This window comes from Puntigrus tetrazona, unplaced genomic scaffold (assembly GCF_018831695.1).
Source record: "Puntigrus tetrazona isolate hp1 unplaced genomic scaffold, ASM1883169v1 S000000001, whole genome shotgun sequence".
Classification (NCBI taxonomy): domain Eukaryota; kingdom Metazoa; phylum Chordata; class Actinopteri; order Cypriniformes; family Cyprinidae; genus Puntigrus; species Puntigrus tetrazona.
The window spans coordinates 3,506,443-3,650,621 of record NW_025047681.1 but is presented as its reverse complement, the minus strand read 5'-3'; the positions used below and the strand labels follow the sequence as shown (position 1 = coordinate 3,650,621).

The following is a 144,179-nucleotide window of genomic DNA, read 5'->3' as shown; positions in this document are numbered from 1 at the left end:
CTTCATGGTATTACACCCTTTCCCAGTCTTAATGATTAATCCATTATTTTTACTATAATGTTTGCTAATAGCACTTGTTGTCTTATTTTCCTTTTTTAAACTTGTATTTTCTGTATTATCAATCTAAAATACTATTTTATTTGTATGCTTTCTCCCCCACCCCTTGTCACAATGATAAACACACACACACACACACACACACACACACTCAATCACAGACACATGAATGCAGACATTCATTTAGAAGTTTTCCCACTCGTCCACCAATTTAGCTACTAAAAGTATAAGTTAGCAGCCATTTTTTAACTTCTACTAGCCACAGAACAAGCAAACCGTTGTGTGAGTACTAGGGGTGTGCAGTATTGATAAATGCTATCACTGATAATTAGACAATATTTTGAACTGCTATCTTAAGGACTGCTAGCTGACTCCTAATGTTTTTGATACTATGTGTGGTCAGCCTACAACACTCTAATAAATGTTTTTAAATTTATACAATCTTTTTTTTTTTTTTTCTATTATTTTTTTAAGTAATATTTCTTATTTTCTTTACTCTATACCGATTTCTGTTATTGTGAAATATTAACCTGAATTGCATATTCAATTTCAAGATTTTTTTATATAAATATATTGTAAACAACTTCAAAATAAACTCAAATAAAGTCCTTGTCTCTCTGTGATCCAATTGCATGTAAACATGAACAATACATTATACCAAGTATTCTGCACAAATATAAACAATTACATTACATTCACAAAAGTTTCTCTTTTTTTCCCCTTACATCCAGTGAACACGTTTTAAACAAAACATGAACTCTACTGTTATGCTCCTCCTTAAACAGGTCTGAAATTGATTTTCACATTGTGCTTCACGTGGATGACACCGTTTTGACTCGGCTCAAACTAATTTAAAAATTGCACCTCCGCTGATGTCGGAGAAGTCAGAGTCTGCTGAGTCGGTCCAGGAGGTTCCACAGAGCGGGAGGCGGGGCCGTGGGCTGTGCTTGCAGGTGAACCACTTGATCGCGGAAAGGCGTGGTAGGAACCTTTAGGCACGTATTAAGGCTTGGGTCTCAAGACAACACCAGAGCAGGCCAGCCCGAACACAAGGAACTCTTCAATGAGCTGAAATGCTTCGAGGTCCCCGACTCATCACAGTAGCACTGCCCTGGTCCCCAGAAAGACTCAACCTCGGTTTGGTACTACCCTCATGCATTTTAGTGCCTTGGCTCAGTATTCCTGCAGGAAAGCCAGAAATGCAGGGCGGAGCCAAACACTGTAATAAGTACTGTATTAATAACATCTGAATTTAAGTTAGAAGTGGAAGAAACAAACATGTGTGTGTGTGTCAGACTTTTTTTAATAGTCTGTGGCCTAAAAAGATTAAAGTGATCATATAATTTCAACATAATCAGTCAGTATGCCTTGTTTGTAATGTGTTTTATTGTTTTGCTGTCATAGCCATTTCCGCCACTTGCTTGCAGCATTCGGCCAATCACTGGACAGCTGCCATGAACACCTAAAATGAGAACGTTTGGCAGCTCTCTTCAATTCAATGCCGTTGAACAGAATTGACAGAACAAGCCTTAAGCGTCACCGGCAAGAGCTGTTCTGTCAGTCAGATGCGTTATTTTGTGTGGAAAGACAAAAAAGTAGGTTAGATGGAAGTTTTTACATACAAATATAAGGTGAAGGTGCGAATAATACAGTTTTAGACAAACTCGGTAAGTTAACCAGTGAAACAGAAGAACTGTTGTGCGTTTCTTCAATGAATCCGTCTTATTATTATACAAATAGTGAATATTTGATTCAGTAAGCAGCTTTGTTTCTGAAAGAGTCGATGAATGACTCGCTTATTAAGTTTATTTAGACTGTAGTTTCTTGTTTAAAGTGATCGTATATTTCACAATATATTTGTATTTATGTAAAATAAATTAATAAAGCTACTTTTTTGTTGATTCAGAGTTCAAAGTTAACACTTTTACCTTAAATTCGTCTTAAATGAATCGTAAATGAATTAATCTCGTTATTTTGAGATACATTTTATTAATTGGAATTAATTCGATTTTTAGTCAAGCCACCTTTATTTCTAGTGCTTTTAACAATACAGATTGTGAAGCGCCAAACAAACGTCTTGCGTGTTAATCTGTTTATCAAACTTGAGGAAGGATCCAACATTAATACCTTTCTTTTAAGTCTGAAAGTGATTTGATAGCCAGGCTTTAACTTCCCCACTCCAGCATTGTGGCACATTTTTATCCTCATAGACAGTCTCGTCTGCAAAGAAACGAAAGGAACTTCCATACTTGTCCGTTTTACCACTAGGGTCAATTTTTGACAAATAACATTGGACCAAGAACCGATCCCTGTGGAACTCCATCACCGCATGCTGATGACACCTCCAGGAAATAAACTCCTACAATGAGTGTGTTAACCCTGACATCAGGGAAATTCTGGGTCAAACTCGAGAAAGCAGGGGAGAAAAGGAACTTATGCTCAGAGTAGTTACCACTGTAACTTAAATACAATGTTCAAATAATAAAATTAATTGATTAAATGCAACAAAATGAAAAAACCGACTGCAGACGGTGAAGTCGCTGAGGTAAAAGGTAGTAACATCTATAGTGTGCTAGTGTTTTGTTGTTACTGTTTTTATTTATTGCTTGCTCTGGCAGATTCCCTTAGAAGTACGCTGACTGATAAACAAAGGAGGTTTAGTTTGGCAGTATTTTTAATTATTTTTCTCCTCTTCATCACGACAGTACCAAAACGGTGAAGCAGCTGAGATCCACATGAGACTATTATAAAGATGGCATTGAAGAAGTGTTCAGCCTGAAACAAAGAAGATCCTGAGGAACAAACAGCTCGGTTTTCTTTCTCCTGGATCCTCTTTTTGAGGAATGTGAGCTTACGGACTTGTTAATATTGTTTTGGAACCTCTGCAGTTATCCCTTCAGTTTGCAATTTTTTTAGCAAATTAAAAATTTGTTGTGCAGCATACATAACAAAACGTCTTTCTCATTAATTTCTCATCGGCATAGAAATAAAACCCCAAACCCCCAATGCTTTGTAATAGTATGTAGATACTAAAAAGCAAAGGTCCTAGGACAGAACCCTGGGGAACATCGTGATAGTCTGAAATTAGAGTTTAAACCACTCCAAGCACTTTATCAGAGATACACGTAGCCACCAATGCGTTGTAGTATTTATAGAGTATGCCCGGTTAGTCTAAGTCATTGCTGCATGATAGCAACTTGAAAGCTGCTGGAATTTCCCAGCTGCACGACTTTTTCACTGGTGATGCTATCAGTGTACCAGATCTTTGAGAATCCACCGGAGACAATGCTGGCTGTTCATTTCTAGATCGTGTTTGCCATTAGCTTCTGTGTTAGATTGTGACTTTTCACAACAATAGACAACTTCATCTTAAGAGAGATTGAACCTTACAAAGATGACTGCTTTTGTTTGGTTTTTTCCTAGACCTGACTCAGAAGAGTCAAGAGCTGAAGGATATGGAAGGAGAAGAACGGACTGAGAAGATCGTTATTTAAAAATTGGAGAAAAGAAGACAGAATTTAACAGTTTTACCTGCCATCGCTGTGGAAAGAGTTTTAATCGAAAGCGAAACCTTAAGGTCCACGTCAGAGTTCACACCGGAGAGAAGCCCTACACCTGTCAGCAGTGTGGAAAAAAGTTTCATTCAAAAAGCAAAACCAGGACGTCCACATGAGGAGTCACTCTGGAGAGACACTTTCTCTGTAAACAGTGTGGAAAGAGCTTCACTCAAAAAGGACACCTTGAATTCACATGAGAGTTCACACTGGAGACAAGTCTTACATCGTGTCTACACCGGAAGCAACAACACTGACTTAGAAACAGAAGAGGAGCAGGTCACGCTCAGGGATGTGTTGTGTTGTATTTATTTATTTATTCATGAAGCCCTTTCCAGGCTACACAGTGGAAGTTATTGAAACGTTAACATGCTGGAGAAAAGCAGTATGACTGTAAGCGATACTTAACGTGAAGAGGATGCTCTCACTTTGAAAGGTAGGTGTTCTGTTCTTGGGTCACCCTTGGGATCATTAAAGTCCGTTTTGAGAAGTGTTTGTAAACACGTTATAAATGTTAGAAATGCATTCCTGAAACATGATGCAAAGACGGTGAACTATATAATACTTAACGGTGGAGTTATACCGTTAAAGTTTTTCACCATTTTCTTGATCAGGATTTATTGGCGGGTTCAAATCAGAGCTCAGTGGAGCCGTGAGCACTGAAACTAACAGAAATGTTTTGGACTTTATTGTGAAACACTGATTGTTTGCTATCTAGCTATGCCTTACGTCACGCTACACGGTTGCTATAATTTACAAAACAACTGAGCCTGGTCTTCTTATTTAAATGAGTGGTGTGAGTGGGCGTGGCTTCAGTGCCGCAGATGGACACGCCCACAGAAAGACACTTGGGAAAGCAGATGTTCTCTTTATTTACTAGTTTGTCTGGGTGTAGTTTTGTGGCTGATGTTCTCAACATTTAAGAGGATCACACCGAATTTTGTCATTTATTTGGTAACAAATGCCAGAAAAGATCCTATGTACTGTGTTAATACTCTTTCTACTGTAATTGTCACCCGACGGCAAGCCATTCACGCCTGTTCATTTGGCGACGGCAAAAGAGTTAACCCGACTCCACTCTTCAGAGGCGTGTTTTGCAGATTGTGAATTACAGGCTTGATGACGCCACAGCAGTTTATGTCGTAGTGACGTTGTCGCGTGACATCTTCAGTGTGTGAACGCACTGGTAAATGTTATAGTCAACGTCAGCTAAGCCGCGAAAACCAATACACCAGACAAGCGGGATTGCTCTTCGGTGTGTAAACGTAGTTCCTCTCGTTAACATGGCTTTCATAGACATTTCTAGGGAGTTGCTGCTTCGCCCTCTTTCTCTTCACATTGCGAAGTATAATATGAAGACGCGAATAAGATATCGATGAATAAATGCGTTGTAGTTCTATCAGTACCTTGGCCGCATGTTTCATATCAGCTCGTTGTCTATCAGTAACGGAGATAAGCATTTATTTCGAGTGGGCTCCCACCGCCAGATAACGGATGTTCATCGAGAAGTCGCTCAAAATTCAGTTCACGTAGCTCAGCTTTACGACAAAAGCAGCTGAAACGCAGAGTCAATAAAACCAACACAGTACGGGATGAGCATACCCTGAATTACCCGACGAGCCTGCTTCCACGTACAGAGATTCACGGTGCGACTAATGAAAATAATGATTGTTTTCAAAAGTTTCGATGCATTTTCCGTCGTATTATATAACGCTTCAGACAGCATTCAAAATAAACGACGATCACGTTCGTTGTTAAGATCGCGTTAACAGGTTAGGCTATAATACATAAACTATTTCTGAGATAATTGTTCTTCGCATCAGTGTTAATGTAAGTCTAATGACCTCATCGCGATTTGTTCAGGCTTTCTTCTCGTGCAGATTTAAATCCCGAAAATGACTAACAGCTTAGATCGCGTTTAAGTTGTTAAATTCGATTCGCCGGAGCCTGCCGCTTATTCACGTAATACCAGCATTGTAGCCTGTGAGAACCGCGGCCGAAATATGACGACAGGTGCGTGCGTGCGTGCGTGTGTGTGTGCGCGTGCAGTGTCGCGATCCCTTTTAGACTTGTGTTGATAATCTTTAAATTAGTTTAGAAGGAGAAGATTTTGTCATCTGTCATCACTTCCAGCCGCCGTCCTCATGGTCACAGATAATAGCGTGTCGCTTTTCGTCGGGATAGCTTGATCATGGAAAAAACACGATCTCCAGCCAAACACACACAGCTTCTGTCTTTCGTCTCGAGCATATAGCATATTATCACCATCGTGTCGAATCTATCGCGACACCCTCTCCACCAGGTTGTTGTCGATCGCAAGACGGTGAAAGTTCACAGTGAGTAGCTCGCTGCTCTGTTTCCGGAGACGCTTAGCGAAATGTCCAGCCCGGACAGACTCGACATTACTCGCCTTCATCAGATGCTCCTTCTAGCAATTTGACCTCAACATTCGAGGCCATACTATTTGCCGTTTCAAGTGAAAATGTAAACCTTTCAGTCAGTCAGACTGTGAGCGCCCTCATTCGGTCAAGGCTCAGCAGTTATTCGAGGAGCAGCTCTCCGCCTTCTTCCTCCCGCACTGGAGGTCTACGAGTTGAAGCACCGCCGTTGGAAACACTGCCAGCATTATTATATAGTTCACTCATTCATTTTAAGTACTTATATATATCAGCGTACATTTAAATAGTCGCTTAAATATTTGAACGGGTTGTGATGTTATAAGTTTTCTACACGTAATGAGCGCACTTTAAACATAGATGTGCTTCTTGAGTTTGAACGTTACATTAGAAAGGAGCTAGGCATCTTGTGTTTAATCTGATTGGGATACCAGCAAGAAATGACAAGTTCACACAGCAATATAAAACGCCATTTAAATTTGCATATTCATTAATGTTGAGCCAGAGTTTTATGAACACAATAGTATAGCAGATTTGAAGAAAATCGTTGTCACCTGCGGTATTCGCATAGACACGTCTCATGCCGTGATTTTATAATATAACATTTTCATTTATCATTTTATTTTCTCAGAGGACGACAGGCGACGTTGTACTTCTACGAATGGTTATATAAGAGCGATTTATTATTACAGCTTTAGATAAGACAGGTTAAACGTTAAAAATATGTTCTTTAGTTTTTTGCACTTAAAACTCGACAGAAGCACCACGTTCTTCCATGAGACTCTGTTCAGAACGCTTTCTGAATGCAAGGTGATCATTCGTGTCACGTCATTTTTCCTTCAGTTTTCTTAATTCGAATATATTTGTTGACGACAAGAAGTAAACGCTTCTTCTCTCTGCTCACTTCGACAGATGATTCAGGCTTTCGAGTAGGGCGCTGCGTGAAGAGGCGCGCATAGACAACATTTCGTGCGTTTCACGCCAGACAGGCAACGCCAGCTTTTTCCGCAAGGGAGCTTAGTGAGCGCCGATGCTCCTCAGTTTTTGGGATTTGTCAGTTCAGTGTACTCCTCGATCAGTACTCACGAGTTCCAAGGGAAGCCGATTACATCGTTATTTCGCAGCCGCAGTGCTTGTCCAGTTATAATGTAGTAGAGTTGGTGAATGTTAATGATGCCGTTATGTTTTTTCAGATTTTAGCTGCTCAGATGCGCAAGAGCAGGCAGTGGGCAGAGAGATCTGCAAGAAAATTGCACATCAATGTACCGTTCAGGACTTGCCCGTCAGAATGGTGTCGAAAATGCCACATGCTTTCGATTCATTCATTTCTACCATCGGCAGATTATTTAAAGTTATTGTTATTGATATTCAAGGAAATAAATAGTCGCAAAGATTAGATATAGGCCGATGTTCGTATGAATGTAAAGAAGATAATCAGAAACATAACTTTTGCGTTTCCAGATGTCATGCGATGCCGTTGTAGGTAGTGATATTGTTTTTCAGCGCACTTAGCAAGCCAGAAGAGGCTGGCATGACAGAATGGAGAAACTAGGCGTCAGACAAAGAATTTGTGCGATTGAAATAAAATATCGTTGTTATGCTGAAGGGAATGATTATTGATCTAGGCTAGCATAACTTTTCAAATAAGGTTTGTTTACAGTGTTGTCGATTCAAGTCAACATTTTATCGTCATTCGTTGCGTACATGTAGTGAATGAATGTTCGCTCAGGAACACAGCAATATATAATAGTTGTGTAACAATGCCAGAACTATATAATTAGTAGAGTCACCTGACTATACATATACTCTTTAAATAAATAGATTTTGTACAAAAATTTACATAAACATTATAACAGAAATGCAAAAGAGTAGGAAGTAAAACATATTACAAGACGATTTGTAAAACACAATATTATGTTATTATTTCAGCATGGCCTTTGTCAATGCACAGAATACTTCATTAAATAGCGATTTCGCTTATCACCAGAGCTTATTCGAAGCCACGACGCTTCTTTCTGCCGTGTACTTCTTTTCAGTATCAGTGACGAGCACATCAAACACATCATTAAAGAAACAAATCACTAAAAATACTGTCCTATTTACACTGCCATCCTGCGTGCCTGTCTGGTTAAATGAAACGCGCACACCTGTGACGGCTTGGGGGTGAGTAAAATAGGACTTAATTTTTACTTTAGATTTGTTTCTTTAATGATGCCTGTGTGCAAACCATTCACAACCCAGGTGCAGAGAAAAGTACAGCAGAAGGCGTGACGTGAAGCTGAATAGGATTTTGCAAAGCTGAACATGGAGTTACTCTCTACAATTTGATAAGCAGAAATCATACCATTTTATTCTGTACAGTGATAAAGCTATGCTGAATAATATGTGTGTGTTTTACAAATCATCTTGTAATATGTGTTTTGCTTCCTCAAAATATCTTTGCATTTCATTTATAGTATTTATGTAAAGTTGTACAAAATCTATTTGTTTAAGGTATATGATAGTCAGGTGATATATCACTAATTATATATAGTTCAGCATTGTTTGAACCAATATATAACACTGTGTTCCCAAGTAGACGCAGACATTCTTATCCACTACATGTACACACAGCAGAATGACGCATAAATCTTGACTTGAGTCGATTTGCTACTGTAAACAAACCTTATTTGAGAGTTTGTACTAGCCTCACCAAGTAATCATTCCCTTCAGCATGGCATAATGGATACTTGCCCCTACGAAACACACACCACCTTTACAATCTGGACATAGCCTAGTTTCTCCATTCTGGTCAAGTGGATGGGTTTGGTTCTTGTCTCTTCTGGCTTGCTAAGTTAGGCACTTAAGAAACAATATCACTACCCTACACAACCTAAAACACATCACATGACCCCATCAGGTACAAAAGTTATGTTTCTGATTATCTTCACATTCCTTAGTTTATGTTAGGGCCACTGTATCTTAAATGTTCCCGGGTAACAAATTTCTTTGAATCAAATAACAATAGCTTTAAATAATCTCTCGTGGTAGATTTATTTAGAAATGAATGAATCCAGAGAGCGTGTGGCTTGTTTTCAATTCTCGATTCTCCTGACGGGCCCAGAAGTCCTGGAACGGTTTTTGTTGATGTCACAGTTTTCCGCAGATCTCTTCTGCCACTGCCTTTGTAACTCTTGCACATCTGGACGTGCACGAATCTGAAAAAACATTATGACGGCATCATTTAGCATTCCACCACTTACTACATTATAACTGGACAAGCACTTTAAACAGCAAAACTGGCGTCTCAATCAGCTCCCTTGTTACGGCAGTAAGGCCACTGATCAGGAGTGCACTGAAACGTTACCTGACAAATCCCAAAAACTAGGGGAGCATCGGGCGCTCACTAAAGCTCCCTTACCGGAAAATGACGTTGCCTGTCTGAAGCGTGAAGCACACAAGTGAACATCTCTGCGCACTTCTTCTTACCTTGTACCCTCTCCAGAAAGCCTGGATCAACAGCGCAGCTTGCTCATCTGTCAGAAGTAGAGAAGATGGGACGGGCGGCCTGGGACTGACAGAGAGAGCGTTTGCATACTGTCACGCCAACAAATCATATTCAGAGGTTAAAAGAAAACTGGAGAGGCGTGAGCCGGAGCACGCTTCTGAAGGAATGATCACCTTACTGTTCAAGAAGCCAGTTCTGGACCAAAGGAATCTCATGGAAACTTGTGGCGTTCGCTCTGTCCAACGAGGGTTTTTACTAATGGACAAGTGCAAAAAATAAAGAACATATTTTGAAACGTTTAACCTGTACGAAAGTCACAAAAGAACAGCAATAAACAGAGTCACATTTCTCTTACTTGTAAAGCCATTCAGTGAGGAAGTCACAGCCGTTAAACGCCCCGTTTCTCTGGATCGACAATCCAATGGGAAATAAAGATGATCATGAAGATGTTATATTATAAAATCCTGGCATAGATGAGGACCGTGTCTATACAGTGCCTTTCAAAATTTTGACAACTTTACGATTTTTCTTCAAAATCTGCTATACTATTGTGTTCATAAAATACAGTAACATTGTGAAATAGTATTACAGGTTTAAATGAGCGCATTTATATTGCTGTGGTGAAATGTCATTTCTTGCTGAAGTTTGTTGCATCCCCAGTCAGTTCAGAGACACAAGATCCTTCAGAAATCACTCTAATGCGCTGATTTAGAGCCCAAAGAAACATCCATGTTTAAAGTGCCGCTTCATTTTTGTGTAGAAACTATAACATGCAACCGCTCAAATGTTTAAACGGTATTTAAAATGTACATGATATAAGAGTACTTAAAAGTAGAGCGCGTTAATAATTGAACTATATAACAAATAATAACTTAATTGAATTGTAGCAGTGACCTCCAAGCAGCGGTGCTTCTGTGCTTCTTTCAGCAGAGCCTCCAGACCAGGGAGGAGAAGCGGAAACACCTGCTCCTCCAGATAACACCCACTGGGCCCTTGACCGAGGCCAGGGGCCCCCACATCTGACAGGAAATAGAAAAGGACATTTTCACTTGAAACAGCAAACAAGCCAGCAAATGAATAAACAGCCTCAGATGTTGAGTCAAATTACTCTGTTTGAGAGGAGCATCTGATGAAGAGCAGGTAGTAATCGGAGTCTGTCAGACTGGACGACTCCTTCATGTCTCCAAAACCAAACGAACCTCACTGTAGACTTTCCCAAAGTCGCCGTCGACCAATAACTAACCCTGGTGAGAGTGTCGCGTGGATTCGACACGATTAGTGATGTATATATACCGAGACGAGGAACAAGAGTATGTGTGTTTGGCTGGAGATCGGTGTTTTCTCACCGCGGTCAAAACATCCCGACAGAAAGCGGCACGGCTTGTTGTCTGTAGCCATGGGGACGGTAACTAAGGAAGTGATGACTGGATTGACCAAAATCTTCTCCTCCTTCTAAACTAATTTAAAAGATTTATCAACACAAGTCCTAAAAAGGGATCTGACACACACACACACACACACACACACACACACACACACACCTGTCAGTCTCTATCTCTTTCAACCCGCGGGTTTTCTCTAAAACACAATAAAAACAAATGTACATGAATAAACGGCAGATTCTTTGAACTAAACGCGATCTAAACGTTAGTCATTTTCAGAGTTTAAATACACACGAGGAAGAAAGCAGAACATGAACGAAAAATCACTTGATTGATTCATTAGACTTACATTAAACACTGCGGCCAGGGTGCGAAAACCGTTGTCCTCTCCAGAGTAAGATTTTATGTATTATTATAGCCTAACCTAATGTTAGCGCGATCTTAACAACGAACGTGATCGAGCCGTTTTAGGCAAGTAAATATCATGTCACGAAACGTTATATAATACGACGGAAAATGCATCAAGAGAGCTTTTTGAAACCGAGTCAGTTGAACCATTGAGTCGCACCATGATTCGGATCTCTCGAGTCGGATCACGTGGAGCGAATCGTTTGATTCAGATGAAGATTCAGGATTATTATTATCCCGTACTGTAGTGTTAGTTTTTATGGTAGCTCACTGCGTTTTTCTGTCAAGCTGCTTTGTCGTGAAAAGCACTAGAACACGCATGAATTGAATTTTTAAAAACGACTTCTGTGTCAGTAATTCTCCATTTTGTGTTAGCGGTGGGAGCCCACTTCAAGTTTTATTAAAAGTAAATGCTTATCTCCGTTACTGATGAACTTAATAAAACTTAACTGATATAAACATGCAATAAGACACTGATAAGAACTACAACACGTGTATTCATCAGCCACACGGTGGCGGTGTTGTTTTAATATCTTATTCACATCTTCACATTTTACTTCATACACAATGTAGAAGAGGAGGCAAAGCATGCTCTAAAGTAATCTATAAAGTCATGTTAACTGGAGAGGAATACGTTTACCTCAGAAAAGAGCAATCCAGCAATCCATCTTTGTCCACGCCCACTCACACCACTCATTTAAATAAGAAGACCAGGCTCAGTTGTTTTGTAAATTATAGCAACCGTGCAGCGTGACGTGAAGGCATAGCTAGATCGCAAACAATCAGTGTTTCACATTAAAGTCCAAAACATTTCTGTTAGTTTCAGCGCTCACGGCTCCACTGAGCTCTGATTTAGACCCGCCCATAAATCCTGATCAAGAAAATGGTAGAAAAACTTTAGCGGTATAACTCACTTAAGTATTATATAGTTCACCGTCTTTGCATCATGTTTCAGGAATGCATTTCTAACATTTATAACGTGTTTACAAACACTTCTCAAAACGGACTTTAATGATCCCAAGGGTGACCCAAGAACAGAACACCTACCTTTCAAAGTGAGAGCATCCTTCACGTTAAGTATCGCTTACAGTCATACTCGTTTTCTCCAGCATGTTAACGTTTCAATAACTTCCACTGTGTAGCCTGGAAAGGGCTTCATGAATAAATAAATAAATACAACACAACACATCCCTGAGCGTGACCTGCTCCCTCTTTCTGTTTCTGTCGTACTGACACATAATTCGAATGATCTTGTTGTATGCAGTGTTGTTGCTTCCGGTGTAGACACGATGTAAGACTTGTCTCCAGTGTGAACTCTCATGTGAATTCAAGGTTTCCTTTTTGAGTGAAGCTCTTTCCACACTGTTTACAGAGAAAGTGTCTCTCCAGAGTGACTCCTCATGTGGACGTCCTGGTTTTGCTTTTGAATGAAACTTTTTTTCCACACTGTTGACAGGTGTAGGGCTTCTCTCCGGTGTGAACTCTGACGTGGACCTTAAGGTTTCGCTTTCAAAAACTCTTTCCACAGCGATGGCAGGTAAAACTGTTAAATTCTGTCTTCTTTTCTCCAATTTTTAAATAACGATCTTTCTCAGTCCGTTCTTCTCCTTCCATATCCTTCAGCTCTTGACTCTTCTGAGTCAGGTCTAGGAAAAAACCAAAACAAAAGCAGTCATCTTTGTAAGGTTCAATCTCTCTTAAGATGAAGTTGTCTATTGTTGTGAAAAGTCACAATCTAACACAGAAGCTAATGGCAAACACGATCTAGAAATGAACAGCCAGCATTGTCTCGGTGGATTCTCAAGATCTGGTATATTGATAGCATCACCAGTGAAAAGTCGTGCAGCTGGGAAATTCCAACAGCTTTCAAGTTGCTATCATGCAGCAATGACTTAGACTAACCGGGCATACTCTATAAATACTACAACGCATTGGTGGCCACGTGTGTATCTCGGTGTATCTCTGAAAGTGCTTGAGTGGTTTAAACCTAATTTCAGACTATCACGATGTTCCCCAGGGTTCTGTCCTAGGACCTTTGCTTTTAGTATCTACATACTTTTACAAAGCATTGGGGGTTTGGGGTTTTATTTCTATGCCGATGAGAAATTAATGAGAAAGACGTTTTGTTATGTATGCTGCACAACAAATTTTTAATTTGCTAAAAATTGCAAACTGAAGGGATAACTGCAGAGGTTCCAAAACAATATTAACAAATCCGTAAGCTCACGTGACATTCCTCAAAAAGAGGATCCAGGAGAAAGAAAACCGAGCTGTTTGTTCCTCAGGATCTTCTTGTTTCAGGCTGAACACTTCTTCAATCCTGAAGTCTCTCACTCTCCTCTTTAATAAATGCCATCTTTATAATAGTCTCATGTGGATCTCAGCTGCTTCACCGTTTTTCCTGTGTGGCTGGTACTGTCGTGATGAAGAGGAGAAAAAATTATAAAAATAATGCCTTTGTTTATCAGTCAGCATACTTCTGAGGGAATCTGCCAGAGCAAGCAATAAATAAAAACAGTAACAACAAAACACTAGCACACTATAGATGTTACTACCTTTTACCTCAAGCGGCTTCACCGTCTGCAGTCGGTTTTCATTTTGTTGCATTTAATCAATTAATTTTATTATTTGAACATTGTATTTAAGTTACAGTGGTAACTACTCTGAGCATAAGTTCCTTTTCTCCTGCTTTCTCGAGTTTGACCCAGAGTTTCCCTGATTTCAGGGTTAACACACTCATTTTAGGAGTTTATTTCCTGGAGGTGTCATCAGCATGCGGTGATGGAGTTCAACAGGGATTGGTTCTTGGTCCAATGTTATTTGTCAAATATAGACCTAGTGCTAAAACGGACAAGTATGGAGTTCTTTCGTTTCTTTGCAGCTTCTACTGTGAGGATAAAATGTGCCACAATGCTGGAGTGGGAAGTTAAAGCCTGGCTATCAAATCACTTTCAGACTTAAAAAGAAAGGTATTAATGTTGGATCCTTCCTCAAGTTTGATAAACAGATTAACACGCAAGACGTTTTCCACAGAGCCACAAAGTGTTGTTTCTTCTTCTGTTCAGATATCATTTACATACATACTGCATACTGCTCGTTTTTGTGTTTAATCTTCAACTCTTGAGAATAAGAATTTGCCTGTTTGATGCTAACTACATAATAAGTCATCTAAGAGATGTATTTTTATTGAAATAACATATGAACATATAAATAAAATATGAACATGTATAATAACATAAACGTTATTATAATAGCTTTCTGTATGAGATATATATGCCAATAAATATATTATAATAAATATAATAACCATATTAGGATGATATAATAAACAACTATATATATAACAGTATGTGTTTCTGATGCGTCAGTGAATAAAAACTCTGAATGTCATGTTAATGATCAGAAACAGTGAAGAGTCACTGAGACACTGAAAACCTTTTTACTGAAAGAGAAACGATAGTCACGTGCAGGCAGCATTAAAACATTTGAAAGAGGAAAACAAAACCTGTCTTCAGCCAATGACAGAAGTGGGCACCTCGCCTCACAACTACAAAATAAAAGTCCCATCAAACGCCAACGTCAGAAATGCTGGAAAATGACATCTAATCCAGGTAAAGCGTAGTGATGTTTGATAGGTCGGCCAATCCTGTTTTATACTGTAAAGTGTTTGGCGCTTCACAATCTGTATTGTTAAAAGCACTAGAAATAAAGGTGGCTTGACTAAAAATCAAATTAATTCCAATTAATAAAATGTATCCCAAAATAACGAGATTAATTCATTTACGATTAATTTAAGACGAATTTAAGGTAAAAGTGTTAACTTTGAACTCTGAATCAACAAAAAAGTAGCTTTATTAATTTATTTTACATAAATACAAATATATTGTGAAATATACGATTACTTTAAACAAGAAACTACAGTCTAAATAAACGAGTCATTCAAGTGAGTCATTCATCGCTTGCCTTAATGAATGGCTTACTGAATCAAATATTCACTATTTGTATAATAATAAGATGGATTCATTGATGAAACGCACAACAGTTCTTCTGTTTCACTGGTTAACTTACGAGTTTGTCTAAAATTGTATTATTCGCACCTTCACCTTATATTTGTATGTAAAAACTTCCATCTAACCTACTTTTTTGTCTTTCCACACAAAATAACGCATCTGACTGACAGAACAGCTCTTGCCGGTGACGCTAGGCTTGTTCTGCCAATTCTGTTCAACGGCATTGAATTGAAGAGAGCTGCCAAACGTTCTCATTTTAGGTGTTCATGGCAGCTGTCCAGTGATTGGCCGAATGCTGCAAGCAAGTGGCGGAAATGGCTATGACAGCAAAACAATAAAACACATTACAAACAAGGCATAATGACTGATTATGTTGAAATTATATGATCACTTTAATCTTTTTAGGCCACAGACTATTAAAAAAAGTCTGACACACACACACACATGTTGTTTCTTCCACTTCTAACTTAAATTCAGATGTTATTAATACAGTACTTATTACAGTGTTTGGCTCCGCCCTGCATTTCTGGCTTTCCTGCAGGAATACTGAGCCAAGGCACTAAAATGCATGAGGGTAGTACCAAACCGAGGTTGAGTCTTCCTGGGGACCAGGGCAGTGCTACTGTGATGAGTCGGGGACCTCGAAGCATTTCAGCTCATTGAAGATTGTGTTCGGGCTTACTTACTCTGGTGTTGTCTTGAGACCCAAGCCTTATACGTGCCTAAAAGGTTCCACTACGCCTTTCCGCGATCGAGTGGTTCACCTGCAAGCACAGCCCTACGGCCCCGTCTCCGCTCTGTGGAACCTCCTGGACCGGACTCAGCAGACTTGACTTCTCCGACACCAGCGGAGGTGCATTTTTTAAATTAGTTTGAGCCGAGTCAAAACGGTGTCATCCACGTGAAGCACAATGTGAAAATCAATTTCAGAGCTGTTTAAGGAGGAGCATAACAGTAGAGTTCATGTTTTGTTTACAAACGTGGATATGTAAGGGGAAAAAAGAGAGAAACTTTTGTGAATGTAACGTAATTGTTTATATTTGTGCAGAATACTTGATATAATGTATTGTTCATGTATACATGCAATTGGATCACAGAGAGACAAGGACTTTATTTGTACACATGGACATTCAAATTTGAGTTTATTTGAAGTTGTTTACAATATATTTATATAAAAAAATCTTGAAATTGAATATGCAATTCAGGTTAATATTTCACAATAAAAGAAATCAGTATAGAGTAAAGAAAATAAGAAATATTACTTAAATAATTGACACTTTTAGAAAAAAAAAAAGATTTTATAAATTTAAAAACATTGTGTTGTAGGCTGACCACACATAGTATCAAAAACATTAGAGTCAGCAAGCAGTCCTTAAGATAGCAGTTCAAAATATTGTCTAATTATCAGTGATAGCATTTATCAATACTGCACACCCCTAGTACTCACACAACGGTTTGCTTGTTCTGTGGCTAGTAGAAGTTAAAAAATGGCTGCTAACTTATACTTTTAGTAGCTAAATTGGTGGACGAGTGGGAAAACTTCTAAATGAATGTCTGCATTCATGTGTCTGTGATTGAGTGTGTGTGTGTGTGTGTGTGTGTGTGTGTGTGTTTATCATTGTGACAAGGGGTGGGGGAGAAAGCATACAAATAAAATAGTATTTTAGATTGATAATACAGAAAATACAAGTTTAAAAAAAGGAAAATAAGACAACAAGTGCTATTAGCAAACATTATAGTAAAAATAATGGATTAATCATTAAGACTGGGAAAGGGTGTAATACCATGAAGAGGGCAAATAATAATAGAGTAATCAATTATAAACTAAAAAAATGATTAATTATTGTGGTAGCCTCTAATCCTGTCATGGTTACATTACTTAATCATGACACGGCGCAAGGAATTGCCGGGGAAACATTGTGTGGGGCAATATGGCCCAAAATACATGTTTAATTTTTATTTAAACAATATTTCACAATATTTCTCTTGCTCCCGTTGACATCAACATCTAAAAGAAAAAGAGCAATATGATTAAATGCTGATAAATCAACAAGTTCAAAGTGAGAATTATTAATTTTGAAAGTAGGCTCCCTTTTCACCTTAAAGATATAGTTCTAAAAATCAGTCCAAACTACAGCTATGATGATAAAAGGAACAGAGAAACGATATTGTTGGAATCATTTTCAGAACGTCTTTCTTCCAGCTGGTGAACAAGATGAACTCTGAGCTAACATTGTGATCTTTATAGTTATTGTGCTTTTCTTTATGTTAGGACATTTGGAATGCATTGGGTTATTTAATATTTAAAAAAACATAATCCATAGAGTATGACATCATATATTGGCCTGTATTTGTTTTGGGGTTTCGAGTCATTTTGCAGACCTAAAGTCATCAGTAATAATACCGTTTGTCGGTTTTTCTTATATATCGCTGCAAGTAAGTGGGCAAAGATTCTTTATACTAAATAGGCATTGTGGATGTGTACATGTGGCCATGGGTTACATTATTGTTATCAGAAAGTTCCAATTAACTATACTGACTCAAACACAGCTCTTCTGTATTGAGCATAGCCATTTTGACACGCTTTCTAGAACTCATAGAGACATTAAAAAGAGTTGTTGTACTGTACCGTTCTGGAAGAGACCGTGTGGTTAGCTGGAAAAAGATCAAAACCTCCACTTAGTACTTTTAAGAACATGTAAAAATTACATAAAGTGTTATGTACCTACCCCCAGCAGCTCAAGAGCAAAATGCAGACAGTTGTAGAACAAGAGATTGTATTTTTTTTTTGATTTCATTGCCGCCTTAACTTTTTCAGCAAAATCCGTGGGTATGCCCTTCTTCAGACGAAGAACAACATACGCTTTGTTACCGATGAAAGTATTCACATTTACTTTGCTCACTCCACCCTCCATATTTGATGAGGATGCACAGGATGATGAGGATGCTGAAAAACTGGCAAATCCTGCCCCAACTGGCGGTTGACGTGCTAGATGGTGTAAATGAACAATAAATCAATCAAACTAAACATACAGATTTATCTAACATTTGGTAGATATTTGCTAGGTTGTTTTTTTTTACTTGCAACCATACCTGGATTGTCACACGTCATAATTACACAAACACAGTTGGACTAAACTAATAACACACAAACAGTTGTCTCTTCTTAAGTCTACATTGAAGACATTGTTTAATCAAACTGAACAGGCTGGAAAAAGTAAAAAGCATCTTTGCTAAAAACGCACAAGCGATCAAGCACTGTTCAGCATGCAATATGACAGTAAAAGAAAAAGGAGGTCTCCAAAAAGTCCAAAAAACAGAGTGGGACACCGCTGTAACCTGAATCAGTGCCATTTTACCTGGAATTGTATGAGGAGGTCACAATGTTGTGGAGGGCATTTTCTCTGCTTGACGCTTCCTTCTCCCTCACTCCCCTTAATGTTGGGGTTGCTAAGGGTTACATGGAGGTGACCCCCCAGGCTGAGAGTGCAATTGTGGTGGCTTTATACCCACAGGGCGCCACTACGTGGAGGGATCAGCGCGTCTCTCCCATCCAAGGCCTTTGAGCTGACATCAGGTCTGGCTGGTAAGGCTCACAGTTCTGCTGGACATGGGGCCCCTTGCCATGCATGCAATGAATAATAAGAGACGTTGATCACTTTCTGCAAGGGCATTGCAACTCTGCACAGAAGTGAAATGAACGTCCCTGAACTTGGGGGGGGATGGTGAATGAACTGAAATTGCATAGCTGAATTGGATTGAATTCGATGAGCCACTGAGATGGCGTGGAAAACGCAAGCAAGACTAATGGAACTGCGCAGATGCACCCCTAGGTGTGGGGCAGCGAGGTACGTCTGTGGTTCAGCCGGATGCCACCAGGTCTTCTTACACACCCTCTGCTACCTTCTGGTGAATAGTGAGGGAGAAGGGAGTGGCAAGTTGCTATGAACACATCGTCCATTGCTACACAACGGGATGGAGGCAGCAGCTGGTCCTCCTAACAGAACCAAACTTTGTCGACTAAACCGACTTCTGAAAGTGTGGCATCCAGGCTGCTGAGAACCAGCACGACCCTTCCCAAGGAACCAACTGTCAGACAGGGCTCAGGACACAGAGGCTTAACACTCAAGGCTGACACTGGCAGCGGCCCAGAGAAGCACAGCAGTCATCTCTGGGTCGGGCAACAATGCCACATCCAAAAGGGGGCAGCGTGGCCAAAACGTCATCCCTGGAGGACATGCACTCACTCTCTGATGCAGCGAATGACATTGGTCTTCTGGGGCAGCCCCAAAAGTGATGACTGGTACAGCATGAACACCATGCCCTTTGGAAGCTCCACTGGCTGCAGTGTCATTGAGGAATGAGGAGCCCAAGGAGGTAAAGTAGGCCTCCTTTGAGCTTGCCCAGGGGGAATATACAAAGTGTATATTCTCTCCAGATACTAGAGTCCCAATCTTAACACGGAGATGGTCATCTCCTTGCAGCTAGAAAAACAATACAATCATGCAAGGCTGTTTAAGCACCCCCACTCTCATGGAAGACGCAGCGTCACCAGTGAGCCGTGTTTTAATCTCCCACAAGAACGCGACCAACATTCCCAACTCCATAAATCTAGACACACAGAAGCTCCTTTCCAAAGGAGCGGCCTGTTCACCACTTCTGTAGATAAAACACACGTACGAACAGCCCATGAGTGCAGCTCCAAAGTGAAAGCAAAGCAAAGATCACTGAATATTCGCATGTCTGTGCAGAGCAGCTGTTGCAAATTATCGCAGTCCAACACGCACTGGCCCGTTTTTGTTACACTCAAAATATATTGGTCTCCTAAGCCAGGGGTGTCAAACTCAGTTTCAGGAGGGATGAAACCCTGCAGGGTTTGGATGCAACCCTAATAAAACATACAAGATCTAGCTAATCAAGTCATTTAGGCTCATTTGAAAACTGCATGGTATGTGTGTTTGAACAAGGTTGGATCTAAACTGTGCAGGGCTGCAGCCCTCCAGGAACTGAGTTTGACACCCCTGCCCTAAGCGATGCCCAATTCATTAGTCTGTTCTGACATCTGTTGAACATGACCGACTGAAGGGGAACAACTGTTTGCTGTGCTTACTTGAGTTTGCTTTATTACAGTAATATTTTCAGAACATCCATGAGTATTTCTTGCCTGTAAACTCAATGACTTCTTCGTTGCCACAGTAAATCCCAGCATGATAAAATGGGCTGCATTCCACATCCATGGTCCTCAAAATGAGATCACCTTCTCTTAGCCTTGATACATCTCTGTCAGAAATGGGACCGTCGCGCTTCAAAATTTGTTCAAAATCCTTGTGGGTGCCACATATCAGGAGTTCACACTCGTCCCAGTTAAGCATTGTGCCTAGTGAAAAGAAAGCTTTTGCTTACTTGTTTGTGAAGGCTATTTTAAACTTTAGAAAGCGTATAGTTCACTATAGTGCTACTAGTAGTAATAAGAAACAGTGTTGGAGAAAGTTACTTGCATTGCAATATTGTGTTACTGCCTAAAAGTAAAGATTGTTTTAATAAGTTACATTATGCATGTAATGTAAAAAGCACTTTCACACCAAGAGTGAAATAAATAAGTCTCAGGCAGAGGGACATGTAAATTCACGAAGTTCATACAAACCTTCCAGCTGTGCTGTTATTCTGGATTGTATAAAGAATAGGATGCAGGAGGAAAAAGTTCAACACTGTTTGGCAATTAAAAAAACAAAAAAAAAAAAAAAAAAAAAAGAAGAAAAAAAAATCAGTGACGGTCAGCAGATAGGATACAGGTTCATAAATGGAAAAAGGCAGCTTGTGTTAAAAAGCCAATTATTGCAGGTTTACATCGTATTCTGAATTTTCATTAATTTTAAGGGATACTGCAACTCTTTTATGCAAGATAGATGAATACCTGCATGTTCACATTTAGTTCAAACTACAGTAACGGCACATAAACGACACTTACCCTGATTTGTCTTAATATGGGGACAGGGAGTACTAAATAAATGGGAAACAAATGAACTAAAATAGTAACTTTGATGCGTGTTACTTCACTAGTTACTTGAAAAATGGAAAAACGATTTACCTTGACACTGAGGAGAATCTCATCATTAATTCACACCACATATACACAGCTATTCAATAATACATGTTTGAGTAGTCAACTACAGTGTTGAAGAATTAGTTTTAAACATATTTGTCCAAATGTAGAGTTATAAATAAATTAGTACATAACTTAATAATAATAATAATAAATGGAAAATAGACTGTAAATTAACACTTTAAACCGGTTTTACTTAACAATACAATAAGTTGTACTTACAAATCCGAGTGTTATGAAGAGTGCCAGTCAGTAAAGGAGAGCTTCTTTTGGGTTACACACCGAAGCACAAGCAGTATATAACTCCACAGCGTTCGTGATGGGCGTCAACACATTTGGCTTTGGAATGTACTTTCGTATTTCTGTTCGAAGAGATAAGAGAAGAGAAAGCAAGTGAGCGAGGGGATATTTTCCACTGCTTAAAAATGAGACCAACAAACTACAGATCAGGTTGAGTACTTCAGTGTGTTGAACTCATGGAACACATGTACAATTGATCATGTTTTATGATTATTTACCGTGTGCAATTCAGCCTAACTTGTAGTATTTATGTTAGATAATATAAAAATAAAGCATTGATCCAATCATCAAGAGTCCAACGAATTGGTGAAAAGTAAGAAATAAACAGTATCAATATGAGAAACTGTGAAGTTAGATTGACTTCCCAGGGCATGTTGACTTTGGACATCATGTTAAACTACAGCCTTTAAGTGCCTAAACAATATTAAATTAAGTATCCTCTGTAAACAAGAAACGTGTTAACTTCGGGCGCAAAAGCTCAAACAAACCTCTGCCGATGTTGAAAACCGGAAATATGCCTTTGTATGAACTACGCCCGTCTATATAAAATGTAACGGGATGAGCGCTATTTGTCTTCTGGTCCAAGGTCCTTTAAATCCGGCGTTAATGAGCTCGCGCGTCCTATTGGTCGCGCCGCTGCGGGTGAGTCGCTTCTGCTGCAACTACACGACAAAAGTTTAAAAAAAAAGCACCGTTAGGCACTGTCTGAAAGCTGTCATACATCACAGACACCGACTCATTCACGTCGAGTGTGTCTTTCTTCGGGCACGCGTCGTTTTGATGCTTTTATTTGCCATTTCCACGCGCGCCATTTTGTCTCGAGCGACGCGCGTTCTGATCAGCTGAACTATAACATCTCCAAACTTAGTTTTTTCTTTGTTTGCGACCTTATCGTTGACCATTTTAATGTGTTGTGCTAAATGCTTTTGGTAAAAGCCCTCGAGAGGTTTCATGATGGTTTCCACTAACTTCACGGATACAGAGTTTCGTAAAATGGAGGATGTAAGGTGGTGTGGTTCATGTAGTGCATATGCTTTACTTCATAGACCGTTTTTCTGTGAATTTTATTCCTGCTTAATTTAAAACGTCATATACGATCTCAAGTTTAAAGAAGAACTTGTTTTTGAAGAGCTGTTTGTCTCTGTCATGGAGAAATTGATATTTCAGCTGACTGTTTAGTTTATTAGTCCACACAGTTTACTGTAATATTCAGTGCAGCAGAGCTATGGAGAACTGTGGGTGAAACTAACATCTCTGAACCTTATCCAAGTATACATGTATACCGAGACTAAACATTGTTCTTCACGTTCATCTTTGGCATTTCCTGTTTGAAGAGAATAAAGTGTACATCCAATGGACACCTAGCTTACCGTATCCCAGGATTCATAGCGCGCAGATGTATTCTGACAATAAGACGACTGCTAGTCTTTAGTGTTGCTTTGCGTCGTGCAAGATGTTTCTCAAACGCTTTAACCAGACTTGATCACTCCAGTATTTCGTGTATGCCTGTCTCGCTGTGTCATATTTCCTACTGCTGTACGCCATACTAAAGTTAATAACCAATTCTAATATTTTAGTGAAGACGGATAGGCCTGCGTTTATCTCGGGGTAAAAAAACGAATCCACTAAAAATATCTGAACTTCTGCGTTACAGCTTCATGTAATTTCAATGCTTCTCAATGATTTGAATGTTTAATGTCAATATGTACAATATATCGACATAAGAGCCGTCCTCAGAGTTTGCGTTCCCTTTGCAAGGAAGTGGCCTCTTGGGGAGTGTTTGAGGACATGTTTCCGTTCTCCAGCCCTGGGACATTCAGGCTCATCCTGCACTGCAGGGCCTGGTCTGGTTTAGGAAGGAAGGAAGGAAATGACTAATTGTGTGGAGCGATGAGTCTGAAATAATTGAGGTACTTTAGTAAAGTGCTTTCGGTAATAGCGCACTAGGGGACATCTGCATGCATCTTAAGTGCATACTTGGTTAAAAGTAGAAAAACTAAACACAACAATTGTCTTGCATTAATATTACTGCAGCACTAGTTTGTGCAATAAGTTTCATTGTGTTTATGAATATGTTGCAATACTTTTTGCACGGTACTGTCGGGCGGTATAATAACTACGTACTCTGCGTATAGGGAGCGGCGGTAATGCCTGTTCTCGTTCCCTAGCAACTGTGCGAGCTGCTGTTGACGAGCGGCAGTAACGTTTGTAAGTGGCCTTTTCTACTGCGTAAACACTCCATAACCAGACAGGAAGTCGAAGGAAAACTACGTTCAGTCTTTTAGTTGCAGATGCACACACTTTAACCCTTGAAAGTGCAGTCTGATTGTCAACTTTTTTGAATAAAAAGGTTACAACGAGATGTGTAATGGAAATTAATTTAATGTGATGTCATTTTCATGTAAGTGTACTATGTAGAACATCTCAACTGAATTACAGAACCTGATCAAAACAGATTAGTTTCTTTCAAGCAGTGGAAAATATCCCCCTCGCTCACTTGCTTTCTCTTTCTCTTATCTCTTCGAACAGAAATACGAAAGTACATTCCAAAGCCAAATGTGTTGACGCCCATCACGAACGCTGTGGGAGTTATATACTGCTTGTGCTTCGGTGTGTAACCCAAAAGAAGCTCTCCTTTACTGACTGGCACTCTTCATAACACTCGGATTTGTAAGTACAACTTAGTATTTTCATTGACAATGTTGTTGATAATCGGGCACTGTAAGCTAACACATTTATTAAGTATTATTCATATTTTTCAACATAATATTCAGCACACTCTAGTTAACTACTCCTAAACATTTATTATTAAATTGTATGTTACAACCTTTGCTCTTTGAAAGGATGTCTTTGTTTTAAAAAAATTATTTTAACTGTTTCAGGAACACTTCTAGTGGCTCTAAAATCACCAAAGCCTCTGGATCACTAATAGAGTAAGATCATTTTGAATGGCTGTGATAAATATTAGATTTCTGTGTTGTTGAAATGCTCTGTTACTTCATCTGAAAAATGTAGTATAAATTACTGAGGAATTCTTACTACTATTGTTTCATGAGCAGTAAACTATGAGCTCTCTCTCTCTCTCTCTGTCTCTCTCTCTCTCTCTCTCTCTCTCTCTCTCTCTCTCTCTCTCTCTCTCTCTCTGTCTCTGTCTCTGTCTCTCTCTCTCTCTCTCTCTCTCTCTCTCTCTCTCTCTGTCTCTGTCTCTGTCTCTGTCTCTCTCTCTCTCTCTCTCTCTCTCTGTCTCTCTCTCTCTGTCTCTCTCTCTCTCTCTCTCTCTCTCTCTCTCTCTCTCTGTCTCTCTCTCTCTCTGTCTCTCTCTCTCTCTCTCTCTCTCTGTCTCTGTCTCTGTCTCTCTCTCTCTCTCTCTGTCTCTCTCTCTGTCTCTGCCTCTCTCTCTCTCTCTGTCTCTCTCTCTCTCTCTCTCTCTCTCTCTCTCTCTCTCTCTCTCTCTCTCTCTCTCTCTCTCTCTCTCTCTCTCTCTCTCTCTCTCTCTCTCTCTCTCTCTCTGTCTCTCTCTCTCTCTCTCTCTCTCTGTCTCTGTCTCTCTCTCTCTCTCTCTCTCTCTCTCTCTGTCTCTCTCTCTGTCTCTCTCTCTGTCTCTCTCTCTGTCTCTGTCTCTGTCTCTCTCTCTGTCTCTCTCTCTCTCTCTCTCTCTCTCTCTGTCTCTCTCTCTCTCAATATTCTTTAAAAGTTAAAAATATTCTTATAAAAACAAGGAAGCAAACATTTTTTTTTTTTTTTCCCACTAGGCACAATGCTTACCTGGGACGAGTGTGAACTCCTGATGTCAGAAACCAGCAAGGAGTTTGAAACCGTGATGGAAGGCAAGGGTGACATTTCTGACAGTGAACTACCAAACCTAAGAGAAGGTGATCTCATTTTTGAGAAACATGATTGATGAATCCAGCCCACTTTATCATGCTGGGGTGTACTGTGAAACGAAGAAGTCATTGAGTTAACAGGCAAGAAATACATTTGCACGTACTGAAAATGCTAGTGTAACTGAGCAAGCTTAATGAAAAATAGAGTATGGTGTATGGTAATGGTGTTTCTTGCAGCCCCTTTAGGTACAAAATGGTATGAAAAAATCTCAACGCTGTTTTTGCCAAGGCCAAGTGCCGCTGTGATTAAAGAAAATGTGAGTCAGTTTCTGAATGGAAAGTTGTATAAAGTTTTCCGTCTGAAGCATGGCATACCTGAAGAATTCGCTAATTCAGTGAAGTCAGCAATGAAGTGCAATGAGCAGTATGACCCTGTAGAAATAACTCTCTGCAATTTGCCTGAGACTGCTGAAGGTGGGCAAAATTTTTTTTTACTTTTTTCAATTTAATATAATATTCTTGTATAAGCATTAAATTAAGTTTCTTGTCTTTTAAGCTACAAGCTCCACTTCTTCCAGAACAGTATGACAACAAACTCTTCTAAATGCCTAACCTGCACCAGATATTGGTTTTTAAATGTGAAACAATTAGTTAACAAGTTAATTTGAACTGTTTTAGGAAGACTTCAAGCAGCTCTAAAATCACCAAAGCCTCTGGAACACAGAGTAAGATCATTTTCAAACTGGCTCTGCTATTATAGCACTTCTGAATGTTGTTGTTTTTTTTTTTTTTTATTTTTTTATTTTTTTCAGTTTTCTGCACACTCGAGAGTGTGATAAAATACAACTATAAATATCAGTTTCTTCTTGGGAACTAGCTGCGTCACAATGATTTGGGAATGCACCCTGCGTGACCAATGTCTAAATCTGCTGTAGCATCTTTCCAATGGTTTGGGCAACGTTATGGGCCAGAGACCAGGAAGTTTAAAGGAAGCACTGTGCGTTCCCATGCCCATGGTACATCATTGCTTTGCGTGGCTTGCCGAACTCCACTCACGGAAATCCCTCTTTGAGAAAGGGGATTTCAAAGGAGAATCCCACGGTTTGGGTCCCGCTGCTGCCAAAGTAGAGTACAGTTTACAATTGTGGGGCTCGCAATGCGAACTAGAGGAGCAGAATCAATGCTTACTCTTTCTTCCTCTCATGAGGTTGATGTAGAGGGTGCTGATGATTTTCTGCCCCAATCACAATACTATAATACAATAAGGAGCTCTTGGAGGTCGTTACTTACACAGCGGCCAAGCTTAACATCGACTGGCCGGCCAAGAAACAAGCCGAGCTACGCAAAAGCTAACAGGATGAACATTTCTTATGTGGTCGTCCACCACCTCTATAGAAGCCTGCCATTTTTCCCAGATCTGCACACCGAGATCCCATCTCAGTGCTAGGGGGCAAGGGGTACTTGGCAGTGTGCCATGCTGGTGCTTGCTTGCATACCATGGTGGTATTACAAGCATACTAGGCTAACCTGCTGAAATAGCTAGATGAGTCTGAACGCATGACATCTCTAAGCTCAGGAGGTCCACTGATCTGTCTCTCCACACCATAAAGAAGACCGCCCCGTGCTGTTGGGCACTCCATGGCCTTGTCACTGTGTAACGCTAGCAACAAATGCATCTCTCACCGGTTGGGGTGCAGTCGTGAGTGGCCACTCAGCCTGTGTTCTGTGTAGTAGTTGCCATCTGGTGTGGCACATCAACTGCCTGGAGATGCTGGCTGTGTTTCTAGTATTGAAATATTTTCTCCCAGAGCTGAGAGATCACCATGTGTTTGGTGCACACCGATAACACAGTGGTGGTCTTGTGCATCAACCACCACGCAGTGTCTGTGCTTGAACCTATTGTACAGACTGGCACACCAAATCCTCCTGTGGTTCCAGGAGAAGTTCCTCTCACTGAGGAGCACTTTTCTTTTCTGGGAGTCTCAATGTGAAGCAGACACGCTGCTGAAAGACCTAGATGAGTTTGAACGTGAGTTGGTGAAGGACATATGGAACCTTCTGGTTTTCATTAGATCCTAGAGCTCCCCTGAAACTGGCCAACGCTTTGGCTGTATACATTTCCCTGACAACTCTGCTTCTGGGAGTTCTGGTGAGAATGTGTAGGGACAGTGTTCGCCCACTGTTAGTAGCCCCATTCTGGCCGGGCCAAGTATTGTCCTTGGACCTGATTTCTTTCCTAGATGGCTCTCTGGAAGATTCTCTCCAGGTGTCCCAGTTCCAGACATCTGTCCAGACATTGATAATACCCCAGGTTCTTTAGTCCTCTCATTCTGATCTTTTATAGCTAAAGAAAGACAGAGACAAAGGTCAGGGACTTCTGGTGGTGTGGGCATCTCATTCCCAAAGTGTCATTATGCAGATCAAGTTCCCAAGAATGAACATCCATAAGGAATGAGTTGCATACTTCTGGCATCCCTCCCAGTGCAGTTCCTCATGGCAGAGGCTGACACAGGCTTTGCCTCATGTGCTTTTAAGCTTCCTGGTCTCTGACGTCACCCACTTATGACGTTGTTTCCATCCATTGGACAAATGCAACAGCGGATTCAGAGTGTGGTCATGCAGGAGTCGTTCCCAAAGTGTCACGATGCAGTGTTTTGTTCCCATTAGGATCCATGGTTACATACGTGAACTGGAGATGTTTTCTGTGTTATTGGGATGCTCTTTGTTACTTCATCTGAAAAATCTCCTAAACTAAAAATAATACTCAAGAATAGTTAATTACCCTAAAATGTTTATCAGTCCTTAATACTCCTTTTGTTTAAAGAGTAATAAACTATGTGCTCTCTCTCTCTATAAGATTCTTATAAAAACAAGGAAGCAAACATTTTTTTCCCCACTAGGCACAATGCTTACCTGGGACGAGTGTGAACTCCTGATGTCAGAAACCAGCAAGGAGTTTGAAACCGTGATGGAAGGCAAGGGTGACATTTCTGACAGTGAACTACCAAACCTAAGAGAAGGTGATCTCATTTTGAGAAACATGATTGATGAATCCAGCCCACTTTATCATGCTGGGGTGTACTGTGGAAACGAAGAAGTCATTGAGTTAACAGGCAAGAAATACATTTGCACGTACTGAAAATGCTAGTGTAACTGAGCAAGCTTAATGAAAAATAGAGTATGGTGTATGGTAATGGTGTTTCTTGCAGCCCCTTTAGGTACAAATTGGTATGAAAAAATCTCAACGCTGTTTTCATCACAGCAAAGTGTCGCTGTGATTAAAGAAAATGTGAGTCATTTTCTGAATGGAAAGTTGTATAAAGTTTTCCGTTTGAAGCATGGCATACCTGAAGAATTCGCTAATTCAGTGAAGTCCGCAATGAAGTGCAATGAGCAGTATGATCTCTATAGAAATAACTCTCTGCATTTTGCACTGAGGCTGCTGAAGGTGGGCAAATTTTGTAACTTTTTTTTCAATTTAATATTCATGTACAAGCATTAAATGAAGTTTCTTGTCTTTAAGCTACAAGCTAAACCTCTTCCAGAAAGGTATGTTGTAACCTTTACTCTTTTAAATGCCTAACCTGTCACAAAAGAATTAGTTTACAGTAATTTTTTTAACTGCGTTTTAGAATACTTCAAGTGGCTCTAAAGTCACCAAAGCTCTGGATTATAAATGCAAAGTAAGGTTATTTTTAAACTGCCTTTTCTTTTATACTAGTTTTTGAATGTTTCTTTACACTGGAGACTGATACAATTATAAATATCAGTTTGTGTTATTGGGATGTTCTTTGTTACTTCATCTAATAAATCTCTTAATTCTCATTTTTCTGTAGACGATGTTGAAATGGCATGAATGGATGATGAAGAGGGGCAATCTTTGTTAAAGAAATCTTGACGTCATTTGAAAATGTTAAACATTTAAATGCAGTTATAATTGGTTATCTAGAACTTATAATTACTCCTCTTTTCACTGGCCAGTGTGTGGTATGTTGTATAAAAACACAAATTCTGCAATTAACTAATTTTGTAGAGCATGCAGTATAAAATGTGCCATGTACTATCTACTTAATTAACAATATTAAAGGTAATACTTGTCAGTACTTTCTATGTCATGTACATTTAATTTTTATACACGCTTAGAAAAAATTACTGGGATGCATCTTAAAACAACATAAATGCACTGATATATTTTATTATCAGTCAGTACAAGTTTATTTCAGTTACAAAAAGCTGACTTTCTAGTTTAGGATATAAAGAATTTGAAAGTGAACTTAAAGGATAAGTTCACTTTCAAATGAAAATTTCTGATAATTTACTCAACCCCATGTAGTTTATGCATTTCTTTCAAAATTAAGGTTTTTGATAAACATTCCAGGATTTAGTGGACTTTAAACGAACTTCAAACGTTTGAAAAAGCACAGTCATATGGTTGTTTTGGTGGTTTAGTAGCCTCCTGCTCACTGAAAAGCCGCCACCAGAACTTGGTATTCGGCCGGTATCACAGGAGAATCTGATGGTTGGGGAGATACGATGGAGCTGCCACCGCCACCCCAGAATCACATGGAAGCAGAGGGAGATCATGGGTTTTAGCAAAGGTTAGATCCACAAAATTCCCAGCAGCATCATTAAGGTATCAGCTTGTACACATCATTTAAACTTTAAAAGAATTGGTAGTCTAAGGGATTCTGAGGAATGGGAGACACTCATCACAGCCTTTCAGGAAAGTGAGGACTTTCCATAGTTGAGGCAGAGCTGATTTCTCAATCTATTCTCCCGTTCCTCGGACCTCAGATGAGCGTAGCCGAGTTGCATGGGTTCTTGTTCAGGCGTTGCGACAGGGAGTTTAATTTGGCTGTGAAGTTGAGACACCTTAATGAGACCTCATGAAATTGTTGTATGCCTTGGTCATTGAGGAGTATCCAGATGCAGTCTAAGCTAAATTTCTTGATGTTTTCAAGCTTTTGGACTTGCGCTCGTGAGCTTCTTGGTTTGAAGAGCGATGAATTCCAAAGATAATGATTTAGAGTTTCTTCCCGGGTAGAGGGTGAAAAGACTTTAGAGGAAGATCGGCTGAGATCCAAGAATCTTTGGTTGAATGGGAAGTCAAGGCCAAAAGGCCTTGCACAAAAACTTAAGGGTTGCAAAGGAGTTTACCTCCACATCTTCTCCGTGTTTCAAAGAACCACAGACTAATTGTGAGGTCTATCATAAGACTGTATAAAATGGCATATAAAAAAGAGAATATACAAAATGACCTGGGGTATATAATAGGAAAGTCCTCAAAGAAGCCATTTCTATAGCAGTGTGTCTCTAGAGTGAATTAAGGATCTGGCTGAGATGTACTGGTTACCATGGTAACCAGGGCTCTAGAGGTTGTTTACAGAGATATAGGCCCCAAGTCTGGTGTTGTGTGAGGGCTCTGTGCTAATCGTTTAATCTAATAATAAATAATTTTTAAAACTAATGAACGTTTTGTCTGACTGGTTCAAACACTACAAAGTTAATTAATGTTTTGATTACGCATTGGAAGTCAAATAAAGATTACACCAGATTTTACATTTACAGATTTAGTAATAATATTTTGGTTAAGAAATTATTGACTGACTAATTGTGTGAGGGGTATGCAAGATCAGTGTTGGTGCTTATAAAATATATTTTCAAAAAAAGTATACACGCATAAAATAAATGTACAAAAAATACAAATGGATTTTAAGACGTGTTGGTTTGTGCTCTGCTCTCCCTAGATGTTTGTGTATGTGCAGCAAGATGTTATCTGTCCCTAAAAGAAACCACCCAAAATTTATTTTACAGCAGCTCATTTCTCACAATCTTTATTTAGCCAGGAAATCCTGTTGAGTCTTCAGTCTCCTCTACCAGGAGACCTGGTCAGTGCAGTTGGTATGTGATGTAAAAAAAAAAAAAAAAAAACCATTAAATATCCATTCATGTCAGGAAAGCAGTAATAGCGCTCATCTGCCCAAATATAATCTTACATTTAGTCATTTTGCAGACGCTTTTATCCAAAGCGACTTACAATTGAGAGTATATCAAGCGATTCATTTTTTGAGACAAACAGACAGAGTATGTGTCAGTTTTATATGCAGGTTAATGGTGCAACTGAGGAATTTTGCAGCAAAATAAGTATAAAGGCACTTTATATTCCCCAAAAAATGATTTAAAAAAATGCTGTTGGCTTTGTCTTTACCCCATCTGTTCTTTTTGTGGGTGGCAAGACAGATCCTGACCCTAACAGCATGTTACGTGGTGTTAAACGTATATAATAAACTTTATAATTATGCAAAATGCAAGATTTTGTGTTAAATATTTTTTATATGTATTCAGGGTCTGCTCACAGTTCCTGATACAAAGCATTTTGGAATAAACTGTAGGAATGCAAGAATACAGTTAGTCCACGGTTTAGTAAATAACAACCAGTAGAGGTCTGTGGTCCATATTGAGTATCTGGAAAACCTTTTCATAGTGTAGTCTCTGAGTCCTGTTTCCTCAAGTCAGACCTTCTGCCACCTTAAGAGGGTTCAATCACCTCCAATTGTTCATATGCACTGAAATATTGTCCATACAAGTTTATGTTCTGAGACCTCCTATGAGAAAGCTGGGACTTTTGTACGTCTCTGTTCAGTAGAACATGGATTTTCCCTGTTGTCTAGTCTTACTGAGTGGATAGTGCTTAGTAACAGTAGCTGACTTCTCGTGGTTGAGCCCCTGGCCTACATCAAACTGAAGAGGCTGAAGAGCCAGTGGTTTGACTTGTGGTTTAGCGAACTGAAACACTGGAGCACAGCATTGCATTCCCAGTATTTTACTCTCTAACATCTGCCCGCTTGCAAAGAAACGGGTCAACTGACTCTTGCTAAGCAACGGGAAGACATGGACAATTGTTCCATGTTATGCTTCTCCAAGATCTGGCTGAATAAGTGTGTCCTGGACTCTGCATTACATTGGCTGGGATTCGACCTATTCTGAGCAAATCATACTGCAACTGTATTGAAGAGTAAAGAACGAGCCCTGTGTTTCTATGTAAATCAGTAGAAACACAGTGCACAGGTACAAAGTAATTTCAACGGTGTGTTCTACCAAGCTGGAACTATTACCCATCAAGTGTAGACCTTTTCACCTACCTAGAGACTTTACTTCTGCTAATTTGATTGCTGTGTACATTTCCACCTCAAGCAGCAGCAAACGGGCAGCTCAACAGTTGGATGCCCATATAATACATTTGGAAATCTCATATACAGATTTAACAGTATTGTTTCTTAGGGACTTCAATCATGTTGACATGAAGACAGGCACACCCAGATTCAAACAGCAGATTAAAAGTAATGACGAGGTTGGATAAGACCTTGGACCAGTGTATTTCCGATTGCTTTTCACTCAGACTGTAATTACAATGTTTATATTCCTGTTTATCAAAGTTAATCTAAACATATTAAGCAAGTGGTCAAGAATAGTCTGTGGAGGAAATAAACATGCTAGTGGAGAGAGGAGACTGATTGTTCTGCTTTAGATGAGTACACTGAAGTGTTACCTCCTGTTTTTGAGGGATTAGTGTGTACCTTCTTTAAATTTTAATTAATTTTAATGAATACATTTTAAATTTGCAATTTTGGCAATTAAAAAAGGTAAATTTTTTTATTTAATTGTACAATAGAAGGAATGGATTTTTTTTTTTATGCTGCTTGAGGTGGAATGTACACAGCAATCAAATTAGCAGAAGTAAAGTCTCTAGGTAGGTGAAAAGGTCTACACTTGATGGGTAATAGTTCCAGCTTGGTAGAACACACCGTTGAAATTACTTTGTACCTGTGCACTGTGTTTCTACTGATTTACATAGAAACACAGGGCTCGTCCTTTACTCTTCAATACAGTTGCAGTATGATTTGCTCAGAATAGGTCGAGTCCCAGCTAATGTAATGCAGAGTGTAGAGGATCCGCAACTGTCAGTACAAGCAGCTTCCTAAACCAGTACCTTCCTGAACTGAATCCCCTGTGCCAAGTACTTCCATGACATGGGATGCTTCATGTTGCATGTGGTCAGTATAGAAATGCATTTCTAAAAATAATAATTAATAGTGGTAAAGAACCCAGTAAAAGGTTGGAGGGCCAAAAATCGAAACTATTGAATAGTGGTAGACATTTTGACCTTGCCTGATTGAGAAAATTCTGCCATCATGTTCTCACCTTCATGTTGTCCAAACCCTATAAAACAACAAAGAAAGTTTTATTGCACTACTTTATCATACTTTATTAAATGTTTGAATGCTTTGTTATTGAAACAACACACCTGAAATATTATTTGTAAATCATCAATCTAAAATTCTAAATTAATCTGATTAAAGCAACAAGAACATCGTAAAGAGTGAAACATCTTAGGTATTGAATTTAATGATCATTTTAATCAAGTCAGAACTTGGAAAGTCCATGGCTATGATCCCAAAACAAGGCTTGGGATTAGTTTTAGAAAGATTTTCAAGATGATTATATAACCAAGGATTGATTTCCCCTGCCAATGAATTTGGCAATAAACAAAAACCCTTATATGTACCTAAACTTGTTCCACTTTAGTAGACCAGACTGAGAGCGTTAGATTTACAGTTATTATTAGCTTCATCCAGATGCTTTCTAATCAGTCCCTGCTTGTCTGTAAGCTTAGTTACTTTATAGTCTCCTTTCCTGTCTGTTTCAGACAAAACGATACCCAACCTAAATGTACTTTTCTGGACTAAAACAATCTTTCCTCTTACTTCACCAATCGTTGGAATTTCAGGGCTCTTATAGACACTGTTATCGTTTTCAATCAAGTCTTCAACTAAATTCTGAACCCTTCCCTTGAAAAGAAGAACTGGCTTGATTCTGACAAGCACAAACTCGTTTTTATGGTTTCTAAAAACTTCTTGATTGTGTCGAGAACTTCTTTCAGTGATGTATGTTGATAAATAACTCCGTGCCAAACTGTGAATTTGATGCTAGACACTCTGAGGTCCAAGTAGCGTATCCCAGACTTGAGCTGGTTCTCCAGTGACCATCTCTGGCATTTTGCCATTGGTCCTCCGTAAAGGGCCATGGCATCATGGGTACCAGGGATAGTAAGGTCAGAAATCAACTTATTATTGTCCAGTTTTTCCATCCAGTTATCATAGTCAGGCAGCTTGGTTTCCATATTTTCGTTTTCTATGTTTTCGACGTCTGGTGCGTTATTATCATCATCATCATCATCATCTTGTCCTGTTTGCTCACTACTCTTGAGCAGTCTGTAGAACAAAACATGATATCAGGTCAAGCATAAAAAGACCAATAGAGTTACTGCATTTACGTTTCTTAATAGTTTTTAGGCACAAAGTAAATTAAAAATGTTGTGTCCGAAAAATATATATGATTGTAATTGTAAGCAGTAGGAACCCAGCTTCAGGGGAGTACATGCAAAGACGGCCACGTCTGCTATTAAAAAGGCATTTACATGTTACAAGATAGATATGACACATGCTCAGAACACATTTAACAGTTTTCTTTTATCAGTGTTTGGTTAAGATTACATGGAGAGGAGAGCCAGTGGTCAATTAATTTTTATTATTGAAATGATGATATGTGAAGAAAACGTTCTTCTTTTTAACATGAGATTTTAATTGTCAGCACCCATCGGTCGTATTAAAAGACACAGATAGACAGCATCAAATATTATAAACACACTACAACAGACATACAGAGCGACATCTGGAGACAGATGACATGAAGTAAAGAATCTGGCTCATATTAGGAGAGAGGATACAGGATAGCTGATAATGGTCGCCTTATTTCTTTTTGCTGTGGTTTAAATTATTTTCTATAATTATTATTATTATTTATCAAATTATTATTATTATTATTTTATACGTTTTTAAAACCTCAAATTTTCAAAGTTATATAAATATATATATATGACTTATTTTTCAATTTTTTCATACTCACAGCAGCACCAGGATAAAAACAGTTTTTCCAGTAATCATCTTCTTTAGTATCTGTGATCAGCAGAGAATAAGAAACATACATGTATATATACATATTGAATATTAAGGTACAATATTTAAAAAGGTAACATAGTTACTAGCAATGTGTTAAGTAAAATATAGTAGAACAAAGCAGAGAAAACTCACAGTCCCAGGCGATAACCAGACAACCACTTTGAACTCGTCCTGTTGAGCACAGCACCTGATACTGATACAGCTCCGTGAAGAACTTACAGAACCTGTTCATTTTATCATTACATTGGGACATGCCATTGGTTGTCCTCCTGGTGTATATCTGCATATATTTGCATTGCTGGTCGGTCCTACATGAGTACTCATGGTCGCCTAATATTGAGAATGATCTGAAATCAACTTATCTGTACTGATTTGCTTATTCAGGGTGAAGGTCACTGCAGCAGGAAAAAGCATAGTGTCAGTGAGAGTCAGGATGACTGCTCTATCTCTCAATCGTTCCAGGGTTAGAAGGTCACAGCCTGGAGAAATCTTTCACCTCAAACCAAGAACTGTTTTAGTGCTTGTGTTTCATTGTAAAGATGACACCAATACTGTGAGGAAAATCATACATTGTACACGTGTTTAGCTTTTTATGAAAGTAGTACCTTCACCGTGAGATGCAGGACTCAAGCATGTCGAGCAAAGGAGCACGAAAAATCAACATTCACAGAGTTTGTGCAGAAGCATATTGTTTAATAGCATCAAAAGCTGATAAAGCTAGTTTTCCAGAGATGGCAGGTGTTGGGCGTGTTGTTGATGTAGTCAAGAGGACTACAGAGGACTACATCCTGGGAATTATTTAGAGTTGGTCATTTTACTTGGGAATTATGACGTGTACATGAAGGAACGTCTCACAGAGAGCATAGAGAAAGGTAAGAAGATTTCATCATGTCATGTCATCATTGTCTCACCCTCGAGTAGTTCCAAATCTGTATGAAATCCTTTGTTCTGCTGAACACTGCCGTCCGTAAGAGGGGAAAAAATACTGTGCTAGTTAAATGATGACAGGATTTTCATTTTTTGGGTGAGTTATGCCTTTAATGTCAAGTCTGTCAAGATAGCTGCAGGTAATTCTATTAAGTGGAAAAAAGGAAGTTGAAGCTGAGAAAAAAAACACTTTTAGAGAAACAGGAAAGAAAAAGATGAGTCCTAGAGAAATGGCAGGTGACTAGAGCTTAGTTGCAAACAGTGCGTATGAAGCCCAGAAATAAAGAAAAATAGAGAGCAAGAAGCTATGCCAAGAGTATGCCAAGTATTGAACCTTTGTAGTTTTCCGTTATGTTCACACATTTATTGTCGTTTAGGAGTAATACATCTATATACAGTTCATGGTTTTTATACTATTTGAAATGCACAACTATTTCACCTTAATTCCTCACCTTATTTAAACTAAAGATTTATATAGCTTCAGTTCTAATACAAAACAAAACCACCTATAACACCCCAGATAATGTGCTGCATATGTTAGTTTATTTTGTGATAAAGGCCTGGAGGAGAGCAGCAGAGAGCAGAAGGATGTAGGAGAGAGAGGTGGGAGAGGATGACTCTGCCCCATTGTAGATAGTGTTAGTCAGGAAGGAGCTGAACGGGGAGGTCTTGATGAAGACTGTACTGTTGGAGTCTGTCGTGCTTTCATTTCAAGGGGGAAGGGACAAAAAACCAGTCTGAAGCCACACGTCACCGATTCTACACAGCAGAGGACTACCAACCTGAGATTGAGCCAGAAACACCGTCACAAACTTAATTCAGCTTTGTACAGAATTCAAACACTCAGTGTTATCCCAGGTTAAAAATACACTTCGATAATGTACTTAAAGAGTTCTATTTTGATTTATTTTGTAATTTTGTAATCAATATACTAAGAATGATTCTTTAGTAATTCCTATGATAAACATAAAGGGATAATTCACCCAAAAATGAAAATTCTGTCATTAATTACATAACCTTGTGTTGTTCCAAACCTGTATTAATTTCTTTGTTCTGCCGTACACAAAGGAAGATTAATATTAAATACATATAACACATGTACACACACACACACATACAATACTATACACACAAACCTCCAACACTAAATTGGCCAGTGTTATATATATATATATATTAGTATAATATACTGTGAAAATATAGCACATTAGTGAAGTGCACTTTTTAACTTGGGATATTTCCAGAAAAGATTACAACTGGGCGCAGTACAGGTGTATCTCAATAAATTAGAGTGTCGTGGAAAAGTTCATTTATTTCAGTAATTCCATTCAAATTGTAAAACTTGGAAAGCCCTGTGGAAAGTATGTTGATTTACTGTACATGTACTCAATGCTTAGTAGGGGCTTAGTTTGCTTTAATTACTGCTTCAATTCATCGTGGCATGGAGGTGATCAGTTTGTGGCCCTGCTGAGGTGATATGGAAGCCCAGGTTTCTTTGACAGTGGCTTTCAGCTCATCTGCATCATTTTTGGTCTTTTTTTACTCAAATTTTCTCTTGACAATATCCTATTGATTCTATATGAGGTCTGGTGAGTTTGCTGGCCAGGTAACAACACCAACATCATGGTCATTTAACTAATTTTTGGTACTTTTAGCAGTGTGGGCAGATGCCAAAAAGCTGGTCAGCAGAAGGAAGCATGAAGTTCTCCGAAATATCTTGTTAATTGGACAAATTGGACTATGAGTTTCTCAACCTTCCTCCAAACTCTAGGACCTTCATTTGAAATACAAAACTTGCTTTCATCTAAAAAGAGGACTTTTGGACCACTGGGCAACAGTCCAGTTCTTCTCCTTAGCCCAGGTAATACACCTCTGATGTTGTTTGTGGTTGAGTAGGGGCATATATAGAAGAATATGACAACTGTATTCAAATTCTTTGTCATGTCTCTGTGTGGTGGATCTTGATTCCTTGACCTCAGTCTCACTCCATTCTCTATGAAGTTCACTTAAACTCTCCTGAATCAATTTTGCTTGCTTTATTCTCTCGGTTTGGTTGTGCATTTTTTCTTTCTTCCACTCAACTTTCTGTTAACATGCTTGGATACATTATTCTGTGAACAGCCAGCTTCTTTAGTAATGACTGTTTGTAGCTTACCCTCCTTGTGAAGGGTGTCAATGATTGTCTTCTTGACAACTGTCAGATCAGCAGTCTTCCCCATGATTGTGTAGCCTAGTGAACCAAACTGAGACTAGGCTCAGGAAACCTTTGCAGTTGCACATTGAAATTGTTTAATACACTACTAAATTACTGAAATAAACAAGCTTTTCCACGACATTCTAATTTGTTGAGATGAACCTGTATGTAGTAACTTAAACCTGTTTCAGACTAAAAATTTAAAAATGATACCGCTGAACATTCAAAGGTTCTGTGCAGATGTTGATCTGTGTGTTGTAAGGGGATTGCAGTTTACAATGGTGGTGTGGAATTGCTGAAAAGACGGATCAGCTGATGAGAAAAGATATGAGAGATAAACAAAAGGATCATTCTTGAGATGCTATAGAATATCCTGATATTTAAAAAGTCTAAATAAGTGATTATATAAACTCACATGTAAAATTTATTGAATTCCAACCAATTACAGAACATGGAGTACCAGGACCAAAGCCTGGATTACACATGTCAAGCTGTAGATTGGCAGTATGAAAAACGGATAAGATAGTTTCACAAGTGCTAGACCTTTGCCAAAAGCCACATCAAAAGTGACATTCACCACATCAACTTCCCACTGGCGTGCTGGAGCAGCCCCATAGTGTAACTGACCATCTATTCATTTCCATTGATCTGAAAATGTATATGTTGGATCTGAAGGCACAAGTCATAATAACAGATTTAACATAAAATTAAGTTTTCTTAAAATGATTACCTGTCAAAGCAGGTAGCAGAGGTCATCACAAATAGGTCAGAGACCAAAGTTCCTACACACACTGGATCACTGTTGTAAGACAGACTAGCCATCCATGGCCATAAAGCTGCAGAACGCTCACACGATCGTGCTGAGAAGGAAATTGAGAGAGATAAATGTAAATAACAGCTAATGGGCAAGTGTAAGCAAAATGTAAGAAAATTGTAATGACTGATCATTTTATTCTGATTTGTCACCATGATATTAAGAAATTAGTGTCTATTTACATTACGTGCAAATAACCGCCTTGTTAGCAGAGATTATTTACACTAACCCCACCCCACCGACATGTGATTGGACTAGACATTTTAAATCATCAGCTCTAGTGGTGCAGATGATAAAGTGTTTATTATACTTATTTTGACACGATCAACCCAGGTTAAAATTGTATTCTCTCCTTTTAAATGTGAAAGAAAAGCATTTATTTTAAAAATTAAATAAAGGAAATAATCATAAATTTAAAAATAAACTATTAGGTTGGAATAGGGTTGGTGTAAGGAGGGCTCTTTAATGATCTGAATAAAAATTTTAAATTACACTCAATACGTTATTATTGCATACTATTTTATAATGTACTACAATACTGCCATGCAAAGGCAAAAGACTGTAGCTTCGATTTTGCTCGAAAAATAACTGATCTCTGGCCATGTCTTGGACACTCAGGTGAAGAGCTGGCTGAGCTGTCAACCGATCACCACCTAGTGGTGAGTTGGATCCGTTGGCAGGGGAGGAGGCCGGACAGACTTGTCAGGCCCAAACGTACTGTGAGGGTCTGTTGGGAAAGTTTGGCAAGACCTCTGTTAGGGAGATCTTCAACTCCCACCTCCAGCAGAACTTTGACCGGATCCTGAGGGAGACTGGAGACATTGAGTCCGAGTGGACTATGTTCTCTAACTCTTTGGTCGACGCGGCCGTCCGGAGCTGTGGCCGTAAAGTCTCTGCTGCATGTCGTGGCGGCAACCCCTGAACCTGGTGGTGGGCACCGGAAGTAATGGATGCCGTTAAGCTGAAGAAGGAGTCCTATCGGGCCTGGTTGGCTGGTTGGCGGACCACTTCGCCGGTGGTTGTGCAGGCAAAAACTCGGGTTTGGGAGGAGTTCTGGGAGGCCATGGAAAAGGACTAGCGGACAGCCTCAAAGAGGTTCTGGCAAACCGTCCGACGCCTCAGAAAAGGGAAGCGGTGCCCTGCCAACACCGTATACAGTGCTGGTGGGAACCTGCTAACCTCGACAGGGGATATTGTTGGGTGGTGAAAGGAATACTTTGGAGATCTCCTCAATCCCGCCAACGCGTCTCCCTTGAGGGAGCAGAGGCCGAGGACCCGGGGGACCATCACCCTGGCTGAGGTCACTGAGGTTGTTGAGAAGCTCTCAGTGGCAAGGCACCGGGTGGACGAGATCCACCGGGAGTACCTCAGGTCTCTGGATGTTGTGGGGCTGTCCTGCCTCAGGTGGAGGAGTTTAAGTGTCTTGGGGTCTTGTTCACGAGTGAGGAGCATGGAACGAGAGATCGACAGACGGATCGGTGCAGCTTCTGCAGTAATGCGGTCGCTGTACTGGTCTGTCATGGTGAAGAAGGAGCTGAGCCGCAAGGCGAAGTTCTCGATTTACCGGTCAATCTTCGTTCCTACTCTCACCTATGGTCATGAGCTTTGGGTCATGACCGAAAGGATGAGATCCCAGATGCAAGCGGCCGAAATTAGTTTCCTCTCTAGGGTGGCTGAGCACTCCCTTAGAGATAGGGTAAGGAGTTCAGTCACTCAGGAGGAGCTGGGAGTAGACCCGCTGCTCCTCCACATCGATAGAGGCCAGCTGAGGTGGCTCGGGCATCTGTTCCAGATGCCTCCCAATGGAGGTTTTCCGGGCATGTCCCACCGGGGGGAGGCCCCGGGGAAGACCTATCTCTCGGCTGGCCTGGGAGAACCTCAGTGTTCCCCCGGAAGAGCTGGAGGAAGTGTCTGGGGAGAGGGAAGTCTGGGCGTCCCTGCTTAGACTGTTGCCCCCGTGGCCTGGCCTCGGATAAGCGGAGAAGAAAGAAACATTCACTGAGTGAGTGAGTCTGATTCAGTCACAAGTTTTTCAGTCACGATTCAGTCACGCTAAAAAGAAACTGTTTATCAGCATTAATCATTGCGCTTTAGAAACACTATGGCGGGCTTTAACTTTTGCCAATGTTGAGCAGATTTTAATTACTTTTTTCTTGGTTGTATTTTGTCTGCAGCACTGCGCCTGCCAATGGCACTTCTTTTGCACATTGACTGGAAATGACACTAGGAATGTTCTTTACCTGTGATATGTCTTTAGTTGTGAAAGCACCATTTACCTTTGAAATCAAGTATAGATTTAAGTACAAAAAAAACATTTGTGTGACATGCACAGGCTCACCATTACAGGTAAATGCCAGGTCACTGTCGGCACCATTGGAGATGAAAGTAACAAAGCCTGGCTGGTTGGTGGTGATCTTCTCATTGATCCAGCTCTGGTACTTAGACACTCGAGCATACACACCAGGATGGTTACATAAAGCACATTGTTTGCCAAAGCTCACAATTCCAGACTGGACCCAGAAAGAGAACTGTTTGCTGACCAAAGGACCACCAGAATCAAACTGTACAATGAAGAACAGGTTAGTGACATGCTATGTTACCTATTCCATATATCTCTTCCAGATGAACATCAAATGTGTAATAATATGAAGGAATTATTGGAAAATTACGTGTAATTGTTCGCATGAGGTTTTTATGCGGGTGTAATAACAAAATTGTGCCTTGTGGGTCAATTTGACCCATCACAGAAATTAATTAAATGTACAAGGGAAAAGAAAATCTGACACAATCCTGAAAAATATGCATACCAAAATGAGGGATAAGACTGCAGAATGTCCAGAGTGACATGTTCATACCCCATATTATATTTAAAATAAATATTTTTATACTGTAATATTTTGCTAACAACCAAAATCACTTGTTTGTCATGTATTTGTAATTTACTATAATATGGGGTTTGAGTTTTGTTTCATGTTTGTTTCATATTTTATTAAAATATATAGTTCATAATCAGTCATAATCAAAATCAACATCTATTGTTCAATCTTCTTTGTTTTACAGATACAGCAAGCTGTTTTAAATTTTATTTCTTCTCAAGATATGACTTAATATCAAATTAAAATTTTCACTATTTGAAATGATAATTCTTGATATCAGCAATTTAATTCCTGATATTAACAATTAAATTTTTCATATGTATTATATTAAAAATAAAAAAGTTTTTTTTTATTTCAACAATTGATTTTGGCCACCTATTCAACATTTAACTAGTAAAATACAATTATAGATATCAACAATTACCAAGAATCGAATTGCTGATATAAACAATTAGCATTTGTTAAAATCCAAAATGTACATTTTAACTAGCGAAAATTGAAATGTTGATATTATTGGGTTAAATGCTAAGGACTTGCCATATTCAGTATATTTTGCACTAATATAGATAATACAATACACTAAATCACTGAATACTGGCACGATTTCAAATATTATAAATATTTGCATTGAACTGTTTTGAAAGTGACTCACTAGTTGTTCACTAGAATTCAAAGTTTAAGCCTTACATTGCAGTATTTAGAGACTTTATTCTTTACTATTGCTATTTTCATACTGAAGGATTATTTGCAACCCATTTAAACTACAAAATAACCGAAACGAATGCATAGTAAAAATTGCTACCAGACAGGAGTCTTTCCTCTCCTTCTAACAGTCCAGCACAAATCATGTTGTCTGTGATCGATTCGTCTTTATTAAGACACGTACACTGCCTGTTTCCAACAACAGGCACTTCCACTTCCTGTAGAGTTTGCGGTGAAGGCAGAGAAACTGTGAAAGACATTAAATGATCAAATGTGCATTAGTTCTGCCATAATACAGTTGTGTACAATGTTGTGCATGATCAAGGTTAATGAAATAAAATAAAAAACTGACCGTCTGTATCAATATTACCCCATCCGGTGACCCAGCTCTTAGTGTTGCTGAAGAAGGTACTGCTTGATGAAGCCAGACAGACTGGTCTGATGTAGTCATTAAATGTCACCGTGTAATCAGACGCAGAAGAAGCGATATCATTGTCACGAATGTTGTGATGATAGCCTGGATGTTTTATGATTTCCGAGACATTTCAAACACTTCGTATGGATTTAGTGTTCCCTGTGTCCTTCGCCCAGGTACACGGTTAGGCCAGTGACTGCAGTGCTTCTAAAATATGGTGAGAGAACAAGTGGTAAACGTTTCCATTGAAAGTCAAGTATTTCTTGTTTACGATTGCAAGAGCTCTATGATAGTTACTCAAAGCAATGAGCTGCAGTCAGGACCCATTCGTTGTTGATGAGCGATCCACCACAAAAATGGCCATTCTGGTTGTGTAGACTTGCCTGCCACGGCCAAGCACCAGCCACCGCATCCTGTCCTCCAACTATCCTTGTGTTGAGAGGTGCTCTGCCACACTCTGACAATATATACAGTGTGTGTGTGTGTGTGTGTGTGTGTGTATACTCAATGGGGTATCAGTAGGCTTAGGTTGAGGTTAGATAGCTAGTATGTTGATGTACTTGCAAAGAACTGCTGCTGCTACTACTACTACTACTACTTATAAGTGGTCTTTGCATTAAGAACTTGGCTAGATATGAGACTAAATATAATCCATTGTAGTTTAAGTAGATGCAATGTGTTTATGGTGTTATAAATGGTCATACTCTTAAAAGGTATAACCACAAATAAGTAAATGTTATAAATATATACGCTTCATAAAAGGCTCATTAAAAATATGTGGTGAAAAATAGTTACCATTCTGTTGTGCGTCACACTCTAGAAAAAACAAGAAACAAGTTTAGCTGCCTATAACGTTTGGGGGAATAGTAAGTCAAATAAAATTGAAATATAAATTAAATAAAATACTTATTGATTAAATGTTTGTAACAGTTTTTTTAAGTTTTTGAAAAGAGAAGCAGAGCTGCATTTATTAGACCAAAAAGATAAAACTGCAATATTGTGAAATATTATTACAATTTTAAATAACGTTTCTATAATAGTCAACATTCGACGTGGTTTAAAAAAGTTCAAATTAAAGTTGTCTGAGACAAAAACTCAAAACTTGATTTTAGGATTTAAGACAACTTTGTCTTGCTCTCGAAAAAAATTAAATTCAACAAACATGTTTCAAACCGATACCCAAAATATCCAAACTGATCTCTTGGCTGCAACAGCAGCTGTGTATTGGGTAGAAGAGAGAGAGAAAAAAAGACATGAACCGTGTCCAAAATCACATACGTCCCTACTATATAGTATTTAAGGTGAGTAATATTAAAGTTAGTTAATAAGTAACGTGAGTAATTACTTCTGAGAAAAAGGAAGCAATGGGCTTGAGTGGAGAATAGGCCCTTTTCACAGGACGTCACACAACTTCTGTTCTGACTAGAGGGCTGGTGTTCCTACTTCATCAGTATAATAAAACACTACCAGCAAGGAGATCACTCAGACGTTTGTAAACTTCAATGCAGTTAGATGAAGTTAAATATGAGGTTAAATATATTTCTCAAATAAACATTTTAGACATTTACATGTGGTAATGGAAGACTTTTATGTCCTGCTTTATTCAGCACCTGTATGTACAGGAATAGTTCAACATAAGCTTGTACTGTCAAAATATCAGTAAAAAGTTTAATTTTCCATTTCATTTTATATTAATGAAATTCAGACTTTGTGTGTTTTGGTTTTGTTCTGTTCCTCGTTCTGTCCCTGTGTTTCCCTTTATTTGGTCCTTCCTGTTACCGTTAATTATTAGTTAATTCGTTCTGACGTGTGTATGTTCATCTGTTTCGGTCTTCGTTCTTTCTCCACGACAGCACGACATACTGTATATTTGAATGCTAATGTTTCCACAAAAATAGCATCATCAATCATTATGAACAAGAGAAGCAGCTGCAGAATTGTTGTTAATTGTGCAGTAAAGCAGCATATAAGAATGATTTTTGAACATTATTTTTTTTATTGAAGATGGGAGTAATGTTGCTGAACATTCAGCTCAACATGAATGAGTTACCTTCTAAGTCATAATAAAGTACACTAGTCAACATTTGAAGTAGATCAAAACCTTTTATCAAGTCTTCAGTGAAAAATAAGTAGTGGAGCTCTTTGATTGTATTAAATCAGAACCTCCCCTGTTTTTCAATGGAAATTTGAAGAAGAGCAAAGTGAAAGTAAAGTGTGTCATGCGTGCATGAAAACAAACACAAAATAGCACATTTGCATGAAAAGGGAACTCTGAAAAAGCACAGAGCACCACTCCACAGAGTACTTTAACAGAGGTACACATTTACAAGGTCATTTGTGATGCGAGGCAACATCTACTGTATGTTGTTGGTAAACTAAATAGATTTGTTTTCTCTGAAAAGTGCTTATAATAATAATAAAACTTGCTTGGGGAATGTTATACGTAAAGAAATAAAAAAAATTTTGGAAATGTAAAACACCCAGATACAACTTTCTAAAAAAAAATCCAAACTTCAATTTTTCCAAATGTTGCTTATTTTTTTCTTAAAATTCTAGAAATTAATTTATTTTTAGAAAAAAAACAAGGAAAACTGAGAATTGAAATTAGATAGACTTTTCATAGGGATATATGGCACTTGATACTGACTGTTACAATAATAAAAATATAAATAAGAAAAGTGTAGCTGTGTCAGAGGCCCCAAAAATGTTCTACAATGTTAAAACAAAAGAGCTTACCTCTTAGTAGAAGAGCAACAGAGAATGCTACACTGAACATCTGAATCATCTTCATCATGTTCATCGCTGACGGAACAGCTCAGATACCTGCAGCTGCTCTTAAATATCCTAAGATTTCCTGCACGGCCGATCGCTCCTCTCCTGTCACGTGAACAAGGCACACCTCCATCTCTCTCAGTCTGTGTACTCTTTCAGTTTTCTTTTACTTTTATATTTTAAAGTGATCTAATAACGTTCATGCTGGTGAGTAAAAGTCATGCTAAATTTTTACCAGTACAAACTTTCGATTTTAAGATTTGTTAAATTATTAATAATAATAATATTAATACTATGTTTTATTGTAATAGCACCTTTAAAGAACCCATGGTCACTTTACAAAAAAAAACTGGTGTTTGTTAACAGTTTTTCAATCCTGAGGATGCTTAAGATGATTTTAGTGATTGTGAACCACAAAAGATTAGCAGCTCTAATCATGGGCAAAACTGAGCGTGTTTATAAGCACATTCGTAAGCCCATTATGCCTAATAAGCCGAAAACACACAGCTCAAGTCTGTGCTCGAGGAACAATCAGTGTCACCTGGGTAACTCAGGAGGAGCACCTGGCGCACCCATCACCAGCTGCATCGTTAATCTTTTGAAAATATTACACGAAAGAGGAAACCAGGTCACTGAACTTCTCACAAAATGCCAGCATTACAGCAAAAATGTTTTCCTATTTAGCTAAACTTAAATTAAATTTGGATTAGTACCATGTAATATCAAATGTGATATTTTTTATGCTGGGGTCCTGTTCCTGGAGCTCTTCAGGAGCAGCTGAATTACATACTGGTGTGTTGGATCAGGGTTAGATCTGAATTCTGTAGGTAGGCGAAATCTTTCTGGTAGTTTTCTAGGATCCCTGTTGAAGATGTCAGCACATCAGATGTTGGCCTGGACAACTACAGTACACCACACTGACCTCTCTGATTTGGTATGGATGACTGACTACCACCATGTTCTGTGAAGGTAGTATCATAGCAAAACCGAGCACCAGTGACAGGTCACATATGCATATCAGTAAATTTGTCACAGAGAAAAGTTTTTGTAGGAGTTGCAAAATGTTTGAGACCGGACTGCCGCTTGACATCTCATACAGAGAAGACAAATGCGGCACAGAGAAAGGCTGTGGAGGCTCGAAAAGGAAAATCTTCAACGACTTGGCCTGAGCTCACAACCAGCGGTGCCCATGGTCTCCTCCCCTGACCTAAATGAGGCCATTGAGGTTTTGGACGTCTCGGTCCCTCAGGGGGAGGAAGCGGAAGAGACCTGCAGTAACCTGCATCGTCAGGAGTCCCACAAAGCAATCTCCAATCAAGTGGCGGACTTCAAGCAGATAGATACCCTCAGCATTGCCTATGCAATGTGACCGGCTGCTACCGTCTGCTGCGGAGGCCGTCTTGGGCCGCACCTCCCTCCAACATGGCCTGTGTCACAGCACACAGCTCTCAGCACCGGACTCTTCTGAGGAGCATGTGTTGACTGCTGAGCCTTCGATGACTGAGGAGTCGGAGAACCAGGAGCCCTCGGCCTGCCCTTCTTTCCCGGGACACCCTTACCTGGAAGACACGAGGGGAGCTCGGTAAGTATGGCACACCTTTGGTTCCTAACCCAGTTCCGTGCCATCCCCCTAAGTCACCCAACTATCCCGTTTGTGATATCTCAGAAGGATTTAAGACATCTGAATATCCCAGACACATGCTAGCGGATTAAAAGTACCTGAATTATCAGAAGAAACAAAAGCACATGCAGGCGTAGCTTGGTAGAATCTGTTTATTAACATTTCTGAATCAAAGTAACAGCATAATACTGAAATATTTTTCCAATTTTTTCACAGTCATAGTTGTAATCACAAATCACGTTTCATAATAAAAAACTTCACAGTTTTATACCATTTTGTATTCGTTAACAGCAATAAAACACTGGTTTTATAAAACACATTTCATCATATCTCCTTTAATAAGCATCAGCATGCTGCAAAATACATATTAATATCCCTTATGTCTTGTGTGGAAGCAGTTTTTAACCATATGAAACGATACTCTGTACCTCCTTTAAATTATTAGTCAAATTGCATGATGATTACACAAACTATCAGTCGCTCTGATAAACTATACATATTACTTTAAACAAATATACATTTACATTTTCTGAGTCGTTCAGTATTCACATACTGAAATAAATGTATTATTATTCACAGGAGAATTAACTGTAACACCACAACACAGACATTGAATATTCTCTCTCAAACACAAAGGAGTGTGCGCCACATGTTTTTACAATAAAAAAACAAAAGCATATGCATCTGAGGTAAACATAAAGTGCATCACCATGGTAACCCGTCTGCCGGCTGGAACTGTATTGACTCAAATTAGTTTTTTAGTGGTAATAATTAATAGATGACTGTGTGGATAATAAACTCTTTATCACATAAATAAATATTAAACAAAACATTTGTGAATACTCAAAGTGTAGTGTTTGGAACATCTGAAGATGATATGCACAAAACTAGTCTGATCCTCACAAATTTCTCCAAAACAAATTTCTACTAGAAATATATTTCAGTATAAACTGCTTAATCTTCAGTAACATTTAACATGTCACGGTTGCGCTTTCGCAGGACTGAGGACACGAGGCTAGAAATGAACTCAAATGGGTTTAATCTCAAAATGGTAAAATAAAGATACAAAAAGGCAGGCAGGTAGAACAGGCAGGCAGGATAAACACAGGTGTAGACATCGGGTATAGACCTTGACGCTCGGACCAACAGAACTCAAAACACAGCACTTAAATACACGGGGTAATTGACAACACTGACGAAACACGGCTGCAGACAATCATACAATTAACATGGAGGAAAGGCAGGGCACAGGGAACACATGGCACGAGACGAAAACAATAACAAAGTCCGGGGAACGTGACATTACCCCCCCCTCCCGGAAGGTGCGTCCTCGCACCTAAAGGGTAACATCAAAACAAACAAAACTAGGAAGTTGGGATACCGGATCTTGGGAGGAGGTTCTGGTGGAGGACGGCCCCCAGGAGGGAGTAAACAGACAGTCCAGGGAGGAACAGATGGAGGGAGGAGCCAGGGAGAAGACAGGAGGAGTCCGGGCAGGAGGATCCAGAGCCCAGCTATGGTGGTCCAAGGTGGAGTCGACGGAGGAAGGAGCCAGGAAGGAGACAGGAGGAGTCCGGAGCAGGAGGAGATCCAGAGCCCAGCTATGGTGGTCCAAGGTGGAGTAGACGGAGGGAGGAGCCATGGAGGAGGAGCAGCCATCGACTCCATGGGGCCGACCGACTGCAGCGGAGCAGGTGGTGGAGGAGACTGAAGTGGAGACGGAGAGCCGAAGAGCCAGGGTGACGTCGAGGCGCTGGAGGTCCAAGGCGACGCCGCAGGCTTCGGCGACTGACACGGAGACGGGGGACGGGAAGGACGCGGCAGAGCCAGAGCGACTGAGGTGAAGCTGGAGGGAAGGAGGAGCCTGACAGAGCCGGTGGGATGGAGTGACGAGGCGGCCGGAGGAGAGGAATCCCGAGGCGACGGATGGTCGACGACAGACCAAGGCGAGCCGGAGGGACGATGGAGCCTGGTGGAGCTGGTGGACTGACGGACCACGGTGTAGAGGAGGGAGCTAGGAGCCCAGGGGGAGCCGACGGGTCTACGAGCCGAGGAGGAGTCTGGGTCTCGGAGGCAGGACGGCGAGGCGAGGATCCTTCACCTCGACGGCGGCGATGGAGACCGGCAGACCCGTGGCGAGCTCCTGATGGAGATGAGCGCAGAGGCTGCTGGGATCCATCGCGCCAGGGGGTGCTGGGATCGCATCAACGGGCACTGGAGGGAGACCAGGGCGGGCACTGGGAGCGTGGGAACTGAAACTGGGAGGCGCACGTGGAAGCGGACGGCGGGCGCGGGCACTGGAGGGGAGCGCACGTGGCGCGGGCACTGGAGGGACGGAGCGCGTGGCGCGGGGCACTGGGAGGGGACGGCTGGGCGGAACCAGCGCGGCTAACGGGACGGCTGGCGCCAGCGGGCTACTGGAACTGGGCGAACCAGCGGCTGAACGGAACGGGAACAGGAACTCAGGATACAGGGGAGGTGCCCAGTCTATGTCCAAGTCCATATCGTCCAGCTCCCTTTGCAGATCCAGCAGCCCCAGGTGGATGATCAGCTCATCCTCAGCCGATGTGCAGTAGGCGGAGCTCCACTCCGCGCTCTCATCGCAGTCGGCTGTCTCCACCGCGGGGAGCTCCGTTGCTGGCTCGCGCACCTGGTCTGATGTATACGGCTCGGGTCCTGTTACGCTCCACGCCTCTGTTGCTCTCTGTGACGATGGGTCCGTGGTCACGCTCGACTCCGCCCCCGTGTCAGCGGTGGGCTCAGGCTGGGGCTCGACCATGCGGTGAAGGGCTGAGCTAGGCTCTGGATCTGGAGTGGGGCTGGTGTCGTTGTCCTCAAGCGCAACAGTCATTGACGATTTGCAGGACACCAGCACCCACTCGATGTATGCGGCGATGCTCTCTCGAGGACCGCTCCCGGACAGCTGCGCTTGGCTGGAGGTGTTAAGTCCGCGGAAATAGATTCCGCACAGAAAGCTGTCCGGGTAGCGGGAGTCGTTGGCCAGTTGGAGGAATAGCTCGGTATATTCCTCGAGAGAGCAATCCCCCTGCTCCAGCAGGCGGATGAGGAAGTTTGGGTCTTTATACTGGGAGAACATGGCAAACAAAAAAAAAAGGGGGAAAATACGCCGCTATTTACTTTTTTAGGTTCCGAGCGTTCTGTCACGGTTGCGCTTTCGCAGGACTGAGGACACAAGGCTAGAATGAACTCAAATGGGTTTAATCTCAAAATGGTAAAATAAAGATACAAAAAGGCAGGCAGGTAGAACAGGCAGGCAGGATAAACACAGGTGTAGACATCGGGTATAGACCTTGACGCTTTTGGACCAACAGAACTCAAAACACAGCACTTAAATACACGGGGTAATTGACAACACTGACGAGACACGGCTGCAGACAATCATACAATTAACATGGAGGAAAGGCAGGGCACAGGGAACACATGGCACGAGACGAAAACAATAACAAAGTCCGGGGAACGTGACATAACATTACTTAGTGTGTTTGTGTGCCAATAATGCATTAATAATTTCCAACAGATATCTGTTTTAAAGTCCATGTGAACCAGAAGCTTGTGACCAATTTTACTTCCGTATTGTACCATACTTATAAAAAACCACACTATTAAATGAGGAAAACAGTGGGCTTGTTTCTTCTACTTCTTATTGATTGTATGTAATAAAGTAGGCATTTCAGGGGCGTGGTCAATGATGTCATGCTCATGCCCAAGGCGTCAAACTGACATCATCAGAGAAGACGTCTTTATTGCTAGTGCAGCATAAACAACCAACGCAACGTCTTTCAATAATTCGAATGCAACGTCTCTGGTTGCCTCAAGCGCTCGATGCTGCCCTAAGCGTAGTAAAACTACTTTTAGATTTGACTCTCAGTCAGGACCAGCGTCAACGTTCACTCAGATTTGCAGGTGAAGGAATTCTCTTCAGGGTGAAGTCTCATGTGAGTTTTTAGGTTACATTTATGACTAAAACGTTTTCCACATTGTTGACACATGAAACAGTTCTCTCCCGAGTGAGTCCTCATGTGGTAATTTAGACCTACTTTATGTGCAAAACTTTTCCCACACTGACAGCACATGAACTGTTTCTCTCCGGTGTGAATGGTCATGTGGTATCTCCGGCTCAGTTCTGTTATAAAGCTCTTTCCACACCAATCACATGCGAACAGCCTCTCTCCAGTGTGTATTTTCATGTGGTATTTAAAGGTGTTTTTATGAGTAAAGCTCTTTCTGCACTGAGCGCAGGTGTAAGGCTTCTCTCCAGAGTGAATCCTCATGTGGACTTCAGGTTTTGCTTTTGAGGGAAAGTCTTTCCACACTGTTGGCAGGTGAAAGACCTCTCTCCACTGTGAATTCTCATGTGGGAAGTAAGGTTGCTTTTATGTGTAAAACTCTGTCCACACTGAGAGCAAGTGTAAGGTTTTTCTCAGTGTGACTTCTCATGTGAACTCAAGGCTTCCTTTTGAGCAAAACTCTTTCCACACTGTTGGCAGGTGTAGGGTTTCTCTCCAGTGTGAACTCTCGTGTGAATTTTAAGGTTCTCTTTGAGAGCGAAACTCTTTCCACACTGTTGGCAGGAGAAAGGCTTCTCTCCAGTGTGAACTCTCATGTGAGTTTTCAGTTTTTCATTGGTAGTGAAACACTTCTCACACTGTTTGCAGGACAAAGCGACGTCTCTATTGTGAATTCTCATGTGGACTCCAAGGCTTCCTTTTTGGGCGAAACTCTTTCCACACTGTTGGCAGGTATAAGGTTGCTTTCCATTGTGAACTCTCATGTGGACCTTAAGGTTTCCTTTACGACTGAAACTCTTTCCACAGTGATGGCAGGTAAAAAGGCTCTCAGATTCAATCTCCTGGACACTTTTTTGAGACAAGCACTTTTTAGTCTGTGTGGGATTTTTCCAATTTTTAAAACACAGTATTTCTCATTCTGCTCTTTCCCTTCCGTATCTTTCAGTTCTTGACTCTCCTCAATCCGGTCTAAAATTAAAAAACACAAATACAATCTGTAATCACAGTAACTCTTTGTTTCCAAACTTTAGTTTTTATATTTCAAAGGGTGAGTATTTTAACACAATGCATGTATATAACAACATACAAAATAATCATATAGGGCTGTTTACAGTTGGTCAGTTCATGCATTTTTCATGATCAGATAGCTATCCAATCATGAAAAGACCAGGTGTAAATGCTCTCAAAATGCATCTGAGATGGATTTCAAGACTGGCATTTTAATAAGAACCAAAGAAAATGAAAACCAACCTCTTTGTTTCTCAGTATCTTCTTGTTTCACTCTGAATACGTCTTCAATCTTCACATCTTCAATCTTCCAGTCGTCACTCTCCTCTTTAATAAACGCCATCTTTATAACAATGTGAATAAACAGAAGAAAAAAAAAAAAAAACAATCTTTTTGTTTAGAAAATGAGTCAGAGTGAAATTTAATGGCCTTGAATAAGGGGATTATCATGTCTTTGAGAAATGAACCTTTTTATAATTTTCACAAGTTGTAATTACAATGTAGTAATTACAGTAATTACAATATGTCATGAACGCACCTTTAGCCTGCCTCGACCAGGTTTGTTTCTCAGCATGTTTCCACAGTGACTGAGCTTGGGCTATATTAAAATTGTTTTATAAAACCAAATCATTTGACAAGTCAGATCAATCGAAATAAGCCTGACATTTTTTATTCCGTTACATTAAATTGTTGATTAGTCTGTTGAATCCCAAAACAAGAAATAAGCAGCTTTTCTTGTGCAGTTGCTGATGCACTTTACTCTCACGAATAATGAGCACTTACGTTAAATGACTCATTACAGGCTTACAAGTAATTTTACATTGTTAGCACAAAATTAAACACAAACCTTTCTTCAACCGAATCACAGACGCAGAAGCCAGATGCAGCCTTATGACATCACACCCAAACACCAAAATAAAAGTCTTCTTTAATAGCATTTCTGTTTTGCTGTAGTTTCTAATTAAAAAAAAGTGTAAATGGAGAAGAGAAGGAAAAACTAAAAAAAACATTTTCATATTTTTATTATATTTGAAATACATATTTGAAGGCATGTGTTGTTTCTTAGTGTTATCTAGACATGTTATGTAGTTTAAGATTCTCTCCAAAAGGCAAAACGGTCAGGTTTAAACGTGGAAACCATCTACCAAGCTTTGCCAATATTAAATCTTTGTTAGGGACACATATTATTAAAAAACAAAAATAAAATATAATATTAAAAACAAAAATGTCTTTAGCGATGGATAGATAAAAACAAAACCACATTTGGTGTTAAAATGGTAGGATGTAAGAGTTTGGACATAGAGTTGCTGGAGTAAACCATACAGGGCCTTAAAACGAATATTTGTTTCTTAGCAAGAATAAATATCTTGATGTCACCAAGCCAGCAGAGGGAGCCCTGACCTCTGGGTGATCTGCATTCACTCCCTCTGCGACAACTTCCTGTTCCAGGACTATAAATACTGCAGCAGGCCACTCACCTGCAGGTTGCATTGTTCGCCTGTTTCATTGTTTGGATTGCTATTGGTTTGTTTCTTGTTTCCTGTTTCCCTGGTTTTGACCCTGCCTGTCTTCTGATTTTCTGATTGTGTGCTGCCTGACCTGACCACCGCCTGTTTTTGGATTTTGTGTTTGCCTCGTCTCTGATACTCCTGTTTGCCCTGTTAGACGCCTGCCTGTTTGACCATGCCGTTGTTCAATAAAAGCCTGCACATGGATCCGCACGCCTCAGACCGCTCATTCATGACACTTGAGATATAGGCCCACAACCCCTCTACAAAACAGTGGATTACTCACTAAATATTCATCCACAACATATTTTGTCTTTCATCACTATACGTGTATTCTATTCTGTTATATTCTATTATCTTCATCTAACCAAGTCAGTTGAACTAATGCACATTCACATTTAGTCTAGAACTACACTGTATTCAACGCTTCTGACCTTCTGATTTCTCTCAAAATGGGGACAGGAAACCTGTCGGTCAATAAACTGGAAAACAGTAGCTTTTTTGAAAAAGTAACAGATATTTTCTTGTACATTAAAAAGTAATGTGTTACTTTACTAGTTACTTGGTAAAAAGTAATCTGATTGCGTTACTTGTAATGCGTTACCCCAAAATCTGATCCCACTAAAGGTGAACTGGAAAATGCAGCCTAGTATTCTTTATTTTATTCACTTTCAGAGCATGACAGAAGATAGATATTGATAATTTGGATTCAAAGTAAAGGAGGTTCAGAAGAAGACAAAAGAAGTGGTTGCGAAGGTGGACAACACTCAGTGAACGTTCACTCAGATTTGCAGGTGAAGGAATTCTCTTGAGGGTGAAGTCTCATGTGAGCTTTGAGGTTAAATTCATGATTGAAACGCTCTCCACACTGTAGACACATGAAACAGTTCTCTCCCGAGTGAGTCCTCATGTGGTAATTAAGGCTTACTTTACGTGCAAAACTTTTCCCACACTGACAGCACATGAACTGTTTCTCTCCGGTGTGAATGGTCATGTGGTATCTACAGCTTAGTTCCGTTGTGAAGCTCTTTCCACACCCGATCACATGCGAACAGCCTCTCTCCTGTGTGCATTCTCATGTGATAATTAAAGGTGTTTTTATGAGTAAAACTCTTTCCGCACTGAGCGCAGGTGTACGGCTTCTCTCCAGAGTGAAGTCTCATGTGGACTTCAAGGACATTTTTTCGAATGAAGCTCTTTCCACACTGTTTACAGATAAAGCGTCTCTCTCCAGAGTGAATCCTCATGTGGACTTCCAGGTTTTGTTTTTGAGGGAAAGTCTTTCCACACTGTTGGCAGGTGAAAGGGCTCTCTCCAGAGTGAGTTCTCGTGTGGGAATTAAGGTTGCCTTTATGTGCAAAACTCTGTCCACACTGAGAGCAAGTGTAAGGCTTTTCTCCAGTGTGACTTCTCATGTGGACCGCAAGGTATCTTTTTTGAGAGAAACTCTTTCCACACTGTTGGCAGGTGTAAGGCTTCTCTCCGGTGTGAACTCTTGTGTGAATTTCAAGGTTCTCTTCAATATCCTTCAGCTCTTGACTCTCTTCAATCAAGTCTGAAGTAAAGAAACACAAAAATACAGAACCAGTTTAATAGCACAAAACAAACAGCCATCTAAACCAAGATCTAACATGAATCTAGTGTTAGTGGTTTCTGTAATCAACACTGTTACGTTCCTTGTTGTATTTGTTTGCCTTTGTATTTGTTGTTGCGTTTGTCCTTTTCTCTCTCTCTTTCTTTAGGGTTCCCTTATTGGCTGTTTGAGTTCAGTGGTTGACCAATCAGGCTGGACCTGCCACTATAAAAGGGGCCGTATTTCAATGGCTTGTTGTCAGTCTTCCTGCTTTTCAGGCAGAGGGCATCTATCCATTCTTTTTGTCAACTGTGTTGTATTAATTTTTGTTATTTATTATTTGATTTGATTACCCCTGTTATCGCTTTATTAATTTGAGTGTTACCTAGACTCTTCAGATCTGTTTTAAGACCCAAGAGTACCTGTGACTGAACGATTTCAGGCTATGATCTTAACATGCTGATAATATACAGTAATACATAACTGATAGGAAACATAGCAATCATCTCAGCTGGGAAAAAATGCTGTGCCACCAAAGCATCCCCAAATACAACCAGATAGCCTTTTTTCCCAGTTGGCTACAAACACTTTGGTGGACACGTTAATGGAATATTTATTGTTAAGTGTTTGGCCTTTTCATTTATGCAGTATATGAGTGGGGTATCTGAAATATTCCACTGCGTTCCTGTAGAAGTCATTTCTATAGTTGTAATCCAGAAGTGGGGATTATGGAAATTGTGAATGAGCATGAGTGCCCCTTTTTGAATGAATGAAATTTAATGTATGAAATACATTAAACCACTCAATATGACATTTACTAAATATATGAATGTTTTTGAAAATTTCGATAATAAAGGGGGGAGTAAGCGATTACTGACAAGTTTTATTTTGGGGTGGAATAACCTTTTAACAAAATATCTTTTTGATTTATTTAATTTTACAAGTTGTTGAAACAATGTTGTTTTGTATTTTATATACTTTTTTTTAAAGCATGATATTTAACTTGCCATCTAACAACTGGAAGGCTGCATACAAGGGCTGTCCCATCATTAAGCGTCTCAATTTGAAGGATTTTGTGTGCTTCGTTCAGCTGAATTTGAAGCCTGTTTGAAGTCATATACTGAGGCAAAAAAAAAACATTTTAATCACTTATCCCCATGTCGTTGCAAACACGTAAAAGCTTTATTCATCTTCGGAACACAGTTTAAGATATTTTGGATGAAAACTGGAAGGCTTGTGACTGTCCCATTGATTGCTGAGTACCATAGCGCTAAAATAATGTAATACTAAATGTTCTGTTTGGCATAGAGTAACTCTTTAAGAGGTTCTGCAAGGTAAAAGGTTTTCTCCGTTTTAATGATTTAGAGATTGATATTCATGCATTCTTGGAAACTCTTTGCCTTTATCCATCAGACCGTCCCCTGCATTATCTTCTTTTAAATGTTTTGTTTGTTTCTATTGTTTGGTGAGGATTTTAATGACTTTTATTATTCAATGATTTTAATGCTTTTGCTCTGATGTTTTGGCTGTTCTGCATCTTGCTGAACACTCATTGCTTTTAAGGTGCTATATAAATAAACTTGACCTTGACCAACCAGTATATATATGCTTATATAAATCAATGTATGAGAAACACTGGTATTCATGTAGTCACGCGATCTCAATTTTCCATGCCTCCATGTCAAAAAAAAAACATTTAATGATGAAACTCACATGACATTCTTCATTAATATGGTTCATTTCAGTAGAGCCTTTCAATAAAGACCAAATCAGAATGAAAACCAACCTGTTTGTTTCTCAGTATCTTCTTGTTTAACTCTGAAAACCTCTTGAATCTTCACGTCTTCAATCCTCCAGTCTTCACTCTCCTCTTTAATAAACGCCATCTTTATAATAGTGTGAATGAACAGAAAAACAATCTCAAATCAAAGCAGCTCCCTAGTCCGGTAGTCAGCGCACTACTGAGGGAATGAGTCAGATGGCCTTAAATGAGCAGATTATCCAAAAAACACTTCATATGCTTAGGTACTGATTTATAGATTACAGTTTAATGAGTTGTTAATTCAGATACAATCAGAACATAAATTTGCCAATGACAATGTTCCACTGTTTATTTCACAAGATATTCCATCACTGTTTCCCAGTGATTCAATTCTTGTTTACTATGAAGCGATTCAAGAGAGAAATGACAAGCAGCTTTTCTTTTCAGGTTGATTCACTTTACTCCCAAAAATAATGTGCAGTACATTTAGAGCAAGCATTACAATTAATACGCCTCTTTAAGAGTGAAACACAAACCTTCTTCAGCTGAATCACAGAAGCAGGGCCGCGGCGCATCCTTATGACATCACATCGCCGCGCCAAAATAAAAGTTCTAGCCAATGTCAGAATGCCAAGAGTATTTAGAATTGCATTCTTTTTGAAATGCATTTTTAAAGACGTGTTATCTAGCAATGTTCTTTAATGACTGCAGTAAGAGGAGGAGATTTCTCAATGTTTTTGTCACCTGATGTGCGCCTGTTACGTGAACAACTTGATTTTCAACTGCTGTATCTTTGTATTTAGCTCGTGTCCATCCAAATTCTTCTGGAAAAACCCAAAGGTACACTTGAGGTTTTTTTGGAAAGCTCAGATCAAGGGCATAAATGAGCCCAAACAGCATGGTGAACGCCTGCATTGTTCAGGTCTCACAATTCCCACGTTCTCTGGCTCCCCATCCCCATCTCTTTGGATCACGTAAATATCCATAAAAGTACTTGAGATGTCCCTCTCTGCATCCTCAATGGCAGAGGCAAAGTCATATGCAATGATAAATATTTTCGGGGGAGCCACAACACACATTTGTGAATATTTCTAACAAATACTTGCTAGTTAGCATTCCAAACTGCATTCTATAAACTGCCATATACACTGACCTGAAGAGTACATAAAAGACAATTGTCATATGATAACAATACAGATCAGCTTGTGCCAACACAGAATAAGTAGTCACTAGGTGGTTGCTGGAGGGAAAATATCGGATCAAACAGCAAAGATAAAATATATTAGACGTGTATAGAAGTGCAGGAATACTTGAAAGCTTGAAATCGTGAAATCATGAAATCATGCTACATAAAATTAACAGTGCTATATTTGAATAAAGTTCAAATAGTTCAATCATACAATCGTTTAATCTTTGTGTTAGAATTCACCTAACGTTACTCGGAAAGCAAACAGACATCAATGTTGATAAAGATCGTATCAGTCGTCAATGAAATTTTAGTGTTGAATCAACATTCACTATTTGATCGGAACATCGGCTAACAAAAAAAAACATTGATTCAACGTTGAAATGACATTGATTGTTCAACTTAAAGTATGTGGTGATGGAGTGATCTGTTGTGGTTAGTAAACAGACGTCTATGGACTGAGTTCATGACACAAACAAACTTGAACGACGATTCACAAAATTTTACAAAAATTAGAGAAATGCAAAATGTCAAGCAAAATACATTTAGATGTCATTTTCTTACACCTGTAAATAATTACATTGAAATTGCCTTCAATAAACACACACACATGTTTATATATTCATACATACATGCGAATGCACACACAAACACACACACACTTGACTTATTCTGAACCTCACAAACCTCTGTCTCCATACTGCTCCAAGATTCTTCTCTCATCTTCTTGAGACTGCAATTTCTTCAATGACAGAAACCCCATTTTGGGGTTAACTAATCCTTTAATACACTGAACCTAATAGTCAAAATATCATAGAATATCACCAAATAGCCCATTTAACCAGACCTCCTCAAACTAAAGCAGTTCCTTCAGACGTTTGCGATGTTTGAATACTAAGATTCTGCCTGCAGACCAGAACACACAGGAGAGGATCTGAAATCAGTCTCACGCTTGTCAACAAATAAGGAAGAAACAATAAAGAAAAAGACAAAGAAGAAGATAAAAATGAATTGAGTGCCATTATTACCACATAAAGCACCATAAGCAGCAAGGTGTATATGAAAACAGCCAAAATGTGATAATCTGGTTTCCTTGATACATGAGAGAGATGATCAGTAGAACATGAAGCTCTACTATATATTATCCATGTGATCACTGACACAATCAACACAAAGGGAATAATAAAAGTGTGATCCAATATACTGACACCTACAAACCCAATTATGTATACAAAGATAAAACATGCTAAAAAAAAAACTGAAGCTTTATGCACTGGATATTTCGCTGAGAGAAGTCTGTCTTGTGCCACCAGCTGGTTCAGGAGGATACCACAGCCTCTTGTCGACCACCATAAAGATATAAAAACCCCTACATGTCCCATTCTTACAGTAGAGGATCTCATTGAGAAAATACTGTAAAAGTATGTAGGGACTCAAGAAAAGCTCGACAAAGTCAGTGAAGAGGAGGAGGAAGATGAAGATTGAAATTCTGAGTCCATTCTTTCTGTGATGAATCAGATCGCTGACAGACCAAACGAGAGCTGGTAGACCTGCACACGAACTAATGATGATGAAGATGGACAATCTGACCCTCATCTCCACCTGGTCAGCTTTCAGCTTCCATTCAAAGGATAATTTTCCATATTCTGGTCTCTTTCTGTTGCTTAGCTGAAAATATGTGATCTAATAAGTACTGTATGTTAAGTGACTTTCAGAAGATACAACATACAACAACAATACGCAGGTTGAAAACATTCATGAATTAGTCTTACCTGAATATATTCAACAGATTTCTACAGCACCGTGCTCATGACATGAAAACATTCAATCTTGGCTGATATGTTCTCCCCTTCTGTCTTTTTTCTACTGGTGGTTTCTGGTTGTTGGTTTAGCTTATGATTCGATCTCAGCTCTGATATCTCAGTTCTGACTGGTGTTTAGTAAGAGACAGTCTTTACTTAAACCATGATGTATAAAGAACAAGAATGATGCGAACAAGAAACTCTGGCAATTTAGCAAGTAAGTAAGTTGAGACTGGTAGATTTTCAATTAGCTAATCAAAAACTACAATTTTTTTCATCTGTCCTGGTATACAAGTTCATAATTAATGTGAGTTTTGCAAAATAAATAATTAATTCCAAAATTAAGATGGTAAGCCACTAGTAATGACTCCAAATGACCAAATATTACCAAATCTTTCTAAAGAATCTACTAATTATTTGGATCTTTGGAAACGTGTATACTGTAGTTCTTATTAGTTCTTGGGGAGGGGTATAATAAAATATAATAATATAATAATAATAGTTACTGATTAGCTAATAGAGAACTACCACATTCGAGTGCTATTACTTATTAATTCATTAATCAGAGTTTCTTGTTACTCAGTTGTGTAGTTATTCATTAATGATGGAACTGTATTCTAAATTGTTAAGAAATGTTTTACAGTAAACATAAATGTGCAGATTTGTGCAAATTGTAGTTCTTTAAATATTAAAATTACTTTTTTTAATGCAAATGATAGTCGAGGCTGCAAAGAAGGCTATTCCGCTTTCAGTTAAGAATCAGATATACAGCATTTTGAGATATTTGCTCAGCTCAGATAAACCAAGAGATAAAAGCTTCGGAGCAGTGGTGGAACTTTTGAAAAACCACTATAACCTCAAAACAAGCGCAGTTTTAGAATAATTCTCAGAAAAGACAGCTGGGGATGATTTAAAGGGTTAGTTGACCCCAAAATTAATTTTTGTCATTAATCATCGTTCCAAACCAGTAAGACATTTGTTCTTCTTCAGAACACAAATTTAGATGCTTTTCCACATTGATCCCACGAGCATGGCTTCTCTCCACTGTGGGTCTTAAGGTGTTCTTTAAGGCGTGATGATCGTCTGAAACTCACGAGCATGGCTTCTCCCCAGCGTGGGTCATCATGTGCTTCCTTCTGTGTGAAGTTCTTCCAGCACTGATCACATGTGAACGTCTTCTCACGTGAACCTGAAGACTCGTCTTTTGGGGGAAACTCTTTCTAGACTGTGTGTATGGATCTTTTCTTGTGAAGCTCTTCTCTCACTGATCACATGTATGTACATGTGACGATTAAGACCTTGTTTGTATGTGAAACTCTTTCCACACTGAGTGCGGGTGAAGATTTTTTGGCTTTTCTTTCCTATAAACATGTCTTTTTGGGTTCCTCCACTTCACTCAGTTCTTCACTCTCCTCATAAAGTCTTGAAAAGATGACGTAAATGAATGTCCCTCCTCTTACTGCCCCTGAACATAGCTTTTGAATGTTTCTCTAATAACAAAATAAATAAAAAAATTCTAAATTATAAAATTCTCTTTTTGGTGACAATCTTTGTCCAATACAGAGTAGTTAACAATTTTTAATTCACCAATTTTAATTTTTCCAGTCTTTTATAATGGTTCACTGATGTGGTAAAGCATAACATGTCCACTCTGTTATGCTCATTTCTATTGTAAACTGATTTTTTTAGTAATGTAATTCTGAAAATATCTTTAAAAAACAGGCAAAAAAATCTTCCTCTGTGATCATTAGGCAGTAGCACGTTGTTTATCTCATGAGTAGCAATAGCTGATTATAGGATAAAATGTCCCCCCTGTTACTGTCCACTGTACTGTAACGTTTGATGTAAAAATTGCACAAGTTGTTTAAAGCATGTACTTATAATTAATGTGTTCTGCATTTAAAATAAAGAGTTGCCCCAATAGTATGCATGTCAGGAAATGGTGCTGTTGTCTGCTGCAGAAAATCAGGACTTGTCTTGATGCAGACCCTAAAAGAAGGCAATAACAAAAAGGAGAGGTGGAGAAAAGACATAAAAAATGTTAGATCTTAGCTTTGCTAATTAGGTAGAAACTGTGATAAATGATCTTGACTTTGCCATTTACAATTTGTGTGTGTGGGACTTTTATTTTGGTATGATGTTATGATGTCATTAGTCTGCGCTTTCCTCTGCATCTGTTGTGATTAGGCTGAGGTTAGTATTTAAAAAAAAACATTTACAGTGTTTACTTCACAACGCAAACTGTTCACTCTGTTTAATAGTTTTTACAAGCGATGTAAAGTTAATGAATTAACATTCATTTTAACACTGTAACACTTTATCTTTTGATTATATGCAGGTTATTCAGTAAAGCTCATCCACTCATGAATCAGTTTATCATAAACTTCAGTGTTTGGACTCTATTATAAAGATGAAGTTGATTAAAGAAGAGACTGAAGATGTGAAGATTGAAGAAACGTTCAGAATCAAAGAAGACACTGAGGAACAAACAGGTTTGTTTTCTTTCTCATTTGCCTGGCTGTACACATAAAGCATAGTGTTTCTGGAGCGTATCCAAGGGTGTAACATACTTGAGAAATGTTCTTACTGTACTCATTACTTTTGTTTGTTTTTACTGATTCTAAATAAAATATTCTTACATCCTAAAGGAATGTAATGGATACTTGAATGTGATGTTCACTGAAATAATCAAACATGCTTTGTTTTTTATTCCGCTTCCGTTACAGTTGAAATGATTCTGATTTTGGTGGACTGTTTACATGAGACGTAATCTAACAGTTGAAATGATTCTGATCGAGTGTTCGGTTTAAAGCGTTTACCAGGCAGAATGTTAATTCTGTTCGGTTTATTGAAAGGTTTATCCCACCCCTCTCGAAGTAATTACAATTTAATTAGATTTGAACATTTTTATTCTGAATGAGGTATTAATATGGAGCATTTCCACCTGTAAACGCACCTAGTGAGTCAGAAAATTAAAATATAAAAGCTGCACAGATCCAGTATACTGTTACACACTTATTAACTTTGTTAATTTAAGACACTGACTGCTTTACATGAATAATCACAAACCACCACATTTTCTAATACTTTGTCTTAATCTAAACTCACTTTAGCTTCACTTTCTGCTCCGTCTCTGAGCGCATTCACACATTCTCTTTCCCAATCAAAAAAAAAAACAACATGAAATAACATTAATAAATTCAGCCTGTCCCATTTTATGAAAGTCATGTTACGTGATTTTACTGATTTGTATGTGATATTGGGCTTTAATAAGAATGGGTAGGGCCTTATGATTTCTGCGATGTGGAAAAAACAGACGGAATATAGGCTAAAAATGCAAGTGATAGCGCTGGTGTCTCTATGTTCAACAGAGCACACTTTAACTTCTACTTTACACAGACCATCATATTGCACATTTATTCTTGTTGCGCAGGTTCAACATTTATACATTGTTATATGCTTGAGCTGTTTTAGTGCAGCCGTTGTCACCGGGTGAAGAATCACACAACAAGGAGAGCTCAAAAATAAAAGCCCCGGAAGGGTGGTTTTATTTTACAAAAAAAATAAAAGTGCAAAAGTCCAAACTGTGCTTTGGGTGCTATCTCTCTATAGTGGGTGTGTGCTGTGCTCCGTGGAGCTTATCGGTCACAAACTAAGTGTCCTCCTGGTCTTGTAATCACATGAGAAGGGGAGAAATAGGGGGTGGGTGGGGAGTGACCCCTGATACACCTGCAAAAGCTGCCCAGATCCGAGAGAGACCATCTGTTGAAGAAAGTTGAAGTCCTGGAGCGCAAGCAACCATCGGGTGACCCTGGCATTGGTATCTTTGGCCCGAGCACCCAGTCCTGTATCGGAGGCATTCATCTACAGCAGGAAGGGGCAGCTGAAATCCGTGGCTCGGAGTACCGATTTCCGAGGTAAGTTCCGCCTTTATCTTCTGGAAGGCCTCCTCTGCAGATAAAGTGCCCACGGCACTTTCTCTGGTTGCCCCTTCCTGGTCAGATCTGTCAGCTAAAGAGGAGAAGTTGGGCATAAAACAGCGAAAATACCCTGCCTACCCCAAGAAAGCTTGTGCCGGGGTGGAGGGGACCTTGGGGCCTTCCAGACTGCTTCCACTGTCTTCTCCTGGGGCCATACGAGGCCCCTACTTACCTGGAAACCCAGGTACTTCACTTTCGAGAGCGCAAAATGGCATTTGCAGGGGTTGGAGGTAAGTCCAGCCCTACAGAGCTCCGAAGGCACCCTCAGCAGACGCTCCAGGTTCGAGATGTACCGGGCCCTTCCCAGTCGATCCAACAGCACGTCCACCCGAGGCATGGGGTATCTGTCGAATTCAGATACTTTGAGGCAACAGAAGTCGTTACCGAAGCGGAGTGTGCCATCAGGTTTCGGGACCATCACAATTGGGCTGGACCATGGTTCAGTTACCCCCAACATCAGTATCTGTTGGACCGATCTTCAATAGCTTGACGACAAGCCTCAGGGACAACGATGACTCCTGAAGCCTCCTGAGCATCTTAGGCCAGCGCTGGACTAAGCCTAAATATGAGGCCCGTGCAGGGCTCTAATCAGTGGACTTACCTTTTAGTCTTGTGTAAACCTGAAATATTGCCAAATAGGTGATGTGGCAACCCCACTGTAGCATACTATTTGTTTTCATAATAATGTTTTGATGACTGTTTCTTTGTGCTGTTAATCTGGGCTAACTTTCATTTGTCTTTTTTTAATTATAGAGCTCCCGCTGAAAGAGGAGAGCACAGTGCCGAATGAAACAGAAGAGAAAGTAAAATATGAAACTCACCATGTTTTTATAACTGGAAAAGAATCTCTCAGTTGGCTACAGACTAAAGAAACTTTCTCACAGAAAACAACTGATAGAACAGGAACTGGACATTTTTTGATCCCTCTCCAGTGTGAAAGTCTCAATGAACACATAAACATTACACATTGTAAGAAACACCCTGTTCACACTGGAGAAAAGCGTTACATGTGCCATCAGTGTGGAAAAAGATTCAACCAAAAAGGAGACCTTAACCGGCACATGAGAGTTCACACTGGAGAGAAGCCTTACACCTGCCAACAGTGTGGAAAGAGTTTCAAACAACACGGAGACCTTAAAGTGCACATGAGAGGTCACACTGGAGAGAAGCCTTACACCTGCCCAGAGTGTGGAAAGAGTGTCAAAGAATATGGATACCTTAAAGTGCACATGAGAATTCACACTGGAGAGAAGCCTTGCACTTGCCAACAGTGTGGAAAAGGTTTTACTCATGAAGGAAACCTCAACAGGCACATGAGGATTCACACTGGAGACAAACCTTTCACCTGCCAACAGTGTGGAAAGTTTTAGTCAAAAGTAGACCTTACCAGGCACATGAGAATTCACACTGGAGAAGCCTGCCAACAGTGTGGAAAGTGTTTCACACTGGAAACCTTAAAGTGCACATGAAGGAGAGAAGCCTTGCACTTGTCAACAGTGTGGAAAAAGTTTCACTCATGAAGGAAACCTTTACAGGCACATGAGAACTCACACTGGAGAAAAAACTTTTATTTGCCAACAGTGTGGAAAAAGTTTTACTCAAAAAGAAAGCCTTAAAGTGCACATGAGAGTTCACACTGGAGAGAAGCCTTACGCCTGCTCTGAGTGTGGAAAGAGTTTCAATAGACAAAGAAACCTTAATGACCACATGATGATTCATACAGGAGAGAGTCCTTTTATCTGCCAACAGTGTGGAAAACGTTTCACTAGAAAAGAAAGCCTTGACAGACACATGAGAATTCACTCTGGAGAGAAGCATTATGTGTGCCTTCAGTGTGGAAAAAGTTTCAACGAAAAAGGAAGTCTTAACAAACACTTGAGAATTCACACTCAGAGAGTTTCTTCCCCTGCCAACAGTGTGGAAAAAGTCTTACTCAAAAATCAAACCGAAACAGGCACATGAGAAAATTACACTGTATATTTTAAAATCAGTATTGGTTCAGTAGCAGTTTTTAATTCAGTGGTTCAGCATGATGTGACACTGCGCAGAACGATCTTTGTATGACATCAAAGTACGGTGAAAGTGTTTCAAAAGCATAAGGATTTGTTGATCAGTGATCGCTTCAAATTGAACACACCTAGTAGTTGCCTTGTTCTGTTGGGTTTAATAAGGATTGGAGCTAAACTCTGAAGGACAGTGGCGCTCCCAGGGCTGTGTTTCTGTGATCTGTGATTTTTGTGCTTCATTCTCAAATGTCCCTCCGACTTGTTTACTCCGATATACGTCACTGATTATGTAGCATAATTGCCCACTACTGGCAGAACCCTTGCTATGGGATGAATGTCCTAAGCCCTTGATCACTTACTATTCACTATAGAGTTGGTTTACTGTTTACATTGTTCACCTTAAGAATTAGTTTAGTACAGCATTCTGTATGTTTGGGCTGTTACAAATGTTAAAAAATATTTATTATAGAGTTGCATGGGTTATGAATAAATTAAACGCGATATACTTCCAAATGAACCCCCAGGCAAATTGCCCCACCTGATATAAGGTGTAGTGGTATTTCACTGTTGCATGACACTGCAGAGAATTCATTATGATTGGGAAAGTGACTTTAAAAGGTTTAAAAAATAAAGTTGTTAAAAGTTGACTTTTCTAATCCTTCTTTATACACTGTCAAGATGGAAAGTTCTGACCTTTAGAAGTAGAACAGATACCTACGAGATCAAAGATAGATATTGCCTTTCTCACTCACATGCTGTGCTGCTGATAAACGTGATATAATTTCATTTTGTTGCTTTTATATGAATAAATATGATGAACAACACAAAGTGTTTTGTCAGACATTTATTAAAACAATAACACTATGATAGCGTTTGGAAATAATCTTGAATAATTTAAATACATAATCTCACGAAACCAGATTTAATACTGTCATACCCTCCAAATTAATTGACTGGACATTATCACCTCACTCTGCAACTGGGTTATGGACTTTCTGACCAACAGACCTGAGCATGTTACGTCAGGCCACATCTGCTCTACTACCATCACGCTCAACCACTTGGTGCACAGACAATAATCTGCTCCTTAACACCACCACGGCTAAGGAGCTCATTAGGAAGAAGAGAAGAGGCACACATGATTCCATCCACATTAATGGGATAGTCTGTCTCCTACTTCAAGTTCCAGAGGACCAGCAACTGTCCTGGACCAGCAACATCTACAGCCTGGTCAAGAAGGCTCACCATCTCCTGTTCTTGAGAACCCTAAAGAAGAACCAGCCGTCCCCAGCCATCCTGGTGAACTTCTACTGCTGCACCATCAGCTGCACCCAAAGTTCATCATCTCCTCATCAAGTCTTCTCAGTGTCCTGTCTCATTTATACACGAAGTGGACCTTTCCAGATGCTCATTCGAGCTAAAGCAATTTTCTACTTACCTTGAAAACTTGTCTTGTCTTCCAGATTCTTATGTTTCCAGTCTCAGTATTCCTCTGTGGTGTGTACTCCAGTTCTCCACGAACAGTTCCAAGTTACAGCGATCCTGTTCGGAAAAAAAACATTCAAGTCAAGTCTCCGCTATCTCCAGTCAAAGGAACTTTCAGATCTCATACTCGCCTTCTATCCCGTCATCTGCTTCAGTCATTCATGATTCAACTTATTATTTCAACTTATCTTGAGTCTAGATCCATTTTGTATAATAATTTGAGGCAATCATTCATTCATCACTATACATTATTAGACTTTTCATGCTGCAATAAATTGATTAAACAGGTGAATACCCTCTCTGAAGGAATACTTGTAGCAGGAATGCAGAGAAACTTTTGAGCAATCGTAGCAAGATGATTTCTGCAATGGATCTGCCTCTGATTTTAATAATGCTCCAGTCTTTGACTTCAGGCTCAGGGGCTTTTATGCATAAGTGAGTCATCCATAGTATTCAAGTGCAATGACATAATGTGGTATATTTTGGGTAAAAATGGGTTAATACTTGTTTCTGAATGCTAATCTTAAAAAGTTACTGCCATGTCCCTGAGTAAGCTTCAGTAAAAATAAAAATTCCATTCTAATATATATTATAATATTTAACTGATCTAGTAAAGCATAAAATTCTAATAAATTTTATCTTTTTTTTTTTTTATTCTAATGTAAACTGGTAATTTTTGAAAATATGGGTAATAAGCAGGTTAAAAATCTTTCTCTGTGATCATTAGGCAGTAGCATGTTGTTTAGCAATAGCTGATTTTAGGATAAAATGTCCTTTTGTTAGCATCCAACGTACTATAACATTTAATGTCAAAATGACATAAGTGTTTAAAGCATGTAGCCTTCTTATATTTAATTTATTATGCATTGAAAGGAAAGAATTGCCTAAACAGTATGCATGCTACAGGGCTTGTCTGATGCAGATATACCTCAATAAAAAAAGTAGAGGAGCTGAAGAAGGGACATAAAGGAAGAAAGAAAAATAAATAGTTAAAATGTAGCTTTTCTGGTTATGTAGAAACTGTAATAAATGATCTCGACTTTTCGTTGCAGTGTGTTTCATGTACTTGTCAACGGGGCTTTTATTTTGGTACGGCGATGTGACGTCAAAAGTCCGCGCCGTTCTTTTCGGCTGAAGAAAGGTTTGTGTTTTTAAGCATTAACAGCGTTTACTTCACACTACAGCCCATGTAGTCAGTTTTAACAAACCATGTAAAGTTCATTCATTAGTGTTGACTGTAACGTTGTAGGGATTATACGCGGGTTATTCAGTAAAGCTCGTCCATTCATGAATGAGTTCATCATAAACACGACTTCAGTCAGAAACTACTAACTAGAGACAAACACAGTGATTTAGTTTGGACTGATTCTCTTCTTAAACAGGACAGTCTCAGCAGAAATGGAGTTTATTAAAGAAGAGACTGAAGATGTGAAGATTGAAGAAACGTTCAGAATCAAAGAAGAAGACACTGAGGAACAAATAGGTCGGTTTTCTTTCTCATTTCATGATTATTAAAAGGCCAAGCTGTACAGAAATAGCATTATATATATATTTTTAGAGTATTATATTTTAAATGTGCTTTTCCAAAATCATTACTTTGGACTAAAAGTGTCCAAAAGGCCCATTGACTTAATTTGCATTTATTTGGTGTTTTTTTTTATTATTATTATTAAAAGTTACAGTTCTTCAAAAATTGTTTAAATGAAAAGTTTATGATAAATGTTTAGGTCACTCCAAAATTAAAACTTATTAATTACTCACTTTCATGTCTTTGTATAACGTAGTTTACTATGGCTGCTCGATTATGGCAAAATTCATGATCATGATTATTTTGGTCAATATTGTAATCATGATTTTACATGATTATGAGTGTGACCAAGACGTTATATTAGTAATTTAAATATAGCAAAACAATTGCCATATTTTTTGTGCGGGGGATGCTGAATGCTTTTAGACTAATTTAAAAGCCTAAAGAAATGTAATGTTGACTAATTTATTGAATGTAAAATAAAAATAAAACAGCATAGTCGTCATTGTGATAATTAAACATGCTTTGTTTTTATTTAAAACTGCAGAAGTCTTTCATTGGGCAGGTGAGTGATTATATTAAGCACCGAGAGGACAGAAGGATTATTACTTGCTTTAAAATCTGCACAGATCCAATATACTTCTGCACACGTATTCTCGTTCTCAACTGTTTGTGACGCGTTCGGCTCTACTCTACTTCAGGAGTGACCGGCGGGACGGCGGAGGTCACGACCCCTCTGCTGTGTGCAAGTGGCTATATCCTGTTTGCCTCAGCACTAGAAGAGCTTTTCTTCCTGAAAGAGTGTTCACATGTGCGCGTCTTTCTAAAGACAACGTTACGCCTGGCAAACTCAACACGTCTTGGAAGACAGCGTGGCTCTTGCTTCAGACGACGTACACCCGTGTGTTTCTGGATGCGGTTGTTACCTGCTGATGGTCACAATCTCTTCCTCATGTGCCTGGGCACTAAGCACGCTGAGGTGGCGCTTGAGGATGAGTCTTCTCCTTGCGGAGAGGTGGTCATCTCGGAGTGATGGGCAGGTTCTGTCACCTTGAAAGGGAATGGAGCTTTAGGTCTTGGTTCTCATCCTGGCTGCAGGCAGGTGGGCTCCATTTTGGGTTGTGGCACAGATGGTTTGAGCTCTGCTGCCAAAGGGGCAGTCTGGACCCTCATGTGGGGTATCAGCTGTATCCTCTGGGGCTCCTCCTGATGATCACAAGTCAATCGCTGCATCGGAAGGTGAAGACATTTCTGGAGATGAAGATCCGGTTGGCTCGGCATCTACCAGGTGTTCGACCGTACTGATACGGATCTAGAAATAGTGGCTAATTGCCTGGCTGGCGAGCCTGGACATGTCGGTACCTTTCACCCAGAAACTGTTTTGGTGAGGTTCGTTTTGCGATGCAGTTGTGTCCAAATACCGTTACCACTTGGGGAGGCAAGCCATTGCTCCCCTCCTGAGCCTGTAGGCACTTGTGACGTGCTCTGATCGGAGTACACTCAAAAAATATTTAACACCAAAAGTTAAAACTTGTGTAATTCAATTGGATGTCAAATTTCCATCCAATTAAATCACATAAATTTAATGCAAAAATTTACGTTTGTTTAAGCTTCACCCGTTCATGTTCAGTTAATGTAAATGAATTAAATACATTTTATGATAACTGATGAACTGGGATTTATGCTTGTTTAATACATAAACTTTATTTATTTTCAATAAGTTATTGTTACTTGCTTCATATAGTCACCTTATATTTTCTTGTATTAAATAGTCAAAACAAACTGCATTTTCAAACATTTATTGTAATCGCTCCATCAATCAAAAGTAACATTCAATCTGACCAAAAAATAGAAGACATACTGCAGTGCTTGACAAATAAAGCCAACTGTTTTCTAAAGTTTAAAGAATCCTTCAAACACAGTCTTCCAATGGTTATGTTTTTAGTTTTACTTAACATTTTTACAGGGATCAGCAAGGAACCATACTTAAACATCAGACATTCATTTCACATTTTCAAGGTAACACTGTAATATGATAAACAATGTGCTTTCTCCTGATCTATAACACAAAACACAAAAATGTAAATGGTCCCTTCTCCTCCTAAATATTTGTTAAAACAACAAGGACCACATATGTAAAAAGAAAAAAAAAAAAAAAGGTGAGAACATTAACACTTTTACCAAGTAAGTGAACAAGTACACTTGTGTGTATGAACACACTATATTTAGTTAAATAAAACAAATCTTACTATAATGAAATGAGTGCCCCAAACTGGAGACATGTGGAAAGTCACAATGAAGAGGTCTCTGAAATAGTGAAGATGACATATAATTTGAGTTTTTAATAAAATCACAACTTTACATGAAAAGACTTTAGCATGACATATCCTCAAACTTGTACATGTTAGCGTCAAATCATATTTGTAAAGCATATTTATAGAAAAGCAAAAAGATGTTATGGTGGCTAATCTATTCTTTTTAAGTGATAGGATGAATAGTAATCTTAAAATGATTCAAGTTGCAGATAATTGATGAAGATTTGTTTTTAGCCGAAATCCTTTAACGTTACATGTTCTATTTGTAAAGTGACCGTGAGTCCAGATAAAAAACAAAACAAAACATGCAAGCGTAATCTGCTTAAAGTTAAATGAAAAAATGATACACATACTCAAACGATAGTAACGTTACATGCTAGCAAGGGTGGAAAATATCTAACGTTAACAAAAAGTGCAGTGACAGTGAATCAATATCGATTACATCAAAGAATCAAATCATAAAAATAGTTGATGTTTAAGTCTGCATCCGTTATGAATGTAGAAAATATCTTACCTTGTATAATCTCCTCGTCAGTTCTTCATTAATTGCTACCGTTGAGTCTCCATCGCGCCTAGTCGACTTCCCGCCTTCGGTGTTTTAATCTAAATGTGCATGCGCAACATCTGCATTTGCGCTTTACTGCAACAAATTAGGTATAGTTTATTTAATTTGATCAGGTTGGTTTGTCTGGTCGACTGATAAGACACGATTCTTGCATGCTACTTTGTCCCAAACTGGCCTTTTTGGCGACACGGTGGAGAACTTTGCCCAGAATCAGACAGATGCCATCTTGCCTCAGCGTGCAACTGCTGCCTTCACCCTGCCGTCAACGGCGTCTCAGTCAGCTTGTCGCAGAGGCCGGCCCCGCTCTTGTGCAGACAATGCAGTAGCCTCCCATCTAGGCAGCGCCGTAGAGCTGGCTGCAGGGCAAGCAAGGCCACCACCAAACCTGGTGGCAAACACAGATGCAAGCGGCCTTTAGACATGTGACCTTGGGATGGAGGGAACTGCTCTTTGGGAGATTGTGATTACACCACAGGGCTGGGCAGAGAATCCGAAAATCTCATCAGAGGAGAGTTTGTTTTTTTTTTGTTTGTTTTTTTTTTTTATATCTGGGTGCCCAGAGAGGTTGAGGGGTTGTGGACGGGCCAGTCCCATATCACACTCACTCTCCTCTAGGGAAAGCGAGCAGCAGTGGGCATGCTGGGAGTACGAATCAACAGACTATCCATCTCACTTCAGCTGGAACAGAAGAGTTGCGCACACACTTATAACCCGCTTTGGACCGGCTGCAAGATACTTGAGCCGGGTCCCTGCGTTCTTCCTCACTGCCCCACCACGGGTACGTCGGTGGTTCTGCTCAAGCTATTAGTTTGGTCTCTGGATGCTTACTTGAAGCTTCTCGCTGGCTCCTTTGGACCAATTGACTCGGCTATGCGATTCAGTTTGACCGGCGTGAGCCTGGTCGAACTGAACTGAGTTTGCTTTACATCAGTGTACATTACGGATGTTCCTGTCTTGCATGCGGAGATTGCGGTCCTTCAGGTGAAGGATGCTATAGAGCCGGTCCCTCCAGCCGATATGAGGACGGGGTTTTACAGCTCTTACTTCATAGTGCCCAAGAAAGGCAGTGGGTTACAACCGATCCTGGATCTGCGAGTCTTGAACCACTTCACAAGCTCCTGTTCAAGATGTTGACGCAGAAATGCACTTAAATACTGTCCATATGACTATACTTTCAGAGACCTCCTACAGAAAGGCTGGACTTCTGCATGTCCCTGTTTACTAGAACATGGGACATTCCCCAGTGTTCCAGTCTTAGTGAATGGATAGTACTAATGATAGTAGATGGGCTTCTTGTGGTAGAGCCCCGGTCTACGCCGATAGACTGAGGGGGCTCCCACAGGACACTGGAAGAGGTATTGTCTCAAATCATGCACCCTTGCATTACTACAAAGACTTATTGGGTTTGTATTAACAAACAGTGTTGCAACCACAAATGTTTTGGAGTAGATGTCAAAGTGGTTGCCAAGCAAGAAACAGGTAAACAAAGTTGTGGAGTAATTTACAAAAGCTTCAATCCAATCTGAATCAAGGACCAAAACTATCTGTTTCATAATAATGTTTTGATGCCTGTTTCCTTGTGCTATTCATTTGGGCTAACTTTCATGTCTTTTTTCATTACAGACTTGTTGCTGAAAGAGGAGAGCACAAAACCAAATGAAACGGAAGAGAAAATACAACATGAAGCTGATCATGATTTTAAAACTGAAGAATCTTTCTGTTCACCACAGACTAAAAATACTTTCTCTCAGAGTACAACTCGTAGAACCGAAACTGAAAGTTTTTCACCCCCTCTTCAGTGTGAAAACGGTCTCATTGAACATGGAGACCTTACACACTGTAAGAAACACACTGTTCACACTGGAGAGAAGCCTTACACGTGCCCTGAGTGTGGAAAGAGTTTTGATCTACATGGAAACCTTAAAGGGCACATGAAAATTCACACTGGAGAGAAGCCTTATACCTGTCAACAGTGTGGAAAAAGTTTCACTCATGAAGGAAACCTTAAAGTGCACATGAGAATTCACACTGGAGAGAAGCCTTTTATCTGCCAGCAGTGTGGAAAAAGCTTTGCACATAAAGTGAACTTTAAAGTGCATATGAGAGTTCACACTGGAGAGAAGCCTTACACCTGTCAACAGTGTGGAAAAAGTTTCTACCGAAAAAGAAGCCTTAATGATCACATGAGAATTCACACTGGAGTGAAGCCTTACACCTGCAAACAGTGTGGAGTTAGTTTCACTCATGAAGGAAACCTTAAAGGGCACATGAGAATTCACACTGGAGTGAAACCTTACACATGCGAACAGTGTGGAAGAAGTTTCAATAGAAAAAGAAGCCTTAATGACCATATGAGAATTCACACTGGAGAGAAGCCTTACACTTGCGAACAATGTGGAAAAAGTTTCACTCATGACGGAAACCTTTACAGGCACATGAGAATTCACACTGGAGAAAAGCCTTTCATCTGCCAACAGTGTGGAAAAAGTTTTACTCAAAAAGAAAGCCTTAAAGTGCATGAGAGTTCACACTGGAGAGAAGCCTTACGCCTGCTCTGAGTGTGGAAAGAGTTTTGATCTACATGGAAACCTTAAGGTGCACATGAGAGGTCACACTGGAGACAAGCCTTACATCTGCAAACAGTGTGGAAAAAGTTTTATTCATGAAGGAAATCTTAAAGTGCACATCAGAGGTCACACTGGAGATAAGCCCTTTACCTGCCTACAGTGTGGAAAAAGCTTTACTCAAAAAGGAGACCTTAACAGGCACATGAGAGTCCACACTGGAGAGAAGCCTTACACCTGCCAACAGTGTGGAAAGAGTTTCAATAGAAAAACAAACCTTAATGACCATATGGCAATTCATACAGGAGAGAGTCCTTTTATCTGCCCACAGTGTGGAAAAGTTTCAACCGAAAAGGAAAGCCGTAACAGACACATGAAAGTTCACACTAGAGAAAAGCGTTATGAGTGCCATGAGTGTGAAAAAAGTTTCACAGAAAAAGGAAATCTTAACAAGCACATGAGAATTCACGCTAGAGAAAAACCTTTTACATGCCCTCAGTGTGGAGAGAGTTTTGATCTACATGGAAGACTTAAAGCCCATATGAAAGTTCACACTAGAGAAGAATCCTATACATGCTCTCAATGTGGAGAAAGTTTTAGTCAACACGGAAGACTTAAAGTCCACATGAGAGTTCACACTGGAGAGAGTCTCTTCCCCTGCCAACAGTGTGGAAAAAACTTTTACTCAAATATCAAACCGTAACAGACACATGAGAAAATTACACAGTATATTTTCAAATCAGTAACTATATTTTAATTCAATGGATTAGCGTGAGGTGACACTGCACAGAACGATCAGCGTATGACATCAAAGTACCATGAGAGTGTTTCAAAAGCATAAGGATCTGTTTGCTCTCTTATCAGTCTCATGGTACTTGATGTCATACACTGATCACTCAAATCGTTTCAAATTGAACGCACCTAGTAATTGCCTTGCTCTGTTGAGTTTTGAAGGCTTGGAGCTAAACTGCAGGACAGTGGCGCTCCACGGCCATTCCATTTTTTTTATGTGCTTCACTTGCAAACGTCCCTCTGACTTGTTTACTCAGATGTACTGATTATGTTGCATAAGTGCCCACTACTGGCAGAACCCTTGCAATGGGATGAATCAGGATGTCCTAAGCCAGGGATGCCAAACTTAATTCCTGTAGGGCCGGAGCCTTGCAGAGTTTAGATGCAACCCTAATTAAACACACCGGATTCAACTAATCAAGTCATTCAGGTTTAACTGAAAAATACATAGCATGTGTGTACCTTATAAATGTATTTAGTGCAGCATTCTATATGTATGTAAGTATGCTTGGGCTGTTATACATTTTACGAAAGTTATTTAGTATACAGTTGTTTTTGAAAGTTCTTCTAAAAGGTTTAAAGAAGTTACTAAAAGTTGACTTTTCTAATTCTTTTTATTTTGGTATTGCATTTGTATTAATTTTCAAAACAGATGGTTTTTCGTTCATTATTTTGATGTTATAAGGCAACATTTGTAAATAAACCTGGTATGGTATGAAATTGGTATGAAAATACCATATCGCAATTAAAGTGAACATTATCACAATTACCAACATTATCACGGTTTTGTTCAGATAACCCTGTTTAACAATATTTAAAATAAACTGATACACACTGAACACATTTCAATGAGTTTCAATTTTCTTCAAAACACAGCGCCGCGGGTTCTCCCCACTCAGTGTGCGCGATCAGAACATCAAACGGTAAATTAAAGAAGTTCTCCCCCACTCAGTGATGCGCACTCCACTGAGAATGTTACCTGCTGGCTAATGCTAAACGTAATATTTAGTAAATTATATATTTAGTAAAAGTCTGTGAATTAGATCAAGCACGATGCCAGACAGTGTGATATGCTCTGGTAGAACCATGACCTCCATCAAAAGTGAGTTTGAAAATCAGACCTCAGTATCTTCAGCTGACAATTTAGACTCTTCAGTCCATCAGAGAGCAGCTTCACTCCTGTATGCTGTATAACTCTCACAACACAAAATGTTAACAATATTTATTTCTCTGAAAAGTATAAGATGTGTGTGTTGTAGTCTGCATCAGTGTAAGGCTTAAGAACATGGTTTGAAAGGATTTGGAGGGAACTTTGTGATCTCTCTTTAAATCACCCAATGCTGCTGTGTACAGAGGTCCTAAATAAGTTTAATAGCGGTCACAGGCTAAAACTTTAGGAATCGGTCTGTTGGTGGTTGAAGGTTGTACCAAATGTACAAAGGTTCTTCTTGCGCTTTAAGAGGTGTTCTTTACTACACCAATTCAGATTTTCTCCAAAAAGACAAAGCCGATGGTAGTTGTTGTAGTGATATCTTTCCAGTTGTGCTTTTTGTTTCTTCTATCCCACTTCTGCCATCATGTTATGTTTTATATGTGTTTGTATGTATATTAAATGACACGGACACCAGGGCTATAACAATGGGATTCAGATTATTTACTGAAATCAGCTGCTGATGACATCACATGGGTACAGGTGGTACAATCATTCAAAATACAGGACATAAAGACAACTGTCCTCCAACTAATATGCCCATAAAAGTCATTTGTCCAAATCCCCAAATATGATCCATCAGAGCATTTTCATGTTAATGTTTTGTACTCTTTTATTTGTGGTGTGATTCCAGTTTCTGGTAGATCAGTTGATAGGGAATTCTTTTATTTGATGATAAGTAATCATATGATTATAGAAAACACTATCTTAGAGAACAAACATTTTCATAAACTGTATATGCACTATAATTATGATTTCTGTAAGGGGGTGAATTTAGGAGTGGTGTTACTCATTCGTATGAACTACACCTAGTAAAACATACAAATTACCATGAGAACGGTGTAAAACGTCCACATGCTGCAATAAATAAAGCATGTTGATTGGTAATGACAGCCATATGTCATTTCATGACAACAATACAAACATGACACTAAAAATTTTAATTTTTATAAGGTGCTTGTACAAACGACCCCATGTTAGAGGACAGGCTCCATAAAGCACTATATTAATGCATATTTTTGTAGAGCAAAGTAAGCAGACAGTAAAGTGAATGTTATTGACTTCTATTAGTGAGAGCTGAGGCTCAGAGGCTGCTGTAAAGCAGAAAAGCAAGCATTTCAGAAGAATAGATGCTGATGAAGATTTTCACGTAAACAGTCAGCAGATGGAAGCTCCTGAAGGATTGGAAACAAAGTGAGATTGACTGTTCAGCAGCGATACCGTGAGTTTACAGAATTCGTTTAGTGGACTGAGAGTTAAATAGGTGCAGACAGATGTTGGGAAAATCTTCCTTGTTTCCTCCCAGGTTCAGGTCTGTCAATGATGAGACTTACTATTAAATTTAAAATCTTAAGTTTAATAAAGTCAGAATAATTGAGACTGAGCTCAGGATACAGAAAAACAGCATTAAAGGCAGGCAGGGCAGTCCTGTATGCTCACACTACATTTCACACAATATTTATATTCTTGTGCTTGGGTCTTCCTCCCACTCAGGGTGTCCTTCACAGAACCAGGTGCAGTTGTTTCTTTCGACTAGTAGATGAGCTCAGCAGTCTCCATATCTTGTTTCTGTAGATAAGACATTTTGCACAGCACATACACATAATATCAAAAGGAAAAACACAGAGCCTTTATGAGGCCTGGGCACAGTGCTTCTATTGAGTAAAACCTGTAAAACATAAATCCTTTAAAACATAAATCCCACACAGAAAAACAAAGCACACCATCAGGAGACTGATTCATTCTGTTCAATGACATTCATGATTGCTCATATTGTCATCAGTTCACATCGGTGACGCATAAGTTTATCAGGAAACAGATCAAATGATACTTTAGTTACATTTGATGATCAGTTTAATATATTAATAATATATTAATATCAAAGCAACTTTATTAATGTGAAAATTAAATATTTAGAACAGTATATGTGCCCGATTTAGATTTATAACTTATAGATGACAATGGAAAATGAATTAATGCTAATGTAACCATGTCAGGCCTGATTCAACTGTGTGCATGTGAACATTAGAAAGAGGACTGGCAAATATGGGTGTGTGTTATTTCATCTGACACAGAGAAACTGATGAATCATAATCAAGCCTGAATCCAGCGTAGAGGGTTCAGTGAATGTGGTGTTGAATGTGTGTAAGTGTGTGAGTGTGCGTGTGTCAGAGACGCTGTAGAAGGACAGAAAGCCAGCTGACATGTCCACATACACTCCTACTCTATTAGAGGATGAATGGATGTTGCCTATATCAGTGTAGTTATTACAGTGCCAGACCGTGAATCTGTTATCAGAACAGTACAGACTCCAGGATTTGTCTGTGGATCCGAACTTACAGTCATCTCTCTTTCCTTTCCTGTTGATTCCTTTAAACGTCACTGATATTTCAGCATCATCTCCACTCCATTCAGCCTCCCAGTAACAGCGTCCAGTCAGACTCTTAACACACAGGACCTGAGGAACATCATCAAATCTCTCTGGATGATCAGGATATGACGCCATGTGATCTTTCACATGGGTGACCTTCCTGTTCTCATTAGACAGAATGAGTTGTGTATTTGCCGTGTTTGGATCCAGTGTGAGATCGCAGGCATCTGAACACAAGAAGAGAGGAACCTTTATAGCAATGGAAAAAAATCACTGGACAAGTATGTGTGTGTGTGCATTTGTAGACCTACACTTTTGTAGTCCTGGTGTCATCCTGATCTCTCCTCCATGATCCACTCTATAAACACAATAATATAGATCTGCATCATTCACACAGATGTTCAGTATGTCAGTATTAGTGTTTTACATACTTGAGTATTTGCAGTGTATGGTTTGGATCCTGCAGTTTCTGGTTTAGAAGCTGGACTCCTGAATCTCCTGGGTGATTGTAGCTCAGATCCAGCTCTTTCAGGTGTGAGGGGTTTGATCTCAGAGCTGAAGACAAATAGCCACAGCCTTCTTCTGACACCATACAGCCAGATAACCTGCAGATGAATCGAAACGTCTCATCATATACAAACACACTCAAAAGTTGTGAATCTAAATTACATATTTCTCTATCCACATCAAAACACACTGGACTTTAAACATCAGCAATAATGTAACTCACTCAAGTATCAGCCCTAAATTAATTATCAGTGTGTGCGCAGGCTCATAGGTTGAGGGTGAACCAACACCACGGTAAGGTTATAAGGAGGTGTTTTTCCTCTCCGACAATACATTTAAATAGAAAGTCATGAAATAGTTATGTCACCTAGCAACATCCCAACATGAATGCTCGAAATAAATGATTTGTTATTGAAGCAGCTACATTCACAAATCACTATAATTTGAACAAAACATAATGTGTTTTCTCATGTGAGCTGTTTGGAGTAAATAACTGTTGTCTTACCTAATGCAGCAAAACAAAATATTTAAATGTTAATGGATTATATTGCCTATAAATCATAAAACAACACTCCCTTTATAATGAATAAAAAGTAATTCAGTAAATTCAAGTTCAACCACTGATATCACATAAATTATTTTACTAATGTCCTTGCACTTCTTTCTGAATTTGGAGACATTTCAGTTGTATTGCTATCCAAAGTCAGACAGCTCTCAGATTACATCAAAATATCTTTAAAAATATCTTAATTTTCATATTTGGGTTAACTAACCTTTTAAGACATTATTGATTATTGATTACAGCCATACAAAGAAATTTACTTCCAATTATTTTACCAAACCAATAAAATGAGTGTGAAAATCAGACCTCAGTATCTTCAGCTGACAATTTAGACTCTTCAGTCCATCAGAGAGCAGCTTCACTCCTGAATCCTGCAAGTCATTGTTACTCAGATCCAGCTCTCTTAAGGCAGAGTTTGAGAATTGAAGAGCTGATGACAAACTCTCACAACACTGAGCAGTGAAATTACAGCCAGCAAGACTAAAAGAGAACACACACAATAACAGTCAGATTATCTACAGACACACATCAAAATTATGACCAGCTGACTGTAAATTATTTCTTGTATGTTCTTAACACCTCAGTATCTGCAGCTGACAGTTTGGACTCTTCAGTCTATCAAAGAGCAGCTTTACTCCTGAATCCTGCAGGTCATTTTTACTCAGATCTAGTTCTTTTAGGACACAGTTTGAGGATTGAAGAAATGATGACAAAATCTTACAACACTGAGAAATGAGGTTACAATGAGAAAGACTGAAAGAGAGCAGAACATACCCATCAACAGTCAGATCATATACAAACACACATTAACATTATGACCAGCTGACTGAAAATGACATATTGTATCATTTTAAAATACCCCAGTTTCTCCAGATGACAGTTTGGACTCATCAGTCCATCAGTGAGCAGCTTAATTCTTGAGTCCTTCAGGTTATTGTTACTCAGATCCAGCTCTCTCAGTACAGAGTTTGAGAATTGAAGAACAGATGATAAACTCTCACAGCACTGTACGGTGAGATTACAGCCAGAAAAACTAGAAAAACGTAAAATAAAGTTGAAACCAATGATACAATAAAAGACATGTAAGATAGTTGGGTAAGGCGGAATAGACTTCCTGATAAAAGACCAAAACCAATGTTTATTGGTTGAATGTGCTAGCTGTCATATGAACATCAACTTGAGATAGTCACATATGTTATAACTAAATATAATGCAGAAACTTACAATTTCTGTAAAGCTGCTGTGCAACCATTTGCAGTGTAAAGACTGCTATACAAATAAACTTGAATTGAATTGAATGTTATGACCCCATAAAACTCTAAGCTTGCTATTTAGAAGAAAATCTCTAATGTATGAAATTAAACATTTTAAAGATGCTTTATTAAACATGACTCTTCATTTCTTAATGATGAAACACTCACAGAGCTTTTCTGCAGTTGATAACAGCTGGAATCAGTCTTCTTCTCCCCTCATATGATGTGTTGAATTTCATGAGGTCCAGCTCATCCAGTGTCTCCTCCGACATCTGAAGCATGTAGGAGATTGCTGAGCAGTGAGCAGGAGAGAGTCTCTCCCTTGAGTGTTTGTCTGATTTCACAAACTCCTGAATCTCTCTGGACAGAGTCTGATCTTTCACTTCCAGCAGACAGAGGAACAGACTGATAGATTGACTAGCAGAGAGATAATAAATACTACCAGGATCTTTGATCTTCTCTTTAATGTACTCTGTGGTTTTCTTGATGGTCTCTGAGCTGTTCTCTGTGTGTGGCAGTAGATCCTGTAAGAGTCTCTGATTGGACTCCAATGATACGCCTAGCAGAAACCGCAGGAACAAATCCAGGTGTCCATTCTTACTCTTCAGAGTTTTATCTACTGCTGATTTTAGTAGATCATCCATAGAGACTTGATCAAATCCATAAAATCTGAATTCATACAGTGACTTTGTGTTCCTTATTAAATAGCAGTAAAACACATAGAAAGCAGCAAGAAACTCTTGAACACTCAGATGAATGAAGCTGTAGACTTTCCTCTGATGAATCACAGACTCCTCCTTAAAGATCTCGTTGCAAATCCCAGAATACACTGAGGCATCAGTGATGTCTATGCCACTCTCAATCAGGTCCTCTTCATAGAACATCACATTGCCCTTCATCAGCTGTTTAAAAGCCACTTCAGCAAGTTTTACAGTCACTTCTCTGTTGTACTTCAGGAGCTTCTCTGGATCTCTTTCTTCATACTTCTGGTTCCTCATGTTGATCTGAATCAGCAGAAAGTAAATGTACATTTCAGTCAGAGTTTGAGGGATTTCTGCTCTCAGATCTTCTTCCAGGAGCTTCTGAAGCACAGTGGATGAGATCCAGCAGAAGACGGGGATGTGGCACATGATGTGGAGGCTTCTTGCTCTTCTGATGTGTGAGATGATTCTACTGGCTTGATGCTGGTCACTGATTCTCTTCCTGAAATATTCCTCCTTCTGAGGCTCAGTGAATCCCTGAATTTCTGTCAGACGGTTGATGTACTCGGGAGGGATCTGATTGGCTGCTGCTGGTCTGGAGGTGATCCAGATAAGAGCAGAAGGAAGCAGCTCTCCTCTGACAAGGTTTGAAATCAACACCCCTACTGATGAAGATTCATTCACATCACAAACTTTCTGAGCATCTGAAAACATCAGTGTGATTCTGCTTTCATCCAGACCATCAAAGATGAACACAACTTTACACTCCTCATAAATCTTTGGGTCCATATCTTGAAGTTCAGGATGAAAGTCCAGCAGAAGTCTGTGAAGACTGTACTGATGATCTCGGATCAAGTTCATCTCTCGAAATGGAAGCACAAACATGAAATCTACATCCTGATTGGCTTTTCCTCTGCCCAGTCCAGAATGAACTTCTGCACAGAGACGGTTTTTCCGATTCCAGCGATGCCTTTAGTAAGAACAACCTTGATTTGTAATTTCTCCTCAGATCCTGGTTCAGGTGAGGCTTTAAATATATCATTGCAGTAGATTGGAGTGTCTTGTGAGTGTTGGGTCCTGTTTTTTTTCTCCATCTGTAAAACCTCATGTTCTTCATTCACTCCTTCACTCTCTCCCTCTATGATGTAGAGCTGTGTGTAGATTCTGTTCAGGAGGGTTTCATTCTCCTGGAGTTTTGATCCTTCAAATAATCTTTCATACTTGTTCTTCATGCTGGTTTTGAGCTGGTCTTTGAGTCTCTGTAGTTCACCATCTACTGGTTGTGAAGCATCCGTGATCTGGATCTGTTTGATCATCTCTATAACCACTGCAAAATATATAGATATACACATATATATATATATACACATACATATATATATATATATATATACAGACATACATATACATATAATATATAATTTTAAAATTTAAAAATTTAAAATTTATAAAATATTTTCTTTGATTTGTGTGTTGTTAAGTCCCGCCTTCTTTGTGGGGAAATAAAATAAGGGTGTGAGTATCATTATAATACTGTGAAGTGTAAATAGTGTGTGTCTGTTCACACGAGCTGTTAAGTTTATTTTGTTGTTTAAGAGAGTGAAGAAGCCATTTTTCTTTTTCCATGGCCACCACGTACACAAGCGGTGATTTAGGCCTGTTCTAGAGTGAGTTGTGAGAGTGTGGTGGGCCCACACACACACTCTTTCCCTGCCAATGACGAGATATCTCACAATTAGGTTATAACTCTTGTAGTTATGTCATGGATAGATTAATAACCTGGCAATATGAATGGGTATGTGTGTGCGCTTGATCTGTATATAAATAGTGTATGTGTGTGTATATATAGGCCCATATGTAGCTGTTTGTAGCCTAAATGTATGTGTGTGTGTGTGTGTATGTATGTATGTTTTTGGTATCTGTTTTTCTGTTTACTGATTACAGTTTCAATTATATTATTATTTACAGGTAAAATAATATGATATCTGAATGTATTTTGCTTAAAATGCACTACTTTAATTCAAAAAAATCTTTGTTTTTGTCCAGATTTATTTTCATAAAAATATAATATATATATTTTTCTATTTGAAATCAGAGGCTTGGTTTTTTATTATGACATATAATATGGTCACATATGCATAGCAGAAACTATTCTGGACACCGTCCAATTTATCATCGAAAATGCTGGCGGTGGCTTTTTAAAAACACTTGCAGGGAAAGAGTTAATATCAGTTCGTACAGAGCTATAGAACTGAGTAATATTTTAAAATCTGAAGTGAATTACGCTGTATGCATAATTTATATATTTTTATATATAAGAAACTATAGAATATTTTATATTAAAATTTTCTGGCAAATAGCCTTAGGTTTTTTTAATCTTATTTTTTAGTTTAAGTTTTACAATAAATATTTTAACTGTTACTATGTAAAAAAAAAAAAAAAAAAAAAAAAAAAATATATATATATATATATATATATATATATATATATATATATATATATATATATAATAGATTATTTGTGTTTTCAAACCAGATGTCTCTGCTCTTTCTTCATACAGCATTCAGCGTGTATTTTCGGCTCTTCTTGTTTCACTGGATCACCTCTACATGTCTTTATACTCACCCTGGGTCAGGAACCACTGCTTCATCACTGAATTCAGGATAAACGTCCATTGATTTATTACTCCCAGAGACACACACAGCTGGGTTCCTTCTCCTGCATCAATTTCTCTCTGTTGTCCATAATGAGAAACTGATACAAGGCCTATGTATAGAAACACAGAAAACAGTGACAGTGTAGCAATGATGCCCAAAAGGCTTGCACACCATTTTAAACCTCCATTTTAGCCTCAATTAATCCAGCAGCACTGTTTTGCACACAAACAGGGTCGATTGAGCTGAAATTCACACTAGTGTTCACACCTATGCATTTAAACGACACTTGGATGCTAAATAGATCACAGATCTGCAAATGTCCTGTTCTGCATTTGCATACTTTTGTTTTACTGGTCTCCACCTCTCTGTACTCCTCCCCCTTAAAACATAAACTTCACTGTGCTAGGTTTTAGTTAGATTTTTTTCTTGGAGATTGCTTGACAATTTTTCTTACAGATTTCTTGAAGACTTCTTGCAGATGACTACAGCAACGAAATAAAAACGAGCTTTACCAAGAATCTCCTGGTCTCTTCTTAAAAAGAAGCTAAAAAAGTTCCCAACACTAGTATTGAAACTGGGAATTGATAAGCAGAATCAGAATGTTAAAGTTCAATAATAAGTTCAATGATACCCATCTCCATTACTGAAACACTTAATCAGAAATAAAGAAAATTTGCATACAGCAATATTCCCCATGGTTATACATGAATGGAAATAACTTTTTTAGAAGAGAGTACAGGTGGCAGGAGAGTGGAGAAGTCTCAGCAAAAGGTCCACGAGAAAGAAAATCTACAAACACAGAGACAGCCAACTCACGAGAGAACAACAGAAAGTGAAACGAGAGCTCCTAACCTTAACAATTTCTAACTAGGAGTCTTAGCTTAACAGTGATTCAGGACCAATCCTCACAATTTTTGTGAGGAGGCGGCGCTGAAACCATTGCTAGCTATGACAGAGGCATTTAACTCGTTTAGTTCTTCGGTTTCTTGAGTTTATTGTCTGGTGTTAGTTCATCAAACGATCCAAGCGTACACAGATCTAACAATAAACATGCAAATACATATACGATAAAACAGAAAATTAGAAGCAAATAACTTACTTTAAAGTGAGATCTGTGAAAGAGTCTCTAAATGTTCTCACCTACGAAGGTTTAACGTTTGCTTTCGATTTGAACTGTTTGGCAGTTGGCATACCAGTTCTACCTGTTCTTGCTTGCCAGAATTCACCTGACGCATGCAAATGTGTGGAAAAAGAGATTAGACTGAGGATACATTTGATATGTGTATGTGGAAAATACTTTGTTTTTAAACGACTAAAGACAAAAACAAAGCTTAGAGAATTAAGGAAAAACATTTTCCTCAAGTTTCCTCAGCCTTTTAAGTTAAGGTTTTTCTAACAGTAGTAAACAAAGATTTACTAAAATTAGCTAAATCCTATGGCCAGATTAATAAGAAGATAAATTCTTCAAACAGTGGTACAAGAGGATGTGGTTCATGAAACCTATGAGAAACCAAAGCAAAGTCGCTGTGACCTACATAGGACGTGGCCGACCAGGACTTCCAATCATTTTCAATTATTTCCTGATTGCATCACCAGGTGTTCCCAGATATATATACAAATACATTTCTGCAGATTAACTACCTTGCTCCTTCCCGCTAAACCACACCATGACATAACTTACCTACACTCCTCATACCATAAGTACATTAAAGATAATGCTTTAAATTAAAGATGTATGCATTTAGATGTATGCAGGCTCTCTGTTGTGGCAGCCTATCCCTGTCCAGCACCACTAGGGTCTCCCTTATGTGTTTATTATATATATATATATATATATATATATATATATATATATATATATATATATATATATATATATATATATATATTATTATTTTTTTTTTTTTTTTTTTTTTTGATGTTTTTATGATGTTGTATTGAAGTTATTTTGTAATTAGTAGAGAAACAATTTTTAGATTTCAAACTTGCTTTGCAAAAATAAACAAATTTCAGATCTATTTCTTATCTTTTATTTACACATTTCAACTTATAATCCAAAAACCCAATGCACAGATATTACTTTGCTTAATTTACAAAAACTTAAATACAAAAGTAATGTACAGAACAATTTCATTCATTACGTTTTAAAGTTTCCCAGTTGCCCCATTTCAAAGTGATTCTCAACCGAAGGCACAATTGGAGGAGATGGCCATGACAATTGGTGTCTAATTAGGCTTTGCTGTCTCTGCTTTTTGGGCCTAATGTTTCTCAGGGTGACAAAGCATGGGAAGTACTCATGGTCCTCAAGTCTGACAAACACTGCAATTTTCCTCCTATTTTGAGCCGAATTCTGGCTTGTGCTACTCTTTTTGAGTCTGGATGAATTTCAGCTTTGTTGTGTGTCGTTTGTCGTATATACATACATACATACACACACACACACACACACACACACACACACACATATATATATATATATATATATATATATATATATATATATATATATATATATTAACCTGTGCCCACAGCTCTTTTCATTTACTGTTGTTATATAAGTAAAAGGTTACGCACTCACAGAGATTGGATGAACCTCCTCTAAAGCCCTGGGTCATTGTGAGCAGCACTGGGAAGGTGGAGTGTGCCCATTTTACCTGCATGTACTAATGTAGGTGCTCTCATGTTTAAGTTGGTGGCAATACTTCAAATTCATGGTCTCTGATGTGCCAGAATACTGGCAAGATTCACCCAGAAGTAGGATGTAGGATCAACTACACCTCCTCAGTTGCACAAAGGAAGACATTAGACCAGCCGATAAATTCGCAGTCCACAGCAGAATCGGGCACAGAAACGGTAAACTCCTCCAGGTAATGGATCCTCCAGGTAAGGATCTTTGGTTGAATGGAAAGTCAAGGCCACAAGTTCTGGCACCAAAACTTAAGGGTTGCAGAGGTGCTCAAATAATAAAAAACATAGAAGACCGGAGCATTCGAATGAGGCCTTTTGAAGTTTGTGAAGGTCAAAAACTTCCGCAGGGAGACTTTTATGACTCTTTTATGTCTCTGATCATGGTCATTTGCTTATACACTGGATTGGGGGTTGATAGATACATCATAATCAAGCCGAAATTATACCAAAGACGATAAACAAGAACAACAACATATGCCCAGTGATCTGAAGGATATGTGTGTTGATTCAAAGAAAGGTTTTCCTGTGAATCAATTAGAGAAAGGTCCATTGTTGAGGACACTGAGTGCGTTTCTGAAGTCAAGAGTTGTTCTCTGTACTTACTATTAAGCAGTACACTTGTGTTATCAGATGATTGCTATAGAACCCAGAGGCCTGTTCTGACTTTCTGCACTGTTAGCTTAATATTAAATGTTATTTTCGAAATATAACAAATAGGCAGGTGTTCAAATGCTACAAGGTTTACAATCATAAAAGAAAACATTATCACATATATCATGTGACTTCGGCAAACACAGAGGGTTAAAGGTCACCAGAGAACTTTCGTTTGCTATTTTTGAAATCAGGAAATGGATGGAGAGAGATCTCCACAATCAGGTAGGTCTTTAGTTCTTAATACAACAATACAACGTAAAGATACAACTTTTTTTAAAAAAAATAAACATTGTGTAACGATAAATGCTGTGTATATTAAGCATTGTTTTATTTGAGGTACTTGACTGATTCACTGTTGATTCAGCACCATGACGTTAGCTGCTGGCTGATCCGATCCATGTTCATATTTGGGGATTCCTCATTCTTTAAAGCTTCAAATCTCTTCTCAAGCTGTATAGGGGTGGGAGAATACCAGTGTTTGCAGGCCTTGTCATAGCTGTATGTGGTGTAGAGGATACTACCACAGCAATATACGATATTCGTGACAATCAAAGTTGACCTGAAATGACTCCAGACTTGACTTGACGATAGAGACTTCTGAATATTTTAAAAGCAACTTGAGTCTTTTATCCCTAAATACTTATAGCCTAATACTTATATCCTCTAGTATTTTTATCTAAAGCCAAACGCGCTTTATTCAAGCCCTTAATTCAGTTTTTTCTCTGGACATGTACAAGTTCACGAGCTGTGGATGACTGGGTTATTTTATCAACAACAGAAACGCGGTGAGCGGCAAAATTATAGATTACTTTCACTAAAATACAGCAGAAAAAAATCTATGCTGGAAATATTATTTTTCTTACTTTCAATAACCTATGATTACTCTGACTAGCGATTCAAACTAGATGTGACAAGAAAATATTAGAAAAATTATGTATGCCTGTTTATAATTTGGATATTTGTTCTTAGATGGCTAGGATGGAATTTAAACTTTGAAACTTTCTTCTCTAAGCTTTGCTTAGAAGAAAATATAGAGGCTACATCTCTTGGAGTTTTTATAATCTGTGTCAAATATTTCTTTGTGTTATGGTAGGTCAAATTTATTATAGAATTTGATTACAGAAAAACATGGTAATAGATTAAATAGATAAGTAAAAGTCTGGATGTACATTAATCTTGCGTCATATCACCTCTTTTATTTACAGGTTATAGATTATATATTTTGTATGTAGTCTACAAAGCAGCTTTGTAAATATTTCAGTTCATAAGTATTCTATATTAGATTTTTAATAGCAAGCCATTAAATGACTTGAGACTGAACTCTGACTTCTGACCAAACACTCGAGACTTGACTCAGACTCCTTTTGTCCCCAAGCCAGCAGAGGGAGCTCTTACCTCTGGGTGATCTGCGATCACTCCCTCTGCTTCTACTTCCTGTCAGTGGACTATAAAGACTGTTGTAGGCCCCTCACCTGCGGGTTGCATTGTTCGCCTGTATTATTGTTAGATTGTTGTTCCCGAGTTTCCGAGTGTTTTCCGAGTTATAGATTCCTTGGTTTTGACCCTGCCTGTCTTCTGATTCTGTGATTGTTTGCTGCCTGACCCGACCTCTGCCTGTTTTTGGATTTTGTTGTTGCCTCGTCTCTGATACACCTGTTTGCCGTGATTTGACGCCTGCCTGCTTTGACCATGCCTTCGTTTAATAAAAGCCTGCAATTGGATCTGCACGCCTCAGACCCCTCATTCGTGACACCTTTAAACTTGACTCTGAGTTAAAGACTCGTCATTATGCTACATAAGATAAATTATGCTACAATAAGTAAGATTTATATTCTGCATTTGCTCACTTAAAACCACCATCGAGAGTGTTTATAAAAGCTTCCGATTCCCGTCTAATATGTGTTTTGGTCGGGTTTTAATTTTAGCGTTTGTGTCAGAAATGTTTCGTTTGAGTACTGTGCTGATCTGCTGAAGTAAAAAGTACAGAAATGGGGAGCAAAGCGCAGAGCTGTAAGCAAGAATGTCCAAACATTAGCAAAGCTGGAAACGATAATCCAACCACATAGGTGTGCCTAATACCTGTGTACTCATATAGTAATTAGATGTGGTATGTAACCACAGTGTACAAGTACACATGTGTAACAGGACATTGGTAACAAACCCTTTTCAATTTGTAACAACAGTACAAGAGTAATCAGAATAGTGCTGATGGGTAGATTTAAGTATGTGTAAAGTGGGAAGAGTTAGATAATACCATGGTAACGCATCAGGAACTGTCTACTTAATAGAAAGTGCAACATTTTTTACACCAAGCACAATTTATATGTAAAGCCTAACTGTGTGTGACATCAGTAATTTCTGTACCACTTTATTTACAAAAAAGTGCAGTTAATCCCGTTATACATTTGTACTTTATTTAAAAAGTGGACGCAGGACTGATTACTTTTGATAAAATGCAACAAGATTGGTCGTGTTAGCTTTAATCAAACGATATTGTGTGGTGCAATATTTGACCTGTTTAATATTTACTTTTCTTTCCAGTGATTCAATAACAGATTTATATCCAGATGATGCCATGGACACTTCCTTAGAGACAGACTGTGGCGCACTCGAACAGTGTGACTCCGATTCATCCGATAAAAGCCTAGGTAAAAAAAAAACCAAATGCAGTATTTACATTGCTGATTAAGACTTGTTCTTATGTCGCAGGGTTCTGATATCTTTAACGACAGACTTTTGGTGTTGTTGTTGTTTTTAGAAATCATAATTCCCAATCTAACCATTTTATCAACTGGAAACTCTTCAGCCATCCAGTTTGGACACAAGAACATTCTACTTGGAGAAAAACAACCGGATATTAAAAATGTAGAAATTCTCACAATTGTTCCTTTACAGAGGAAGATATCAGAACGTCACATCTCAGTAATCAACATGACTGGCTTACACGAGAACGAACTTAACCCGGTCGCTGTTAATCATGTCATCGGGCGACTAGTAAATGAAAATGAAATTCATGCCTTCATCTTTGTTGTGCGACTGGGCCAGTTAACAGACGCTGATAAAATGGGTCTTGATTGGCTGCAGAGAGTGTTTGGGGACAAAGTTATTCAGTTCGTCGTGATTCTTTTCACCTATGAGAGAGAAGAGGAGTGTGACACTCTAAAAGATGATATGAAGAGAAACCCTGTTCTGGAGCAGCTTCTAGAGAAATGTGGAGGAAGATATCACACGTGCAACAAATCTATGAACAACCAATCGGAGATGAGAGAACTGATGAAAAAGATTGATCACCTGTTTGATGAGAATAAACAGCAGCACTACACTGGAGAGATCTTCAACACTGCAATAAAACAGGAAGAAGAACTGAAAAATGGTATGTATCAAAAGTGCTAGTTTTTTCATGTTTCACGATATTGTTTGAGGTTGCCCTTCACTGTATTGTAGTGATTATATTCATTATTTTAATTAGAGAGAGTAGTGTGAAAAATGATGGCTCAGTTGCATGGCACTCTCATGCATTTATTAACAGTGCTAATGAACAAAGCACAGTAAATCATATACAGGTGCACACAAAATAAGCAGCATAAACCAAAACAGTAGCAATGAAACAACAAAACAGGAGAATAAAAGTTACAAATATATCCACAGCGTATCCACAATATACAAGGGTGTTGAGGGTTTAAAGCTGTCTGTCTGTGGGTGGTATAGGCTTTTTCTGAAGCATTGATGCTCAACCGCTGGATCAGCTGCCCCATAAGCCATAACTTGATGAGAAGCCACAACTTGAGTGCCTTCTGTCAAGATCTCCTCTGGTATTCCTACCCTGGAGAACAGTCGAGCAAGGGACACTGTGTGGAGACTGATTACCAAGATGTACCATATTGATATATTGCTTGAAATGCTCAAAAATTACATGGACAGTTTACAAGGGTGCTCTGCTGCCCTACAAAGACAAAGTGCAGTAACTACGCAGAAACTGAAACTGCCTTTTTTTTTTTTTATCAGCCAGTCAAACATGTTGCAGGTAGATTAGTGGCAATGCATTAATTTTAAGCCTTATTAGGATAAAAAAACCAAAAAAAACAAACATGACCACTGATGAGACCTTTGACCACTAAAATGCAAATACTGTACTCTGCCTTTGAATAACCTTACACAACTATAACACTATTGCGAAAGAAAACAGCAGTATCTACAAACTAAATGTGCTCATTCAGCTTTCTTGTTGCATTTCTTACTACATGTTGTTTTTAATAACTTTGTTTGCATGTTGTGAATGTTATAATTGCTTAGTAGTAAGCCTCAAGATAGTCTTATTGCAGTGCTCCTTTTCACCTAATAGTGTTTTCCTTCCTTATTTTACTTAACAATTTACTACACACAATTTCAACTTCAACTTTGCCTAGAGATGCAATACAGTAAAATAGGAAAATAAGCAACAGAATAAAGGATGTTCAAAATATCTGTACAGTACCACATCCTCTACATAATTTCTGCAGTTAAGTATAAGCATAAAAGGTTCTCAGAAAAAAATCAAAGTTGTAAAAAACAACCTGCGAACCAAAAAACTCAGTCACTTCACTGGCCTTCAGATTACTCCTCCTGTCTCTTTATTGATTACTTAGCAACGGATCTAACTTGATTACTTAGCGAAACACCAAACACCAAAACATACAAGTGAGAAGTACTGAGATTGATATTGATATTAGTTCTAAAAAGTACTTTTAGTGCAGAACAATTTATTTTCAAAACAATTTTAGGTTTCCCAGCAGCCCAATTTTCTCCAGAACTAAAAGAAGAGAAAAGACTTTGAATTAAAACATTTTAAGACAGGGCTGCAATCTTAAGGTTAGAAAATGTGACAGCAGCACATGCGTAAAAAAACACCCCAAAAATCATATACCTGGATTATCAAGTCTGCCTAAAACATTTGTGGACATATCTAGCGTGACAGCACTACAATAAAAATAAACAAATACTGAGTAAATTAAAAACACAATACTTACTTACAATAAGTGCTCATCAGCCACTTCACAGTGTCTTCACTGGCGCACAGAGATTTCTGGGATAGGGAAGGCTGAGAAGTGCCCATTTGATGTATCCTTTATTTGCCGGTGGATTGTGAATTGGGATTGAGTCTTTGTCTCATCATCGTGACACAGTCGGCCTTCCAATGGGTCCTTCACAAGATGTAGCCTAGGAATTGGGATGCAGCTATGGACTCACACAACTTCGATTAAGCAATTGCGCTTGCTTCATCATAGAGTGGTATGAATACACAGGGAAACAAGTTAACAAAGAGGAAGGAGCCGATTAAGTACTATGATGACAAATAGGAGTAACTAGGGCAATAAACATGGGGAACTTGGAAAACTCTAAAGAGTTGATTATAGACACTCCTAAAAAATCCAAGATGATAGTGGTGCTGAGATGGACAAGGGAAGGAACTGAGGCAGGTTGGTATAATGTAGACTGATGAGGACAGTCTGGCCAGAATACTAAGGCGGAGCAGACAGGGTGGTGGTGGAGTGGATGACCATGCCAAAGCAGATGACCACCACAGCAGATCAGATTATTTTTTTAATTTTCAAGCATCTTTATTTAACAAAAGACTAGTCACATCAAATTACCTTACATCAAAATGTTTTTACACAAAAAGTGCAAAATGTTTATGTTTAAAGTTTTATGTTAATGTTTAAAGTTTATCTTCAATGACAGAACACTAAGCACAAGACACAAGCTTCCATAGCTTTGTAAAAAATGTAATCAATTAAAAGGCCAGATTGGATGGGACCAAAGAACCCCAGAGCAGAAGATCACCACAGCAGGCAGAAACTGATGAAACCGTCAACGAGAGCGTGTACATGTTAGCTGTTGATGAGCTGAAAGTTCAAGGACTGAATCCAACACAGAAAGTAGGCCCTGGGGTAGACTCATCATCATCAATATTAATGGTGAGTCGGCCGATAATGGACATCAGTCTCGAATACCTGGGCACTGCCTTTCATGATGGCTGAAGACTCTGGCATGACGGCCATGATGTGATGAGGCTCTAAACTAGGGCTAGCAAACTCAAATGTGCTGAGATCAGAGGATTGGTGAACATCAGAACTGGACGTGAACATCCCAACTCAGATGTTGGGAATCACAGTCGATTACAGGTTGAGTAATGGTATTCACATAGTTTAACAATGTTTTATAGAGAAGAAATGAGGTGACAGGTAGGTGTGGTCTAACATTCTCCGTTGTATCACTGTTAATACATCAACTGTTAAAATAATAATCATTGAAGTACAAAAAATGTTTTCTAAACATTTAAAAAATTATACAAATTAATACATTTGAAGCATTTCCTTTCTGCTTTTTTTAAAGCAGAACCTGCAATACATGAAGAAACAATGGAAGACACTACAGCATCAGAGACTGGAGTAAAGCATGGGGTGAGTGCCTGAAGTACATATTTTACTGGTCAAAATGCTTTACAGGTCTGAACATAAAATGAAAACATGAAAGATTTGTTTCATTCTTGTATCATTCTTTCTTATCATATTCAATCAAAGAATAAAATTCTGAAAACCTCAATAGTGCTAATAAGAACATCTTTTGTTTTGAGGTTTGGGAGTCACCTAACTTCCTAAAACCTTCATATACTGCCTCATACCATACTGTTTGTCTCCTTCTCTAAAAATTCACAATGGATCCAACATTAGAGATACAGATAAACACTCACAAGAAACTCTCAAACAGTTCCCAAGCTTTATCCTTCGCATCAGCAACATCTATGAACCTAGATCATTATTCGCATAGTAGACTTGGAAAATGGAGAAAAGCTCTTTCTCCTTGTGAGCTTCTCCTCCAGCCCTCAACTCTCGATAACCCTCTCTAGCACTCTCGTAGAGTGTCTCCAAGAGCCAACGACAACATCAGAATCTAAACCACAGCTCACCTTCAGCATTCTCAAAAAATTCAAAGGTACCCAATTCCATCTTGCAGATAACAAGTGAGATTATTCCAAGTATTCCACAGCCTCAGACAGTCTAGAACCCCTAGGAACACTACCTCTACCTCTAGACTCCTTCAACCTTTAATTCCATGCCAAGGAGCTGGCCTCACCATAAACTGGGCCCTGAATGTGCTGTCCACTACAGTGGTATGGGCTATGATGAGCAAAGCTCCTAAGTGAATGATGATGGGCTATGATGAGCGAAGCTCCTGCTAAGTGAATGAGTTTGATGGCATAGTTCATAGTAGTGTATTGCACGAAGTATTCTGGGATGATGCTGTTTATGCTTGAAATGTGAGTGCCATGAGTAGAAGATAAGTTGATTCCTATAGATAAATTATTCCTATAGGGCTGATTTGTATGATGGAAAAAGGATCCTAGTAGCTTGCCAACTGCAGGTGCTGGCCATATAATTAGAATATCATCAAAAGTTTATTTCACTAATTCCATTCAAAAAGTGAAACGTGTATATTATATTCATTCATTACACACAGACTTATATATTTCAAAAGTTTATTTCTTTTCATTTTGATGATTATAACTGACAACTAATGAAAATCCCAAAGTCAGATATAAAATAGGTAATGTTTTAGCATGTAAAATGTCTAAGGTTATGACTGTTCCCTAATAGAAGTTTACGGTGCTATAGTTTACTAGTGCTGTACAAACCTGGAAATTTGAGTAGCTTTAGTTTACTGTTTAGTTCTTTAAACCATTGATTAATGCAAATTTTATTTATATTTTTTAGGGAAAAAAGAAGGCCTTTGGAACAGACGTCAGACAAGATCAATGCCTAAATCAGAAAGAAACTGAAAAAATTAACAATCTATTTCAAAGACTTTACCTTAAAGGCAGGCACAACAATAAACTAAGAACTGCAGATGTTTTTCAGTTAACTGCACATTCATTACAATCCCATGAATATTGTGCTGAGGAGGAGCTGGTTCAGACTTTCATACAAAAACTACTGATGATGGATTACAGAGCAAGATACATTAATGTTAACGAGGCTAATGAAGCATGCAAATCACAACAAAGAAACAATGACTCATCTAAAGATGAGAGTGATATTTTCCAAGAAATGTCTTTTTCTAACACAACAAGTCAGTCAGACCACGTTCACCCAATGGATGTTCAGATGGCTGTGTTTCATTGTGCTGATGGTTTCTGAAGCAGCTGATGGTGACTAAACTGTCCCAATGTCAGTATGCTCTGCCTCTGCTTGTTCCTGAACTATTCACACAACAGATTGAGTTTCCTCTCTGGACATTTAGACAAATCAGCAAGAGCTGGAAGATGAGAAACACATATAATGAAATCATCAGTCAAATTAAACCAATCTACAAGGCACAAACTCCAATGGTGTCTTTCTTTAGATTTGGCTCTGTGTCTTCATCCAAGTCTCAGCTGATGAACAGTCTGATCAATGAAAAACACAACACATTCTTCCACAGAAACTGCTCAGGCAGCAGCAGAACCAGAGTCCTGATGGATGGAGTGGTGGAGATCGCCTGGTACTGTCCTTCTGGAAAAAACACTGATAAATTCACTAACTGTGTTGCGTTCTGTAATCTACACGGTGATGCAGGAGACCACGAGAAACAGCTGCAGATACTCACTGAAACGAGCTCAGTCAATGTTGTTCTTTTACCACAATTGGACAGGAATGACAAAAATGCTACAATAATCCAAAACCTGTACAGGGACAGGAAGCCACTTATTTGTCTTTTTACAGAGGATGAATCTTCTGTCATTGAGACAAAAACGGAAATTTAAAATTGGTTTGAAAGATAGAAATCAGTCAAATGTATCTAAAGAACTCAGGAGAGCTATAGTTCGTTGTCTCTCGTATGCAGAACAAGACTCAAATTTCAGTCTTGAAAATGTGTCCAAACATTCAGATATACTCAGAGTTGATGAAGAAGATGATGATGGCTGCAAGACAGGAAGAGAAGCGGCACAGCAGATGATATCTTTACTGGAGAATAAACATCTGACAGAAATCAAAGAATCATTTCTGCCTCATCAGGGAAAACTGTGGCATCAGTGGAGTCAGAAGAACAAAGAACTACATCGACCTCAAGCAAAAGAGTTGGAAATGGACATAAGCCTAAAACAAGCAAACTTGAGGAAAATACGTGAGCAGCAGCATGCAGTTAACACACATATTTTTATGCAGTCATTTATTAATGAAATCCACTTGCATGCTGAGAATAAGATTTATTTTCTTAAATGGCTTGGAATCTTCCTGGATGAATATATCTCTAAGGATATTTCTGCTCTTCATCAAAAATATGATGAACAGTGGTCAACAGTTGTAAAACTAAAAGAAAACAATGAAAAATCTGAGAAATTGACAGCTGAACAAACTAAACTTGAGAAAATTTCTGAGGAACTACAAACAGCTACCTTTGGTTTGGAGCACATCATGAGGGAGATTGGTCAGATCTATGAATCATGTTCATCTTTGAAGAAGAACAAGAAAGACCTACAGTTTAACTTCTCTTCTCTCCCGAGTCTTGCAGCAGAGATGATGATATCTGGATTTCCACTGGAGCTGATGGATGGAGACGCTGCACATGTTCCTGTGATCTGGATCTCAGCTGTTTTAGATCTACTCATCCAGAAACTGGGAGACCAGAGAGTCTTTGTGCTGTCAGTTTTAGGGATCCAGAGCTCTGGGAAATCGACCATGCTGAATGCCATGTTTGGATTCCAGTTTGCTGTCAGTGCTGGCAGATGCACCAGAGGAGCTTTCATGCAGCTGGTCAGAGTTTCAGACGAGATGAGAACACAGATGAACTTTGACTATATTCTGGTTGTTGATACCGAGGGTCTTCATGCTCTGGAGCTAGCTGGAAGATCAACAAGACATCATGACAATGAATTGGCCACTTTTGTTGTTGGTGTTGGGAATCTGACACTGATCAACATTTTTGGTGAAAACCAAACTGAGATGCAGGACATTCTTCAGATTGTTGTTCAGGCCTTTCTGAGGATGAAGAAGGTCAAACTGAATCCCAGCTGCATGTTTGTACATCAGAATGTTTCAGATGTCACAGCTATAGAGAAGAACATGGAGGGAAGGAGACGACTGCAGAAGACGCTGGATGAGATGACAAAACTCGCTGCTGAAGAGGAAGTCTGTGATGCAGAGTATTTCAGTGATGTCATTAAATTTGATGTACGAAATGATGTGAAGTATTTTTCTCATCTCTGGGAGGGCAGCCCTCCCATGGCACCACCACACCCTTCATATTGTGAGAATGTTCAAGAACTAAAGAAAACTATTATGTCTCATGCTTCAAAATCAGATGAAATGATGCTGGCACATTTAAAGGTTCGTATTAGAGATCTCTGGGAGGCTTTACTGAAAGAAAGATTTGTCTTCAGCTTCAGAAATTCTCTTGAAGTTGCAGCCTACAGGAAACTTGAGACCGAATACAGCAAGTGGTCCTGGAGGCTTCGCAGTGCCATGCTGGAAACTGAGAACAAACTACACAACAAAATAGAAAATGAAGCAATTTATGAGGTCGAGGAAAATGATCTTCAAAAAGAGCTTAAGGAGACAAGTGAAGATGTGAAAATATTAATGTCTGAAATCTTTGATAAAGACAAAGATAAAGATATACTGATTCAGTGGAAGACATCATTTGAAATCAAAATTAAAGAGCTTCAGGAAAACATTGTGAGAGAAACAAAGAGGAAATTAAATGAAATTCTTCAACAACGAGACCTTAAGAAAAAGATTGATGACCAGAGGACACATCATGAAAACACTCTCTATGAAAAGAGCAAAGAGCTTGCCTTAAAACTCAAAGACAAAGCAAAAGATGAAGAAACACTAAAGGAAGAGTTTGATTTGTTTTGGGAACAGTGTGTGAATATGATCATCAGAGACACTCACACCTCAAGCAAAGACACTGACATATTAAGAGATGTAAGAGAGATCCTCAATGACATCTATCAGGGACATCTGCCTGTGGACCACTGGAAAGAAGGAAATGAGTACAATATTTTTACTGTGTTGAGTTATTCTGAATATGTTATTTTCAAAAGGTCCACAAAAAGAGAGATCAGAGAGGCTGTAAAAACAGTAAAAGAATCATACAGACATGCTTTGTTGCCAGAGGAAGAAACTGAAATAAAAGCGTTAGTAACAGATGTCGCTCAGCAGACAAACAGAATGATCACGTCCTTTAATATTTCAAAAATGGGCTACAACATAAGCTGCATTCAACAACTCACAGATTACATCAAGACAAGAGTTACAGAGCATCAGGAAGGACCAGTGAAATATGTTTTCAAGAATGAATTCTTCATTGATTTGGCTTATTCCATCTGTGAGAGAGCAAACAAGACAATCACTGACCAACACAGACTGTTCCGGGACACCAATGACCCAGTACTTTATTTGGAGAGGAAGAGAGAAGAATATTATGGCATTTTTCGGAAATACTGCCATGGTGCAACATCAGCTGCTATTTTTGGTGAGATCATCTGTCAGAAACTTAAAGAGCCCACTGAGCAAAGTGTCTACAAGAAGACTGCCAGAGATTTGGCAGGTGAAATGAGATCAAACTGTGAATCACTGAATGGAAACAGATCAAATCTTGAAAAACACATCTTGAAGACACTGGCAGAAGAGGAGGATTTTGACCAATACATGAAATACATTAATAGTCCCAAAGATCACTTTAAGACTTTCATTAGAGATGAAGTCAGTCAGTACACCACTGATAAGTTCAGTGTCAGTGTTTCACCCAAGATGAATGAGAACATTAAACTCCTGCAGCAGAAGATCATGAAAGCAGCTCATGAAGCTACTGAATATGTTCAAATAAATACAGGAGATGTTGGTTTGTGGTTGAAGTTTTTTACACAGCAGCTCTCAGATGTGGTTGTATTCTCTGTAAAAGACCTCAGTGGAGTGAATCATGAAGATGTTGATGATTTCAACCTTCTAGAAGATGTGATAAAAAAAGAACTCCCTACTATAATGTCTGACATAAGCAGAGAGTTCAAAACTAATGCATTTGATGAAAAACTGGACCTCAAGTTGAGGCCAAGTGAGCTTCTGATTGATCACCTCTGTCAGTGCTGTTGGGTTCAGTGTCCGTTCTGTAAAGCCATCTGCACCAACACCATAGAAAACCATGATGAAGATCACAGTGTTTCTTTTCATCGTATTATTGGACTAAGTGGAATACATTACTTCAACACAGAAAACCTGTCTACTCATATCTGCACATCAGCAGTAGCAAATAGCAATCTATATTTTTATCCCAATGACTCCTGATAAAGTCCCCTGGAGAGAATACAGAAGAGCAGGAGAAGATTATGCAAAGTGGAGCATTACCTCTGACCTCTCTGAACTGCCTTACTGGAAGTGGTTTGTGTGCAAGTTCCAGAAAGATCTGGAAAAATACTACAATAAAACATTTGTGGGACAGGGTGAGATTCCAGATGAATGGAGAAAATACACAAAACAGGAAGCTTTTGAGAGTTTGGATAAATACATCTGAACAAATAAATAGTAAGGACACACCAAACCACGTCTTAGATGTAAACAGAGTTCTTTCGATTTTTATTTTTAGCTTGTGAGAAAATGTGATTATTTTGCACTATTTTAATTTTCTGGGTTTAAAATCTAAATTGTAATAACATCACAGTATGTGATATTATCAAGCATTATTGCAAATTGATGATGTTTTCTTGACTCATAATTATTTATGATATTGCATTTATGATTTTTGATTTTCTCCACTTTACAGGTTACACCATACAATTTCATATAAATAAATACTTTATAAATACACTATAATTACTTAATTATTCATGAAAGAACATGGCGATTTCTTCTGACACTATGTCTATGTCTTGATTGAATTTCAGCATGTCATGATTTGTCTTCCATAGACATATTTAGGTTTCTGACTCTTAACACAGTCAATCTGAACTGTTAGTATAACCTGTCAAGCTCCTTACGTATAACTGATCAAACAACTTTAACACTTCAAGTCTTTTACTCAACATCAAGAAAAATTTGCCCTACCTAGCTGTCACTTTAAATAATTTATGAAACAGAACTTTATTTGTAAAGTTAACCCATGCTTCTGGTACTTGAGGAAAAAGTTTAAAACTCAATCCTTGAACACACTCTTCATCAATTAATGGAAGTCATACTCTCTATACACTAGCTTGAACTGAATTGAGTTGGCCCAGAACTAAATTCAACTAAATTTTTACTGATTTTGACCTTAGTTGTACAACTGAACCAGTAACATTACTACACTCTTGTTAGTTGTCTCCCAAACTGTATAGTGTAGCAGTGGTGACTTTATTGCCTAGGCAGCTCATTCTCATGAATTGGAAGTCCATGTATTCAGATTTTTGACTTAAGCATGCTCTTAAAATTTGATCTGTTTCTGTATAATATTTCTACCTGACATAGTTTTTTTTATTATTATGTGAATATGTATCTTCTTTCTTTGTATTTTGTCACTGTTGCTATTTCAATGTCTTATGATGGCTACTTGAAATTTTTAATAGTAGTACTATAAAACAATTCTAGCTATCATGTGATAATTCAGTCAATGCATTATGTACTAGTTATTTTTTAGTTAAATTTTAATTTTATGACATACCAACTGAAAGGTCTGTCTTCTTTCAAGAGAGATATGTAAAAGAAAATATTTTAACAAAAGATAAACAATGCAGAGTTTTTTTTAATTATATGTATTTGAGGTATCTCCACTGCTTCTGAAAATGTACTATGAGGCAATGGAGAAAGAAGAGCTACCTCTACATCTATGCAGGCTTTACATTTTACATTTTTTTGGGGTCATTACACAATGTGTAAATAAAGTTTTCATCTGGAAGAAATGGACAGAGAATGGTATTTTGAAGTTCACACTTTGAAATAATTTAACAAGTTAACCCAAACCTTTTGCTTTAACAAAATTAAATTTTGGAGTTATTTACTGCTTAGACATGCTTTATGTGGGACTTTCTGGGCGAGCAGTCATTCTAGAAAAGGACAATATTTTGTCTGTAATTCTAACAGCATATGGTAGAGGACATGAAGTTTCAGTATATCATAGATGGTTAATTTGTTGTTAGGTTGTAGTTTCCATTTTGACTTTGCACGTTTTGAATTGCACATTTAGTGATGAATATTGCATTAAATACAAATTACCCAAAATTGTAAAGTAATGTCAAAAATTTTCGATTTATTAGACCCCAAAACTCTACTGAATGCTGGCAATCTGAAATTAATCCTAAGGAGTGAGAGATCCAAACCTTAGGGATCAGTCTTTAAGTGGGCGAGAGGGCAGAAACGTCTCTGGGTTACGCACTATGTAACCCTAGTTCTCGGAGAAAACAAGATGCTTCATCATGACCATTTTCTGAATCACATGTGTAATCAGTCCAATGGATGGGTAACGCAGAGACCAGGAAGCATAAAAGCATGTGTGGTGGAACCGGCTTCAGCTTCTAGGAATGAAGCAAGAGCTCGCAGGGATTCCAGTAGTGCGACACTGAGATGCAACGTATTGTTCCCTTAAGGGAACTAGGGTTACATACTGAAACCTGGAGGTGTTCTCTTTCAGGAACTCAAGCTGCATCGGGAAACACTATGGGAACAATAGGCCCACACTACCAGACTTACAAATACCTGCCTATTGTGGAAGAGTACAGCTAGAACGAGAGAAAAAGGCCCTGGCCACCAAGGAGAGTGGAGTTTAATTCAAATTTGATACTGTTCAGTGCTTTGATACAATCTATATTGTTAAAAGCACTATATAAATAAAAAAGCAATTTGAGCATCCTGAACTAGGAAGTATGATCACATTAGCCCTGTTCTGTCAACACTGCACTGGCTCCCTATCAAACATCGGATAGATTTTAAAATCTTATTAATTACCTATAAAGCCCTGAATGGTTTAGCTCCTCAATACTTGAGCGAGCTCTTATCACATTATAGTCCTGCCCGTCCGCTGCGTTCCCAAAACTCTGGCCATTTGATAATACCTAGAATATCAAAATCAACTGTGGGCGGCAGATCCTTTCCTATCTAACACATAAAATCTGGAACAATCTCCCTAACTCTGTTCGGGAAGCAGACACACTCTGCCAGTTTAAATCTAGATTAAAGATGCATCTTTTAGCTTGGCCTACACATAACACACCAACACACTTTTTATTATTCAAATCCGTTAAAGGATTTTTAGGCTGCATTAATTACATCAGCTGGAACCGGGAACACTATTTCCTACAATACGATGTACTTGTGACATCGTAAAAAGAATGGCATCTACGCTAATATTAGTCCTGTCTCTTTCTCAATCTGTTTTCACAGTTCGTATCCAGATTAGATGGTGGATCAGCACCCAGAGATTATGTTCATCAGAGACCAGAACACCTAGATGCGCCCCCTGGGCCAATCACCAGATCCTGATGCGCACACACACAGACACACACACTGAAAGTTAAGTGCTGGGCGTCCGGTCAGAGGAGAAATGGCCCCAACTGAGTCTTGTTTCTCCCAAGGTTTTTTTTTTCTCCATTCTGTATGGATGGGGTTTTGTTTCCTTGCCGCTGTCACCTCTGGCTTGCTTTGTTGGGGACACTTAACTTCTAGTGATTATTGTTGAATTGATTACAGAGACCGCTCTCTGCATTTAATAACATTGTTCACTCTGCGTCATTATACATCCCTGTCATTATATTCTTCCGCCTTATACTGTACAGTGCTTTGATGCAACCTGTGTTGTTAAAAGCGCTATATAAATAAAAATGATTGATTGATTGATTGATTGATTGATTGATTCACACACCATGGAGAAAACGTGTAACTAGGGGGTGTCTGCCCATTGCAAGGCCACCGAGAGGGGCGTAGTAGGCTGCAATATTTGGCAGGTAGTCCTTTAGGCTGGGGTGGGTCAATGTACCAACTGGGCAATTAACTGGTTCGAGCTGCTGAAAAACCTTCATTGCAAGGCATACAGTTTCCTTGTAAAGGCAGGTCTGGACAGGAGGATGGTTTTAACAACCACGATGTATTGACTGCCATTTGTATAAACAGTTTTACTACAAATACCAGGGATAAACTATAATAAGTGTACCAACCACGGTTGATCTTCTTAAGTCTTGGCAAGGTGTACAAAGGTAGATCTCCAAGAATTCAGTGCTGAACCCAGAGAAATCCTTCAACTCCCAAGTTTTCATCAAATTTTAGGAGCGAGGAGTTGGGGTGGAGGAGGGATGCTGGAAAAATGTTGTGGGAAAGAGGTATGTGGGCTGGATATATTTAGTATTTTGCTAATCGAGATCTCTGAATATGTTCCCCCAGTGATAAATTAGTTAATTGTTAACAAAGTTAGTTATCACAATTCATTATTTGTTAATACATATTTTTCCTCATTTATATAAAAATATTTTTTCACTTATTACTAAAGTAGCAGTAACCTAAATTGAGATATATTTAATCTTTTGATAATGTGTTACAAGTTTTGTAATAATCAAGTTGCTGATTGTGGCAAATTTGCAGTTAACCCCTTCAGCTCTGCATCATTTTTGGGATTTTTTTTTTTTTCAGATTTTTGCATGCCTGAATTTAAAACTGCCATAATCAGATATTTTGAAGTAAATTAATTAATTCTACAGGAGAATAGACCACATTTTAACAAAAGAGTGGAATACTTAATATATATTAGATTTTTCCCCCATTACGTTTTTGATAAACACAAATAAAATGAGGTTCACTTGATTCCTCTAAAAGGCTGTAAACAGTAAAAAAATAATTGTCTTTATTTTTGAAAAAAAAAATATTAATATTTAATTGTAGGAAGGCAAAGTGTCTTCTAGGGTCTCTATTTTCCTACTTTTAAGAGATCAGGCATACACAAATTCAAAGATTCTCATTTCATCATACATGATGATGAAAATGGCTGGAAATGGCAGAAATTACATACATTTCTGAACGAATCATTTCATCCTTGATGAACTACTGCCATCTGGGAAATGTTACAGGTCCATCAAAGAAAAAATGCCTTTGACTCTTCCTTAGTCCTTGGTGTCGCAAAAACAAAGATGAAATAAATATCTGGGCTGCTAACAGACCTTGGACATATAACAAATTAAAAAAAGTTTAATCAAAAGCTTGTGGGATTTCTGAGGCAGCTGATAGTTTCCAGTCGGCAGAGTGGACTGCAGCCCGGTGGTCATGGAGGCAAAACTCGGGTCTTGAATGGGCACCTCAGGAAGGGAAGTAGTGCCCTACCAACACTGCATACAGTGGTGATGGCAATCTGCTGACTTTAACAGGGGACATTGTCGGGCAGTGGAAGGAATACTTAAGAGGATCTCCTCAATCCCTCCATTGCGTCTTCCACTTAAGAAGAGGGACCGGAGGGTGTGCTCCAACTACAGGGGGAACACACTCCTCATCCTCCCTAGTAAAGTCTATGCTAGGTTGCTGGAGAGGAGAATTCATCTGATAGTTGAACCTCAGATTCAGGAGGAACAATGTGGCTTTTGTCCTGGTCAAGGAACAACAGCTCTATAGCCTCTTCAGGGTACTGGTGTTTTCATGGAAGTTTGCTCAACCATTCCATGTGTGCTTTGTGGATTTGGAGAAGGCATTTGACCATGTCCTGTGAGGGGTGCTCTGGGAGTATGGGGTCTGGGGCCCTTTGCTAAGTCCAGGGTGACCTACCCCAAGTGGTATTTGACACCATCACTTCAGCTAGAATACCTTCTACAAGACAAGCTTACACCTTAAAGTGGAACCTGTTCATTGAATCATGCTCTTTTAACTAATAAAATTGCCACAGATGCCCGATCAGAGTCATGTGGTCCTTCTTGCTGCAAAGGTTGGCGAGAAGGTTGACTCACTGGCACACACTGCTTGCAGTGCTATCTAGTAGTAATGAGTTCAGGTTGTGGCATTTTCCATTGGACCACAGTCTGTTGTCACGACATAACTCATTGTCACTGAAAGGCAGGGAACATCTGATCATATTACATATGTTCTACAACATTCAAAAATCTGCTTCTAATTTAAAAAAAAAAAAAAAATTTTAATCTCAAATCCTTTTTTCCTTGCTCGAATTAAAATATAACTGATCATCTGAATGTAGTTTGTAGCATACCTTTGATTTAGAAAAGCTCAGAGACAAATAAGATGTAGTTAGACCACAAATAGACTAGAAATAAAATAATACAAATTAAAACTTCTGCAAATAAACAGCGATGGTAACTCAGCCTTCTCGTATAAAGTACAATGACTAACAATTCTCAACCATGGTAAAATGACTGCAATGCATGGCCTCATGTGATTTATTGCTTTTAATGATAAGTTCTGCTCATTTTATGTGACTGCAAAAGTCTTATGGAGTAACTGAAACTTCTTTGCAGCTCAACAGTCGAACAGCAATAAACATCTAAAAACTATTTAGACCCATAATATTTCATCAGTTTAGACTGTAACATTTCTGTGTGAATGATTGTTATCACTGTACAGAAAGGATGTGGTTTTATTCTGTACTTGTGGCTTTTCGCTACTTTTTTTTTTTTTTTTTTTTAAGTTGTGAAGTCTAAAAGTGACTAAAGTGAAGAATTAGAAGAACAGAGGAAACACAGCCTAAAAACAAGATAAGACAAACAAGAGTAAGTCTTTTAAAAAGATTAGTCATATTGTTAAAACACAATTGCGTTAATAGAATATTGCATAGAATATTACTGAAGTGTGTTTTTTTAGACTATTTTACTTTGTTTTTTTCTTTCTTTCACTGTAACTTTTTGATGAGCAAACCATGTAGTAATTTGTAAAAATTTTCACTACAGTTCATTGAAACTTCAGTCAGAAAAACAACTGTGTTGCTATGAAAACTATGAAACATTTTTTTAAAAGTATTTCATATTTAATAGTTTTTTGTAGGATAATCTAGAATTGAAGAACTTTGTATATTTTATTCACTTTAAGAATAAACAATAAAAAATCAAACAATCAGTCTAGTTTTTTTATGTAGTTTATGTAGAAAATGACACTTGTGTTAAGACTATCAAAATTCAAATGTTTTAAACGGTTTATATAAATATTTTTTTTTTTACAAATTTTTATTTGATATTTGTTAGTCAGATTTGTCTTAAATGACTAATGTTAGCCTAAAATCTAATTCAGATGTCGATTTGAATATATATTGTGACGAGTCGGCTGCCCCTCCTCTTTATTGTCACCATCACCCCGTCCTTTATTCGCCGCCCTTCACCAGGCTCCCGACGGGAGTGGGTGTGTTCGAGAGGAGGGGCGTGGTATTGTTCAGGTCTGGCGGCGTGTGACGAGGCACAGCTGAAGTGGATTTAGCCTCGTTATCGTCGCCGTTAAAGGGTGTGTACGGCGCCTCTCCTCGGGAGACCGGTCTCTTCCCCTGTGCATGCACGCTGGTGTCCTCGTGGGTCCAGGAAGGGTGCGCGATGGACCTCACCCCCGCCGTCCGAGGCCTGACGCCACGCCCACTGTGTCTGTCACTGGCTCCTCCCGTCACAATATATATATATATATTGTGACGGGGTGAAGAAACACACAGCAAGGAGGGCTCAAGTGAAAAACCCCGGAGGGTGGATTTTATTCCACAAAGCCAAAAAAAGACAAAAGAAATACGGGTGAAAGTGCCGGTCCGTGGGATATGCGTGCTCTGGTGCTCGTTCTCTTTCTTCGTGGTGCAGAGTGAAATACGTGCCGTGGGGTGCCGAATGACCGGTCTACACGCTGCTTTCTGTGGGGGACAAGAGAAGAGTCGTTACAGTTAGCGTTAGAGTTCATGAAGGCAAAAGCTCACTGACAGCGTGCGCGTGCCGCTCCAGCTCGGTGATGCTAGGAACCACCGGGTCACCCTTGCGTTGGTTTACTTGGCCCGGGCCATCCATTGCAGGGGGGCGTGGTCGGTGAGGAGGGTGAACTTCCGGCCAAGGAGGTAATACCGCAGCTCCAGGACCGCCCACTTGACGGCCAGGGCCTCCTTTTCTACCGCCGCGTAGTTTCTCTCGGCTGGGGACAGCTTTCGATTGATGTATAAGACCGGATGCTCCTCGCCCTCCTGGATTTGGGAGAGAACTGCCCCCAACCCCGTATCGGAGGCATCCGCCTGTAACAGAAAGGGGCAGCTGAAATCCGGCGCTCGAAGGACCGGTTCCGATGTTAGCGCCTTCTTGATCTTCCGGAACGCCTCCTCAGTCTCGGGTGTCCACTTTATCTTCTCCGGCTGCCCCTTCCTGGTTAGGTCCGTCAGGGAGGCGGCTAAAGAGGAGAAGTTGGGGATAAAACAACGATAGTAGCCCGCCAACCCCAGAAATGCTCGTACCTGGGTTTTGGTGAGGGGCCTAGGGGCATTCTTGACCGCTTCCACCTTGTCTTCCTGGGGCGGACAAGGCCCTTCCGACTTGGTAACCCAGGTACCTTGCTTCAGACAGTGCCAGGTGACATTTCCTGGGGTTGGCTGTGAGCCCAGCCCTCCAGAGTTCGGACAGCACCCTCCGCAAGTGCTCTAGGTGGTCCTCCCAGGTCTCCGAGTGGATGACAACGTCGTCCAGATAGGCCAGCGTGAGCTCCATGGGGCCGGAGGATAACGCCCATCATACGCTGGAAGGTTGCGGGGCCCTGTGAAGTCCAAAGGGAAGGGTCTGGTATTGCCAGTGTCCGCTAGGGGTATAAAATGCAGTTTTAGGTCTTAAGGACTTAGAGAGGGGTACCTGCCAGTAGCCTTTCGTCAGGTCAAGTGTAGAGATGTACCGGGCCCTTCCCAGTCGGTCCAACAACTCGTCCACACGGGGCATGGGGTACCCGTCAAACTCAGAGACCTCGTTCAACCGGCGGAAATCGCAGGGAGCCATCGGGTTTCAGCACTATCACTATAGGACTGGACCACGGGCTACGGGATGGCTCGATTACCCCCAACTTGAGCATTTGTTGTATTTCCTCCTCGATAGCCTGTCGACGCAGTCTCCGACACGGTAGGGTCGCTGCCGGACGATAACTCCAGGGGGCGTCCGGATCTCGTGCTCGATGACATAGGTCCGCCCGGGGCTAGGGGAGAACACGTCGGAGAACTGACCGACCAGGTGCTGGAGCTCCCCCTTCTGGGCAGCCGAAAGATGGGGGTTGGTGTCAACAACCCTCGTTCCCTCTCCACCTCTTGAGGAGGTTGACGTGGTAGATCTGGTCGGCTCGTCGACGGTCGGCCTGGTGTATTCGGTACGTAACACGGCCGAGTTTTTCCATTACCGTGTAGGGCCCCTGCCACGTCGCCAGGAACTTACAGGCTGCCGTAGAAACGAGGACCAAGACCTTGTCACCGGGCTGGAATTCCCGTGGTTGGGCTGCCCGGTTGTAGTGTCGCTGTTGGGCCTGTTGAGCTTTACACAGGTGGTTCCGGACTAATTTGCATGACGCGGTCTATCCGGTCCCTCATCTCCTTGACGTGCTCCACAACGGTACGATGGGCTGCTAGCTGCTGCTCCCAGGCCTCCTTGGCGACGTCCAGGAGGCCCCGAGGCTGTCGGCCAAAGAGGAGTTCGAAGGGCGTGAACCCCGTTGAGGCTTGGGGAACCTCCCGATGCCGAAGCGTATATACGGCAGCATCAGGTCCCAGTCCCGTCTGTCTTTGGCCACCACACGTCGGAGCATCTGTTTGAGTGTCTGATTAAACCCCTCAACCAGGCCGTCCGTCTGTGGGTGGTAGACCGTGGTCCTCAACTGTTTTACTTGCAGCAGCCGGCAGAGGTCAGCCATTAGCCGGGACATGAAGGGGGTACCTTGATCGGTCAGGATCTCGGCTGGTATGCCGACCCGGCTGAAGAGGAGGAACAGCTCCTTGGCGATTGCCTTCGCCGTGGCCTTCCGGAGGGGTACCGCCTCGGGGTAACGGGTGGCGTAGTCAACGATAACCAGCACGTGTTCGTGTCCCCGGGCGGACTTCGGCAACGGCCCCACTAGGTCCATCCCGATGCGCTCGAAGGGCACGTCGATGATGGGTCGCGGAATGAGAGGACTGGGGGGAGGAGTGCGAGGCGTCGTTAGCTGGCACGTCGGGCAGGCCTGGCAGAACCGCTTTCACCTCAGCATCGAGACCTGGCCAGTGAAACCGGTCCCGAATTCTTTGCGCCGTGTTGGCGGCCCCAAGGTGTCCGGCCATCGGATGGGAATGGGCCAGCTCTAATATCGCCCCAGTCTTTGTTTTTGGGACAACGAACAGCAGCTTCTCCTCCCCCCTCCGCTGGGCGACACAGTACAACAGGCCATTTTTCACCACAAAATGCGGGAGAGGATGGGGCCTTGTCTGCACGTCCTGTCCTCTACAACGCGCACTTGCGCCAACAGTGTTTGAGGCGGGCGTCTTCCTTTTGGGCCCTGGCTAATGAGCCCCCGGACACCTGTTGGAAAACGCGTCAAAAACAGGTTAGAACTCTGGGAGGGGGTCTCACCTTCTCTCCGCTGTCTGGAGGCCAGTAATGCCGGGCGTGTCCGTGGCATGCGGGCTGGCCATGGTCGCTGGTGGTTCCTCTGGGGTCAGCAGGCTGAGTGGCGGCGGCGAGCAGGTGATCAAATCCCGGCCAGTCCTCCCCAACAGGATTGGTACTGGTAGGTCCTTCACCACCCCGACTTCCACTGTCCAGGTCCCTGGCTTGGCCGAGATATCAAAGCGTTGAGCCGGAACTTGCAGTGTGTCCCCGTGCACACAGGTGATGGGAAGGAGTGCCCTAATGGACACTAATGCAAAATTTCATTGTTTGAGCATTTTAATGGCCCCAGAATGCCCTGGACATTATTAATTATCGATAAATGTAGTTAGACCACAAATAGTCTAGAAATAAAATAATACAAATTAAAACTTTTGCAAATAAACAGCGATGGTAACTCAGCCTTCTCGTATAAAGTACAATGATTAACAATTCTCATGCATGGCCTCATGTGATTTATTGCTTTTAATGATAAGTTCTGCTCATTTTATGTGACTGCAAAAGTCTTATGGAGTAACTGAAACTTCTTTGCAGCTCAACAGTTGAACAGCAATAAACATCTAAAAACTATTTAGACCCATAATATTTCATCAGTTTAGACTGTAACATTTCTGTGTGAATGATTGTTATCACTGTACAGAAAGGATGTGGTTTTATTCTGTACTTGTGGCTTTTCGTTGACTTTACATTTTTTTTTTTTTTTTTTGTTGTGAAGTCTAAAAGTGACTAAAGTGAAGAATTAGAAGAACAGAGGAAACACAGCCTAAAAACAAGATAAGACAAACAAGAGTAAGTCTTTTAAAAAGATTAGTCATATTGTTAAAACACAATTGCGTTAATAGAATATTGCATAGAATATTACTGAAGTGTGTTTTTAGACTATTTTACTTTGTTTTTTCTTTCTTTCACTGTAACTTTTGATGAGCAAACCATGTAGTAATTTGTAAAAATTTTCACTACAGTTCATTGAAACGTCAGTCAGAAAAACAACTGTGTTGCTATGAAAACTATGAAACATTTTTTTAAAAGTATTTCATATTTAATAGTTTTTGTAGGATAATCTAGAATTGTAGAACTTTGTATATTTTATTCACTTTAAGAATAAAGAATAAAAATCAAACAATCAGTAGAAAATGACACTTGTGTTAAGACTATCAAAATTCAAATGTTTTAAAACGATTTATATAAATACTTTTTTTTTTACAAATTTTTATTTGATATCTGTTAGTCAGATTTGTCTTAAATAACTAATGTTAGCCTACAATCTAATTCAGATGTTGATTCGAATATATATATATTCGAAAATGATTTAATAATTAAACATTTAATTGAATTTCACAATACTGAAATGAAGTGACGAATGACTGTGTTTGTAGAACACAGGTTCAAAAATTAAACATATTCTACATTATTACAAATGCTCTGTAAAGGGTTTCATTCTGCTTCACCCATTAATGAATCATTGCAGAATGAAAAATAGTTTCAGGCCATTTATCATCTTTTTCATCCGAAAGGGAAAGTTTATTTTATTTGGAAACATTCCAGAGTAACTGGAGTTAGTGAGTTATTGATAAGAAATTACTGAAAAATGAAGATACGACTGTTTTATAAGGTCACATTTAACAGGGCCAAAAGTGACCAGAACATATGTATCCCAATTTTAATCAGTATTAGAAAGGTTAAAATGTGTTCTTCAATCCAACATAACAGACTTCCAGTTGGGCCGAGCACTGACTATTAGCATGAAAACTGAAGAGATATATATTTGTATGAATTTCAGCCACTTTAAATGGAACGCTGTGTGCTACAGAGCTTGTTGAAAAGGGCCTTATTAAAGGTACCACGGCCCCCTGGTGGACCCCATGTGACCTTCTGCCCGGCCCTAATGGACACTAATGCAAAATTTCATTGTTTGAGCATTTTAATGGCCCCAGAATGCCCTGGACTTTATTATTTATCGATAAATTACATCATTACAACAATAATGATCCGTTCTGCTCGTTTGAACTGTAATTCTTATTTTCTTTATTGCAGATCATACAAAGATCTTGCGAACTGGACTACAGCAAAAAACATCATCAAATTTCCCTCGGAAGATGATGGCTAGTAGTTTGTTAAAGGAATGTCTTGCATATCTGAAAAAGAGTAATGTTTTCATCCAATTTCCGTTGAATGCTTTACTGTATGGGTTGGAGGAGTTGGCTGAAATCAGGTTTTCATGTCCGTGCAATGTTAAGATGAATTATCGTTTTATACTGGCAATGTTCATTGGACCTCCTTTTTTTATTTTAGCTTTAATGTTCTTATTTTTTAGGCCTTTTAAACTTGGGTATTTTCATTGTCCTAAGAAAGCAAATGCTGAAACTGAGGAAAAAACTCAGCAGAGCTGGCCTAAATCTTTTGTAAATTGTCTGATTCCACCTGTAATGTGGATCATCATCTTGTTTCTTGATGGAGATTACTTGGTTTGTGGTTATACAGACTGGAATGGACATTATGTTTTTGATGCAGAGCTCAACAGGTCTTGGTGTAAACCTACTAAGGGGATGCAAAATGAGACAGAGCTACGAGATTTGATTACCCACCATCGTCACTATTCTCTGGTAAATATCACATCTACCATATCAGCTTGTTCTGTTACTGTAATATCATAATAGAAATGTCATATTACAACAAATGTTCAGTGTTTTTAACCATATGCTTATTTTAGTTTTCATACATTTTAAATACTAGCCAAACAATACAATTGTAGTTTGTGAAATACACACAGATGTCTATGGAAGTAGCAATAATAATCTAACATGTTTTATCGATATTGTGAGTTTTTTCTGAATGTATTGTTTCTATCTCTCTCTCAGTATATAGGTCACATGTTGATTGGTGTCCTCGGTGCTTTGCTGGTTTTCACAGTAGGTGGTTTTGACTGCTGTATAACTAGAAAATGTGACAGGTGCATATTAATAATGTGTGGCCAAACAGATCCAGAGCAGGAGAGTCAGAAGCAGAGTAGTAACGAAACAGAGAATCTAAGCGCCGTGGGTAGGTCTACGAACCAGATCTCAATGGGGGTCCCAGGCTCTGACCGAGCCCACAGGGACAAAATCCCTGGCGACGTCCCTGATCCTGAGACGGGAAACAGACAAGATGTAGGACTGACTGAACCAACAGGTGAAACACAGACCAACCAAGAGAGACTGAGACGTTTCTATAGAAAATTATTTTTATTTCAATTAAAGGAACAGTTATGGTATTGACTTTTTGATATAATTGCCGTAATAACATGTAACATGTAGTGACGTTTCTCCTTTATCAGTTCTCTCTACATCCTACTTCAATTAATTTTTTAATGTGATATTCAGTGTATTACAGTTTATGTCGTGAGGCTTGATGTCACACTTTTTAATATTTCTTTTATGTTTGAGCTAATATCTGTAAAGACGCATTGACTATTAAAATGTTACTGAACTTTTACACCATTGTTGATATTTATTAATTGGATCATTCATCTTTTCTGTAGTAAACACTTTTACTGAGATTACATAGAGCAGCATACTTGAGAGGTTGTCATGACAACCAGATACTGTGAATTACATGAATACAAAAATAACTTCTGGATATATAGTGTTCTTACTGATATACATGCAGAAGACAACGGAGCGTCCAGCAGATGTCCTCATCTCAAAAAATATCTGTTTCCACACGAAACCACTAAATCAACAAAAAATGACATAGTACACACACCAGACCATTATAGGGAGCTGCAATTCTGTGACAGAGATACACAAAAAAACAGAGAAGAAGACTTGGACTATGACCATGAGCATTATGCGCGGTATACAAACGAACATGAATCAATACATTTATTAATATCTGTGTTAATGTTACTTAATAAAAAGACAATCGTCCAGTGTTTGTTCATGTAGGTAGCTTTTTCGGGACCCCGTTGTTTTTTAAATATCAATTTTTTTAACTTTCCAAAAACACTGGATCTTTCTCAGTCATTAATCATTAATCTAGCCAATCTTCACTCGACACCTAGGGACTCATTTATAAAGAGTGCTTAACGTGCTTGAAGGACTTAGACTTTTTGAATTTTAAGTCTTCAAAAAACATATTTTTGAGAAGGTAATTGAAAAGTACTTGAATTTTTAAAAGGCAGTATATAGAAAATTAATGAAACTCTAAAAATGAAACCTTTGCTCTCGGTTTGCGTGTGGCCAAATATTACATCTTTAAATTTTGTTGAATGATTTAAATCTGCATACCTCTGGTTGGGAGGTCAGCTGGTTTGGATTTATCTTTACAGTGAGACCGCTTTGGTTAAAGACTGGATTTCAGATACTAGTTTGACACAAACTGTTTCCATTTATGAGCTAAACTGCAAATCCACTGCAGCAAAAAAACCCCTGAACTTTATGAAGCTCCATATTCAGAGACTATAACAGACTGGTCTTTCTCCAACCACTGCTCCCATCAGCTCAAGACAAGGCAGTGATATCTTCTTTAGGGGGTCTAAACATTGATTACCTTTCTGTAATCTGTTTCTTTTAGTTTGAAGGGGGGTTAATAGTTGTTGTCGACTTTACTCACATCTCCTGCCTAATCCTGAGGGAACCAAACCTGTGTGATAATACTCAACTTGAGTGGTTTGAGCATTCTTTCCTGGGGTTAATTCATAAGGTGGCGTAGTCAGATTTTCTTTGTGTCAATTTCTCCCCCACCGCCCCAAAAACAAGGCCTCATATCCACATCTTCCATATTAATAAAGAATTATCCATCTTAATTCTCCATACCATACATCTGTTCCTGTCTCTTCTGTGAGCTCACTCACTGTTGTCTTCTATATCTCCTTCAATGCATCACAGTTGGTTGTCCACTTGCAAAGGTCGATGACAGCTGCAGACATAATCTCCTTTGCACTAGTAGTTATGGAGAAGGCATTTGAACATCACTTGCACTTGAGATGAAGGGGCTGGGAGACATGTCAAACACCAGCCTTGTCATTCATAGTAGAGACCTGCGCGGGACAGATTTTTCAGTCCCGCTCCCGCCCGCTCCCGCAAGGTCCTATCCCGCTCCCGCCCGCCTCCCGCAACAATATAGATAATTTTGTCCCGCCCCGCCCGCAGCAATATTCAAGTTTGTCCCGCTCCCGCCCGCATGTAAACATTAAAACTGTGCACACATGACGCTTCAGACCTGAACTTCCAGACTTGTGGCTGCTGTATGCGAGTATTTTGCTGCATTTGTCGCAGCTCGCAAAGGGAAGGTGCTTTCCATACCGTCACATACTATAGAAAAACATTTCCAAATATCGGATTTCCCTTTGTTTGGCTTTGTAGTTCTGTATGTTCCTTTCTTTAATAATGAACTAATATCTGTAGCACTAAGCGCTCCACCTGTGTCATACTCTTCAGACATTTTGCCTCGGTGTGGGTCTATGGTCTTGTTCTTCAGCAAGAACCATGTGAGAATTTACGTTATTTTGAGTTGTTCTTGTTGCTTTTGTGCAGCAGATAAATAATATTTTATTTCTTTTTAACAATTTAATTTCAAGATATTTCCATTTTGCGGGAGTCCCGCAAATAATTTTATTCTCCCGCAACCCGCACACACGAGGACCTTACCGCCCGCACTCCAGCGCTCACATATCAAACCATCGTCCCGCGCCGCACTGGGTTGCGCTGGTCCCGCGAGACCCACGGTACTCCCGCGGGATTGCAGGTCTCTAATTCATAGCACAGACAGCATATTTCTTGCATCTTCAAGAGAAATCACACTGCATTCCTGACACTCTCAGTAAGAGAAATCTACCAGAAAGCCTTCTAGATATCTGCTGTCAATATAATCTCATTTAGTCTAATTTTAACAGTATGCTGAGCAGATCTGGATTCAGATTAGGACCAGAATGTAAACTACTCTGAGTTTTGTTGTTACCTTGTCTTGGTCTAGAACATTTGAAGCATTTGAAGAGCATTTGTGGCCCTCCACCACATCTTCAACAATGCCCTGCTCAAGGCAATTACACACAACTTGACTGTATCTGTGATAAAAAAAGTTGCAGTCTGATGTAATTCTGTAAGTCTCTTCTTTGCAATGCTATAGTTATCTGGGAGTTCTGGTTTGTTAGATCTCCATGGAAGCTCCACTTTTATCGACCATCTTTGTACTGAGTGACATGAATAACAAGTGAAGAGCATCATCCTCTCCAGTAATGCCAAGGAGACTCTCTATTTGCCATTCTGAGACTGTCAGATTAATGAAGAAGGTAAAGGCAAAAGTTATCCAGAAATGGTTTTACATGTCCATGTTTAACATGTTTTACAACCCTACGATTTCTTCCTAGAATCAAATGGTTTGTTATTGGCTTATTTGGAAGGATCATGAATAATTATGTTGAGCTCTATTGAGATTGAGTTTAATGTCTTTAGAGGAACCATGTGCCAATCCTTTAATCAACACGATATGTTCCTAGCACTAATTACATGTGTATCATTTGTGGCTGTGACATGCAGACATGATCCTGAATCGATATTACTGTCCAAAAATTTTACTTATCCCAATCCCTACCCTTAAACCTAAAGTTTATTTCTAAAATCAGAGTGAAATGATATCTGATTAACAAGGGCGACCCTGAACATAAGCCTCAAAGTAGAAATTTGCTGAACAAATATCCTCAGTTCTGATTGGTTGATTGGAATGTTGTTCTAGAAAGGCTGGGCGATAAATCGATAACGATAATTATCCGAATTTCCTCAATATGATAATGAAATTCAATTAGTGTTCGATGTATTGTTTATGAGGCAAATGCGAAACGAAAGAGCACTAGTCTTTTTGAAGCACGCCACTCTGACTGTTTATCTTGTCGGATGAAAGTTCAAACAGCGTGCGCCGTGAGCTACTAGGAAGATGTGACTGTACAAATTTTCTATTCATTTCAATGACTTGTGGTGCACAAGGATGGTTTGTGCATTTGAAATGCTTGAACTCAGCAAAAATTCAAGAAAAAAACAAATAACTTTACAGCACTGACAAACAGAAACACTGTTCACAACGATACAGTTAGAAGACTACAGATCGCCATAATTTACCATAGATTTTTATTATAGTGACCATAACTGCACCATGGTATTGAGTCAGAAATGTTGGTATTCGTATCCAATTTTATTATATTATTAATGTAGACGTGGTAAATGCATTGAATGAGGAAAAATGGAATATAATTACAGTTGGCTATATTATTAATCTATAGCGCTTTAGTTCGTTTATACTAAATGTACTGGTGTTTTAATTGTGATTTTAACTGTGATTATACTACATGTATGCTACTGTGAAGACCTATAAAAATTGATTGCTCACATTTTACAGATATTACAGATGTTTATAATGAACAGAAATTTGCCTCTGCATCCCAACAAAAGCTACTATCAAATGTGTATTTCTAAGAGACTAAAATGTTTTATTATTGATACTATCAGGCAGCACACGCCAGTTTGTGATTTGACACAATATTACTCATTAGAACATGCAGAACTCATTAGAACATGCAGATAATTTTTTTTTATATTTGTAAACAATAAGGCCAAATCGACATAAAATGCGTCACTGAGAACAATTGCTCTGTACAACCTCTGTCTTCACCCTTTATTTTTAGCTCGTTTTTGTTCTTTTAATCAGAGCTTGTTTTTCCGGTTTAGCTGGATTTCAACTGATCCTCATCTATTAAAAGGAAGTAAGGAAATAAAATCAGTCTCAGGAGCGTAAAGCATGCTGGTCGCTCACTTACGGATCGCACTTTATAATCCATAATTTCCAGCTGAACATGGGCTGCTTATGTTTGCTTTTGTGGCTGTAATTCCAGTTTTATCTGAAGGTATGTAAATTATAACAGAAAATTTGTTCTGTTTTATGTTTTTGAGCACTGCCTCATTTCAAGTTTATGGTTTGTTATAATCAGCAAATATTCAGAGCAAATTTAGATGACGCCTCCTGCTTTATACGTTATAAGTCCAGTTAGCCTGTAGTGTTTGCTAGATTTGACAGTTTCTCAGACAGACTACCCTCAACTTGTTTTTCGAAGCTACTAGCAACGAATATAGCTATTTTAAACATTTATTTGCCATCCCTTGAACATAATAAAGGACATGTTTTTTTACAACCACACATAAAAGGTATCACAACAGCTAGCTTTTGGCGTCATTTTTCTTTCAGATTCTTTCTGTTTGTTTCAGCATTCACTCTGAAAGGTCCTTCTGGTCCTCTTGTCGCTCCTCTGGGATCTTCAGTGGTTTTGCCCTGTTATGTTGATGAACGCTACCAATGGAGGGTCTGAAGGTGGTATGGAGAAGAACAGATTCAGAGACTTTGGTTAATCTGTATCAGGATGGGGAGAGTCAAGCAGAGAAACAGCAGCAGGGTTATCATGGCAGAGCTCATTTCTTTACTGATCAGATTAACGATGGAAACTTCTCCTCCATCTGGACAATCTGAGAGCTGGAGATGAAGGACGATACACATGTACAGTTCACAGCCGGCAGGAGTCTGGAGAGACCACGGTACTAATAAAAGATGTCGGTGAGTATGAACTCCTTTTAAAATATCTCAAAATGATACAGAGCTTTATTCTGCTATTTATAACCCCAGAGCGTTTGTTAGTAACCGAGCAGATAAATCTGTATCCGCATATGACCGCGAGGACGTCACTCTGAACTGCTCTGTAGACTCTCACATCGCACCTGAACACATTGAAGAGGTTTCATGGAAGAAAATGGATGAAGGTGGAGATATTCTAGTTCTGCTCCACCTAAACAATGAGACATTACAAGGTTCATCGGATGAGCAATACAGAGACAGAGTTGAGCTGTTCACTGCCGAAATCCCCAAAGGAAACTTGTCTCTCAGACTGAAGAGTGTCAGACCTAAGGATAAAGGAGTTTACATGTGTCATGTGTTCGCTGGAGAACTTTCAGCCAGCGCAACCGCAGAACTGGAGAGAAAAGGTCAGCAACTTGCACACAAAAACATACACTAATATTATCATTATTTTAAATATAGGACAATGCTCGAAATTTCCAGCCTGGCCAAAATAAGACTTCAAAATAAGTGTTGGAATATAAGCTGTTTTATCTAGGTAATGGGAAACGGGTAGCATGGTAATCAGTAACAGGAATGGGATTATGGGTAACGGAGTACTTAAAAGCGGAGCCCACTTATGGTATGAAGGAGAAACCACAGAGGCCCGATTCATGATGACTATAATTAATATTTTTGTTATTATATAATAATATAATAATAATAATATTTTGATGGTCCCTTTAACGATACGGTTTACTATAAGTATTGTTGCAGCTCTACATGTCTACTAACTCTCACTGTAGACCGGTAGGGTTAGGGTTAGAAATAAGTCAGACATCTATTTGGTTACTAATAGTCAGTAGAACAATCTTTTGGGAGATCATTACACCAGACCGCTATTAATACTCTAATGACAGTTAGTAGGTGTGTAGGTGCAGAATTACTTATCGTGAACAGAATGCTCAAAAGGGACCATCAAAATGAAATGTTGCCCTAATGTTAGATTCCATTTGTGTGCTATGCATCTTTTTTCTTTTAGTCCATCATAATTATGTAAGGTGTTTTGATGGCGTGCATAATTTCTTAAATAAACCTACTACTGTTTATTGCCATATAATGTTTAACGCTTGTGTGTTTGGATTAGTAAATGTAACTCTTACAGGTTTCTCTGTTTTACACATAATGGTGTTGATTGTCTGCATTTCTGCATCTGGATCTGCACTCTGCTCTGCTGTCTGATCTATTACACGTCCCAAAAACAGGTTAGTTCAAATTGCGCTTGTGTGTGTGTTTACTGTAATAAATGTGAGGATCAAGAACAGGTTTACAGTCCACGCAAGCGTCATCACATACAGTTCAGAAACATTGCAATATAAAGGCTGAGTGTGTCTTTATATAACAGGAAGTACAGAGAAATCATGATGATTAGTATATTTTTATTTTATTCGGTCCAAATGAGAATACTAAAAAGTGAATAAACAAGATCTGTATTTACACTCATTTGTATCTGATATCCAGACCTCTGGGTGCATCCAGACATGTTAAGATTCTTGGTTTCTTCATGCATTTATTCCAAATATTATGATGTTTGTGGCTTTTGCATCCTCTGGGGCTTATAGAAGGTGAGTGCATACGCAATAGAAAAACAACATGAATCTAATTTGAGCTTAAATTTGATTTCAGTTACTCAGATGTGTGATAGATCAGTGTATTCCATCACTTTTATCTGGATATTCGTGGAAAGTCTTTTTAAAAAGATCTGAATGTGTTGCAGGTTTTCTGTATGAGACTTGTCTCTTGCTGTGCAATTTATATTTTGAGGCCTCTGATGTTGATTTATTGCGCACCATTTTTAGAGAAAATGGCAGGTTTGTATTTTTACTTTTAAGTTCTTGGCTATTAGCAAATACACTTTTTGAAGTGTGTGGTGCACATTATGATTTTGACACTATATGGCTATGGGTTATCATATTAATTTAGTTCATTCTGAGATGTGTATAATTTCTCAACATAAATGTGCAAACATATTTACATATTAGTGATTAAAGTATTTATTATTTTGTAACCTAATATCTCATTATATAACTCAGCTCTGTTCTTTTTTCAGATGTGGCTCTCGTCTCTGAATATGTAATTTTATGATAGTTTATTGTTCAGGTTGGTTTAAAATCTACAATAATGGTAGCACAATATTTCTGGTGTGTAACATATGTGCAAATAATCTAAAATAATATTCGATAAGCACATTATGTCTTCCTCAGTTTGAATGATTTATGTTAGTATGTCAGAACTCATATGTCTCCAGTGCAGCTTATTTAGGTTTGCTAATAGTTTTTTCCACTGTTTTCTGCTTCAGTTATTTTCAGTCGTGCTTTTGAAATGTCTCAAATAGAACCGATGGGGATGAACCATGTATATATTAGAAGATTTAATTTCTGGGCAGTGTTTGTGTTTGGATTTATTATTCCATTCTTTGTCATCTACATTGTTCACAGTAAGTTTCCTCATTTTTCAATTGTAGACAGTTAATTAATTACGTTAGTCAACATTTTTTTTCCTGTATGCCGTGTTTGAGAGAAAAATATATGTTCAGGCTAGATAATGATTTGTAATAACTCTATTTCTGGGCATCTCTATTTAACTGCTGGTCTCAAGATTATATTTCTTTATATTTTTTGTTTGTAGTCGAAATCTGTAGACTAAACATGCTTTGGGAAAATTATTTCTAATCTTATATAATATTTAATGTGTGTGTGTGTATATATATATATATATATATATATATATATATATATATATATATATGCTATGCAAATTTGGAGGCTAAGACAGAGTTTTTTCATTTCCTGAAAAGCAGTGGTTTTGGACATACAAGATTTTCTACCGTTATTTAAAGGGTTGTTCCCTCAAAATTGAACATTTTGTCATTAATTAGTTACCCTGTGTCATTTTCAAACCCATTAAAGATATTTTCGATTTAAACCAGCAGATAGCCTTTCGTTAACTGGCTAAGCTAAACATGCTTCAATTAAAACACAAGGTTACTTCTCATTGTAAACTTGTTGTCTAGCAAGAGTTCATTATAAACTTTTTACTCCACAATACCAGTCAAATGCTTCCTTTATGATCTGATGTAGCTTTTTGTCACAGAACGAGGCAGAAAATGTTACATAGGCTGCTTTAATGAATAACAGTGATAAACGAATACTTTGTTGCAGTCCAGTGTTTACTGTCTTTACTCAGTTACAGCGCCATAGTCCGCTATGGGTTTTAAACTTCTCTGGATATATGGCTTTTTCTGTATGTATGTATGTATGAAACCGACATCATGTGTTTAGAAAGCAATGGCCAATTCTGTCCTTTAATACAAAATGTGCTTTTAATTTTCTAGTATTGACTAAGGTGAAGAGGAATCCATGCCGCAGAGAGACGTGTAAATGCTTATGGGATAAAGTTGCAGATGTAGCTATTTTCAGCTATTTCTGTTCTGCCTTTCTTACAATTCATGTCCTGACGCCCTTCACTTTCGGAAACTACGGAGACACAGTTAGTGACCCTTTATCAAGTCTGTGCTTTCTGTGGAATAAACAGACAAAATACCAAAACGGCTGGGTTTCACAGACAAGGTTTAAGGCTAGTCCCAGATTAACTGCACAATTGAGCAATTTTAACTGAAAGCAACTTGCACGGACATATTTTAAAACATGTCAAAAGAGCATGGCTTAGTTCTATGGTCATGTCTGTGAAACCAGACATATTTTGGAATAAAAATAATTCAACTGGCAAGGAATCATTCATTCACAAAAACAAGTCTGTTGTACAAGTACATTAATACATTAAAGAAGTGTGATTAAAAATCTCTTTGAACACTTTAATTACTGAGCACTGGAAATACTTTTTAATGTTTTTGTGATGAGATCTAAATATGTTAATGTTCTTCTGTTTTTAGATTTTCAGTTCGTATTGTTCCTAGTTTTCTATTTTCTGTCATTTTCCTGTTCATGTGGCCTAAACAGACAGAAAAGCTGTAAGTATGCGATGAATCTCATCTTTTATAGTTTTGTGTGATCAACAATCAACGAGAATCTCTTTGTTTCCGCTTCTAAATATGAATGTTTTAGCTCAGTCTAATATCAAATATATTTTATTATATATTTCATTTAATCTTTTCATTTCTCTGCAGATAAATGCAGATCTTTCTATTCATTAAAAGAAATGTTTACTGTGCTGTTTTAAATGTTGATCTGTATTATATATTTTTTGAGCAGCAGATAGTGTATTAGTAATGATTTCTGAAGGATCATGTGACAGAAGACTGACTAATGTTGAAAATGTAGCTTGATCAGAGAAACCATTAAAAAAACAAAAACATTTTAAATAGTAAAACTATTTCATTGCTGCTTTTACCGTGATTTTTAAACAAATCAATGCGGTCTTGGTGAAATAGAAATATATTCTATAATATAGAACCTATTATAAAACTGATAATGTACACTTTATTTTTACTCACTAAACTACACAGGAAACACTATTGTAGTTGTTTAGATTATTTTTATCGGTTTATTGAATGAAAGCATTTATGCTCTTTTCAGGTTCAAATTTACTCTAATATCTTATGGATAATCTACATGTTTATAATAGCTGCTTTGGTGGTCTATTTTTGGCGTAACAGTGCTGATGAGGGATCGAGGTAAAGTACAGGTATTTTACTTGTAAATGAGCTTTTTCAATATAACATTTCACCTTTCACTAAGTTATTAATAAAAATCTGTCTTCAGATTGGAAAGGATGGCTCTGTATGATTATATTTCACAAAATACTGTGGATGAGCACAATCTACATTGACGTGAATAAAGATCTGGGTACAGTATTGATCATTAACTTTATATTATATTATCTTCTCGCCATTTTTAAATACATCTTGGGTGTATTGCCTGACTTCCGTGGTGATATGACTGTTATGGTCAAGTGTTTGAATAACTAACCATATAGTTTTATTTGTTGTTATTATTATTTTAATTTTAAATCTCTTACAGATCTGACCTCAGCGTGAAGAAAGTATTTCATGTGTTTGATCAGTAGTTGTGGTTTTGCTGAGCGCTGTTACACTGATGACTGAACTAATACTGAATGCAGGTGAGCGGACGCCATCATATTTCTGCTTTTATATTTACCATTTACATTCTATTCATTATTCTAGTATAACATGCGTGTCCTTACCTTCAGTTAACGGAGAACGTGCAGTGAGATCTGAGAGTCGTTGTATTTTCATCTGAAAGCATCTTCACGTTTTTTCTGCTGATTTTCACTGCATGTTTGGACCTTGTAAGTACAACTGTGTTCATAGCAAATTCAAACCCAATTAATAACCTTTACGCTTAAATTTTCTTTGCAATGGATCATTTTAAACGCCATTGAAATGCATTGCTAAAATGCCACACGATGATCATGTACGATTTGTATTAACTGCTATCTGATTTGATTTTAAATGTATTTAATTCATGGCGAAAGTATTTTTATTTCTTTTAGTCAACATGCACGTTACGCTAAGTTTCTATTCACACAAACTCAACCGCATCAGTAGATTCCTTCTCACAGAGATCTGATCTGATGATCAGCGTAATTCTGACATGCATGAATACTCTGAATGCTCAATCTAGGAATCAGCCAATAAACAGTGCTTAAAACCGACTAAAATATCTGTCCTCTCACTGCTTTTAACACAGGGTTTTCTAACCTGAAGTGTTTGCAGTGCTGGGTTTGTATGTGTTGTTTTAATCATTTCATCATAAATTCATCGTAAATATATTTACTTATGAACTAACAACATTCCATTTTACTATAATACATTTTTCAGCCTAAAATAAATGGTATATATGCAATATTGTTGTGTGCGTGTGTGTGTGCACACACCTGGTATTTATGATGTTATGGGGACCAAATTTCCCTACGAAGAAACAAGCTTATAAAACGGTATCTAACAAAACGGTAGTTTCCTGTAATGGGTAGGTTTAGGTGAAAAACAGTAAATACAAAGTCTGTACAGTATAAAAACATTACACCTATGGGGAGTCCTCATAAAACATGAAAACACAATGTGTGTACGTGTGCATTTGGGTGAGTTAAATGCAGAGCACAAATTCGGAGTATGGTTCATCATACTTGACCACATATCACTTTATTTCACACTCATGTTCATCATATCAAACAACTGTCCTGACTTTTATTTTTAAAACCCCTTCTTATCTCAAACACAGAACGCCAGTAAAACTCTAGACGATGAATCGTGCAGAGAAAAGTGGAATCACATGAAATCAATTTTCCTAAAGAATGGAGATCCGGAGGCTGGTAGAAGTGATGTTACAGAGGAAACTCAGCCACAAACATAATCAACAATGAGAGAAAAGAGTTAATGCCGGTACTTTACAGGTATACTGTATGCTTCATGTAACCATGTGCCAAATTGAAGAATTCAATACAAAAGATCAATTTACCATAGGTAAACTTAAAAAGCTATTCCGCTGTGGAAGAAAATTAAGTTATGTGAGGTGTAATAACATAATAGTCTAATAATAATACACCTCGATATGGCTAGAGAAAAGTCTAAATGTAATATAAATGCTGATTTTGGAAAGTTTGCTACAGTTTATGGACAACCGTGAAGTTGCATTATGTAATGAAGTTGAAATTTTAGATAATATGAAAGTTTATTATGTTCATGAGAAAGTCCTGACCAGGGATATATTGAGTTATTGGAGATGTTGGAAAGGAATTCAGCTATAAATTGAACTGGAGATTAGTTTCATGGTGGGAAGTAAATAACAACAAGATATAGGTCAGGTTCTTCTACAATAGGGATGTTTTTATTTATTATTATAGTTCAGAAATATTTTTACAAATCAAAAGGAAGGATGCATATATATTTATTGATTTCTCTAAAGCTTTAATCGTGCTTGGCAAAAATCTTGTATTTCACTTCATTGAGAAAAGTGCATTACTGAAAGGTTTTCAGTGAATTGAGATCTATCTAAACTAGTTTCGTTTATTCTTTCTAAAACAATACACATAGCAAACTATTTTGGAAGCATGTATTCAATTGAATGCATCACATAAAGTGCCAGATCTTGTTATATGCCATGATATACACTGTACATATGTTGCAATAATGACATTAAAGATTTGAACTTAAAAATGGTATTTTTATCGGTGAAATGATTGAAGTGGTTAATTGTCAGCACCCCTGGGCATGGTTATGCCAAGTTTGTCGTTGAAAAACCCAACAACTTTTAGCAAAGCTGGGCAGCAAGAGCGATGCTGTCCTTGTTAAGGTTTGTTCGTATATAAATGAGCTGTAATCAATCCTTGTATTTGTTCGATGCCTGGTTGGCATCTAATTTATTACGGGATCTGGAGATGTGTAGTTTGACTCAGTGGAATGTATTGTAAAAGCCCATAGATTTTACACCTATGTGCGATTTCTGTTCGTACATTCACAAGAAACAAGAGTAAAAGTCATTTGCTTATCTAGTAAAAGCATTCTTGATTTAAGAAATTTGATATTTTGACTAGAAACAAGACAAAATGCCCCCTGACTTTCCTCCACAACGGTGGGCGTTTCCCTGATGCACCCAGCTTTAGTAAGATTTCTGTCATGGTTTAGATTACCCTAGAGGGAATCCATGGAAGTCTTTTAGTCTGTCAAACAATCTAGATTAATCCATCTTTCCTTAGACCCCTTTATATTATTTTTTTGATTTGAATACATTTTAAAGTGCAATCTTATTACTGTGTTGGCAAGTTGAAGTTTCAGCATCATTACTTTAGCTCTCAGTGTCTTCAGAAATCATAATGTGCCGATAATTGCTCAATGTTAAAACAGTTGTGCACATTTTCAGGGATTATATGCCAGAATAGAAAGTTCAAAAAGAAAAAGCATTTATCTGAAATAAACATAAAAGTCTTAGGTACAAGATTCTAAGAAAGAAAATCAAGAAAATTCTTAGAAATATGAGCATTCGACATAGCTCCTGCGTTGTCAAGGTTATGCTGGCATGCTATCCTGGCTGACCTTTGTCAAGCTGGCTCATCTGACTGGCAAAACCGAGATTGACTGGTATGAGCAGAAGGACCTCAATCTTCAAACAAGGCTACGATCAGGTTAGGATGACCAGCAAATAAAAACCAAATCCAGATTAGACTGTTTCAACTGTTGCTGTTGTTTGGCATACATCATGTATTTTTCCTTGCTTATAGTAATCCACTCTGCATTACCGGCTGACTATGTATCGTCATTTACACATTTGTGATTTAAAGGTTGTCTACAGTAACACATTCAATGATGTAATAATTTCTTTGGTAACCAATTTAGGTGCAATTTAGTTCCAACTGAAACTTATTATAATAGCTTATGTTTTGCTCTGAACCACAATGAAAATATTTTTCTTTCCCAAACATCCATTTTGTTGATTCTGCTATGCTCATTTTGCAATTGTCTATGAAACCTCCTCCTAAGGCGCAGGTAGAACAGGTTGAGCAGCAAAAACTGGAAGAAAATAGATGCAACTTAACATCAGCAAAAGAATGAGTCTAAAAATCGACATTGAATCAGCAGGATATTTGCTCATGGTACGTATGATTAAAGCTATGTGACATGTTACTGGACAGTTTAAAACTAACTATAAATATGTTTTTGTAAAGCCATTTGTGTAGAATTTGTTGATTCATGGTACAACTGTGCTAATATCATAGATTATTATCCAGACATCTTGTGTTAGATCATGAAACAGTGAAAAGTGCATCTAGCATATTAATTTTTCTATGGTACTTACATTTTGGTAAAAATATGACACTCAGACAGACAATTCTAACCACAATCGTAATCATTTTATGCAGGTTTTGACCTGAAATTATTTAGAATTCTCTAGCTTGATTCACATATATTTCTCAAGTAAAGTACATACTTTATGATTATGTTATGATTTATGTTTATTATATATATTTATATATAATTCTTTTGAGAGAGAGTGAGAGAGAGAGAGAGTTTGTAAATATAATAGGTAAAAGTGATACACTTTATAGTCTATAACAACATTTTCTAAATGATACCGAATAGATTGTAAACTGTAGAATGTAGTGCAAAATCAGTTACACACACACGCACACCAGGGCCTATAATGAAGTATTTGTCATTTCTGTGGACATATTGTACAGGTGTGGTTTTTGTGCGTTCCTGTTTAAAGACTATTTATATTTACATACTCACAGTAAAACCAGTTGTTCAAGTTGTTCAGTTGTTCAAAAACTTACTTTATGCAGTTCTAGTATGTATGAAGCAAATCTGCTCATTTATGAAGTATGTATTGGTAGGCCTAATCAATGGACAAAGAGGAGTGACAAAATGAATCTTGAGAGAAGACAGGAAGAGGATCTCCGTGAATCACTTGAGGTACCTGTGAGATAAAAATTTGCTGGTTTGCCTGAACAATTAAAGATGAATTGTAGACCATTATCCTTATGTGAGTATTAATATTCTAGATGAAATTAGTTATTTAACTGTTAACATGTTAATTAATGTGTGAATATGAATAATTATCTATGAATAGAAATTATCTATGGTTAAACCAATTACATCTAATTTATGATATTACATACCAAGAATAAATGAATTTTTTCACATTAAATACTGATCCAGGTGTCTGAAATATGTTATTATACATGCCTTTTTCTCTGCGTTCGGGTCTGCCATACCATTTGGAACAACACCTATCTTCCATCTATCCAGTCAAAAATCAAGCCAAAATCTAATTTTGATGTCATTTCACCATATGTCACACTACAGGTAAGTGACAATCATTACATGCTGTTGGAAACTTAGCTTCTTAAGAAGAGACCAGGAGATTTTGGCAAAGCAGGAGGAAAATCAGAGACATTTAAATTTCTGCCTGTTCTCAGTGTTGACCTTAAAAGATGCTGTTGGGCAACCTACTCTGGCTTTAACATCAGAGTCTCTTTCCCATGCAGGTGAGGGCAGCTCTGGGAGGATTCTTTAGGGTCCAAGCATGCTTTGCAATTGTTTGACCTGGACAACAGAAGTGTTGGGTGAACACTTCACCGCTTCCCACCCTGAGATCTTCTCCCAACATCACATACCTTCACCGAATTCAGGCAATTTGGTTTCAAAGAAAGCTTGCAAGTCAGGATATGTGCTATCAGGCTGACTAACTTCCACCTCAGGCTGAATCTGCCAGGTTTAAATTTTTGTCAGCCGATATTCTAAAAGCACATAGCTCTGGTTCATTCCTCTAGTCTGAGATGCGCTGAGACTGTTGTAGTATTAGTGCTAAGCCAAATTCCTGTGGTAACAGATAATGCCTTTCAAATTACATGCCCTTACATGCTGTTTAAGCAAATATGCTCCTAAAACCTTTACACTCCCCACAGACCAAGTCTTGTCTGGATGGATCTTATATTTCCGAGTTATTTTCTGTCTAACTTCTTCAGGTAATTATAGCGTCTATTTGCATGCCTAAAAGTGATTTGAATTCACTATCTGACCACAAAGGAGGCCAGAGACCACTTTTTCAGCTAGGGAATCAGTTCATATTCTTTTGAACATTGCTAGATTTGCTTTTTGTTACTTACACAAGTACAACACTTAACGTCTCTGGATCAACAGAGTGTACACTTGTTAACACAGATCAACTATGGTTAACCTTCTCTCTAACAAAGTAGAGTGATAAATACAAACAATTAGCAAGTAATGCCAATCTTTCCTGCCTAAACAGAGGATACCACAAAACACCTTAGCAAGTAATGCTGTTAATCTTCCCTGCCTACACAGAGGATAACACAAATATTAGCAAGTAATGCCAATCTCTCTGCCTAAAACAGAAGATAACACAAACAATTAGCAAGTAATGCTAATCTTCCCTGCCTAAAAACAGAGAGGATAACAAATATTAGCGTACGCCAATCTTCCCTGCCTAAAAACAGAAGATAACACAAACAATTAGCAAGTAATGCTAATCTTACCTGCCTAAAAACAGAGGATAACAAAGTCTTCCTGGCTTCAAAACAGAGGATAATACAAACTATTAGCATGTAATGCTAACTCTTCCTGTCTGAAACAGAGAGATAACCAATTCTTCCTGTACCAATTTTTAGAGGATAACCTAGTTAACCAAAACCTAAATAGCTGTTTGCGCCAACTCCTTCTCTGATGGCGCAGAGGTTTATATGTACTGGTCTGTAATGGTTCTTTTGGATAGAGTTACACTCACTAACCCATAGTTGTACTGAAAGATTCAGTCTGACTGAGTCAGATCTTTGCTGAACTTGGAAGCATCAGTCTGGATTCATGTGATGAGCAGCTCTATCCGGGTCATGGCACCAAAACTGCTGAAACTTCTTATAGCTTCTTTTAAGAAGAGACTGTGAGATTCTAAAGCAGGAGTTTGTTTTTATTTCCTGTTGCTGTAGTCATCTGCAAGAAGTCTTCAAGAAATCTCAAGAAAATCGTCACAACCCAAGAAAATTCAAGAAATCCAAGAAAAATCTAACTGAAACATGCTAGGTTGAAAGGTTTATATGTTTCAGAGTGAGGAGTACACAGAGGTGAAAACCAGTAAACAAAGTATGCAAATGTAAATTAGAACTTAGGCCCAGAACAGGAACTTTTCCAAGGATCTTGGATTCATTTAGCATCTAAGTGTCATTCAAAATGCATAGGTGTTATAGAGATCAAAACAAAGGCACAGTTGTACTCAGGATTAGCATTCACACTTGACCCACTGTGATGTGTTCAAGAACTGGAAAGACAAAAGATAACTGTCTCGGCTTGGGCTTTCGTTCTTGTAGAATGTAAATCACAACACACATTCAGTATATACGTTATATTGAATCTATATAACTTTTATAAATTTGTAATACATCAATGCTGACTTTAGAATAGTAATCTTATAGAGTGTTTTGAGTATACAAATAGCACACACACATTAATATAACTAATTTAAAGTACTTATTATTGCTGCAACTAGGCTGCAACAGTACTTTTTTATTCTGAATTAGTTGTTCTGTGTGTGTGTGTGTGTGTGTGTAAGTAAGCAGTGTGAAAAAGAGATCAGACTGCAGACCAGCAGGAGGATTCTCACTCAACTAGAGAATGATGCACTGAAGAGAGTAAAGACAAGCACAAAACCAGCATGAAGAATGGGGCATGAGACACTATTTGGAGGGAATCCAAACTCCAGAAGAATGAAACCCTCCTGAACAGGATCTACACACAGCTTTGAGCATCATAGAGGGAGAGAGTGAAGGGTGAATGAAGAACATGAGGCTTCCACAGATGGAGTGAAAACCGCTAGAACATGACACTCCAATCGACTGCAATGATATTCTTTAAACTATTACTTGAGCAAGGATAAAGAAAACACCAAATCAAGACTGTTCTAATAAAGGCATCGCTGAATCGAAAAAACTGTCTCTGGTGCAGAAGTTCATTCTGGACTGGGCTGAGGGAAAAGCCAATCAGATGATTTATGTGGCGTGGTTTCCATTTCGAGAGCTGAACTTGATTCGGAGATCATCAGTACAGTCTCACAGACTTCGACTTTCATCCTGAACTTCCAAGATCTGGACCCAAAGATTTGCGTGAGAGGAGGAAGCTGTGTTCACTCTGATGGTTCACGAAAGCAGAATCACACTGATGTTTTCAGATGCTCAGAAAGTTTGGCGAAGGTGACTGACATTTCATCAGTAGGTGTGTTGATGTCAAACCTAATGAGAGGAGAGCTGCTTCCTCTCTTGCTGCTCCTCATCTGACTGGCTCCTCCAGACCAGCAGCAGCCAATCAGATCCTCCAACATACATTGACCGTGTGACAGAAATTCAGGGATTCAGTGAGCCCCAAAGGAGGAATATTTCAGAAAGAGAATCAGTGATCACATCAAGCTGGAGATGATAATTCCCACACATCAGAAGACAGTAGCTCCATTATCATGCCACATCTCAGCCTTTTCTGCTGATCTCATCCACTGTGCTTCTGTGAAGTTCTGGAAGAAGATCCGAGTCCAAAAATTTCAACCTGACTGAATGTACATCCACTTCTTGCCTTACCCAGATAAACATGGAAAATCAAAAATATGAAAAGGAGATGCAGAGAAACCTTCATATCCAACAGAGAAGTGATTGTGAAACTTGCTGAAGTGGCTTTCAAGCAGCTGATGAATGACAAATGTGATGCCCCATGAAGAGGACCTGATTATATTGCATAGATGTCAGCTAATGCCCTTTGCACATTGTGATTTACGAAATCTTTAAGAAGGACTCTTATTATTCATCAGAGGAAAGTCTACAGCTTCATCCATTTGAGCATTCAGGAGTTTCTTACAAGCTTCCATGTGTTTTATTACTTCATGTAAAAATGCAACTATGAAGGAACTGAATAACTTTGTTTCAATACAAAGTTTACAAAGGGTGCAGTAGATAAAGCAATCGAAAGTAAGAATGGACACTCAGACTCATTGCTGCGGTTTCTGCTTGGCATCTCACTGGAGTCCAACTAGAGACTCTGCAGTGATCTTACTGCCACACACAGAGAAACAGCTCAGAGACCATCAGGAAAACCACAACGTGATAATAAAGAGAAGATCAAAGATGGACAAGAACTTTCCACTGAAAGATCCAATTGACCTGTTCCTCTGTCTGCTGGAAGTAAAAGATCAGACTCTGTCCAGAGAGATTCAGGAGTTTGTAAACGTACAAACACTCAGAGAAGAAACTCTCCTTCTCACTGCCCAACAATCTCCTACATGCTTCAGATGTCAGAGGAGCCACTGATGAGCTGACCTCAAGAAATACAAATACATCAGATGAGGAGAAGAAGACTAATTCCAGCTGGTGATCAACTGCGGTGAAAAGCTTCCAGGAGTTAGTCTAGTGCCTTTAACAGCACGTTGGGTATATTTATGTTTATTAATGTCTTTTATTTTTACAAATTTATTTAACATGAATGTTTACTCCTTTCTTCAGTTTTGATGCCTGTAATTTAGGCCTGTGTGTTGTGAAATTGCAGCCTTGGCTCTACAATCTCATCAAACTGTGTCTTGAGAGCTAAATCTCATGGGCAACAATGACCTGCAGGATTCAGACTGAAGTTGCGCTCTCAAGTGACTGAAGAGTCCAACTGTCAGCTGCAGATACCAGAGGTATGGCCATGAATCTTTCTGTAAAACAAAGGATATATGAGGTTTGTTATCTTGGATGCTGTATACAGTCTAATGAAGTTAAATGCTTTAGTACCAGTTCATTGGTGATTGAGAATGATAAGAGTTTTTTGCTTAGCAGTTTCTGCAGAAAATTTCTTTGCTGACTGGATTGTCTGGGATTTTTGAATTTTTATTTTTGAAAGACCTACTAAAGTATAATTTTCAAATTTTCTGTCAAATAAGTTTTTCCATAGATTGCCTGCAAAATAAAATAGACTACAAGTCAGACCTTGCTTTCACTTCATGAAATATGTAATTAGATGACCTTAAGATAAAACAATAACTTTAACATAAAAGCAATCTATTCCCACACTATTCTCAGCAATGATTATATTAACAACCTTCAACCTTACAAATGTCAATAATTAATAACCATGCTGTTGTAATGGCAATGCCTTGCATTGCATAGATTCAATATACAGGAGATTTCTATGTATCCAATGGGAATTGGGCAATTTATGTATCCAATAATTTATTTCATGTAACACCTGTCTAGGTGTGTTTAGTCTTGTTTGTAACTTTGGTTTGGTGTTTGTCTGATATTCCAAAAATACCCTCAAAAAAAAAAATATGTTGAATACTACATGAGTATGTTGGAGCAGGATTGGAACGCTAAACTTTGCAGAGCTAAGACCCTCCAGGAACTGGGATTTTTGCAAACCTAAGCCAGCAAAGATCAGGGGTTCTTTGTAGATTTAGAGTCATATTAGTAGATGAACATGGGTAGTACTTTTATTTGTCCACCATTATGTCTTAATCTCATATACTTGTTAGAGGAATCTGACTATTGATGTATATTTATAGGTTGCATCTGGGCTGTATGGGTGACAAAAGAAGGCTGTGAGCATCTGTCTCAGCTCTGAGTTCAAACCCCACATACCTGAGAGAACTGATCTGAGCTACAATCACCCAGGACCATCAGGATCCAGCTTAACACAAACTGAAGTAGATCCAAACTTTTCTTAATTACAGATACTCAAGTATGTGTAGCATTTATAGCATGATATTTAATTTTTCAAACTCTTATGCTGAAGTGAAATACTTTCCACAATGTTCAAATGTTGCAATCGGGTCCTGTACACAAAGTTTCCAGGGGAGGAAACCAAAATTACAAGTTACTTTACAGTGTCTATGTTACAGTGTGCAGTTATACATTTAAGTACTGAATAATACACTCAATATGTAATTTACTATATGGTAAGGGTGAGGATTAGTATTTGTATGGGCTTACTTGCATATAATTATGTATAGTCTATTGGGTTTTTTTATATAATAGTAAGTACATAAATCAGGGATCGGTTTGGGCCCCTGTCCGCTTTTTCACGGACAAGAGGAAAATGACTCTGACTCTCGTAGTCCACCGAGTTCCGAGCCCTCTCTGACAGCACGCCAAACAGGCTGACTTTTACCATTACTATGATTAATTATATGTAAGTGCAAACTGTGAAATGATTTATGTTACATTTTATTATTAAAGAACTCTACAAATATGCTATTCAAAATGCTTTATTTTGTCATTTCTCCAATCACAAATGCAGACATGGTGTTATGTTTAGACTCGAGGTGTAAAAGATGGAAGTCGTGATAATTGTGCAACAATGTCCCCACTGGATGCAACAAATACCCCTCGCCAGGAAAGTGTTTTATTGTTTTGGTGTCATAGTGCCGGATGGTGGTTACACTCTTACCATCACGTTATGGTAAGGGGTGTAACATTTCCACTGCGTCGTTTGCCAGATTCAGCCAATCAAGGCGCATTGGTTATCTCCACAATCAGAGCACACCTTGATTATATCAGCTCCCTAAGTCTGGGGCCGACTTAGTCCATGCTCACAGGCACTCTGGAGATCTATCGTAGAATGTGGTGCAGAGTCTGCTTCTTGTCTAGTTAAGGAGTAAGCATGCTGAGTGCAAGCTAAGGTTATTCTAGATTGTTCTTCTACTGCGATCAAGCTTTAAATAGCGAAATGTCTTTGCCCATTCTGGTGACTCTTTTGCAGACTTCTTTGTATCTCATAGGTTTGTGTATCAATAGCACATTAATAAATAGCAGTAGATTGTTATGTTGGTATTCGATGGATGTGCGAGGGAGTAACATGCGCTTCGTGTGCTTGGCGCTCTTTCTGTGAGGATATTGAAGATATCTTTCTTTCGGAACTTTAAATTACGGGGCTATTGCTGATCAGATGCCAGTATAAACAGCCCTGGTATATCGGACAAAATGAGAGAACGAGGGGCAGCTGTCCAAGGCCCCACAAAGCTGCCTGGGAAAATTGGAAGCGGTGGGCAGAGCTCAGACTGTGATTGCAAAACCGCGCTTTGGATAACATCATGGGAAGCTTGAGGCTTTGCATCGAAAATGGATCAATTTGGGGACAAGAATAAACAATAGAGAAGTTCGGAGTAAATTGCTTACGACTACTCGCACCAAGCTTCCAAACAAATTTCCATTCTTATCTGGTTTCGACTCTCTACCATGCACTGGCCCCAGCCAAAGCCACTGCTGGAAAACAACCCCCGGCAGATCACGGCAGTGAAGACGCTGCACTCCCCACTCCCACCTTCCGCCTCCGCCTGCGAGACGGGTCTGATCAAGTGCTGCATCGACGGCTGCCAGAGAAGGATGGCTGCTCGCCAGTGGAGGACCCCAACTACCCAGACTTACCTTTGTCTTACATGTTATCAAAGTTTCTAAATTATGTGCTTCTATTGTTGAGGTGTTTTTTCCCGTTACTGTCACACTGTGGTCCCTTAGAAGCACAGTCTGGGTTGTTTTTTTTACCCGCCCACCTCTCCTCATGTAATGCTGTACTTCTTTATTTCTGTCATCCCGGCCATGTCCTACTCCCATCTTGTATCTGTATGTGGATGGGATGATGGCTAAAGCATTTCACATACGTTGTACTACGTATGTCTGTGTATGTGACAAATAAACTTGATTTGATTTGATTTTGATTTGATTTGATTTGATTTGACATTGTAGTATATAAAGGCTTCCAAGCAGGAAAAATTACTGAGGATGGAAGGTAAATGATTTACAGATCCTGGGCTTGGTTTGTGTTTAACTTTGTTCTTGTGGTCCCTGTGACCTTGTTTGATGTATTATGCCCATATTTATCTTGTTTGGTCCCATTTAGTTTCAAATCAAGTCATCTGGCTGCACCAAAGCCCACCAGCTGTCCCTACTTTAATCTCAGATAAATAGCAGCCACTTTATGTTCCAGAATGTTTGGATATGGTGCTTCCACCCGAGTTTTCAGCCCCAATTCCCTATCCAAAATCCAATTCTGTGCCCGCTCCTCCAGTGCGCCCTCAGGAGCCCACTCCTCCTGAGAATCCTCCAGACACCCTCTTGGCATCGAAAGACCTGATTTACCAGAAGAATAGTGGCCGGGTCGACAATCAAGGCCACAGAGGCTACTTCGCCAGGGCCTCCTTAGTTTCTGCTCTGCAATGGCTCCATGGCTCCATGGACCTTTCTACGATGGCTGCCTCATCTGCCTTGGAGGTCTTCTTTGTCCAGTCCTCCTTCTCTCCACAGCGGCCTTCCAGATCTGCCCTGGCACCATCTGCTCCAAATTGGCCCCCTGGAATCTCCCCGTCGCCCTGGCACATTGACTGTGGTCTGTGTTCACCTCAGTCTCCACCACCACTGGTCAGCTCGCTGAAGCCATCAGCTCTTCTTCCACCATGGTTCTACCCAACGTCGGCTACACAGTGGCCTGTCATCATGGTTGTGACCTGGGCCCCGCATGGTTCCTCCTGCTCCTACCTGTCTCCTCCCTCTGCCCTTGCTCCTCCTGATTCCTCCATGACTCCTGTCCATCATCACTGCCCTGTCCCTCTCAGGAGTCTGTCCTCCTGTCTCAAACCTCCACCGTCTTTTCTGCTTTCCTGTCTTCCTGCCATCCCTTTGCCATTACTAGTCACCATTCCACATCCTCTCCCACTGTCCCTCCCTTGTTGTTCCTGTCATCTTTGAGGTCACACTTTTTTGAGGGGGTGAACTGTCAGAGCATATGGACCAGTTTTGTTGTATTTCTTCCTTATGTAGAAATATTTGGTTGTTCCTGCTTCTATAAAATACAAAAATATTACAGAAAAGGTGATTAGTTAATGGACTTCAAGGCAATGGGATGAATAATAATTTCTAAACCCAAAATAAAATATTAATAAATCTATTACTGTTGATCCTAGGTTGCTATAGGTCATGCATGTTTGTTTTACGCATTAAACTTAATAAAAAAATATGTTGTTCCCAAACATGGCATCTTGAGACCACGGCCTGTAACAAAATGATCTTGAGGTATAAATTCACTTTAGATTTTACATAAAACAAATTGAACGCCTACCTCTCTGGGGAAGGAGCCTGAGTTGTAGCGGAGGTCGAGAGATACCGCCTAGAGATAGTCGGGCTCACTCTCCACGCACTGCTTGGGCTCTGGACCCCATCTCCTCGAAAGGGGGCTGGACTCTTCACTACTCTGTTGTTGCCCACAGTGAGAGGGGGTGCTGGTGTCCACCCAGAACTTTGACCGGATCCCGAGGAGGCTCGAGACATTGAGTCCGAGTGGACTATGTTCTCTACCTCTTGGTCGACCTTGCTGTCCGGAGCTGTGGCCGTAAAGTCTCCGGTGCATGTTGTGGCGGAAACCCCCCGAACCCGATGGTGGACACCGGAAGTAAGGATGCTGTCAAGCTGAAGAAGGAGTCCTATCGGGCCTGGTTGGCTCGTGGGGACTCCTGAGGCAGCTGACAGGTACCAGTGGGCTCTAGCAGACCGCTGCCCGGTGGTTGTGCAGGTAAAACTTGGGGTCTGGGAGGAGTTCGGGAGGCCATGAAAATGACTATCGGACGGCCTCAAAGAGTCCGACGCCTCAGAAAAGGGAAGCAGTGCCTGCCAACACCGTATACAGTGCTGGTGGGAGCGTATAACCTCAACTGTGGATATTGTCGGGCGGTGGAAGGAATACTTTGAGGACCTCCTCAATCCCGCCAACACGTCTTCCACTGAGGGAGCAGGAGGCCGGGACCCGGGGGGGGACTCGACCATCACCCTGGCTGAGGTCACTGAGGTTGTTGAGAAGCTCCTCGGTGGCAAGGCACCAGGGGTGGACGAGATCCGCCCGGAGTACCTCAGGTCTCTGGATGTTGTAGGGCTGTCTTGGCTGACACGCCTCTGCAGCATTGCGTGGACGGGGAAAGTGCCTCTGGACTGGCAGACCGGGTGGTGGTTCCTCTTTTTAAGAAGGGCGACCAGAGGGTGTGCTCCAACTATGGGGGATCACACTTCTCAGCCTCCCTGGAAAAAGTCTATGCCAGGGTACTGAGAGGAGAGAATCCATCCGATAGTTGAACCTCAGCTTCAAGAGGAATACACGCGGTTTCATCCTGGACGTGGAACACTGGACCAGCTCTATACTCTCTTCAGAGTTCCTGGGAGTTTGCCCAACTGAGTCTACATGTGTTTTGTGGATTTGGAAAAGGCATTTGACCGGGTTCCTCGTGGTGTCCTGTGGTGGTGCTCTGGGAATATAGAGTAAGGAGCCCTTTGCTAAGGGCTGTCCGATCCCTGTATGATCAGAGCAGGAGCTTGGTTGCATTGCCGGCATTAAGTCAGACTTGTTTCCAGTGCATGTTGGTCTCCGACAGGCTGCCCTTTGTCACCGGTCCTGTTCATTATTTTTATGGACCAGGATTTCAAGGAGTAGCCGGGGCCGGAGGGGGGTCTGGTTTGTGACCACAGGATAGCTTCTCTGCTTTTGCTGATGATGTTGTTCTGTTGGCTGCATCTGGCCAAGACCTACAGTGTGTGCTGGGACAGTTTGCAGCTGAGTGTGAAGCGGCTGGGATAAGAATCAGAAAGGAAAGAGAGATTGACAGACGGATCAGTGCAGCTTCTGCAGCAATGCGGTCGCTGTACTGGTCAGTCATGGTGAAGAAGAAGCTGAGCCGCAAGGCGGCTCGATTTACTCGGTCGATCTTCGCTCCTACTCTCACCTATGGTCATGAGCTTTGGGGTCGCGACCGAAAGGATGAGATCCGTCACTCGGGAGGAGCTCGAGTAGACCCGCTGCTCCTCCACACGAGAGGCCAGCTGAGGTGGCTCGGGCATCTGTTCCGGATGCCTCCCGGACGCCTCCCAAGGGAGGTGTTCCAGGCATGTCCCACCAGGAGGAGGCCCTGGGGAAGACCTAGGACACGCTGGAGGGACTATGTCTCTTGGCTGGCCTGGGAGTGCCTCTGTGTTCCCCTGGAAGAGCTGGAGGAAGTGTCTGGGGAGAGGAGGAAGTCTGGGCATCCCTGCTTAGACTGTTGCCCCCACGACCCGGCCCCAGATAAGCGGAAGAAGAAGAGGAAGAAGACAAATTGTTGTATTTAAAGATTTCAGTATAAGAAAAATTTTAAAAAAAATCTCTGTGATATCACATTTTAAGGGTCTATAACTTCAAATGGTGTGATTTAAGTATAAAGCTGGCATTAATATTTACTTCAGCAACTCCTCTCCAACACTGAGATGGGGTATTATTTTACATTCTAAAACAGACTACTAGGATTTGAGACAGTCTAAAGTTAGGAGGGTTACATGGTATTGTGATTCACCAGATATTGCATGTAAGGTTTAAAATGCAAAATTAATTTTTGCATTTTACATTAATTATCAGTGCATTGAACAATATTTGTTTTTGTGTCTGTATAGGTTGAAGCCTCAAGGAGATATCTGGATTGTAAAGGGACTGAGCAAATGTAAGTCCTCATCTACAAACACGTCATTATATACATAATGATATAATTTACATTATGATATATTTTTCTGTGTTCAGATGCTTGTAATCTCACACTGGATCCAAACACAGCACATACTCAACTCATTCTGTCTGAAGGGAACAAACAGTAACATGTGTGAAAGAGCATCAACCATATCCTAAATAATCCTGAAAGATTTGATCGCTGAGCAGGTTCTATGTAAAGAAAGTCTGACTGGACGCCATTACTGGGAGGTTAAATTGGATGGGTGGGCTCATATAGCAGTGGCAAATAAAGGAATCAACAGAAAAGAAGGGAGTGACTGTCGGTTTGGACTCAATAAAGAGTCCTGGAATCTTTACTGCTGTGATACAGTCTATTCTGTCTGGCACAATAAAGTAAGAAAACATTCCTGTCCTTCACCCTCCCCTAAGAAAATAGGTGTCTATGTGGATGTACCATCTGGCACTCTGTCCTTCTACAGCGTCTCAGACACACTCACACTCACACACTTATACACATTCAGCACCACATTCACTGAACCCCTCTATGCTGGGATTGCAGTTTATTATGGTTATTCAATGTCTCTGGGTTAGATTTAAGAACATTCTGTATGGAGCTAGAGATACATATGGAAGTCCATTTCCACCTTTAAGCAAAAATGTGAAAGGGAAAATGCCACTTTATACAGTACTTTATTTCTTATAATTATAGTCACAAAAATGAAGTTGTCAGCTTGTACTATACATTGTAACATCATTTAACAAATTAAAATGTAAAGATATAAAGGTGTAATTATAAAAATATATGTTAACATGACATAAATGTATACATAATTTAAAGTATTAAGTCACATTATAAAATAGAAGGACATGGTTACACTGTATTTTGTTACAGAGTAATTATTCATTTATGTTTATTTGTAATATTAACAACATATATTTACTGTATGGCTAGGAGTTATGATTTAGGTTTGGCTTAAAGTTAGTTGCATGTAATTATTTATATCCTTTACTGTTATTATAGTACATGCAATAATATGTGTAACAATGGCACCTTAAAAAAATAAAATGTTACCAAAGACACAATTACCAGAAATATTGTCTCAGTTATGAGACATGGCCTTAGAGAGTCACAATGGCACAGTATTTTTTATAATTTTGGAAGACTTAAAGGAGAGTTTGAGAATAAAGGCCAAGAGACAATGTAAATCGATATGACATAATGAAGAAGTTTAATAAATGCAATGTTCTCTTCTGCTTGTCCCACTCTGAAAGTTCTACCCTGTTAGGTTTGCCCAGTCAAATAGATGAATAAAACCTATCTGACACAGTGGCGAAAGTTTTGTTCAACTGTAGAAGGTTAGAGAGCTGTAAACAGCTTATTTAACTCAAAATTTTCCACCCGGAGTTATAACTCTTCTCACTACCACTAAAAGTTTTAGATGAATTTGAAGTCTCTTCTGCTCACCAAGGCTTTATTTATTTGATCTAAAATACAGTAAAACAGTAATAGAGATTACAATATTTAATCCTGTTAAGTGTGTCAAAGCTTTATTAATGTATATTATCTACACTCTAAAATGGTTTTGATTTGGTTTTGATTTAAATTATTTAAGATTTCTTACATATCCTGAGATAGTTACTTGCGCTTACACTTTTCCTGCCTTTTACAATCTGTAACTGTCAAAGTTGCATCATTTCAAAGCAAAAAACTAAACAAAAACAGAATATGAACAGCTTTATACTCACATCAGAAAACAGAATAAAAATAATTCAATGGACACCTAAAAATGTATACTTTACTGAGAAAATAATTAATAATCATAAAAAGTAATAATAAAATAAAACTGAAAAGTAAAGGGGTAATTGTTCTAATTGTGTCTGTAATCAACCAAGAATACAACCATAACTACTCACAAAAAGAAAGAAAACCTTCATATTAGTTTGTGAGTGGGACTTTTATTTTGGCATGTGGCCGTGACGTCACAGGTCGGCGCCGCTCTCTGCTTCTGATTAGACTGAAGAAAGTGTTCACTTCAAAGCAAACCTTTAGTTCAAGTGAGCGATGGAAAGTTAGTTCATTAATATTGACTGTAGCGCTTTATATAACAGTATAAAGTATCAAGATATTTAGAATGAGTTTGTGATAAACACGACTTCAGTCCTCGACAGAAACTACTGACTAGAGAGAGATGATTGAGAGAAACAGATAGAGTTTGGGCTGATTTTCCTTCATTCTTCTCATCTTAATCAGAAGAGTCTGGATCTCAGGAGTTTTTTCTGTTTGGACTCTATTATAAAGATGGAGTTTATTAAAGAAGAGACTGAAAGATGTGAAGATTGAAGAAACGTTCAGAATCAAAGAAGAAGACACTGAGGAACAAACAGGTTTGGTTTTCTTTTCTCGTGTCATGATTATTAAAATGCCACGCTTTACAAAAAAAGAAAAGCATTGTATTTTTAAAGCATATCTAAGGTGTTCATTTTTATAGTTTCAATTTTATCATGTTTTGAATGGAAAAAAACACTTTATTTCTTGATATTTAATTTAAACTTGAAGTACTTAGTTTATTTTATTAATTTTTTCTTCTCTTTGCACCACTTTAAATCCCCCAAAATCTTCAAGTATGGTTTCAATGAACACTGTATGTTATAATTAATCATGTTTGGTGATGTTTCAACCAGAGAGTGGTTATGATAATGACATTAAATAATTAATAAGCTGTCAACAAAACAATTATTCAAATAAATAATTAGTTGATTTTACCATGAATTAATTAAATCACAAATAATTACATATGAATGATAATAAGAATTGAATTAAATTATTTCAGACACAGGCGTTGAATACACAACACAAAAAGTGTCCTTTTTCAAAACGTTGTAGTTCTTCCACTTATATGTGCACTTGATACGAGCGCATTCGTGTATTTTTCCCTTCTGCTTCAGTGGATCGTTTTTCTTCAGATGAACACGTATAAAGCTCATATTTACTGAGGGTGTCAATATTATTGATCGGCACTGCATCCCTTGCACCCTAGTTTTGCAGGCGTTGCAGACTTCTCTGAAGCAGCGAACATGGCCTTGTCCGTATAACTGCGTGTTCTGGGGGCGGGGTTTGTCAGGGTTTGTGATGTCACAAACCTGGAAAGTAGCTCGTTTGTCTCTCTTGGTAATTTTAAGGTTTGAAAAGGATCTTTTATCTTCTCTGACAATTGTGTAATTCAGTTTATGAGGTCTATGATTATAGTGTTTGGGATGAAAAATGCTTCTACATCTGCTGAGCAACACCCAGAGGTAAACAAAGGTGTATACTTTTAGTATAATTTAAACTGCTTCAAATGTGGTTCAACCAATCAGGACCAGAATTATCAGTTTCATAATAAAATTTTGATGACTGTTTCCTCATGCTATTAATTTGGGCATATTTTTTTACATCACAGACCTGCCGCTGAAAGAGGAGAGCACAGAACTGAAGGAAACGGGAGAGAAAATACAACA

General features: G+C 39.0%; 4 protein-coding genes, 5 long non-coding RNA genes and 3 pseudogenes across 12 annotated transcripts in view; 7 read left to right on the top strand and 5 right to left on the bottom strand.

Annotated features, from left to right (window-relative positions):
- Positions 1 to 552, top strand: part of LOC122331605 — a 1,779-nt gene extending 1,227 nt beyond the window's left edge. The window contains exon 3 of the long non-coding RNA XR_006248228.1: positions 1 to 552. This exon is cut by the window's left edge and continues 218 nt beyond it. This is a non-coding gene — a long non-coding RNA (uncharacterized LOC122331605).
- An 8,623-nt stretch (positions 553 to 9,175) lies between these two features.
- LOC122331633 lies at positions 9,176 to 9,727 on the bottom strand. The gene is made up of 3 exons (XR_006248263.1): positions 9,673 to 9,727; positions 9,476 to 9,560; positions 9,176 to 9,204 (listed from the first exon to the last, which is right to left on the bottom strand). It is a non-coding gene; the product is annotated as an uncharacterized LOC122331633 (long non-coding RNA).
- Positions 9,728 to 21,830: 12,103 nt separating this feature from the next.
- On the top strand, positions 21,831 to 25,642 carry LOC122331603. 4 transcript variants are annotated; one of them, XR_006248226.1, is made up of 4 exons: positions 21,831 to 21,847; positions 24,227 to 24,367; positions 24,580 to 24,630; positions 25,450 to 25,642. It is a non-coding gene; the product is annotated as an uncharacterized LOC122331603 (long non-coding RNA). The 4 variants fall into 4 exon arrangements; XR_006248223.1 differs by lacking the exon at positions 21,831 to 21,847 and adding an exon at positions 22,322 to 22,339; XR_006248225.1 differs by lacking the exon at positions 21,831 to 21,847 and adding an exon at positions 23,889 to 23,905.
- A 3,526-nt stretch (positions 25,643 to 29,168) lies between these two features.
- LOC122331614 lies at positions 29,169 to 29,624 on the top strand. Its single transcript, XR_006248240.1, has 2 exons — positions 29,169 to 29,204; positions 29,358 to 29,624. It is a non-coding gene; the product is annotated as an uncharacterized LOC122331614 (long non-coding RNA).
- Positions 29,625 to 33,901: 4,277 nt separating this feature from the next.
- On the bottom strand, positions 33,902 to 35,728 carry LOC122331575 (annotated as a pseudogene).
- A 1,449-nt stretch (positions 35,729 to 37,177) lies between these two features.
- LOC122331643 lies at positions 37,178 to 50,364 on the bottom strand (annotated as a pseudogene).
- A 700-nt stretch (positions 50,365 to 51,064) lies between these two features.
- On the bottom strand, positions 51,065 to 58,376 carry LOC122331642 (annotated as a pseudogene).
- A 4,501-nt stretch (positions 58,377 to 62,877) lies between these two features.
- Positions 62,878 to 76,586, top strand: LOC122331641 (zinc finger protein 721-like). The gene is given in 9 exon segments (XM_043229158.1): positions 62,878 to 62,921; positions 63,067 to 63,220; positions 65,462 to 66,164; positions 66,166 to 66,668; positions 67,721 to 68,070; positions 69,312 to 69,340; positions 69,582 to 69,682; positions 74,231 to 75,131; positions 75,133 to 76,586. Coding segments are annotated over 8 exon segments (3,411 nt in total). The 5' UTR covers positions 62,878 to 62,921; positions 63,067 to 63,138; the 3' UTR covers positions 75,875 to 76,586.
- Positions 76,587 to 78,768: 2,182 nt separating this feature from the next.
- Positions 78,769 to 83,883, bottom strand: LOC122331519 (NACHT, LRR and PYD domains-containing protein 12-like). Its single transcript, XM_043229003.1, is given in 9 exon segments — positions 78,769 to 79,289; positions 79,292 to 79,771; positions 79,856 to 79,902; positions 79,976 to 80,149; positions 80,920 to 81,093; positions 81,193 to 81,366; positions 81,473 to 81,646; positions 82,035 to 83,481; positions 83,484 to 83,883. Coding segments are annotated over 9 exon segments (3,129 nt in total). The 3' UTR covers positions 78,769 to 79,230.
- A 4,859-nt stretch (positions 83,884 to 88,742) lies between these two features.
- On the top strand, positions 88,743 to 101,385 carry LOC122331508 (interferon-induced very large GTPase 1-like). The gene is given in 8 exon segments (XM_043228940.1): positions 88,743 to 88,788; positions 91,108 to 91,214; positions 91,325 to 91,939; positions 94,939 to 95,006; positions 96,318 to 96,732; positions 96,735 to 97,326; positions 97,328 to 100,864; positions 100,866 to 101,385. Coding segments are annotated over 7 exon segments (5,529 nt in total). The 5' UTR covers positions 88,743 to 88,788; positions 91,108 to 91,141; the 3' UTR covers positions 101,095 to 101,385.
- Positions 101,386 to 111,798: 10,413 nt separating this feature from the next.
- On the top strand, positions 111,799 to 114,225 carry LOC122331628. The gene is made up of 3 exons (XR_006248257.1): positions 111,799 to 111,880; positions 113,126 to 113,694; positions 113,950 to 114,225. It is a non-coding gene; the product is annotated as an uncharacterized LOC122331628 (long non-coding RNA).
- Positions 114,226 to 119,410: 5,185 nt separating this feature from the next.
- Positions 119,411 to 120,904, top strand: LOC122331640 (CD276 antigen homolog). Its single transcript, XM_043229157.1, has 3 exons — positions 119,411 to 119,507; positions 119,707 to 120,090; positions 120,828 to 120,904. Exons 1-3 carry the CDS (start codon positions 119,411 to 119,413, stop codon positions 120,902 to 120,904), a joined length of 558 nt encoding a protein of 185 aa, XP_043085092.1.
- The last annotated feature ends 23,275 nt before the right edge of the window (positions 120,905 to 144,179 follow it).

Coding starts and splice junctions, on each gene's coding strand:
- LOC122331640 (XM_043229157.1), top strand. CDS start 119,411: ATGGAGGGTCTGAAGGTGGTATGGAGAAGAACAGATTCAGAGACTTTG. Junction 119,508..119,706: donor AGCAGAGAAACAGCAGCAGG/GTTATCATGGCA, acceptor AAAATGATACAG/AGCTTTATTCTGCTATTTAT. Junction 120,091..120,827: donor CGCAGAACTGGAGAGAAAAG/GTCAGCAACTTG, acceptor TAACTCTTACAG/GTTTCTCTGTTTTACACATA.